Source organism: Arvicola amphibius, chromosome 8 (assembly GCF_903992535.2).
Source record: "Arvicola amphibius chromosome 8, mArvAmp1.2, whole genome shotgun sequence".
In the NCBI taxonomy this organism is placed as follows: Eukaryota; Metazoa; Chordata; class Mammalia; order Rodentia; family Cricetidae; genus Arvicola; species Arvicola amphibius.
The window spans coordinates 84,811,607-84,954,947 of record NC_052054.1 but is presented as its reverse complement, the minus strand read 5'-3'; the positions used below and the strand labels follow the sequence as shown (position 1 = coordinate 84,954,947).

Genomic DNA, 143,341 nt, shown 5'->3' with positions numbered 1-143,341 from the left:
ACCTTCTCACACCATTGTGTGTTGGGGTTTAAAGAGAACAAATTAGACATAGCAAAAAAGCTGCAGTCCCAGGATCTGGGACTCTCAGGCCAGTCTGGAGTACATAGTGAGTTCCAAGCCAAAAAAAAAAGGGGAGGAGGAAGAACATCAACCCAGCTCCAGCTAAAATACCATGAGAAAAATCCCAAACATTTAAGCGTGGTCTCACCCCTTAGAAACCTGCCTACCTGTTTTGCATCTGGTTGGAGGATAAGAATCAGAAAGCAGAAATCTGTGCGGCCCAGAGGGGACCCACAGAAGTTACTAAAACACCCAGATGCAGTGAACAACAGCAAGCTTGTAACCACGCACCTCCCACTGACCACCGCTCCTTCCTCAATTAGAACCCAGGAAGGAAATGCCCTCCTTGCCCCCTGCAACCCTCACTGCCAAAGCCAAGTGAGTCAAGTGTGGGAATCGAGCTGCGGCTTTTGCACAGGATTGGAGGCTCAGTCTTTTACTTTACAGCGTCCTTTATGGCATGAACCAGGAACGCAACGTGTTTACACAAACACAAAACAATTGTACATCAGCATCTTTACAATATTAAAGGAGTCATATACAAGTCTACAGGCATTATACACAAGAGGGTGCCTGCCAGGGCATCCCCTCCATCAGTTCTCTGCAGTCCCTCCACATGGGAGGAGCTAGGGAAGATGTGACAAGGCCAGGGTGTCCACCTTTTGGGCCTATCGTCTGGGAGACAGTGGGTCTGTGAGGACCTCTCAGGACCAGGCCTTGTTGGGACTCAGGGTTAAGAGCACTGGCTACGCTTGGGTCTGTGCCTTACTGACAGGCTAGTTCAGTACATTTAGTTAAAACTCAGTGTGCATGAGTGTGGGAAAACTGGAGCTGGGGCCAACAGTGGCTTCCTGAGCAGGGGACCCAGAGATGGATGGTGACAGATGGGTCCCTTGGTAGATGGGCCCATTCCTGAGATAAGCCGTGGCCCCACGCTGACTGGATGCGTGGAGACTTCTCCAGGAACCCAGATGTAAGCAGTCAGTTGGGATTGGAAGCTCCTGGGCATTAGCGGGTCAGGTGTGCACCAAGTATGACCTGGGACACAGGTGGCAGCAGAGTGTCTCACATAAAAGTCACGGAGTCACTTAGCCCCCCACAGCCCTTCTCCCGGCAGCCCTGCCTCTAGGGGGTCCTGTGCCATCTCCGGCAGCACCATCACCTGCCATATCTGTCCCCACTGCCCCAGCTCAGCAGGCACCTGGGCCCGAATGCCGCAGCCCATCCTTGGCAAGGCTCGCTGAACAATGGACTGAGAACTAAGCACCTGGTAAAGCAGCGACGGTCTTGCTAGCCTTGCCGACCTGTGTGGCGACAGTTAGTTGTTTTTTAAATATTGTAGAAAAATAAGCCATCTCCAACGCGAGGAGGCCTGCCAACGTCCACCGAGCGAGGAGGAGGATACACAGCTGCTCTGGAGTGTCTGGCCCAGCAGAGGACGCTGAACCAGGCTGAGGAGCAGAAGGGCTGGCAGCTGGCAGCTTTGCTGCTGCCACAACATCTCTGGGTCACATAGACAGTCCTTCCACGGGCATGCCTCCGGCACCCCTCATTCTGTTGCCATGACACTTAGCACTCCCATGGATGAGCTCAGTCTTGTGCCCACTGTGAAGCACAAACAGGCAGGACTCCTCAGCGCTATTTCCATGTCCCTGGGGTTGTCTCAGGACTGAGGGGGTCTCAGGTGGGCCCCGAGGCAGGGCCTAGTCCAGGGGTTCTTGCTTTATCCGGACGGCAGTCGGGGTAGGCTGCGGCCGCCGTTCCTCGCGGCAAAGCACATACTCACTGAACTGGGAGGAGTCCACACCACCCCCACAGGATGCAGCCACGCTGAACCCCCTCTGAAACAGCCTTTCTAGGACCTGCAGGGGAAGAAAAAGGGGTCAGGAGTGACTAGCTTCCGGAGTTTGCCTGGCCTGGTGGACAGCTGGGTACCAGGCAAAGCAAGCTACTTTCTGATGGGCCTGAGGAGGGAGGGGTGCAGTTAGGCCTGGGGGGCCCTTCAACTAAGCCAACCAGGGTGGGCCTCTGCTATTCCACCCAGGCTATTCCTTCTAACTCTCAGGGGTGCCCAGCTAGGAACTAGGGAAGCAAAAGGGGCTTTTGGGTCCCTTTCACTGCTATCCAGGTTGCGGCCTAAACCATCCCTACACACACATGGCCCTAGGCACCCCCTCTCTCAATCTCCCGCTCCAATAATGGAAAGCCCCTGCCCCCTAGCCTCAGGGCAGCCACCTGCTTCCTGGAGCTGAGTCCCAGATGGTTTGAGGCCTGAGGGCTCATCAGCTCAAAGAGTTCTAGGTGGAGGGAAAGAGGGGGAGTCCTTTCCGTGGGTGAGTCTTTGTAGGCCTACATGGCCTCCTGGGTTTATGTCTCTGGGAAGGTGGGGGCTGGTCTTACATCTGTGTCCAGCAAGTAGTAGCCTCTTACTCAAGAGCCTACAGGAAGTGGGGGGCTTCCCCTCAAAGGGTCCTTTCTGTCCTAACCTCAAAATATAAGTGTCTCTAAGTCAGGAAAAAGCTTCCAGAAACAGGGAGCTGAGGCAGGAGGAGCTGAAGTTTGCATCTGGCCTGGGTTACACATAAGATCCCGTCTCAAAAAGAAAGAAGAGCTCCAGGCAGCTGTTGCCTGCCAGTGGCCTCAGGGCCGGCCTCATGGGAAGGCTCCCTGCCTTTCCTGGTGCCTGGGTTTAATTTGAATCCAAAGTCAGCCTCTGCATGTTAAATGAAGCATGTTCGGTCAAAAATACTCTGGGCCAATTTTTTTTTTTTTTAAAGAACATCCTTTTAGGGGAAAAAGAAAAGTACAGATCAATTTTTTTAAGTCCATCCCCCAGGCACCATCATTTAATTATGAGCAAGGCATAAATTATGCATTGGCACATTGTTGCCTTTTCTGTATGGGTTTCGTCCATTCCATTCCGGGACTGTGCCCCCCTCCCTCCCTCTCTGCATCCTGGGGCTTCTGGGAAGGCACCCAAGGCCCTCACCTGTACAGAGTTGAGTCGACAATAGCCATTGAGGGGGAAACGGATGACGTGCGTAGGGTCCTGGTTCCAGCCAGCATTGACAGAGTTGCACATGACATCCCCAGTCTCAGGGAAGACCTCCTCAATGAGGGCTTTCTCGCCACTGAGTGCAATGCGTTCACCCAGGTCAGGGGTGACTCGTACCACCAGGCAGTCACAGGCCCGGCTACGACGTCGCTGCTCTTGTTCTTGCTGCCAGCGTTCCAGCTCCCGAACCATGGGCTGCAGCTGGTAGTATCGCGCCTCCTCATACAGCAGGTTAAAGTCCTGTGGACAAACACATCTGTCAGGGAAGCAGTAGGCAGTTCCATCTGGGCCGCTCAGCCTATCCGCAGTGCGTCCCCTTTCCCTTTGCACAGATGTCTTAACTCCCAGGACACAATGTGGACTAGGATGGTCATTTCCATTGTAGAGATGAGCAAAGAGTCCAATGAGTGTGCCCTGGATGCAAAGAAACTAAGAGCAGGCTGGTATGCTTCTGTTGAGGCTCTCTTCCTGGTCCTTCAACTAGATGGCAAACAGAAGTGTCACAGAAAGAGCTGGAAGCTACTGGTGGCGCACACCTTTAATCCCAGCACCTGGGATGCAGAGGCGGGTGGATCTACAAGTTTGAGGCCAACCTGGTCTACAGAGTGAGTTTTAGGACAGCCAGGACCACACAGAGAAACCGTCAAGGAAGGAGGGAAGGAAGGAGGGAAGGAAGGAGGGAGGAGGGAGGGAGAAGGGAAGGAAGGAAGGAGGGAAGGACAGACGGGAGGGAGGGAGAGAGGGAGGGAGGGAGGGAGGACGGACGGATGGATGGACGGACAGACAAATGAATGAGCTAGGAGCTAAACCAGAAGGGAGGGAGCTGGGTGTATACTGCCTTCCTGGAAATCTACCCAGAAGACAATCACACAGGATCTAGGGCATTGCGCCCTTGCTCAGCTCCCATGCAGACCTTCACAGAAAGCATCTTAGCCTGGTCACCCATCAGCCACAAGGCTATACAGATCTGATGCTGACCTTCCCTGAGCCAGCTTCCCCTCTTTACAATGAATATCAACACTGGGCCCTGAGAGACATGAAGATCAAAGGACAGATCTGGCGAGTGCCTGTCTCCGCCCAAGCAGATAGAGAGTATGACAAGGTCCTCATCAAACAGCCCATTCACAAAAACTGTCCCCACAGACCCTGACACTAGCTGTGTGTCCACCGATTCTTGAGTGGCCTATGCCCATTGACTCATGCCACTCAGCGGGGCTCGGGACACAGCACGGGAGATCATCTCTCACAACACAGCTCATCCTGAATGCCTAGCGTGTTTCTGTTGGCCCCAAAGGCCCATCATGGGGACCCACCTCAAGCTGTGACCCTGCCTGCTTTCCATACAGACTCCTTGGAGCACCATCCCAGGTCTGTTCTCCCAGCTCTCACCAGTCCCTGGAGTTTTATGATGCCTCTGTGCCAACTTTCTCCCCAAGCCCACAACGTTCCATGCCTAGACTTTCGCTCACTGACTCAGGGCTGAAGCTATGAACTGGGCACGCCCTCCAGTACCTCCTGACCCAATAAGCTACACTTACAGCCTTCTCACCCTTCCCCTCAAGGCCACCCTCTCCCTACTCCCAGCACACTCAGAAATGCAGTGACATAAGTAACTAGCCCGTCCCCACTCCTGTTCCCTGCATCTCTCACAGCAGAGCCCGCGTGAGATTTGCAGACTGGACCACTCTTCCCCACTCTCAGCTGTTACAACTGCTGAGCCACCCACCAAGATCCAGCTATCACCAGCAGCCTCCCCCTGGCTCACATCGCCCCAGACTGTCTCTCCAGTGCTCTCCACACCCCCAGTACGGCCCTCCCACCGGTCTGTTCTGCTCTTCTTCACCACCTAGCTCAACACTTTCAAACCCACCCAGGCCAGGTCTCCTCATCATCTGGCTAGTACTCTTATTTTGTTTACTTGGTTTTGTTTCTTTGTTTTGAGACATGGTCTCACTATATAGCCCTGGCTGGCCTGGAATTCCCTCTATAGACCACACTGGCCTCCAATTCACAAAGACTAGACAGACTTTACCTCCTAAGTGCTGGGACTAAAGGCGTGCGCCATGATTCATGCTGACTTTTTTCTTTTTCTTTCTTTCTTTTTTTCTTTAAAGATAGTGTCTTATTTTGTAGGCCAGGCTAGCCTAGAACACTCAGCAATCCTCCTGCCTCAATCCTGGAAGGCCTGGGATGAAGTGCCTGTCTTGCGGGATCCACCATACCACTGACGAAGCACTGGCTCCATGCAATTGAGACCTAACCTCTACTTTCTAGACTGGAAAGGGCAAAGCCTCCAGCTTCTTCCCATAGCTCTATTTTCAGACCAAATCGGGTTGCTGCCATTTTGTAACTAGGTTGGATGAAAAAGGGCCCCAGGGCTGCTGGCGCAGTGGTCGCTGCAGGAAGCCTCAAAGCAAGGAAACACAAAGACAGAAAGACATTTGCCAGCAAGAGCCAGGCCCGAGTTTCCCTCCTCCCATGTTTCCCCAGGACTTCAGAGGGGCTTGGCGCTGAGGCAGGACCTCGGGGAACCAGATCAGCCACCTAAGACAAGCTCATCCAAGTGCTGGGAATAATGTTGGTTTAAAGGGGGCCACCTAGCTCTTAGGGGTTTTCCCCACTGCAAACTGACACCAAGGGACAGACACACAGACCTCTGACTCCTCTATTCCAGCGCATGGTGGTCCTTAAACACAACTGGCACCAACCTGGGGTGAGCACCAAAGCTTCACTGTTGCCACACCCCGATAAATACGCGGAGGATGTGAGAAAGCAGAACGAGTTTAGAAAAACTGATCTAGCCCTCGGCTTCATCGGCTAACTTTTTGTGGTTGCCATGACAACCGTGGGTCCAGTTATTAAGTCGCAGCGTCCCCTGTGCGATGCCATGACACTGGCAGCGCAGGGGGTGCCGCTGGCTGCGGACTTACCTTGAAGTCATCCGGAAGTAGCAGTTTTGACGTCCGCAGGAAACTCAGGATGTAGCGGAAAATCTCCCCATCCCGGTCGATGAAATAGTGTTGCTTGAGACTGTCCAGGACAATGGGCTCTGTGCCGTTGAAGAGGCGGCTTATTCTGGGAGAGACGGGAAAGATGGGATATGGGCACAGTGGGGCTGAATTCACCTGCCCCATCCCCCACTTCCACACGGTCACTCAGCTGGAGGCAAGAGGTCACCCTTAGAGACTTTGAAGGATGACCTAGAGACCTCGACGACCTTGACAATCGTCAGCCTGCGCACACGTGAGGCAGACAGACAGACAGCCTCCACACACACAGGACACTAGGACAACCAGGTCACGCTCTCCAACCATAGTCACCAGCTAGAGCCAGCCAAGGGACATACCCAGCTAGGGCTGACAGCCCGCTGACGCACATTCCAGGCCTGGAAAACCACGGCAAGGCACAGGCAGTCACATAAACTGTCCGGTCCGAGTTAAATACACACCCACGCCAGAAAGGCGTGCCCAGAAAACGTGAGTTGAGCACCCAGCACGCTGGTTCCCAGTCACACACCTGATAAATGTGTGTCAACCAGCCCAGTCTATGGGGACACACACTCACCCAAGTCACTTCAACCAACATCAGGTAAACAGCACATTCACTCAGCCAATAGGCATAGGATTGCAGCCTCGGGCAGTGCTGCTCACCAGCTAACACGAGCGCAACTCCAACACAGGAAGTCACAAGTTCCCCACAGCTGCTCACTGAAGGAGCCACAGGGGAGAGACAGGCAAGAGGGAGCGTGTGTTTGCATGTGGGCTCCAGCAAGCACACCCCCCCCAAGCATGTGACAGTGAGGTCCCACCCTGGACAGGTACTCATACACACCACAGCGTGTGCCGATCTGGTGCGAGGCTGGGGTTGGAAAGGACTCTAGTGCCTAAAAAGACAATGCGAAGGCACAGAGCCCGGGGGAGGCAAGCCTTGGGGGAGCCCTGATACCTCTCCCTGTCCAATTCATGGCAGAGACACCCGGCATTAGGGCCTCCCTAATGCACACAGTGGCAGGGTCTGGTTTGGCTAACTGCTCTGCGGATCTCAAAGGCTAACTGAGATAATCAGGAACCCCAAAGAGGGTTGAAGGCCGCTAAGAACTTCGCATGGAAGCAGAAGGGAGGTGGGCAGTGTCCTTCAGTGGTCAGTCTGGGAGAGCTGTTCCTAGGAAAGCCTTGGAGGCTGAGCAGTGGTGGCACACGCCTTTAATCCCAGCACTCAGGGCGCGGGGTCGGGGTGCAGGGTGGGTCTATGTGAGTTCAAAGCCAGCCTGGTCTAGGACAGCCAGGGCTGTTAAACAGAGAAACCCTGTCTCAAAACCACCCCCTACAGAAAGCCTCGTAGAACCAGGGAATTAGGGGATAAGGACTTATTGGTCTAGCCTGTACAAGCTAGGGCCCAAGGCCCTCCACTGCCTGAACCAACCACCCTGCCCCTTCCAAGAATCCTCTCTCTGTCCTGTTCCCACATCCACCCACTCTCTGCATAGTCCAAGTCAGCCACGCCCAGTCCCAGGGATGTGTACCCAGAGCATGCCAGCTGCCAGAGCTGAGAGCTCAGAGCCCCCAATGCCCTTCTCAGGTACTCCCAATCTACGCAGTCCATGTCATTGTGGGGACGGGACACGGCCCGGCCTGTCCCATGGGGGCAGTAGAAAGGGCAAGGTTGCCTGGCAGGTGGGAGTGAGCAGGTCAGAACCTGTGGGTTAGGGGTGTGGAGGCCCGAGCCTGAAGAACCAGAGCTACCACTGACAAATATAAATCCTTAGGTCTCCAGAGGCTGTCGGTGACAATGTCCTCCCCAGGACATAGGGAAGGGCAGACACCCGGTACCACTGTGTGTTCGCGCTCTCTGTCTCTCTGGAGGGGGCTCCTGACAGGGGTTCTAGTGTATACGGGCCATCCTGACCGGTCAGTAAGAACTCAGGATTTCACTGCCTGGTGACCCCACTGGAAACCCTTGTGAATTCCATAGCTCATTTGAGACCTGGCCCTCCAAAACTTGAACATTTTGCTGTGGGGGAGTGGAGGACACCCAGAAACCCTGGACAGAGATGTAGCTAAGCCACGGTATCACATGCCAGGGCAGACAGCTAAGGGTCTACACCAGGCTCTGGCAAGGAAGAGGGCAGAGCCACGTGCACAGGTGAGTCAGCACATTCGACACCTCAGCCTTCCTGGGAACTCTTTCTACCCTCCCCCGGTGGAGCTCAAACATTCTGTTCTGTGTAGCAAGCAAAATGCTGGGTCTGGCTGGGTTCCAAGCTGCTCTGACGTCGGAGTTGGCGGAGGCTCCCGAGCGGCCTGTAGGTCTAGAGGATTCCCAGTCCACCCACAGTCCGGGGCTGGCAGGGTTCTAGGCTGTCTACTGAGCCAGGACAAGCAGGATCTAGATCTTTCCATGGTTCGGTGTCTGTTCTGGGACTAATGACAGCAGGGTACCTCCTCTTAGGACAGAGGCCCTTTATGGCCCCAGCAAACAAGCCTTATACAGGATGCAGGGCAGGCCAGAGGGATATTTTGACAGTTACCACAAGGAAACCTTAGCATTTCACAGGGGTCTCATGAGCAAACTCCCATGTGACCTCCTGAGTTCTGTTGGTGGCTTCTTACGTCTAGGGAAGGAACCATCCCTAGACTAGCCCTCTGAGGATGCAACTTTGGAGGTCCTCTGTGGAATAAGCTGGTGAATCTGCTCTGGCGGCTGGGACCTGCGCTATCCAGCCGCTTGCCCTGATTATACAGGGTGCTGACGTATCACCTTCATCTTCCTTCCTTTTAGCTGTCCGCCTTTTAAAGGGCCGACCCTGACTTCCTGGAAGGTTTAGTGCACCTGGCCACCTTCATGTGCCACTCCTGTGCCAGCATGGGACTGTGTCAGCTGCAGCTAAGCGACACTCAGCAGTACGACACAGGGAGAGGCAGACCATGAGTCCACTCTCAGCCTCAGGTCATTTGCTCAAGGTGAACCAGAGGAGGCATCCACCACCACCACCAGGTCCACAGGGTCTCGGTCACCCTGATCGACCAACAGCCAGAGATTGGGGTACAATACTATGAGCTCAGAAGCGGGGGACAAGGGTCCTCTGACTCTTGCAGCGCTTCCCAGGGTGGGACACTGTTGGCATCCAGAGCGGTCTCCAAAGGCAACTTCTACACTCTTAATTCTCCGTCTCCCACCTGCCCATCAGTGATACACATCTTTTCCGGGATTACAATAATCCACTTTTGAAAAGTGAGGGAACATGAAGGGCTTTTTCCATACATAATAGCTCTGTGGCTTCCCATGACCCCTTGCCTCTACTGTCTCATAGGTCATACAAGCCCTTGCTCTAGGCCTCAGCTTCAGGCCCAGCAAATAGCTCTGTTGAACCAGAACCATCTAGGCAGAACAGCAGATTCACCCTGAGCCCAGCTCTGGTAAAGACCACAGACTGTGAGCCCCTCTGGGCATGCTCGGGCAGTGGAGGGTCCCACATTGCCACAGCACAGGTCCAAGTCCTCAGCTCCCCAGAGAAAGAGCACAGCCCACTGCACAGCAAGTCGATAAGCAAGAGTAAGCTACACTGTGGAACAGGAAGGGAAAATGTTCTCAATCCCCAAAAGCCACCAGGGATAAACATGTGAAGGGAGAGCCCTCTCCCCGCCCACCCAGCCTGGGTGCTGGGGACTGCAGGAAGGCTAGTGTCGGATCTCAGGAAACACTCTTCCAAGACAGTTGTGGGCGAAGATTTTTATGAATCTCACTCACAAACACCGTCAGCCGATTAAGGGTTGATCTATCTCACACAACTCCGGCACGCCGCAGAAGGCAAAACTGAAATTAAATGAATAGAATCCATCTCCTAGCCTAGACAGGGCTCTGCAAGCAAGCGTGCCGCCAATGCGGTACACAGCCTCATGATTCCTGCCCTGCCAATGCTCCGAGTTCAAGAGGACCCCGTGCCTCATCTCTGTGTTGCCACTGTCTGCAACAGACGCACAACCTACTTCCAGCAACCCCTTCTCCGGGGGCAGTCCTGTAACAACAAGGGCTCTGCCAGATACTTCCGCACACCAAAGTCCTCTAGGCTCTGAGCCTCCACCCTGGTGATGAGCCCTCAGTGTCTAGGGGATTAATTAAATTCTCTTCTTATTTTAAATGTATAAAAGAGAGGTGATGTCTGACAGGCCTGCCCTCCTGCTGGCTAACGCTGCTTGCAGCTCTACCATGCCAGGAGCAATCTGCATGCAGTGTCACCTGTAGGAGGTGTTCAGAGACATAGCCCACCCCCATTAGTCTGGCCGCCAGCTGCCAGGCCAAGGTGTGTCCTTAGGAAGTAGATCCAGAAGCAAAAGCAAGCAAGTTGGCAGCACTCAGCACCATGCTGCTAAGGGTCCCTCCTGGGACAAGTCTGAAAGTCCCCAGTCACGGTCCTGGTCATAAATAGTCCCATACATTACAAGGCATCAAACTCATGCTCAGCCACTATCAAAAACGTCCCCAACTGTCCTCTAATTGCGGACTCCCTCTACACCCTCCACCTCCAAAGGAAAGATTGTTCTTAGCACTTAGGGTCAAACGGTGGCCACCTAAACAAAGGAGGGGACAACGGCAGCTGGCAGCCCATGCGTGCCTTTTCCCAAGGGTAACGATAGGAAACAGCATTGACCATGTCCACCCACACCTGACTCTTGAGTGTCACTCTGTGAGAGTCCCCAGCCAGCTGCTGGCCAGGCTCACATAGGACTGGATCTCTAAGGTCAGGAACTCCGTGTCATACCACAAAGGCTACTAGTGCCGGGTCAAAAGCCCCAGTCTGAAGTAGTCTTCAACAAGCAAGCCATCTCTCAAACCCTCAGGAGCACCAGGGAGCGACTGGCCTTGGGGTTTGCAGCCCTGGCCTGACTCTGGGAGCAGAGCGCTTACCTGGAGTCGGGGTACTTGGTGAGCGTGGCCAGGCTGCTGGTGTACATGTGACCACCCACATCTATGTGCACAGGTGCGTTGGCTTTGGTGAGCTGAGCTGGCAGGGGGATCCCCTGGGCAGCCAGGGGAGACACAGGCGACCGGGTGAGTGACAGCCGGGACATATTTCCTCCCTCCTAGAGACAGAAATAAATTGAAAAACAAGGACTCCTAAATCTCCCTTTATTTCGAATGTGATCACAGATTTAATCAGATCATTTCTGCTTTGTGCCTGATCACATATTCAGCTGACAAATTACAGCCACCACTGTAATTAAGTGTATTTGCATCATTTTCTTCAAAGTACTGGGGGTTGGGGGGAGAAGGATGCTTATTAGCAATAAGAAATCAAGAAAAAAAATTTTTTTTTCAAGGTGTCAGCCTCCAGGGGCATAAAACAAACTGCAAAATTCTAATTAAAGGTCGCGGGCTTATGTGTTAGATGTGAAACATCCCCTGACAAACGAATCACCAATTTGTGAATTGGGATTCAGGGGTTTTTTGCAAGTTTGTCTCAGTAACGAGACACCTCTAAATTAGTGACTTCCTCAGCACCTAAGGCACCGAGCTTTATCCATGTAGTAAATTTCACATCAAATTAAGAGCATTTTTGTTTAAAAAAATGTACATAATCGTACAGTCAGTCGATATCTATCTCCTAAGTGCTGGGTCCCGGAAGACCTGCAGCTAGTGAGCAGGTTCCTCAGAAAAGAGCAGAGGGGCCGAGGGGCCGACCTAGCCCACCCTGCAAGCTCACCGCGGTGGTGCTGCCGCTGCTGCCGTGTGCGTTAAGCGAGGACCCGCTCGGCCGCTCCTTGCGGTGAGGCATCTAGGCTTCCATCCCTGCCCAGAGTATCTGTGGGAAGCAGTGACAGGGGGCTTATTCCTCGGTAGCCATGGACACTCATCTTCCCTGGGGTCAATGATTTTTACAAAGATGCTTTCTGGGACACCATACACACCAGGAAGCCCTCCCAGATTCCACCCAACACCCCAAAGCACACCTCCAGGCCACAGCATCCCCCCCCCACATGTACGTTTTCTAAGCAGCTCCATGTCTGCTAATTCAGCTAATGACAGCCTAAAACATATGCTCGCCATTATTGCCCTGCAATGTTTTAGAACAAATCTGATTTCTTTGGTATTTTGAGTTAGAGCCGTGTTACCAAGCGTGTCTCCTCTTGCATCAGTGGAGAGAACCTTGGGGGAGTGCAGCTCCCCTCAACTGACTGGGGAGCCAGGACCCCTCACAGCCCAGTTAAGAGACAGTTTGTACAGGACACCTCTTTCCTAAGAAGCCTGGGCACAGAGATGAAGAGGTGTCACTGGGGAAGGCACCAATCACCTAGACTCCCAAAGCAGACAAAACCTGTCTTTGTTTGCCTACTCTGCACCTCCCTGCTTCTCCACAGACCCCTAGAATGGTGCTGCCGGAGCCTAATGTATTCCAGACCCCCTCAGGATCATAGGCCCTTGAGGCACCAAGAGCTGGCCAGACAGCAATCAGCAAATGGGCTTTCTCCCCTCCTCCCCAGAGCAACTCAGGGACTTTCCTATGTGCCACAGACACCTGAAATAAAATTGTGCCTCAGTGCCCTAGAAAGCTCCCCTGGGGGATTTTTACTGAACCCAAGCAATAGGGTAGAAAAGGGTAGGTTTCTGGCTACCACTTCTACTGGCTTGGGACTGTCTCAAAGGGAGATAGAAGGGACAGGGATGGGGATACACACACACACACACACACACACACACACACACACAACGTGGTGGTAGGGATTCCACAAACACAGCCTGGACTTCTCTGACATACGTGTAATCCTTATGGGTCAACTACATGATACCCTGGTGCCCACATGAAGCTTTTTCCTACTAAACTCTCTCCCCTAGATCTATGCTTTAAAATTCAGCATTCAATCATAAAATGTGGTCAGAGGCACATGGACTCAAACCCTCAAATACAAGAAAGGTTCCTCCCCTATGATCTGTTATGTACCCCCAGTGCTCTGGAAAGTTCTCTGAGCTGAACTGTTTGGGGTGAAGGGATGGTGTTCTACCCCCTGTTTTGAACATTCCAGGTCATTCAAGGAAGTTTTGAGAAACCAAAACAGCGCTGATGGATTATCCAGCCCTGGGAGGGGGTGGGGATGAGGGAGTAGGAAGATAAGATCTACTAAGGGTCAACAGAGCTAGAAAGAATTCCTTCCCAAATTCTACCAAAGCACCATGCCCCCCCTCCAGGGCCCAACTCAGAAGTGACAAGTAGCATCGCATCAAGCACCCATCTCCCAAGCTGGCCGAGCGTGTTTCCCACAGCACAAACCAGAAACTCACCATTGGAAGCCCCAGGCCTTACGCCTTGACCGGAATCTCCACAGCTCCCTCCGACAAACGCATCTGTGGTGGACCACGACCCTTCTCCTGAGACCACTGCTAAGATCACAAGCATAAAAGTGCATTTGATAAGAGACACAAGTTCACTGCACCAAACACCACAGCTCAGAAGCGGCTGAGGCTTGGTTGGCCAAGCCGCCTGTTGCAGGGACCTCAGCGGGTTTGCAAACTGGCCCAGCACTGACCCGCTTCTCCAAGCTGTGGTGGGAGACCCAGGTCCCGCGCCCACCCGCAGCCGAGCCCCGCCCGCCTGAGCAGAGGGAAGTGAGCAGAATGCCACGCTCATTTACACACAAAATGATTTTGTGTCCCATTGTGCTCGCAGTTGTTCAGCTCTCTGGGGGTGATTAAACTGGCTGAGCTGCGGCAGCTTGAGACGATTTCACTAAATCGCTTCTTCGTGAAGTCGCTTCTTTGCTAAGCTGTTATTTTAACCATAAAAGGTAAACAGAAGGCGCCTCAGAGTTCCCTTCAGCTCTACGCCCTGGGCGCCTGCCCGGAGCGACAGTGCCAGGGGCCTGCAGGACTGTCCAGGGGGTGGACTGGGAGGGACGCGGCGGGCCACCTGGTGCGCGACAGCCCAGCCGCAGAGCCCGCCGGCCCGAGTGAACTTCGGGGCTCCAGGAGCCGGCTGGGCCGAACCTCCGGCCCCGCGGGGCGGGGTGGCCAAGGTACCCTAAGGGCCCAGCGAGGAAGGGGTGGGAGTGCGGTGGGGGCGGAGACAAAGTTAAATCAAGAGGCAGACACTTCAAGACCACAGATGGGAAGCTCGCCTAATTAAGGACGTAAAAGCGCTTTTGTTCTCAAAGTTTATTGTTGCCGGGATTTAAAAAAATTAATTGAAACTAATGCTGTTATTCACTCGTGCAGTTAAATTCCTTCATGCACATTTGAGACACGGAGTGAAAACTTCAAGGTTTTATCTTTCTACCGTCGGAGGTTTCTTGAGGGAGGGCAGAGAGGCGCTACGGTGGCGCGGAGTGGGATAACGAGGGTGTCCGCATCCAGGTCAAGGGGTGCGTGTGGGTAGCGGAGATATGGAGACGGAGGTCCGGTCTTGGGACCACCACCAGTGCGTCTAGCATGGGACTCGTGGGATGGGCGTCAGAGGACGCACATCTGTCCCGTTAGAGACTTTTCCCCCCTTTTCTCCGATTTGGGCGCCAACCCGGTTCTGTGCGCCCCGAAACCCCAGCTGCAAGGAACCGGTTTCATAAAGTCACCGGCTCTGCAGGGCACTCGAGCCGGTACTGGAACCAGAGTGCCGAGGACCTGGACGCATACACCGCGCGGCAGGAAGATCGGAGCCGGGCCGAGCGGGGAGGGTCCACCCGCGGCCAGGACCAGCCCACGTGGGCACCCCCCCGCCCCGTGCGCGCCAGGCCTTTGTGCTGGGCGCCCCCACGCCGCCAGCCCCAGCGCTCAGCAAAGGGACAAAGCAGCTTCCCCCCCAACCCCCAGCCCAGGTCCCGGCCCCGGGCCGAGTGACTTTCTCGGCATTGCCGCCACTTTGGGAACCAGGGGTGTGCGGCGCTGAGCGGTGGCCGCCCGCGCTGAGCTTACCTCGGAGCCGGAGCGGCGGATCGGGCTCCGGCGCAGCCCCCGCCCCCTGCAGTCGCCGGTGTCGGGCGCCCGGCGCAGCCTCGTCGCCTAGTGCTCGAAGCGCGCGGGTCGCTCCGGTCTCGTCCTGGAGTTACTTTCTCTCTCGCCCCCAACCCTCCCCCCACCCACCCCTCCCGCCCCGGCCCCCGCTCCGCGCGGCCCCTCGCGGCGAGCCGCGCCGGGGCCTCCCCTCCCCGCCCTCCCTTCGCCTCCTCCCTCCTCGCCGCGGCCGCCGCCGCCGCCTCCTCTTCGCGCCGCTCTTCGGCTGCCCTCCCGCCGCTCCCACCTCCTCTCCTCCCTCTCTCCAACGGCCTCCTCCCCCGATGGCTGGGGGAAAAGAAAAAAAGAAAAAACAGCCCCCCAAACCCAGCCGGCAGCCTGTGCGCCTCGCCGCGGCCCAGCCCGAATTGCAAAGGGCAGCGATCCGGTTCCAAATTACCCCAGCGCGGCGAGCGCGAGCGGGCGCGCGCGGGCGACTCCTGGCTCGGGGCTCAGCTGCGCCTCGGGGCAGAGGATTAGAGTCGCAATTAGCTCCGCGCGCCCGCGCCTGCCGCGCTCGGCGACAAAAATGCACCGTTCCCCCCACCACCACCACTTCCTTTCAACCTCACGATCCCCACCCGTGGTTCCTGGAGCCCGGTGCCTGTGTGCCGGGGGGCTCGGCCAGGACCCTTCCGGGAGCACTGCGCCCGGGCCCGGCGCCCTCTGCGCCCCAGCCCCCCGCCGTCCGGCCACGCGGCGCCCGGGCCTCCTCCGGGCTCGGGGAGGGGGCGGGGGAGAGGCTGATTTTAATCATTGTCATTTCATCTGATGTAATATTTCCCCGGGCGCTTTCAGCTGGGCATAAATTTTCGACTCCCAAATAAGTAACACAGGGCACGTTTCTCACATTTCTCGACTCCTCGGTTACAAAGAGGAGAGAAGCAGCCGCCGCCGCGGCGCCCCAGGGCTGAGGGCGGGACTTGGTGTGGGGAGGGGAGAGAAGCTGCCAGGCGGCTTACCTCCCTCTCTCCCTCCCTCTTTCCTGGGGTCTCGGCCCCGGTTGCCCCTCTTCTGGGGAGCAGCGTCGCCCGTGACGTCTGGGGACGCGCTGTGACCACTACGGGGGAGGGGCGTGGGGGCACCCAGCCGATCGCCCGGGGCCACTCGCGCCATTTCCTGAACGAACGCGGCGCGATGGAGACGGCGGCGGCCAAAGGTCCCTGCGGCGCGGGGCCTGCGCCCAGGACGCCCCTAGCTGCTCCCCGCTGCCCCTTCCTCCTTCCCTTGCGCCCCGCCCGTCCCTCCTTTCTCGACCCTTTCCCGGCTCCTAGGAAACGGGTCGTGGCCCGTGCGCTTTGCCCATACTGCGCCCCCGCCTGGTTCCCGGGACACTAGGGCCAAAGCCAGGCTTTCGGCTAGGAAGGCGGGTGCGCTCCGGCTGGGAGCGGCGCCCCGGTCCCCTTCACTGGCTCCGACCGTGCCTGGGCGCCCTCTACCGGCCAAATTCCTGGGGGTGCTCTCGGGGCCAGATCCGAGCACTTGTAGAAAGATGATGGGGGGCGTGGGGGGAGTCTCCCCTGATTCAGGGGACCTCTAGTGTCAAGAAAGCATCCCAGCCGCGCGTCTGTAACTTCACGCGGGAATAAGAAACTTTCCTCCTGAGGGATTTATTTATTTATTTATTTATTATCTCAAACTCCTGGAGAAGGGGGAAATTTTCTCATTAAAGTTACATCCCTGCAGTTAGTTCAATTACTTGATATATGCAGAAGATGTTGTAAATTTATAGATTTAAATAGCTTACAAAGATGCCGCAGGCCCCATCAGTTAATTTCCTTAATTTATGGATTTTAAGCGGCTCCAAGAACAGAAAGGGGCCCGGGAAGTAGGTCAAGGGATTTGAGCTGTGGGGGACATGGCTGCCCACGTTTGCTTCCCACGCTCCGGAACCCCCTGGGCTTCTAGCTCCCAGCGTGGCTTGAACAGTGCTCCTCTTCTGGCTAGCTTCAGGTCAGGTCCACTTCCCCAGCTGGATAGTCAACTCAGTTCTGTGGCTGGCTTCCCAGTTTTGACAGTCTACCTTAGTGGAACCTAGAAACAGTCGAGTCCCTTAATGTTGAAGAAGCTGACCCTTAGAACAAAGGGAAAACGGCTTTGCACGGACTGTGAATTCTTCCCTGACTGACGAGTGATGCCCTCAGCTTTAGAAGTACAACTTTCCCAACTTGAAAAGGGGAGGGCGAGGGAAGTATGCTAGATTCACTTGAGGGCCGGGGACCCTCTGAAAACTACTTGTCATGGCCCTTAGTGGCCCCCAGCACCCCTCACGTCTCATCACCTGAGTGACTGTTGGTGAGTCTTTGTTTTGTGTTCAATGCGGGTGAATACATACATACAAATTCAAACTTAAAAGATTGGCCTGAACTCAGCGGTTTTAGGAAGCCACATGGCAGTGTGATCGGGACTGGTATTCATGATTTAATGTTTCTTTTCCCTCTAGATGAAGTTCCTGAGATTCACAATGCACATGTCAAGGACGGGTGTATAAATGGATTTTTATTTATTCACAACTCCACGACTAATTGCTTCCCTTTGCCTCAAGGCCACGAGATTGGTTTTAATATGGCACTTCAAAAGTGTTCACAGAACTCCAGAGATAGCGAGTGTCATTGTTTCGGAGACAAATCTCACCGCAGTACTGCTGACCCTGAAAAATACCGGGTTTCTCTTTACTTTAAATCCCCACAGGTCTTTTTTTTTTTTTTTTAAGTTTCACTTGATAGCAACTATATTAAAAATGCACAGTTTAATCAGAGCAAGGGCTGACCATTTTGAAGGACCCTTATTTCCTCTATGCAACCGATCTTGGTGTCCGTGTGCTCCAGTCTTTTTATTGAAATGCTGAACTCTGGATGTGTGTCGTTCAGAAGCAGTAACTTAGGTCTTAGTTTTGTCCTGGGTGTTTTGAAGTTCCTGGCTGACGTGGTGCTCCAGTCTTTTTATTGAAATGCTGAACTCTGGATGTGTGTCGTTCAGAAGCAGTAACTTAGGTCTTAGTTTTGTCCTGGGTGTTTTGAAGTTCCTGGCTGACGTGGCTGGGGGAGAGACTGCTCTGCAGCGTGTCCATACACTGCCCTCAGAGGACAGGAGTTCAGCTCCCAGCACCCACATAGCAGTTTACAACTGCTTGTGACTCCAGCTCCAGGGGATCCCGTGCCCTTCTTCTGGCACCTGCCCTACCTGTACTTTACCCCCTCTCCCAATACATAATCTAAAATTAAATAAACAATTTTTTAAAAGTTGCTAGCTAAATGTTAATCACCTCTTACACCGAGAGAAGTTGGCATAGCCGTGACAGCTATTTCATGATCTGTGGTGTTTAGTCCAATAGGGAGACATTTGCAAACTGAGGGTGTATAATTAGGACTGGAAACACACTGGACCATCGTATGGTCTCGATATTTCATTACTACAGTCTAAGAGATGAAGCTGGATGAATCTGGGCAGAACTTGTGTCGTTTAGATTTGACTAGCGCTGAAGTCTTTATAGTCTGCAAAGCAAGCCAGATCTGTGTTCCGGTGTGCTCCGCAGGAAGCACAGGCCAGGGCAGCCCCATTAGCAGCACTGCTAGTGAAGGGTGCTGGTGCAGGCCTGGAATCCTAGCCCTGGGGGGGTGGAGGGGACTGAGAGGGGTGGAGCCTGAGCTCCAGGCCAGACCAAGACCCCTACGAGAACAACAACCCTCCAACAGACCCTTAATTAGAGAGAGGAAATGAACCTTAAATTAGGTGCCTTAGCCTACTTCAACATTCTTAGGACCGGACCAACAGGCAGAGTGAGGGTCCTTCATCTTGGGGGAAGGAGGGATACGTGTGCAGGGGACCTGGGTAGAGATGTCGAGATGTCTTTTCTCCCAACTGGAGGCTTCCTGGGGTCAAAGCCAGACCTACCTACATCTGTGTCCACCTCAAGACTAAGAGAAGACCCCTCTTCATGCTAGGATGAAGCCAGGCTGGCACAGAGTTTACAGATTGAAATTCACTTGGCCCCGCCTCCACCACCTTGTAGAACCCCCCCACCCCGAATTTCGTAAACTTTTTTTTTTCCTGACAGGGTTTTTCTCTGTAGCCCTGGTTGTCCTGGAACTCACTATATAGACCAGGGCTGCCCTTAAACTCAGATCCACCTGTCTCTGCCTCCTGAGTGCTGGGATTAAAAGTGTGTGCCACTACCACCTGGCTTGAATTTTCCTTAGAAGATTCTAGACAACTTGGAGACCAACGTGAGCAATGAAAATGGAGACTGAGATAATGATCTGATAGCCCATGTCTATAATCCCAGCACTGGGGAAGTAGAGGCAGAAGGAACAAAAAGTTAAGGCTAACTTGGGCTACAGAGTGTCACCCTTTCTCCAATATGCTAGGTGTAATGACCCAATGTTTGCCGCGCACCACACCCCCGTGTCTGCACTCGGTGCGCTTGACACCCAGTTCGCGAGATTCGGGCAAGGGGCAGGAGGTTAAAATACACAAACACACACCGACAGAGAGACAGTGACACGGGTCATCCTTGAATTCCCCAAGAATGCCCCCTTTCTTGTGTTCAGGAGCAGATTATATAGAGATAGCCACGCCCCAGCCAAACCCACCAGAAACCACTCTGCCATCAGGAACTCCTGAAGGTCTCATGCTCAGAGCAGCTGTAGGCACTCAGATCAGGGGATTACAAGAAATTCAGGATCTGGGGTCTCACTGTTCCCAACAAATGTTCATTATTTCAGCACTTCAGAAGGAGAGGTGGGATGATCAAGGCCAGCCTTGGCTACATCATGGATTTAAGGCTAGCCTGGGCTACATGAGACCTGATCTCAAAAACAACAAAGCAAAATATCAATACAGAAAAAGCTTACACCTACTTAGACACCCTTAGACAAAAGGGAAATTATCCCAATAAATCCCACAGCTCTCCCCGCAACACCCAACTGCCCCAAACTGGGTTTCATGCCAACAAAATTTTGAACAATCAGACTTACCTCCTGCCTTGGAGTCCCTTCCTGGGAAGTGAAATGAATATTGGGCAAAACTGGGCTCTCCCTCAGGAAATGGGAGAGCCCAGTTTGCTTTCAGGCTTAGAACGCATAAGAGTTTGCGAGGTGTTTCCTAGAACTCTTGCCAACACCGAGCACAGCGGCACATGCCTGAACTACCAGGACTCTGGGAGGCCAAAGCCAGCCTAGGCTGCATAAGGAGGCCCTGTCTTAAGAAGTATTTAAAACTCTAGGGCTGGAGGGAAGGGAGTTTGACTCCTAGTACCCGAGGAAATCGATACCTTCTTCTGGACTCTTTGAGCCGCTAGCACTCAAATGTATGTACTGGCCCCACATACACATATACACATAATTTAAAAATACTAAAAGTAAGTCAGGGGCTGGAGAGATGACTCAGCAGTTAAGAACATTGGCTACTCTTCCAGAGGACCCAGGTTCAAGTCCCAGCACCCCCACGGCAGTTCACAACTGTAACTCCAGTTCCAGGGGATCTGACTCTCTCACACAGATATGCATGCAGGCAAAACATAACTGCACATGAAATAAAAACTTAAAAAGTAAGCCAGATGTGTGTCTATACCTATAATTTGAAAATCTTTTTTTTGGGGGGGGGCAGGGTCTCTTAATGTAGCTCTGACTGGCCTGGAACTCCCTTTGTAGACCAAGTCACAGAGATTCACCTGCCTCTGCCTCCTGTGTGCTGGGGTTAAGGGCCACCACCACACCCAGCATAATATTTAATCTTAAAGAAGTTCCTCGAGTCCAAGACAGAGATGGTCTGATCTGCCTTTCACCTACACCCTCAGGAGACAACGCGCCTAGGTGGGGGTGGAAGGGCAGAATGTGGCTACTTCCAGGCAACCAAACCAGGCCACTGGCCCCAGGCTCTCCACCTGGGTTCCTCTCAAGGCTCATTCCACTCTAGGGAGCTGCTTTAGCGGACCCTTGAGTAGTCCCCAGCAATCCCTTCAGGCATGGGGGATGGGGCTGCTCTCTGTTAACTGGGAAAACAGGCTAGTGGATTTCCACTTACACTCAGGACTGGTAATGGTAGGAAACCCAGGGGCCAGCTCCCGAGTCAAGCATGTTCTGTCCAGCAAAGTGTGTGTGTGCGTGCGTGCGTGCGTGCGTGCGTGCGTGTGTGTGTGTGTGTAGTGGGGGTCTTTCTGGGGTCCTCCTGATAGGAGAACACAGGCCCAACACTTGGGTCCTGCTGCTAAGTGACTTTGTATGGCTTCAGATGACCATCTGGTCTCATGAGACAAAGGGCTCCGTAGACGTGTTTGCAAGAGTCCCAGGGAATTTTTTTCCCAGGAATAATTACAGGCCACGAGGAAAGTGACCTTTGGTCTCTCAGTCCAGTCCTGGGGCTCTTTTTCCAGGACAAAAGCCTCCCAGGATGGCCCTCTGTCCCTTCTCAGGCAGTCCCTTCTCCTTGGGGTTGTTTTGGAGCCTGCGTGGGGACCGCGTGTCTACCTGAATAGCCTTGGGCATGCCATCTCCTGTATCTCCTGTCTGCCTTCATTTGTGATGTGGGAGCGGAGAAAGACCTTAGCTGATGGGAATGCTGAGAAAATGAAAGGTAAGGACAGAAAGGACAGATGGCAAAGAACTTGGCCAGGCCCAGGCTAAATGCTTAGAGTGTGTGGCTCTTAAAGTTGGTAGCGTGCTGGGAAGTGTGGCTCATGGTGGAGCGCTTACCCAGCATGGGCAAAGCCTTGGCTTTCAGTCCTAGCATTAAAAGAGATGATGATAACGATGACGACGACGTGGTTGTGATGGTGGCAGCAGCCCTTTCCAAACGACCTTTGTACCCTCACCCCCCCTGCCCACCTGTAGGAAACACAGTGGATCATGGGAAGGTTGGGCGGCTATCACTGGAGCAGCCCCAGGATTCTAGAGTTGGGGCTTAAAGTCCCGTGACTGTGTAATTAAGAGAAATGTGTACACCTTGGGGGTGGGGGGTGAGGCTGTAAAATTTGCCTGAGGATTAAAGATAAAATACAGGACTTCAGAAAAAAAATGTCCTATTTGCTTTGAGGCAAGATTAGGAAGTGTCCTGGGGTTTTCTATCCTCGGGGCCCAGGAGACAAAGGGCAGCCTAGCTCCAGGCTCCAGGGAGCAGTCCCTAAGGCGTGAGGGTCTTCTGGGAAGTCTTCCTTTTCTTCTTTTCCAAACCCGGAAATACTTCGCTGTCTTTAAAACTATTGGAAGGGGTGAGGGCGGGTAGCAGGAGGATTTGACCGCTACCTGGTGGGCACAGGTGCTAAAGTTTCACTGGGAATTCCATTGTACAGGTCTTAGATTTAACAAAATTGTTTTGGGTTTTTTTGGGTTTTTTTTTTTTTTTGGTGTTTTTTTGTTTTATGTTGTTTTGTTTTTCCAGAAAGGTTTCTCCGCGTAGCCCTGGCTATCCTGGAACTCTCTCTGAAGATTAGGCTGGCCTCAAACTCACTGAAATCTACCTACCTCTGCCTCCTAAGTGCTGGAATTAAAGGTGTGCACCACTACCACCAACTTAGCAAAAGCCTTTTTTATAGACTATTATTATAAGCAAATGCAATAAACCTCAACAAAATGCACAAAAAGGAAACACGACCTGGTTCCTCCTCCTACAGGGATGGTGCCAACACGTCAGTTTGTCTAGCCAACCGCTTCCTATTCACGTACGCACCATGTGCTCCTGAGAACACCATTACTAAGACTCACATAGATACATACATGAATACACGCGCTCAAAGGCACAGAGAATTAAGACTCTAGGCACAGTGCCACGGACAGACACGGATATAAACGGTAGTGAACACAGAATGGCATACGCGACTCCAGCTGTCCATGTATGTATAGATGCCCATGTGTTCCCACATGGCACAAACATTTGTGAGCGTGTCCCATGCACACACAGAGAGACGCACACTTGTGATTTTCAAATATGGAATTGAAGGCAGGAGGCATGACTCAGTAGCAGAACGAACTAACACTTGCAAGGCACTGGGTAGGAGGCACAGCCTGCAAAAAAAAAAAAAAAATCAGATAAGGGATTAGCCTATTTGTCTACCCCCAAACTACTTTTCCACCCCACTGTGTATTGTTTTCTTGTTGTTCCTTGCAGTGTTGAGCATGGAACTCAGCGCCTTTGGTGCTGCTACTGAGCTAGACCCCAGTGTCCCCCATCTTGTGTGTTTCAAACTATAGAAAACGATGTCACAGATAGGCAGACAGCCACCACCGAAATGTAACTGATAGTCGACAAAACAAAGGAAATAATACAAATCAGTTAAAGCCCATCCCTTCTGCGCAACTTAAGTTGGATGGATTCCTCTGCGGGTAGCAAGATTCACTAGCAAGGGCTAGCAGCTTGTTTTAGATTTTATCGAAATGGTGTGGAAATGTGCCTCCTCTGGCATCGTGTGTGTGTGTGTGTGTGTGTGTGAGAGAGAGAGAGAGAGAGAGAGAGAGAGAAGCTTTGCTCGTGTAGTTGGGCATGGCAGGCCCCTCCCTTGTCCTTTCCTTGATCCAGAGGGATTCTGTAGCTCCTGCCTTGAGCCCCCTCCCTCAAATGGCGCCTTCTCCTCCCTGCAGGTTCTCTCTCTCTCTCTCTCTCTCTCTCTCTCTCTCTCTCTCTCTCTCTCTCTCTCTCTCTCTCTCTCTTTCTCTCTCTCTTCTTTACCTGTAGGGCATTCAAGCCTTAGGCAGAAAACCTGGAAGGTCACCCAAGGAAGTACAAACAGAAAAGGCGTCTCACCGCGTTATCGCTGGCTACATTTTCCTAAGCCATTGCTTTTACATTTAAGGCTCTCTCATCCTTTTTAGAATTAACTTTTGCCTATGGTTTGAGGCCTTGAGCTAAAAAAAAAAAAGTAATTCTCAAAACAGCTAGCCAGTCTTGTAGATTGATAAAAGATGTTACACACACACACACACACACACACACACACACACACACACACACACACACACACGATGTGTTTTCCTGAACTGGGGGAATGGAAACTTCTTGGGTTTTGCTTTATCACGGAAGGAGCTGGAGAGTTCAGATACGTTGTAAAAAATTAAAACATTGATTCCTTTAGTAATTAGAACTAATTACAAATGAATCCCCCACACCCTGGCAATCTCATTTTCTTCTTCCTAGGGAAGCTGGGTTCAGATGCGTAAGAGGTTAAATATTGATTCCCATGTCCCCTGGCCTATAGTACCTAGGGCTGTCTGAGGCCGCCAGCACGCCATCGGCTTTGTGGTGGGCAGAAAGGACTTCAGACCCAGTAACCAGTGTCACCCAAGGGCAGTCTACAAGGACAGGGCGCCAACAGAGCCTGGAAATGGGGGATGTGTTATCCTGCTGCAGGGCTTGTTCCTGGTGCTTTGCAGCTAACAGACAAGAATGCTGCAGGCGGCAGCTGCAGGCCAAGCCCAGGAATGGACTGTCTAGGGTGGGGCTGGGCACGTCACAGGCCCTCGCAGGAGAAATGAAGGCAATTTTGTTTATGTGCCACCAGTGGAGGACTCTAAACTTTGTCGTGTGTGTGTGTGTGTGTGTGTGTGTGCACTCACAAACGTATACAAATTCCATGAGAATAGTATACATGCTAGTCTATAATTGATAATTATATAATGTGCTGAATATAATTATACACACCATAATATTATGTAAAATTATGAGTACTGATTCATGTCTTGGCTCTACCCAAACTTTTTAAATTTGTTGAGTTAATTAATTTGTTTTTTTTATTTTTTGTTTTAGAGACAGGTTCTCAATATGTATCTCTGGCTGTCCTAGAACTTGCTCTGTAGACCAGGCTGGCCTCAAACTCACAGAGATCCGCCTGCCTCTGTCTCCCGAGTTCTGGGATTAAAGGTGTGCATCACTACATTTGACTTTTTTTTTAAATGTGTGCCGGGGTGCATGTGTAAAGAAAAGTCAGAGGACAACTTCTGAGAGCCAGTTCTCTCCTTCCACCACCATGTGGGGCCCGGGGACTGCACTTAGATGTTCAGGCCGGGTGGCAAGTGGCCTTACAGCAGAACCATCTGGTCCAGGCCAGACTGAGAGGGTAAATCAAGGTCCAGGGTGGCATTTTCTTTTCCTTTTTCTCTTCTTCCTTCCTTCCTTCCTTCCTTCCTTCCTTCCTTCCTTCCTTCCTTCCTTCCTCCCTCCCTCCCTCCCTCCCTCCCTCCCTTCATTCTTTCCCTTCCCTTCCCTTCTCCTCTTCCTCCTCCTCCTCTTCTCCGCTCCTCTTCTTCTTCTTCCTTCCTTCTTCTTCTTCTTCTTCATTCTTCTCTTCTTCTTCTTCTGTTCTTACGTTCTTCTTCTTCTTCTTCTTCTTCTCCTTCTCCTCCTCCTCCTCCTCCTCCTCCTCCCCCCCCCCCTCCGCCTCCTCCTTCCCCTTCCCCTTCCCCTTCCTCTTCCTCTTCTTCCTCCTCTTCTCCTCCTCCTGGGACAGAATTTCTCTGTGTAGCTCTGGCTATCATGGAACTCATTCACTAGACCAGGCTGGCCTGGAACTCATAGAAATCCGCCTGCCTCTGCCTCCCGAGTGCTGAGACCAAAGGCATGCACCACCACCTCCCAGCTTTAAGCTTTTATCGTAATTGTTTAGTTCTGCTATTGAGATGCCTGTCTCTGTAGCCTAGGCAGGCCTTGAACTTGTGACCCTCCTACTTCGTCTTCCCCAGTGCTAGGTTATATGAATGCACCACCAGATTCAAATGTCTAATTATTTAAAAGTTGTGAACAGAGCTAAGCACAAACATCCTCCCACCTGGACATAATGACCAGAAAAATCCAGTTCACTCCGGAATTCTCCATTCCAGGTCCTGTATGCCTGACTGTGATGACCTAGGATCGGCTAGCTGTTCCTGGCCAGCCCCTCTCAGTCACTACACCTGGCTCCATCAGTCCTCACGGAGATGTATGTGGGGAGAGTTGGTCTCGTGTACACACGTGCCTAGCCTGTTTGCCCACTCTGGGTCTGTCTGCCTCCGCACAGGTTCATGCATGGTCTCTTTGCCCACTCTGGGTCTGTCTGTACCCCACACAGGTTCATGCTTCTTTCCACCAGCAGATCCCACCACCTACTTGATGTGACTTTGTCTGGGATATCCAAAATTCCTTAGACTCAAGACCCCGATACAGACTCAGAACCCAGTCTTGCTCTACTCCTAACCAGGTCTCCACCACAGGGTCCCCATCTCACCTGTTACTCAGCTCTGGAAGCTGGAGGCCATTTGAAAGCCTGCTTTTTGACCCTCATCTCATCCCTAGCATGTCACTAAGGTCAGGTAAGGCACTCCTCAGAACCATGCATGACTCTATCACTACCTCACGGTGGCACCCCTCATCCGGGTACCCGCAACGGTGAGGTAATCTTCCTGTGTTTGTTGCCTCAGTTTCCCTCTTTAGATGCCCTCCATGAAACCAGCAGGCAAGAGGTCGGGGAAGTGCTTGCTTAAAGCCCTGCAAAGGCATTTCTTGTTCTGGGTGGAAGGTTGGTTACATTCTCCTAAACAGGTTGTGTGGTTCAGAAGTTCCCCGTTATTCACTGGGATCTGCCTGGCTTTTAAAGGCGCAAACCAGTAAGTTCATTGAAGGTATAAATCAAGCTGCCTGCCCTGGGTTCTTTTGGTCTTAAAGGCTAGTGCCAACATTTGCCATCTCCCGCTATTTCTGATCCTTTGAGAGTTTAGCTCACATAAAGCTTCAAGGGGCATTTTCCTACTCAGCTTGGTCCTCTGCTGGCAACCTCTGTAGGACAGATTTCTAGATCTGGACCATCTGGGTTCATGAGTCTCTCTAAGGCTGGGACAAAGAATGACAATAAGACCACTTCTTCCCTGAGCAAAAGGCCCAGAGCCCAGCTCCGGCTGCTACTCTGTGGAAATAGTAGAGGAAGTATCTCCACAATGGGAGAGAGACACAAAACAGACCTCAGACGGACAGAGGGGCCTCCTGGAGACAGAGCCCCTGGTATGCAAGGTCCCAGGCCCTGGGTTCCAGTCCCCATCTGAGCCCTTGGGCAGGTCCTTTCCATGTGAAGTTGGTGGCCTTAAGCGCCTATTGTTCGCTACTGAATGGTGCCGGCTGGAACGCTAATTCTTACCACTGTTATCTAAAGACGGGACTATCATTTCCATCGAGGTGTGTGCACATATTGTAAGTCTGTGGTCTGTGACAAAATCGCATGTATTCTTGAGGACTCTGAATAGTGACTTTGTCTCCGTAGGAGGTCAAGTTCTGTGTGTGTGTGTGAGCGTGAACGTGCTCGCTCACGTGGGCACACATGCTTGCTCAGTGCACTCGCAGCGGTTTGAATGTTGGTCTTGGCCATGAGACAGACAGGTCTCTCTCTGATTCTATCCAGCTCCCTGCAGGGGTTGCCTTCAGGGGGTGAATATGCCTGATGGCTGCCTCCTGGGGCCAAATAAGGTGTGCAGAGCCCCGAGAGGCTGGTGGGCACAGCAGGCTAGCCCCACTAGGGTAGGGTAGGGTGTAAATAGAAGAAAAAGGGTGGGAATCATGGCTTCCGGGTCTGCACAGTCGCCTGGATGTGTGGCTGAGGCAGCAGTGTTCTAGCTACGTTCCAATTGCTGTGAAGAAGTACCATGACCAAGGCTACTTTTAGAAGTTTTTAGGGGGCTTGCTTACAGTTTCAGAAGCTAAAGTCCACCATTGTGGTAGCGAACATGGCAACAGGCAGGCATGGCACTGGAGCAGTAGCTGAGAGCTTTCATCTGACCCACAGGCAGTAGGCAGAAAGGGAGCGAGCTGACTGGGAATGGTCTGGACTTTTGAAACCTCAAAGTCACACACCTCCTCCAACAAGGTCACACCTCCTAATCCTTCCTAACCAGTTCCACCAATGGGCACCTAACCAGTCCAGCAAATTCAACAAATGAACCTGTGGTGGCTGTTTCCTTTCAAACCGCCACAGGCAGGCGGCAGATCCACGTTCTAAAGGGAAGTCTCCAGTGGCCATGTGGGTGACCAAGGGCCATGTGAGTAATCTCTATGCCTCAATGTGATCTAGATGCCCTGGGTCTCAACCCGGATGCTGTTACCTCGTGGGTGACAGTGTCTGACACAGGTGACCATTGTGTAAGTAGATATTATGGGCTGAATACTCCCCCCACAGCTATGTTAAAAGCCATGGTGAGGCCTCTGAGGGGGCCGAGGTCATGAGGGCAGAGCTCTCACAAATGGCAAGGCTATCCTTATGACTGTCTCCCAAGGCTGCTCTCCTGCTGCTAGCATTCTGTGAGGATGCAGCCGGGAGACGACTCTGTGTAAATCAGGATGCGCACTCCTGGCAGACTCGAGCGATTGCCATCTTGATCTTGGATTCTAGAACCTTGAGATTCTGCAGATGGAGTCCAGAGTGTGTTAACATTCGAGGCAAGTCGTCTGCCCCTGAGTGACATCTCCACCTTCCTCTCTTTAACCTGAAGACAGGGTCTCTCATCTTGCTCAGGCAGGCATTACGCTCACCATCCTCCTGTTTCGAGTTCCCCCGAGGTAACTAAATGCTAAGCCTGCATTACCAGGCCAGGCTCAGGTTCCCTTATCATCCTCCGGGATACAGAAGTTGGGCCGTGGCACTTCGCAAAACTCTTTACCGCCTCCCAGTGGCAGCACAGGCTCTAATCTCCTTATGAGGACCTAACAGTCACTGTGGAGCTGGTATCAGCCCTCACAGGCAGCCTCCCTCCTTCCCTATATACACTGTGCCATTGCCAGCAAGGGAGTCCACAGCGACTGTGCTTGTTCCCATGGGCCCAAAGCCATCCACACAGGTTTGTCCTGAGCCACGTGTGTGTGTGTGTGTGTGTGTGTGTGTGTGTGTGTGTGTGTGTGTAAGTGTTGCAGGTACAAGTGCACATGTATGTATGGAGGTTAGAGTTGACATCTAGCGTCTTCCTCTTCAGTTTAGTTTTTGAGACAAGGTCTCTCACGGAGAGACCGCACCTAGACTCAGTTAGGCTGGCTGCTGGCTGGCCAGCTCTAGGCGTCTGCTTATCTCCACTTCCCCAGTGCTGGGATGACAGACACCCTTCCCTGTGCCTGGCTTGGCACGTGGGAGCTGGGGATCTGAACTCAGGTCCTTGGACTTACTCAGCAAGCGTTTTGACTGACTGACTTTATCCCCAGCCCCTTGGTGCTTGGTTTTCAACAGGGCACTATGATGTCACATAACTTGTCCATCTCTGGGGTGCAGCAATCCTAATCACTGCCTTCCCCAGTGCACCCCAAGCCCTGTTCCTCAGTCACTTCCCAATGATCCTGTTCATTCTATGCCCACTCCCTAAGGCTAGCCAACGTGGCTGCCAATCCATGGAGAGCTAACCTCTGAAAAATGATGGTGAGCCCTTGTCCCCGTGTCATTAATTCTCCTGCGACTGAGGCTTTTCCCCCCCGGGGTGGGTGCGGGGCCAGGTGACTGATCGCACCTGCTTGGCCCCTTGAGGACTTTGACCAGTGGGAGGCATCAGTAGAATTTTCCTGGGTGAAATGCTGCGTGGAGATTAATGGCCCTGAGCTGTGTGAAGCTTGGGGTGTGCTAGGCTTGAGTGCCGTGGCCCCAGGTGCCTGAGGCCCTTGGATCTGCCCACCGCCCTGCTCTGCCTGACCCCTTCCTGGATCAGAGCTGCATGCCCCATCTTTGCCTTTGCTTGGATCTCAGAGTCCCCCAGAAATGGTAGTCTCGGCATCTTGCCTGAAACCTCCAACACAAATAATTTTCAATTTGCCTGGGAGTTTCAATCGTACAATCCGATGTTAAATAATAGATTAGATGCCTCAGGGAGAGAAACAGGATTTAAGAAGAAATAAATAAAAGGCAAAGTAAAAATCTGAGCATGGGCTTGGAGAGTAACTCTGATCTCCCAGTTTCTGTTCCTTCTGCTCTTGGCCTGGATTTGAGCACCCCGTTCCTTCCCATGGTGGTGGGACAAGCGGGTCTCTGGGACAGTGGGTGCCACCCACACACATCCCTGGAAGCAGCTGGGGCTCTCTTCCAGATACCAGATGAACTCACTCCATCCCCTGTGCCCCTTTTGGGGGGGGGCTCCGCACCCCAAGGAGAAGCCTTAACTTGTACCTTTTAGCTACTGTCTGGCCAGGATGCAAGGCTGGTCAGATGCTTGGAGAGACACACAGACATTCCTGGGCAGCCTTAAGCCATGGATGACAGGAAGTTGCAGGCTGACGGGTGATGGATGGGCAGTAGTCAGGGTCTCATGGAATTGTGTGAGATGCCCCAGAGGGGAGATTTATGGGATGGAACCTGCCCACTGCCCCTGAATTGTGGTCATTTCTGCTCACCCTGTGTCGCCCTTCCCTGTCAATCCAATAGAAGGTTCCAGATTCTCAGCTTCCACCCATCTCTCTCTACTCCTCAGGCCTCCCTCCCAGACCAGGCTGGTTAGGGTTGATCTCTTCTCCTTCTCTTCTTCCTCCTCCTTCTGCTTTTCCTCTTTCTCCCTCTCCCCTTCCTCCCCCTCCCCTTCCTCCTCCTGTTCTTGCGGCTCCTGCTCCCACTCCCTTACTTTTCGAGGCAGGGTCTCTCAGAGAGCCCACGCTGGCTCAGAACTTGCTGCGTAGCCAAGGATGGTTATGGACTCGTGATCGATCATCCTGCCTCAGCTTCCAGATTACTCAGATTCCAGGCACGCACTAGCCCACTCAGGATCTGTCCCCTTCTTTCCTGTCACACTTGCTGGGTGGGTGAGTTCTTGTCACCTCATGCTACCTTCCAGCAACAGCGGGGCGGGGGACGGGAGGTGGGGTGGGGTGGAGGCAGGGCATTCATTAGAGACCCCAGCAGCTACTCCACAGTGTCTGGAATCTCTGTCCCCAGCAGAGCTTGACACCGCTGGATTCCTAATTTGCTCTCACAAACCATCCCCCACGTGAGCAGCAAAGTATTCAAATAGCTGAGGACTGGACAACAGACCAAACTGCCTGGCGCTGAGAAGGGAGACAGTCCTGGCGTATCTGTGCGGCCTCAGGCAAATTGTTTAACCTCTCTGTGTCTCAAGGTCCTTATCTCTAAAAATCTGGGGAGGATGTAATTGCACTGTATCTATCTTATGGGGTGTTAATGGCAAGTAAATAAGATAATATACTCATGAAATATGCAGAGCAGTATGGGGTAAGCCTGTAAGTACCATGATTTTGTGTGTGTCTTCTGTGGCTTGAACCTACGGCCTCAGCACGTTGACAAATGCTTTAACAGACACCCACATCCCCAGCCTCTCACTGGGGAGTCTAAGAAGGCACTAGACCAAAGCACGACCAATATCCCAGTTCTTTTCCTTTTTAATCTATTACATTTATTTGTTTGTTTTATGCGTGTGTGTGGAGATCAGAAGACAACTTCTAAGAGTCAGCTCTCTCCTTCCACCTGTGGGTCCTGGGTATTGAACTTAGACTGTCAGACTTAGCGGCAAATGCCTCTACCTCTTGAGCCATTTTGCCAGCCCCGTCGATATTTTCTGAGACAGCGCCTCACTCTGTTGCCCTGGCTGATCTTTAACTCACGGCATAGGCCAGGCTGGCCTTGAACTCAAAGCGTTTCTCTTGCCCCAGTCCCCTCGCATGTGAACTAGCACACCTGGCCATCCTTACTTTTTATTGCTTCACGAGCCCAGGCCGGAGAGGATAATGACGTGGTGTAGATTACAGCTCCAAACAGGGAAAGAACTTGGTTAGCCCAAGAGGGTGCATGATTCTGATTCCAGCACTGCAGAGGTGGAGACAGAAGGGTGGTGAGCCTGGCCAGCCTGGGCTACTAAGTTCACCCCGAGCCAGCCTAGCCTCTGGTAGCAAGGTGCTACCATAACAGGAAGAAGAAAGCAAAGAAAAAAGACAGAAGGGAGAAAGGGAATGCAGTCCAGACACCCTTAGGAGGCAGGGTCCTGAGAGTGGAGGCACTGGGATGGAGGAGATGAGGCTTGGGTGGGGCAGGGGATCCGAGACAGCCTCTCTGTGTGCTGCTGCAGACTTGGAGCAGGCAGTTAGCCAAGGCGGGTGGAGAGCCGCTGGAGGTCGGGGGTGATGTAACCGGGAATACAGTATAGGAGCAGTGCGGAGCTCTCTTCTGGGGGTGGGGGCGGGACATGCAGGCAGGTGAGTGACTGCTGGACTCAGAATACTGGAGGTAGCTGAAGAAACCGAATCAACCATCGAGAAGGAGGTGGGAGTGTGGGGTGATAGTGGGGGTGGAGGCGAGAGGGTGTTTCCAGAGAAAGAGGAGGTAGAGGTGGGGAGTCAGAGTTTTCTTGGGAAGATAGAGCAGGGTTGAACCAAGCCCTGGAGGAAGATTTTTTTAAAATTTATTTTGATTTTTTGAAACAAGGTTTCTCTGTGTAGCCCTGGGTGTCCTGGAACTTGCTCTATAGACCAGGCTGCCTTTGAACTCACAGAGATCCTCCTGCCTTTGACTCTTGGGGATTAAAGGTGTGAGCCACCACTGCCTGGCTTATTTCTTTATTTTTGAGATGGGGTCGTGCTGTGCATCCCTGGTTGGTCTCACACGACCAAGCTTGTCCCAGCCTTGGCCTCTTGGGCGCTGGGATTACCTGGTGTGCACCACCATGCCTTGAGGTTTCTGTTTTTGATGGAGTGACTGGTTTTGTGCTCCGTTGGTGGGAAAACGTAAGGACTGTGCTTGGGTCCTTATGTCTTGGAGGAGGAGGAGGCAGAGAGATGGGGTGAATGGGAGAGAACACTGGGAGCTGGGAGGAAAACAGGCCCAGCAGAAAGGGTGCCTATGCTTGGCGAGAAGGAGGGGCTATCCGGGTTTTCCCATTTATTTAAATATGGGGAGAGGTGAAGTTCATGAGCGTGTGTGCGCGTGTCTGTGTATCTGTTCTGGCTGTGTTTGAGAGGACAGGTGCATGTCAATGTGAGAGGAGGTAGCACTCGAGTGTCTGAATGCGCGCGTGTGCATGCGTGCGTGCGTGTGCGTGTGATTTATACACGCTGCCAGCGAGGTCAGAGAATAATACCTCATACCTCCTGGATGGATGGAAACGATCGCCTGTCTGGTGTTGGTGACTCTGATCTTGGGTCCGTATGAGGGGTGAGAGAAATGGAGGTGCTGGGGAGCGTGGTATTGGGAGAGATAGGGTCTTTTGGAACTGGTGGGTTTGAAAGTTGCCTCCGGGGTCTTTCCAGGGGCTCTGCGGAGGCTGAAATTTCACTGTAGAGAGGTTGGGGTTGCAATTCCTTCCGTCTGGGCCCCTGTCGCCCACCTGATTCTGGAATGTTGCTGCCACCTGGTGGCCTAGCTTGGGATGCACAGGCGTCTGTTTAGGAGTAAGGACTTAGCCCCTCCTGCTGGTCAAGAGTGGTACTGCAATGAAGTCCCTGTGTTGGTAGAAGAAGTCAAGCCACTTGGGAGAGACACGTGGCTTGTCCTACCTGCTTGGCTCACCAGGTCGACCTGTCTGGATTTTGAATGTCATGACACCAGGGGATTTAAAGGCCTTGGGTGGATTCTACTTTCAGAACCCAGGAGCAACCCTGGGCTCTGTAATGCCGGTTGTTCATTCTATCCAGACAATGATAGATTGTGTGTTTCCTAGTGAGGTTGTTGACTCTATCCAGACAATGACTTCTATATCCAGGGAAGCTCCGCCACTCAAAGACCTGGTGGGTATCGTGTGTATGCATGTGCATGTACTTGTACGTGTGTGTGTTCCTAGTGTGATAGATCACACTAGAGAGGACACCTGAGACCGGGCAGTTCGTCTCCAAACTTGATGAGCTTTCTTGACACCCATGACCCTTCCTAGTCTCTGATCATGTGGTCCCCTTTCAGGGGGCATGGTGGGCACACGGAACAGGACTGGGTAGTGAACACAAGATGCTGCCAGAGAGAAGAGGGGGCAGGATTGTCCATGATCCCACCCACACAGGTACCCAGGCATAGGGAGCCATACAGAAGGACATATAGACAGACAGACAACACGCATGCATGCACGCACATTCTTTCCTACGTTACACAGTCTGCCCCAAGCCCATGAGGCTGGAGGCTGGAGACACCACAGTGAATTCTGGGTAGGGCCTCAGGGCTGGACCTGTGGCCTTCAGTTGGTGGCCATGCTGGGGGCCATCAAGGTGATGATTATGATTATCAGAGACCTGTGTCCTGCTCCCCCTCCCTTATAATATAACTCGTAATAGATACATTGCATGTAGGCCTGCCCAGCTCAAGCCTGGGTGCCTCTGGAAAATGTGACATGTCTTATCTTTAGCCTGTCCCTGATTCTCTCCCTCTCTCCCTCCCTCCCTCTCTCCCTTCCTCCATCCCTCCCTTCCTCCCTCCTCTCTCCTACTCCCCCCTGCTACTGTGCAGCAGCAGACCAAGTCACAGTGCAGGCTGCTCAGCTGGGCCTCAGGTGTCCTTTTGCTGAGTAGTAGATGCTTGACGCCCTGCCCCAGACTCTGCCAAATGCCCCTGCGACCAGGGACACTTTCTGCATTGCGAATTCAGTTCCCCTCTGTGAGTGCTGGAGCTGCTGTTTTTGGGCACAGTGAGCCAAGCCCCTCTTGCCATCTCTTACTTGGGTCTGGAGCTGGTTCTGGCTCAGGTAGAGGAACAGCCTTCTCGGCTTTCTGGGCCTTTGGACATCTGCCTTAACTGAATCTCAAGTCCCTCAGGCTGTGATTTTAGCTGCTTCCGTGTCCCTCTGGGTCCCTCGTCATCAGATGGTCACCTCCAGCTGGAACCAGAGGGCAGCCTCACCCTTGCTCAGGGCTCCTGGATAGAATGTGGCCTCAGCTACTTGTTCCAATCAATGGAAAATTCCAGAGTCCACAGTGGAGGCAAAATGGAGATGGACTAGCTCCAGCCAGTATGAAAGGCCAACTGGATTCCAGCAGCATCTATTGCCCCGGGGACTCAGTGTTGTCTCTTCCTAGGGACCCAACAGCAGCTCCCTCATCAGTGGGAACCACTTTGGGAGTGGTCTCCCAGGAGGACCGGTGGATCCAGAAAGGCAGGCTGAGGTTCCCAGCAAAGTCCTAGGGAGACAGGCAAAAACATCTGCCCCCAATACAAAGTGTGTCCACCTCTCTACAGATGGTCCACACAGCCCCCATCACAACCACACGCTAAGCAACAACATTACCCACACTGGGACCTTTCTGGTGTCACTCTGGCTGGTGACAGTTACAGAATCAGTTCTGGCATAGAACTATACACTTTAGGAGTGGTTTCACCTGCAGCTTTGCCTTCCCCTCCCCCAAAGGATGGGTAACCGCCAGCTTTGAAGTGTTCAGTCAGGTGAATAGATAGTGCTGGAGTAATGGTCAGGGTCAAGGCTGTGCAGATTATAGCTTTAGTCAGCGGAGGTCAGATGTCCAGAGAACGGAGGACAACATCACTCCCTAATGAGAAAACCACAGGAACTGACCGCTGTTCTCAGTGCTGAATGGGCCCCGGTAGTGGCCCTAGTGGGCAGCTGGCAGAGTGTGCTCCTGTTCCTGCAGTCCTCAGAGGGCCTCCTGGAAGGTGTGACACACCTCCCTCAGTGGGAACAGGTCTGTCTCTTCCTCAGAGACTTCCCTCTAGGAGGGCCCGCAGGTGGTTTGGCTGATTGGGAGAAAGGAATGAAACCCCGCCCCCAGGCCAGGCGGTTTGGCTGATTGGGAGAAAGGAATGAAGCCCCGCCCCCGGCCCCCAAACCCGAGCTACATAGAAAGATCCTGTTTTCACAGAACAAAGCCAAGAGCTCAAGCCGCGCTCTCTCTCGTAGTTCAGACTAGAGTTTGGTTGCCTGCACCTCCAGGGGCTCACAACTGCCTGTAACTCCAGCTTTGAGGGAATCTGATACCTCCGGCCTCCATAGACACCTGCACTCGCGTGTATATATTCACATAGACTCAAAAGTAAAACAAATCTGAAAAATAAAATTCTAAAACTCCCCAGAGTGTAGGACAAGGTCCCTGTGACCTCACGGCATGACATGGAGTAGACACCACTGCTCTGAAAACCATGTGCTTTATTCCGGCCTCTCCCTGGGTCATAGAAAAGCAGCAAACCACGTGGTTTGGGACAAGGCAAAGGCTAAGGGAAGGCAGGACATTCCTTACCGCTGGGGCCCTCAGGCTTCCCTGGTCAGCATCTTGGCTGAGCTCTTGGAACATCCATGTTATCAAGCTCAGCCAACCCAATGAGGAAATGGGTGTGGGACAAGAGTCAAGGTCCAACGTCTGGGCCTCTGTCCCCTCACCTAGGGCCAGTCACTACACCTCACATCCTCTGAGACCCACGGTCTATCCTAGAGACTAGGGCGTGCCTACGGCCGGGTGAGTGGGCAGGCAAAGCCCTCCCCTGACCAGCGGGCCTCACCCCTCAGTACAGGTCCGAGAAAGGCTTGGAGTAGTTGAACATCAGGTAATCCATGTAGTAGAAGTCGTAGGTGCGCTGTCGCTGCAGGGAGGAGAGCTGAGCAAAGTACCGATGGGTGATTCTCGACGTGGTCCGAGCCTCCTGAGAGTGCCTGTCCTTGAACCTCGGGAAGGTCAGGTTCCCAGGCGCCTGGATGAGATGTAGGAAGAAGTTGGCATCGTCCTCCATGCTCTCGAACTTGCCCACGAAGTCATAGTCGATGAGGCAGGGGCTGCACAGCCGGCTAACGTGGTCCCAGTGGATGTCCATGCCCACGGGCCGGTGGACATCCAGCAGGTACTGGATGAACTCTGGGAACTGCACGCCGGAGCCAGTCCGCAGTGCCTCCCGCGAGGCGTTGGCCCGATATCGGGCCAGGATAGCCTTGCCAAAGACAGGGTGATAGTAGCTGTTGGGGTGCTCAAACTTGTCTCGAAAGGCAGAGACCAGCCTCTCAAAGGGTTCCCGGACAAAGAGCATCTTGGTGTAGGTACTGAGACGGTGTATGATGCCCTGACGGTCGAAAGTATCCAGGCGCTTGAGGGCGCTGCCATAGTGAACAGTGTTGTGTTGTATATCGGCGGTGGATGAGGCCAACCCTGCAAGCACCATAAGCACTCGCTTCCAGTTGGAGCATCCTGCCTTGGGCACCTCGCAGTACAGCACGCGGTGGCGGTCCTCCACGAAGATGCGGGACACGTGGCGCGGAGTGACCGCTCTGCGGCTGCTGCTGGCCCTGTACTTGGCACAGGCTTCTTGCATCACACGTTTGCGCTCCTGCTGGCTCTGGTGCAGGCTGATCCAGCGACTGTCCATGGTGTGGGATCTCGGCTGGATAAAGGTCTCAGACGAGTTGTTGCCTCGGATGGTCCCTGCAACTGGCATCTTTTTGATGAGCAGTCTCCGCCTGCGCTGCCGGAGTCGCGAAGGAGACCCCGCCGCCTTCGCCTTCCGGTGAGGTCGAGGCTGGTCAGGCACCTGCAGTTGGAGGCCTCTTGGGGATCCGCTAGGTAAACTGCGTGTGACCCTTTCTGTGGGTATCCTCAAGTGGCCATCCTGGGACAAGGAGAGAAGTGGTTAGGGATGTTTAGGACACCTGGGCATGGAGGGTCACATGACCCTGGCCCTCCACGTGGCAGGGGCTTTTTTTTTTTTTTTTTTTTTTTTTTTTTTTTTTTTTTTTTTTTTTTTTTTTTCGAGACAGGGTTTCTCTGTAGCTTTGGAGCCTGTCCTGGAACTAGCTCTTGTAGACCAGGCTGGTCTCGAACTCAGAGATCCGCCTGCCTCTGCCTCCCGAGTGCACACTCTGGCTTAAATTTCTCTCCAGGAAAGGGAAGTGAGGACAGGCTGGTGTTGCTGGTGTGAGCCTCTGGTCTCAGACCTGCCAGCCACACAAAATTGCAAAAATGTGGGACCTGAACGGCAAATATAATTTCTACCACAAGGTGGTGCAGTTCCTCCAGGAACGTTGGCTTGGCTAGGGTGGGCGGAGAGAGATGGTGGCCTGCAGGAGGCTTGCTCGGATTTACTGTGTCTGTTAGCTCAGTCCAAAGAAGCCAGAGAAGGGAAATTCATGGATCCAAAGCCCCGGGTTTTGTTCCCGAGGCTCCTGGAAAGGACCCGGCACGTTCTTCTTCCTATAAAGGGATTTGCTGTAAGCTCTGAACTGTCTTTCCCGTCCTCTCCTACGTCCCCCCCCCCCCCCCCCCAGGCACCTGTGATTTATAGGGTTCTCAGAACTTACATGCGGGGGCCTGATGCTGAACTTCATGCCTAGAAAGCAAGGGAGGAGAGATGTGTTACGCCATGGAAGTTAAGTGTGGAAGTACCACATACCTGTCCAGCCCAACATGCAGGACCCCTTAAAGCCATGCTCCATCCCACCCTGTCATCAAGTCTCAGAGTACTTAATACAAGGCTCCATCGGGTCTCTCTCCATGCCTGTCACCACAGCCTACTCCATACTTGAAGATGACAATGCTTGTAATCCCTGGGAGGTTCCCTTGCCTTGACATCCCCGTCATAGCTCTGGCCTTCTGGGTACAGTCAGGGGTGTGATGTCCATGTCTGGCTCATCCTGGTGTCCCCTAAAGGTGTGAGCAGAGCCGAGGCATGGGCAAGTGCTGATTGGTGATGTGGGGAAGATGGAGAGAGATCTGTATGTCGCTGTGTCGATTACTTTTCTGGCTGCTATAACAAAATGCCTGATATGCACCAACTAAAAGGGGAAATATGCTCTCCCAAAGGACCTGGGTTCAATTCCCAGCACTACAGCTCCAGAGACTCTAGTGCCCTCTTCTGGCCTCTGTGGGTACTGCACATATGTAGTGCATATACATACAGCATATACCCATACAGAGAAAATTTAAATAAATAAATCTTTTTTTTTTTAAGAGGTAAGATTTAATCACGACCACTGTTTTAGAGGGACCAGACCATGGTTGCTTGGCTTCATGGGCTTGGACAGAGTGTCGTGCAGGTAGAGGAGGGTGGAAGCATGTGTCAGCTGACCATGAAACAGAGAGAGCTACACAGGAAAGGACCTGGGACAAGATCCCTTCAAAGACCTACTTCCAGTGACCCACTCTGTCAAGCTAGGTCTCACCATCCATAGTTCTCAGAATTTCCTAAATAGGAACAAGAGCTGAGGGCCAAGCTTCTAACACACGAACCTTGTACTAACGCTTTTGTTGTTTCTGTCACAAACCATAGGAGGATTTAGTTTTGACTCAAAAGCGCATGGTGGGCGAGGCATTGCTACTTGTCTTCTCTGTGTGCTTGAGATGAAATCTGTTCTCTCTCAGCTGACCGGAAACCAGAGATCGCAGGCCCAAATTGAGGCTGGGTCTAGTCCTCTAGCCAGCCCCTATAGTCTTACATCTGCCTTCTCGGTCATGTGTCCCGAAGGTTTCACAGCCTCAAACAGCGCCACCAGGTGGCCAAGTGTTCAACAACCCAAGCCTGTTGAAGGACCTTTCACATTCAAACCAAAACAAGCCTTTTGGAGGACACTTCATATCCAAACCATGACATTGGTCAAGCTCTGGAATGCTCCCTCTGCCCACCAGAGAGGTCCCATTGGGTTGGGCAGGGGTCACCCAGGACAACGTGTTGTAGGAAAGTGAGCCTTTGGCCAGGACGGGGAATTCTGCTTCTAATCATTCAGTGTGCCGAGGGGCAATCCACGGTTGGGAAGGCAGATCTTCTGGTGAGGGATCTCCTACTTTAGATCTTATCTGTCCACTGAGATGGCAGGGACTCTGGTCCTGGGTCCTGAAGTGGACATTTGTGTCCTGAAACTCTGCTGCAATCTGGTCACAACAGAGAAACAGCTGCCTCTCTCACAAGCAAAGAGCCAGAGTGAGGGCTAGCATTTTGGAGGACTGTGCTCAGCCATACCTGACTGATTCCCAGCAGGGAAGGAGTGGGTTTGAGGCCAGCACTCTCCCTGATGTCTCTGTGTATTGGGCAGAGGGCAGTGGCTATAGTAGGTAGACAGGGGGACACCCAAGTCATCGCTGACCCCGACTCTCTGAATTTCTCTGTGGGATCCAGTTTCTGGCTTCAGTACTGTGGCCTTGATCTTGTGGTGTCCAGTCTGAGGCTATGCCCCACATCTCCTTCATTCACTAGCAAGCAAGGAAGCCAACCAAGGCTCCTTCTGGGATGGAAAGCCTAAATGCCCTGAAGTTTTGGAACCATCACTGTGTGTGGCCACGTATGTATAGTCAACACACTTGGTGTTTCCCTAAACTATTCTTTACCTTACTTTGTTATGTGTACATGAGTGCACTTATGTGTATCTGTGTGTGTATCTGTGTGTGTATCTGTGTGTGTGTGTGCATGCATACGTGCATGTAAGAGCATAGTCTTCATTACTGACCACCTTATTCATGGGCATCTCTCACTGACCCTGGTGCTCATTACTTCAGCTAGATTTACTGGCCATTGGGCCCTTGGGATCCTACATCCCAGCACTGTCAAGCCTGACTTTCTTACTTTGATGCTTGTGAGCCGAACCCCAGTTCTGATGCTTGCACCACAAACATTGAGCTAACTAAGCCAGTTCCCCAGATGCCAGAACCTTCTTTTCCAAGACAGGTCTCACTTTTATACCAAGTTGGCCTCCCATTCACAAACTGCCTGCTCCTATCTCCTTGTTAGGCCCATAGGTGTGGGCTACCATACATATCTTCTAGAACCTTCTCCAGCTCCCAAGTGAGGTAAGGTATTGGGAACCTTCTCGCTGCTGTGACTGAATACTTGACAGAAGTCAGAGGGAGGCTTTATCTTGGTGCCCAGCCTCAGGGATTTCAGACCACCATGGCCGGAGAGGCAATGTAGTAGTCATGGTAATTGTAGCATCAGGCAGACTCCTCCCACAGTGGTGAACTGAGCAGAACGAGATGTGGGTATAAACTCCAAGTCCTACCTTTAGTGACCCACTTCTCCTTGCCAGACCCCACTCCCTAAAGCACCATGGCCTTCAAAACCGTACTACAAGCTGGGAACCAAGTGTTCAAAACACGAGCCCGTGGGGGCCGTTTCATACCCAAACCTTAACCGAGGGAAGCAGAGGCAAACCTTGGATTTATTCTCACTTTCTTCTGCTGGGTTGGGTACAAGTGATGCCCTTTTGGAATAAAGGAGGGCATGCCCGCTTTTCTGGGTATTCCCAAACCTATGTGTGATGAGCACATGCATATACACATGGGAAAGCTTCTGAACAATCCTCCCTGGTGGGGGAGCTCCGTGCAGAAGTGGGGTGAGCAGTGGGGGCCAGCTTAGAGGTGAAGCCCTCGCCCAGTGTCCCTTCACAATAGATGAGTCTATTCCATCTTCACCGGCCTCCCCACTCCGCATCCCATCCCCTGGCTTCAGCACAAGCTTCCAGAGCTCATTTCTCCTTGGTGTGCAGGGTCCTCTCCTGCTGCCAACGATGACAGATCCCTTCACCAGAAGAGACCCGCTGCAGCCGCTCCCTTTCCCTCTCCACCACGGCGTTCCTTAATTATTTTCTTCTGGTGACGGCAGCGGGTTCTGCTAAATCACCTCTCCCCCTCAGAGTCTTGGATACGGGGATTTACTCCGGTTGTCACTCCTGTCAACCTGTCAAGGTGTGACGGTGCTTATTTATATTCCTTTTCTGGAGCCAATGAGTCATGCTAAATCTGGCCAGGAGTGGGGCTGACGAGCCGCTTGCCGGGGCTTTCTCATCACTCAGCAAAGCCAGGCTGTGGCCGCTAGGGCTGTGGGCCCTGTCTCTTTTTTCACCCGTGCAGAGGGGACAGGAGGACCCTGTCTTGTACATGCTGCCTCCCAATCACCAGGACACAACCCCAAACACATTTGCCCACCAAGTCAAGTTGGCTGCAAGAGCCCCCTAGGAAAAGAAAATTTACCTTGGGGTTAATAACAGATAAAAGGACTGAGCTCACATGGAGCGGTGAGTGGGCCTGAAGCTGCCTAATCCCAACCCTGAAACCTAGGGCAGCTCGTTAGGTGACTGATTTGATTCCCATACAGCTACTTCTGAATAAACAGAACTGTAACGAAGGGACTCTCCCCAATGCCAGCGGTCCAGCTCTCACACGGCGGGAGCGGCTTTTCCATGTGTTGCTTAAATAAAGGCCGAGGCTCTGGGCAAGCCAAAGCCAGAAACCAGAGTATCCTAAGGCATGAAGTGCCTGCCCCAAGCACTGTACTTCAGAACCATTGACAACTCTATGGAACACCCAAGAAAGGTCAGCTAACCATCGCTTCTGACTGTCCTCAGGACTGGTATCAGTAGCATGGGACTGTGAAGAAGAGGGAGGCTATGGTTTCAATATAGCCACCTCCAGTCCCTGCTTCCTAGGCTCTAAATAAACAGCAGCTACACAAAAACAGAACTTAGCAGGGCATGATGAAACATGATAATCCTAGCCCTCAAGAGGCTGAGGCAGTAGGAGCACTAGTCCGAGGTTGGCCTGAGCAATGAATGAGCCCAAGCTCAGCCTGAATCAGCTTAGAAAAAAGCAGTGGCTGGGAATGTGGCTCAATGGGTAGATTGCTTTCTTACAACTAACCAAGGGGTTGGGGTGTGGCTCAGCGGTAGAGCCTCTGCCTAGAATCCCCCAGTGAGGGGCTGGGGTGTGGCTCAGTGGTAGAGCCTCTGCCTAGAATCCCCCAGTGAGGGGCTGGGTGTGGCTCAGCGGTAGAGCCTCTGCCTAGAATCCCCCAGTGAGGGGCTGGGGTGTGGCTCAGTGGTAGAGCCCCTGCCTAGAATCCCCCAGTGAGGGGCTGGGGTGTGGCTCAGTAGTAGGGTGCCTGTCCTAGATTTCACTCTCAGAGAAACAATGAAGTGAGCCTGCTGGGAACATAAACTGTGATCCCCAGCACCCCTTTTCTCCAATGACATGGATGTCTCCCACCCTCACCCAGGAGACCTTCCCTCAAGGTCTGCCACACCCTCTCTCTGCTCTTGGTGTCTGGGTCGCCTACTTGCTACTCTTGGCACAATGTTAAAATCTGCAAGGGCACTACAACCCTCTGCACAGCAGGAAATAAACTGTTCCTTCCTCCTTCTGGACAGATGACATTCAAAGAAACACACACAACGTGAGAAGAGTGAGCATCAGTGAGAAAAAACAAGGCGTGAGTTATGGGGACTGCCAAATGCGCTCCGTGCTCCCAACTCTTCATTGCCTGAAATTTTTTCTTCTCAGTATTTTGGCTGAAAACCTTTCTAGTTACTTGCTAAGGGGAAGCAAAGGTTCATTCATCCTTTATTTTTTTCTTTCGTTCTCTCTCTCTCTCTCACTGAGGATGGAACTCAGGACTTCATGCATGAGTGATCTACTGATGAACCCCTCATTGGGGGATTCTAGGCAGGGGCTCCACCACTGAGTCACAACCCCAGCCCCACAAAGTCAGGTTTCTTTTCTCTTCTTTCTTCCACCTTTTCCTCTTTTCCATCCTCTATTTTATTTTTGAGACAGTCTCACTAAACAACCCAGGCTGACCTCAAACCTGCAATCTCTGTCTTGGCCTCCCAAGTTCTGGGATTAAAGGTGTGTGCCGGCATATTTGGCATGCACAGCTTAACAATCAGGAGGGACAGTCTGAGTCTGTGACCAGGTTGGAAAGTGGCTTCACTAGCATGTGGGGTTTCTGGGTAAAAGGATCTTATGTGTACCCCTCTGCAGAGATATAAGGAGGTCGACTGGGGTCCATACCGAAACCCCAATCCCTAATGGTCAGCAAAAACTGGGGGAGGCAACTGGGCCTAGCCCTGTGTTTAGACTGCGTAGACATTGCCACTAACAGGGTGGGAAAGGAACAGGGTACCTAGAAAGGGCTGAAAATGCCTCGTGTTCTCAGGAATGGCACACTTGAGGTGAGAGCCGCATGGACTACCCAGGTCACCGTCCTGGTGGGCAGTGACAAGAGAGTCCTGCCACTCTGGACTCTGGGGTCCACAGAGGGAGAGCCACTGTGAAGGAGTCAGAAACAGAAGGGCGGGAGAAGTCTAGGGCCAGGAGAGGCAGAGGGGGTGTTCTACATTCAAGTCCATCACTGATTCTTTGGTCTTCTGGAAATTCCCTTTTCCACCTCCCATAACCTCTGGGCTGAAGATGCCTCATAGCTGTCCGCATGCTCGTTCATTCTGGGGCTTCCCAGGCGACTCCCCTTGGTTCCGTCTGGGTCCTGGGAGACTTGCTACACACACTGAGCCCACACTCACCACCCCTCACATCCCCCCCAGGACTAGCAAAGCCACCCGTGTCCTGGGCAACTCAGGTTTCAGAGTCTGCACCAAGGCTTCCACTTCTTGATGAGAAGGCCACGCCCGACACATGCTCTGGACAGAACCCAGCGCCACAGGGCAGCCCTGTATGGGACCAGTGCTGAGTGAGCAGCCGGACTTCGTATTACAGGAAAAATGGCCGGTTCCTGAGTGAGGGGTTGCTCTCTGGGAGTCTGAGAAAACATACACCCAACAGGATGTACATACATGGAAAAGAAGGAACAAGAAAGGGAAGGAGGAAGGAAAGAGAGGGCAGAGAGAGCGAGAGAGAGCATGGGGAGAAGAAGAGAAACAGGTGAGGGGAAAGGAGAGGTTTTAAGGAGTTCGTCATGGATGACAGCTTACACAGACAATCTGACAGGCAGAGAAGAAGGTCAAGTCAAAAGGCTATTTGAAGGCAGAATTCCTTCTCTGAGAACAAGAATCTTTCTTTCTTTTCAAGGCCTTCAACTGACTGGGTAAGGCCCACCCACACTACTAGGCAGGTCCTTGGTATTCTTATTATCTACCGTTCTAAACGCTAACTGCACCTAGTATATGTATTCACAGCAACAGGAAGATGCAGGCTGCTGTCCCTTGAGCTGGACAAGTCGACTCCTTTCCTCTGTGGCTGCTGCCGCTAAGTATCTACACACTGGGCTGAGGAGGATAACCAAAGCAATTCCGTCCCTTTGGAAGGATGGAAGTCGGGGAAAGAAGGGGTTGGGGCTGGAGAGCTGGCTCAGTGGTGAAGAGCACTCGCTGTTCTTGCAGAAGTCTCAGGTTTGGGGCCCAGCATACACATGGTGGTTCCGTAACTTCAGTTCTACGGGATCTGACGCCCTCCTCTGATCTCTGAGGGCACTGGGCACTCATGCAGCACATATACATACGCGCAGACAAACCATTCAATATCCATAAAATAAATTAAAGAAATAAGGCCGTTGCCAGGGCCTCCCCACCCCACAAAGTCTGTGGAGAGGAGCCTTCCTGTCTCTGCCAGCCTCTGACACTTCTGGGGTGTTCCTTGGCTTTGGGCAATGTAAGTTCAGTTTCTGACTACTTTTTTTCCATGGCTGTCTTCCTCCCCCACCCCCCAAATTGCCTTCACTTGGTATGTATGCAGAGAGCCTGTGTGGTCACAGTTATGGGTACTGGGGGTGAAGACGTTAGCATTGTGGGAGGGCATGCAATTCAATCTGAATCAGGAGAAATGTTTTTATGGGTCTGTAGAGTGTCCTAAGGGCAGGGCAGGGCAGGAGCAGACTAGATCTTGGCAGCAGAGGTGGAGCAGGGTGGGGTGGGGATCTTTGGGTTTTTGAAGGACTGTGTTGGAGTTTGATGTCCATAGGGGAGAGGCTTTGACTCGTTTGCCTTTGTTAGACTGAAGCAATGCCTCGTATATGTAGGGACTCAATAAATGCCTGGGTAAGGCTGATGCTAACAGATTGTGTTGGTACCAGATGTGGGACAGGAGCTGGGCCTCTCCTTGCAGAGACTGCAGCTAGGGTTCTGGCCAGAGTCACCAACTCTTTCCAAGTATTTCTCTAGTGCAGTTCCGTGGCCTGGAAGGACCTGAATGTCAGACTGGCAGGTGCCAGTTGGGGGATCAGGTGGATGGGGCAGTCCAAGCAGAAGGATCTGCTGCCACTCACGGCTGGATGGCTACGAAGCCCTGCCTCCCCTTGACACAGATACCCCTGACTGGCTGCAGCTGTCTGTGGCACATCAGGCTGGGGTCCTGTTGCTGTGGACACTCTTCCCAAGGGCCCAGGTCACTCCGACCTTGAGGTCTCTGCTGGCCCAGGGCTGAGGGTTGAGCTGCTCCCAGGGACCTCTGCCTGCCTCCGGGTGAAAAAGCACCTCTGCATGGGTAGACCATTAATGTATGCAGATTAGATGCAAAATGAAAGACCCAAGTGCTCGGCAATTAGAGAGCAGCCTGGGCTTTAGGCACCAAATTTGGATGAAAGAAACCTCACGAAAAGGCTTTAAATCCTCACGTGTGTTCACAGGAAAATTCAATTTACTAAATTGCTAGATTACAGGGCATTGCCTGAACTGGGCGCAGGGCATGCCCACATGGCTGCACAAGGTGTGTGTGTGTGGTGTGTTTGTGGGGGGTGTTCTGGCTAGTGGAGCTGTGCCCAACACAGATGTCAGCTGTCCCTGGATTCTGAAGTTGGCTCTGTGGTTGGCATGGGCACTTGGTGGGAGGTGGGATTCAGACCAGTCCGTCATTCCCAGGTGGCACAGCAGCAACGTCTATGCGGTGGTGTCTGTCCTCCAACCCGGAGCCTTGGCTTCTCTGGGTCGATGTCCTCCAGGTGTCCTGACTCTAAGTGAATTCAGTCAGATGAGGGTTTGCATTGGTTCATTTTCTGAACTGCCCAAAGACTCGGTAACAGATAAAACACAATTCAGTTGGCTCACGGTCCTAATGGCCGTAAGCCCGAGAGCATGGCTGGCACCCGGGGCTGAGCATGGCAGAGGGCAGTTCATGCAGGTGGGCACAAGCTTGCAAACTCAGGTTGCTTTCCCCTCTTCTTAACTCCTTCTCCTCTTCTTTTTGCAGTTCTAGGGACTGGACCCTGGGGCTCATCCCACACCACGGGCACTCTACTACTGAGCCACGCCCAGTCTCTTGCTGGTGGATTCCATGCAAGTGTTCTACCCATGAGCTGTCCCCCAATTCAGTCCTTCTGTTTTCACTATGGCCCTAATCCTATCCAGGGATGGAGCTAGCCTTGAGACCTCACCTAACTCTAATTCCCCCCAAGTATCATCATCGTATGAATCTGTTGAGTTGATTAAGTTGGCAAACACATGAATTTGGGGAACACGTGAATCCGTGGCAGAGGGTACAGTGATCTCTAAGTTTGGAATCATCCCAGGACATGGCTTAGAAAAGTTCTCTGGAGAGTTTGTTCTTAGTTGTCGGAGTCAGGATCTCACCGTGTAGCCCAGGCTGGCCCTAAACTCATGATCTTCCTGCTTCAGCCTCCTGAGTGGTGGGATAACACATATGTGGCATCAGGCCTGGGTCTCTGAGTATTAGTCACATCATTTGATGAGGGATCAATATATCAAAAAGGGAGAATGGGGGGGCTGGAGAAATGGCTCAGCGGTTAAGAGCACTGACTGCTCTTCCAGAGGTCCTGAGTTCAATTCCCAGCAACCACATGGTGGCTCACAACCACCTATAATAAGATCTGGTGCCCTCTTCTGGCCTACAGTCAGGATACTAGATAGATAGATAGATAGATAGATAGATAGATAGATAGATAGATAGATAGATAGATAGAATCTTTTAAAAAAAGAGGAAGAATGAGGGCGAGGGACTATAAGGTTTGTGGGAGACACAGACAGACAGACAGATGTGAGTGCTCAAGTCTCACCATTTCTGTGTTCTCATCTATACAATGAGCTAAAAGCACTCATCCTGCAAGTCCACAAAGGCGCAGGTGGCATGGGACATTTGAAGCTGCCAGCTCCCGGTGCTGGGATATCCTGGTCCCTTTCCCAGCAGCTGTGTTCCCGGGCACAACTGCTGCAGTGGTTCAGGGGCTCTGGAAGGACCAAGAGAGGAAGGAAGTAGGAATCTCCCCATCTCTGAATGGTGGGCACTGGCCCGGTGGGTCTGGCTGCTTCTCGTTTTGTTTAGTAATTCCGCTCTCTGCCTCTGTTATTAGGATTCTCGATTCAACTCGGTAGTTCCCTGTCAGCTCAGCCTGGGCTGTGAATTCCCTGGGAACTGTCAAAGACCGGCCTGTAAAAGCTGTCTGTCAGTCAACCAGCCAGCCGCTTGGCTAGTCTGCGAACCCAGCAGCTGCCCCGCTGGACCCACCATCAGCCACCTGCCCATCACTTGGTGGGGGAAGGAAGCCCTAAACATGTCAGTCCTCCAGATGCCCTGCCCACCTACAGAGAGAGCTGTAGAGGAACTCCAGCTGAAGTGCCTCTTTGTGTATAGTCTGGGTGATACCCACTGTGTCTGGGGTAGGTCACACACATGATCACTGTACTTCAGCGTGTGTACTGCTGGGATTTGATTGACATGTCTTATGATCCAATACAGCACTCATGACAAAGAGAGGTGTCACGGTGTACACATGTTCTCCACCCAGTGAGCTTTCTGCCATGTGATGTGGCATGCACAGGGTAGGGGGCACTTGAGTTGGCATCCCTGCTAGTCTCGGGGACTCCATACAGGACTTAGCAAAAGATGTGCCTTGTCGTTCCTTCAGGGGCTCTTAAACGCAAACCTGGAAGGATAGGTGGCAGCAGTGTAGAAAGCAGGCAGGAACAAACTTCATGGCACCCACAGGCGACACCCTGTGGCCCCCGGAGCTTCTATTTCTACTTCTTGCACTGGCAGCTCCTCAGGCAGCTGGCCTGCTGTGCACGACATCAGAACACTGTGCTATTCTCCACCATGTATGTGCTCGCCCCCTAACCTACTCAACAGGGAGCGAGCACCTAGCCGGGCCAGGCGGTGTGCTGCCATTGGTGACAGTGTCTTAGCCAGGAAGGGGGACAGTTTAGTCCCTGACTCATGGAGTTTTCAGTCCAGTTAGGAGGGAAGGCAGGAATAAGTGACTCTTATGTGCTTGTAGGACTGGGGGCTGCAGCAGGCAGGGCCAGTCAGTCAAGAAATAAGGTGATAGCCATTGGCACCCGAAGGAAATCAATTCCAGGCAGAGCTCAGCTGCTTTGCCTCATGAGAGCCAGGCTCACGAGGTGAAGGGAGCCAGGCCCAGGGCATGAAGGGAGCCAGGCCCAGAGCATGAAGGGAACCAGGCCCAGGGCATGAAGGGAGACAAGCTGAGGGGTGAAGGGAGCCAGGCTGAGCGGTGAAGGGATCCAGAGTCACAGGGTGAGAGGAGCCAAACTCATGGAGTGAAGGCAGAGATGCAGAGACTGAACGGTATTGTAAAAGGCAGGACTGGAAAGACTGGAAGGGTCCAGCCAGCAAGGGGCTTTATGGTCTTAAAGGCACCAGACTTTATCCTGCAGGGTGCAAGACCTCAGCTCTGGGCTTGTGAACTCAAGCAGCACTGTGTGGTGAGGAGGGGAAGATAGACCTGCAAAATCCATCAGGCAAAGATGCTCTGACCAGTGAGAGGCACCCGAGGCCTGGCCCAGATGCTAGTAAACAGAACTGGGAAAGGACAAGCCCTAATACTTCAGTTTAGTGCAGAGGGGGTGAGCGCTCCACAGCTCCCTCCCTGAGCAGCTGGGTAGGGAGGAGTCTGACCTTCTGAGATGACTACCAAGGTGTAAATATTCCCACTGCAGCGGATTTCACACACAGCAACTGTGAACTTTGAGCAAGACCCTCCTGGACTGATAGAAAGTCAGCTCCAAATCACATGGGTACCAGCAGGACAGGGGGCTGGCTGGGAGTGGAGAGAGGCAGTTTCCCGTTTCTGGCTTGGGTGTTAAATGGGACTCTGGTGTGTTTTTGCTGAAATTCAGAAACAAGTCCCAGTAGAGTTTGGGGTACTTAGGGGCTCCCCAAGTGTAAGGGCAGGAGGAGAAGGAGGGGATGAACTGAGGCTGGATAGACATACATGTCCAGGAGCCCATTTCTCACTGTGTGAGTGTGTGTGTGTGTGTGTGTGTGTGTGTGTAGCTAGCTCTTGCCAGAGTGACAGGAGGGCCAGGAAACAGGATGGAGGCACTGGGCCTGGGAGTCACAGCTGCGCGGGGCTGTGCCCAGTGAATCAAATGGAATGGATGGAGCTGGGTTCACATGCCTATCATCCTAGCACTTGAGAAACGGGGACAGGGGCAATGCTGTGGAACAGTCCCTTTCTACACTATGAATATATATTACTCTCATTGGTTAATAAAAGGCTGTCAGGCCAGTGGCTGAGCAGGAAGTCAGGTGGGAAAGCCAAACTGAGAATGAAGGGGTGAAGGAGGGCTGAGTCAGTCAGGAGTCACCAGGCAGAGGTGAGGGAGCAGGAGATGAACGTGCCATGCTCACAAAGGTACTGCCACATGGCAAAGCATAAATAAGGAATATGGGTTAACTTAAAATGTAACAGCTAGTTAGTGATATGCTTGAGCTATTGGCTGGGCATTTGTAATTAATATTAAGCCTCTGAGAGCAGCTGCCAGGACAGGAAAACTCTACCTACAGGGCAACAGGACAATCTCAACTACATAGTGAGTCCCAGGCCAGCTTAGGCTACATGAGACTTTGTGTAAAAGAACCCAAACTTAAAATAAACAGAAGAGGGTGAATGTGGCTGCTTATAGGACAGGGTACCTGGTGGGTGGCACCTTCCTATCATCTCAGCAGGAAGGGGGTAAATTCGGTTTAAATAATAGTGAACCCTAGAGTCCCAGGGAATAAAAACAAGGGAATCGCCTGGGAACTGGAGCCGGAGGGGGCTCCACTGAGAGGCAGCCCTGTGCTGGTCACTCCGAGGACGGATGTGTTCACTGTCTCCCTTACTGGCCTGCAGAGGCCGTCAGTGGGGAAGCCTCATTACTGTGGTGGCCTGACCTAAAGATAATGATCTCTCCAGCTCCGGCTGGCCTCAGACTCGTCGTCCGTCTGGGCAGCAGCGTCAATTACTGAGCTGTCCTGTGGCTGTCAGACTTGTCACCGCTGCTGGCTGTGATACCCTGTAGAGCCACAAGAGCAAATCCATCTTAGTGGATGCTTCTCTAAGCTTACAGGCCACCTTTGTCCTGAGGGAGGCGCCCCACCCCACGCCACTCACAGAATTGCCTAAGGCCTTTCCAGGGGCTTAGGAGTGGGTGCTCTGATCCTTGGTGGCTGTGCACTGGTGGCCAATGCTGACCACTGATTGTACCCAGAGGCATCCCCTAGTCTCCCAGTCCTGACTACACTACCAGGGTCCTCTCATCCATCCAGCGTTTGAACACTGGAGCCTCTGTCTCCCAGGGGTCATTCTGTGTGCCCAGTGACAGACTGGGTTTCAGAGGCGATGCTGAGAACTCTCTGGCCTACTCACACCAGGAGGAGGCAGGGAGAGGCCAGCATAGCTGTTCTCTGCTAATAGCTACAGTTCACTTTTGTAAAGGAAAGGCCTTCTTGGAGTCAGGTGCAGCCAAGGATGGGGCATGAGTCACCCAGGAGGCCTCTGGGCTGAATGTGTAGGAAAGCCATAAGATCCCAGAATACAGAGATGAACAATGGACTTAGCAGTGGCTGACTATGGAGATGCCCCCTTCCCTGTGTGTCTGGTTTTGTGATAGCCAGCCTTTTGCTCTGCCCAGCCCAGCTCACGGTACAAAGTTCCCTGGAGTCCTCTCCCTAAGAGACCTCGTCTGGCCTGTGAGAAGAAGTGGACCACGCACACTAGCCCCAGACCATCCCAGGCAGCTAACAGCCACCTTCCCCATGGGGCTGAGTGTTCTATACACAATACACTCACGTTTAATCAATCCCACAGGCCCCGTGCGCTGTCGGACCTGGGCCAAGACAGCTGACGGTTCCTAGGACCCAGACTACAAGGCTGAGAAAGCAATGGATGGGTTTCTAAGGGTTACTTGCTCAAAGGTCATTCCTGGGGCACCTCAGAAACAGCCAGAAGTGAGTGAGGGAAGGAGATGGGGAAATGGATTAGGATCGACGTCATAGTGTAGATGGGAAATGATAGACCAGGAGAGGAGTGGGGAGGGGTAATTTTGTTGACTAATGGAGTCGGGGCAAGCATGAGTAGGCGGAGGGAAGCCTCCGACAAACAGTCCAATTCCCCACAGAGCGAATTCTGTCAGGGACGAAGGAACCTGTAGGTCTGAAGACTGATGTTGGGTTATCCCAAACCTGAAGGCAGAACACTATAAACAGTAGATGCTGGGTCCAAATAGTGCTCATTAGCCAGTATATGGCTGTACACCCTGGCTTGACTTCATTCTTCCTTCCATCCATCCACCTACCCACCACCCGTCCGTCCGTCCGTCCGTCCGTCCGTCCGTCCGTCCGTCCATCCATCCATCCAATCTGTCCATCCATCCGTCCGTCCGTCTGTCTGTCTATCTATCTACTTTGGGTGGGGGCGGGCAGACTTTCACTCTGTAGTCCAGGCTAGCTTCAAACTTACAGATCATTCTCCTGAGTGCTGGGATGATAGACGTGAGCCACCATGCCCACCTCCCACCTCAGCTTTGGAGGCGGCAGAGAAACCACACAGTCCAGTCCCGCGACACCACCATTGTCACATGTGACACCGCCCTCGTTAGCACTGACCCGGCACACGCATATCAGGCGGTCACCCAGAAAGTTCACACTTAGAATCTGGCAGTCTTCTCAGGAACTCCCTCAAGGAAGATGCTCCCAGTTGCATCTGGGGGAGACAAGGTGGGCAGGGACCTCGATTCCAGTATTTAGCTGGGTTGGGGTGGAGGGGCAATGGAATACTCCTCCCAAGGCTCAGCCTTTCTATGCCTCTAGTGCCCTGAGGCTGGACGTCTAGACCTGGTTTGCCTCTGCAGACAGAACTTGGCCCTCATGTAATGAGCACCCAGAGGGTGGCTGGGGTCACTGTGAAAAGACAAAGATATTCTGAGCTGCTCTCTGCCTCCTTTGAAATCCAACCATCACAGCTGTCCTGAGGCTGAAGAGACAGGCACAGAGGTGGTCCCTCCTGGCTGTGCGTGTTTCTGAAGAAAGGAAGACACCACCTGAGGAGGGTTCACCAAACAGATATTAGGGTCCTTCTTTGGGTCATGACACATGCCACTCAAAGAAACAAAAGCGGTCTGTGTCTTTGGCCTCCCATGCCTGTGTGCCGTGAGGGTTGAGGAGTGGGTGGGTGGGCGGGCCATCCTCTCAAGAATTAATGAGTTTTGAGCTGCTCTGCCCATCGAGGCACCTTCTGCAGGATTAAACGTCATTCCTTCTAATGACTTGATTTATATCCATAGGTTTACTGCTCCAAACAAAATATTGGAACGATGGCAATAAATCATGCCAAGGATGCTTTCCAGCTGTGACTAGCACGTTTACTGTTTGTTTGGGAGCAGATTGGGGTACCAAGGGTGGGAGTGGGAGCTGCTGGGTAGCAATATACACGGGGCGCAGGGTGAGCGCAGGACACAGCTGGTATCAGGTAGCTGCGAGTTTGCTGGGGCACCAGAGGGCTTCTGATGCCTGAGTCTTCAGGGAGAAAGGATTTTAGAGAAGGTTCCAGAGAAGCCAGAAATCCCCTGAGTGAGAGAAGTAGCTTATGGTGATGGATGGCCCTAATGATGGCATCCTGAGCTCTCAGCCATATGCCCTCCTGTATCCCTGAGTGAGAGATGCGGAGATGGGTCAGCCTAGATGGCTCTGCAGGGCTGAGCTCCCTGGAAGAAAGACAGGCTGCAGACAGAGTGGCCCTAGGCTGGCTTCTGTCTCAAATGATGGGCAGAGAGTGCTCTTTGAAAAGCAGGCCCTTGCCCTGCTGAGAGAGAGAGAGAGAAAGCTCCGAGGAACCGAGGTCAACTTCAAGGCTCACTTCGTGACAGATCTGGATAGAACCCAGCCGCCTCTGGCCAGAAGTCTGGGAGAGTGTGTACCTCCTCGTGGGCAGAACTAATCCTCATCCTGGCACCAAAATAGAAGGAAAGTAGGTGGAAGGGAGGGAAAATTGGGGTCCAGTTACAGGCCAAAACTGACTCATCCATGCACAGCAAATTGCTGGGATTCATCCTCGGGAGACTCCCATGACCTAGAATAGCAAAGCAAGGGCAGGTTGCCCATAAGAGGCTACAGTCCAGGATGACCAGGGGTGTTGGCACTGGGGAGAAAGTGTGCTGCGATGTGAATCTGAAATGTCCCTTCCAGGCTAGTGTTTGTGGTACTTGTTCCTTAGTAGGTAATGCTATATTTTGCAGGCTTTAGGGAGGAGGTCATGGCTGGTAGATGCAGGTTTTGGATGCTACACCCGCCCCGGTTCTGACCTGCTTTCTCTGTTTCCTGGTTTCTCATGATGTGAACAGTCACTGCCTCACACTCCTGCTGCCATAGACAGGGTTGCTGTGATGTGCTTTACCTTGTCCACTCTCCTGCAACTGTGAACTCAAGGCAATCTTTCTGCTTTTGTTTCTGCCGCAAAATAGAAGGTGCTGGCCCTGGATCAGAGCTCACTTAACTGGGAGGTGCTGAGGTGCTCAGAACGCCCATGTTAGCATGCTGATGGCAGGTGGGGGGTAGTGCATGGAGGTCCATGGAGCATGTGTGTGTGTGTGTGTGTAATAGTATGTGGATGGTATGTTGATGGTGGTGGCGAGGGATGGAGATGGATGGTGGTGAGTGGTGTTCAAACTTTTAAGAAAAAGATTTCAGACGGAGTTCCGGCAAGGGTGGGTAGCAGAAGGCCAGACAGCAAGGGCAGCATCTATAGTTGTTATAGAGCCACAGGCGGGCTTTGGCTTCCTTCTACTGGCTGAAGGTACTGCCTCTGACTGTGGTGTCACCATAGAATTAAATACAAGAAGCAGCCCCCTCCTCCACCTCCTTTTCACCCTCCAGGATGCTCAGGGCCAACACATGGGACTTTGAAAACAGTGGTACCTAGTGAGAGGAGAGTGGGAGTCTCCCACTGACCTGTGTGAGCTCTCAGGATCGAACCCTGGCTCCTGGGAAGGACATTGATGTCCTTTCCCGTCTGCCAACAACCACCAATGTCAGAACAATGCTTCCGTCCACCTCTGATTAAAACAGGTGGAAAAAGGAGAAAGACTGTTTGCTTTACAAAGTCTGGCAAATTTTGATAATGAAACCTTCCGAACATCAAGTTCGGAAAACCTTCCTAATTCCAGGCAGATAAGGGATAATGGTAACGTATTTCAACTTCAAAAGCAAAAAAATAACCTTTTATCACCGAATTTAACAATGTTGCCGGCGAAATATGTTAGGAGAATGTAAAATGCTATTTAAATGATAAAATGCGCTGTCTTGGACGGTGAGGATTTTAATTGCCACAATCAGAGTCCAAACACAATTCCTTGCCGGCCCTGACAGACACGGCTAATGACAGGGTGTCCGTAAGGAATGACAGTGGAGGGAAGGGGTCATTCGTGGCTTCTGTGCTCTCCCTTGGGAACCGTCAGCTCGACAGCTGTCTGGGCTGGGTCGCGCTCATCAACATCGGTGCTTGTGAAGTATGGATCGCCTCCGATATTAATATTAATCAGCCACCACATTAATATTAATCAGTTAATATGTATTTCCCATGACAACAAGAGATGAAGGAATCTTATTATGTGGTGGATCAGGGAACACAGAATCCCTAAGTGGATTTCCTTGGGACGCACAGCATAAAGAACGCTAAAACCTCTTAGGCCTGTGATCTCTGTGGAGCTGGAAGCTGGGGCTCACGCTGGGGCTCACGCGTGGGCAACGCAACACACATACAGAGTCCCAGTGGAAATGGATTCCTTTCTACACAGCCAGCAGTGGGCAGCTTGGAGGGGCTGGGGTTAGTGTGGGTGAGCCACACATCCCTTCCTCCTGGGACTCAGGTTGCCTGTAGAGTATCCCACCCAAATAGGAGACAGGGTGAAGAGGCACAGACTAGCTAGGCAGGAACCCTTCACTGCCCACAGTAAAGAATGATGCTCCTGCCTCCACTCATGGTGGAGGGCAACACCAATTCTGCTGTAATTACTCTTTTAGGACCGCATGTGTGCCGAGCTCTGAGACAGAGAGACACGGGGTAGGGAAAAACATGGTGTTCGCTAGCTTTGTTGATGATTTGCTTTTACAGTCCCTATTTGGAGGGTGCTGGATGTCTTACTAATCCACATTGCTGGCCTGGTGGGTTGCAGAGCTGAGGACCACAGCTGACTTGGTGTTTTGGGTTTAATTAGCCACCAGCATCTCTCAGTGTCCTGGGAAGAGTGGCCACCAAGAGGGTTGAATGGGAGTTTAGGGACAAGACAGGGCCACTCAAGACAGGGTCTCTCAGCATTACCCCAAAGTCACACTGTCAGAATGAGTTCAGGGTCCTGCCCTGGGCAGCCCACTCGGGGATCCCTGGGGGAGGCCGGTTTGCTTGGGTGGGGGCAGGGTGTAGGGGGGACACCTACCTGCCTGCTGGCTTGCAGATCGCTTCCGCAGGCATATGCACATCTGAGCACAATTAACATTTTAAGCACTAATTATTTTACTTGGGCGTCGAAGTCTGAGGATCCTTCAATTTCAGTTTAATTGGAGAAAAATGGTCATCAGTTATTACACAGCAGGAGGGAGGCTCCATGCTTCCTCAGCACAGAGGGGCAGAGCTGCATCGGAGTGGGAGCAGATGGGGCCGGCTACAGCAGCTGGCTCTGCGGAGGGTGTGGTGGGTGGGGAGGGAGGGCCTTGGGCACCCTGCCCCATCGCTGTCCCTAACATCTGCTGGGGGAGGCTTGCTGGCCTACGTAATGACTTGCTGTTTTGTCCTTTCTTCCATTTTCAGAAACACGTCTGTTATACAAAGACCAACCGTGAGGGGAAATGGGATTCCTTATTAACGGAGAGCTCATAACTTCATCGCATCCCCTTGAACTTGATAGTAATCTGAGCTCCTAATGAAATCCTCAGACACTCCCCGCCTGGCTGGCGGAGTATGCAGGTGTCAGTCTGGAGGAGGGAGCTCTGTCGAAGGGGCATCTGACACCCTGGTGCTCTAGCCAGCTCCTCCTAGTGTCTCTCCTACGTCTTGATTCATGGGGTCTCCTGGGAGAACCCTGAGGTCTCGGTGAACACAATTATGGGACACTTTGACTTCTGCCAAATTTGGGCCCGTCTAGAGAGAGACTCAAGCTGGCCACTGGCGAGGATGATAAGGTGGCCCCCAGGGGCTTGGCTGCTGCTGGGTGTGGGATGTAGGTGTCTGTTTTGGTAGCCCTCGGGAGGAGCCTGGCCTGCAGCCTGAGGGTGGGCAGTGCCTGGGACACTGAGAAGGGCTCACTTGTGTGGACCCTCCTTGGGTCTGGGCCTTGTGGTCCTGGGAAAGGGTTTGACCCGATGAGGGACGAGCAGAAAAACTCACAGTCCATCTCAGTGCACAGTGTTGCCGCGAAAGAGAAGTCTGAGCCCCAGAGAAACTGAACTCAGCTATAAACCTCTTAGGGCAAGAGGTAGGCCGTGCCCAAGAACACAGCCTCCCATTCCTAGTGGCTCTCCCTTAGCTATACCCTCAGTGATCCCTGGGGCCCCCATCCTCCTACCCTCCCCAGCTCTTTCAAGTTCCAGATTGTCCTGGTTGGAGAGAGTCCCTGCTTTCTCAGGGCCCTCTCAGACCTAAGGCCTCTGACCCACCTTTGAGCATCTCAGTCCCCAACCATACCACTTCCTGAACTGGCTCTCTCATTGTCCCCGTCTTTACAGAGGGCTTTGTCCCTTGCAGAACTCAGGTCCTGCAATTCACGGACAGGTTAAAGGGCTTTTCCATTTCCTTTCTGTTTTCTGCAGCAGAGTCTGTTGCGAGGCAACGGCATGCAAGAGGAAAAGGGATGCTTCCACAGCCTGCAGCAAAATCCTACCCGAGTGTGCTGTGAAAGCAACTTCAAAGCTCCCAAGGCTCCCTCAGAAGGTTTCTCAACAAGAAATATTTCATTTATGCAAGAAAAACCATGTAACATATAATACCGACACCATGAAGAATAGCAGCCGGGTGAGGCTGCAGCCAGGGATCGAGTCCCTGTGTAGCATGCATGAAGCCCTGCAGGCCCAGCTCTGCAAATAATGAAATAACCACAATAACACCAACACCCAGGGATTCACCACCCAGTAGAAGATGCCAAAATCTACTAATGTCTCTGAAGTCCCTCCTGTGTCCTCTTGGAGGGACACCTACCTCTCCTGTACCTGCCAGTACCACTTCCCTTTCATTTTCCTTGAGACGTAGCCCGGCTGCCTTCAGACTTGCTGTGTAGCTGAGGATGACCTTGAACTTCTGATCCTCCCGTCTCCGCCTCCTGAGGGCTGGGATTACAGGGTATGCCAACATGCCAGGTTTGTGGGGTGAACCCAGGGTTTTATACATGCCAGACAAGCACACCACCAGGCCCCATTTCTTGCTTTCTTTCTGAGCTTATTTTTTTTCCATGTTATACTTCTAAGCAGGTAAAAAGGAATTTTTTTTTTTTACATGGAAACTTAGAATTGGATTCAGGGGAAATATTCACACCACAGAAATTGGCAAACACTACAAAAGCAGCCTTCATTTCTCCACCCCCACCCCACAGAAGGGGTATGACTAGCGTGTGAATAGTGTCAGGCCATTTCCAGGGGGAAGTGTCACCTTTCAAAAGAGGAGGCTGCTGTCCAAGGAGGAGGTCAAGTCTGGGATTAAGGGTACAGCTGGGCACCCCTCCTCTAGCCACACTTCTAGTGGTGGGGGAGGGGCGCACACCCCTGCTAAAGTCAATCTGGATGACGCTTCTGAAGCACCTGCTAGAATAAGTTATAGCCAGGTCCAGATTGGAAGGGACCCCCCACAAATCTGCCCGCCCCCTCATTTTTATTCGATGGCTTGCAGTATTTACAGACCATTCCTTGGAGTCAAACACATGCTTACCAGAACTCTTCCTACCCTGAAATTATTTATGACTTGGCATTCAGGGTGGAAAAGCAATTTTCTCAAAATGTCTGATGTCATGATATATAGTCCGTTTGACATGCATGTGCCCAAACAGATTGCCGTGTAGGCCTGTCTCTCAGCGACCAGGACCCCAAATTAAAAAAAGGGGGAATGAATGTAGCTCGGTGGATGCAGCCAAAGAAACCACTTGAAGCACTTAATGGAAGAAGAAAACGCGCAATGGACCAGTCATCCAGTGGGATTGTTTTCTTGGAGTTTCTTGGGAGCTATGTGATGCTGGGGTAGAGTGAAGCTCGCCGTCCTGGTTCATGGCACCCTCTTACACTTCCTGCCTGAGTCTCACTGGTGCAGCACTGTCTGGGCCCCTGTACGTCGTGCGGATAAGCTGACAGAGGAACATCCACAGGTGTGTGGACACAGGGCCGAGGGCACATCCGTTCAACAAACTCCTTACCTGTGAGATTAAAAGGCCAAGATGCAGGCCACATGGAAGCTCTCACTGACCAAGCAGCAAAGGAGCCCAACACAAAAGAGAACACAGTCAAAGATCTTACTGACATGAAATTCCAGAAGAGGCTAAAGTAATTTCAGGTGGCGGGATCAGATCAGCAGCTGCCCTGGGGGTAGATGTGGGTGGGGTTCTGAGTGACCAGAGACATGGGGGAATATTCTGGAATGAGGGCCATGCCGTGTGTCTCCACTAAGATGATGGTCCCTATTTTTCAGAGCTCGCTTACAAGTGCATGTGTTTTCTTGTTTACATATTATATCTTAATTAAATCGACAGAAAATGGTATGAACATATTTTAGAGTGTTAAAGTGCCAGGTTGTTTTATTTTTTTTTCCCTAATGCTATTTTGGTTTTGCAGAAATCTTGCTTGTATCTCAGAACCAAATGGCAGCCCTTGGAAGGCTTTCATGAATCGGAAAGGGGAAGTGTTTCCAATAATGTCAGCTACCATTCACTTTCAGCCATCTTTGACTAAGCCAGGCAAGATGGAAACACTTCAAGTTTGCTTTCCTGAAAAGTAATCGCCAGGCAGTTTTTGTCCTCTGCCTGCAAAGTCTGGATTGGGGCCAGCACTGGAGCCAGGAGCTGGGGATGGGGCAAGGGGAGGTGGGGAGCTTGGGGGGGTGGGAGGGAGAGGCTGAGCCCAGACAAGACTGGCAGCCCAGCCAGGCCACTCAAAGCTGAGTCTCCCCACAGAGACTGCTCTCAGCTACAGAAAGTAACTTAGCCCAAGGTCGCACCTCCCTCCCTGGGGCTGCTGCATCCTGAGTTGATTCAAGTGGAGCTTGCGGGTCCTGCTTCTTTCCCCGCAGCTGGGACGCAGCATTGTGGGCTCCGGAGCTCCTTGTGGGCTTGGCTGACTAAATCACAGCCCGAATTGTGCCTCCTTCAATTCTTACTGCCTTCTCTACCACAGAGGCGTGTACTCCAAGGTCACTTCCACCTCCATCTTCCTACTCTGCCTGCCTGGCATACTTTCTGATGTCCTCGAGGTCTTCCCTCAGCAGTCTGAGAGTGCACATGCCAAGATGAAAGGTAAGAGGGACAACAGCAACCAGCCAGAATGGGCGGGTAAGCACAGGCAGCCCGCTGCCCGTGTAAGAAGACACAGTAACGCGGCTGTTAAAATGTACACTCCTGGTGAATGAAGCTCACACACCAGTGGAGGAAATACTCTGGTGTGTACAAAAGTGCATCTGGAAGTTAAAGAGTGTGGGGCCAATGGTAACTTGGGGACATTGAGTTGGCTACCAACTGCCTCTTTGGTAGCCTATAAAGAAATTCTCCACTGGATTCAGTGGGAGAGCCCCTGCCTAGAATCCTCCAGTGAGGGACTGGGGTGTGGCTCAGTGGTAGAGCCCCTGCCTAGAATCCTCCAGTGAGGGGCTGGTAATAAAACTCAGCAGCAGAACACTCGTGGCCTAATACTTATGAGAGGAAGAGGGAGAGAAAGAGAAACAGAAAGAAGTAGACACAGAGGGGAGGGAGGGAAGGAGGGAGAGAGGATAGAGAGAGAGGGAAAGAGGGAGAATGGAGACAGGGGGAGAAAGAGAGAGAGAGAAGAGAGAAAATTAGAATGTTTCCCCAAACTTACTCTAGGTCTGGCACCTGAATCAGACCTGAAAAAAACGAACTGGGACATCAGGACTGAGACTTGGACAAGTTCCCAGACTTCCCAGAGTCCTCTGGGCTTCCCAGCCTCCTGCAGTATAAGCTGGTAGTCGGTGCTGGTCAAGAACACATGTCCTCCTTAAGATCTGCCCGCACACCCCACAGAACCAGTGGCTGCACCCTCGCCAGAGAATTGCTGGGTTTGCTAAAGGAAGTTAGGGGTGACATCCCAGGAGAGAGAGGAGAGAGATCCAGAAAACCAACAGCGTCAGGACCCAGGAGAGTAGGACTTACTGCTGAGGGTGCTCAGTGAGAGGACAGACCCTGAAGCTGACTACGGGAGAAGGAGAGAACCATTCAGAGAGGAGCGCTCCCCTGGGAGACAGGCGGCAAGCATGTGGAATGGATCCCGGGAAAGATGCTACTAGGGTGGCTGTAAAAAGCCTGGAGGGAGCAAGCCAGCAGCGATGATGCAGCTGTTGGTACAGATGCCAGATGACAAGCACAGGTTGCCAGAGATGACCTTTCCAAATCGGGGCCCACTGGTGAAAGACTCTGCTGGGTGTGTTCGTGGGAGACCTGGCAGCACCCCCCTTTTAGTGAAGTGCTAACATCTAAGAGAGGTTTAAGGCTGAATATGAAAGATGCCATCAGTGACTCACTCTGACTCCCAGATGGATGCAGCACAGGATCCTGGAACAATCAAAGCCAAATGGTGATGCTTAGCCATGATAACCAACGTGCACGCTTATCCCAGTGTCAGCCCCGGAGGCTCACCTACAGATGGTCATAGAACACGGCATCTCCAAGGATGAGAGAGACGGGGCACTAGCAGGGAGGGTACTGCCAATATACACACCAAAAAGAAATCAAGGAGGCATGCCAGGAGGCAGAGGGCAGGCCTCCCAGTAAAAAGACACAAGGCACATCGCAGATCCAGGACTCAACAATCAAGAGTGCCGGCAGTTCCCCCCGCAGGGAGCGCTCCATGATGTCATGGGAAACAGGCAGAGCCATACTTCCCCAGTCCCTTCCCAGGAACCCACTGTCACAGCTGGGATACCTGGATTCTGGGGAAAAGGGAGCACACAACCATCCCTAGACTTCTGGTCCAAATTGGGATTTATACCTGGTTATTTGGCCCCTGGGAGCCCTTGGCTGAGCGGGTGATATATGGTCCCTGTGTGGCTCATGCTGGGCTCACGGTGGTCACTTCTCCTCTGTCCCTGGAAGTGGATAATGGATGTCTGTGATAACTGGCAGGGCCTCCATGCCCTTGGCCTGTGAACGCAAACAATCATAGTAGGGCATGTCTAATTAAAGCTTAGAAATGTCCCTTTGTGTTTCGTCTTTTTTTTTTACATTTATTTATTTATTTTGTGGGACTAGACAGAAGAACCTTTCTATTTTGCCCTAGAGTTACTTTACTGGTTTTGTGTTTTGAGGCAGGGTCTGTCCAGGTAGGTCAGACTTGCCTTGAACCCTCAATTCTCCCTTCTTAGCTTCACAGCTGGTAGACTACAGGCATGGGCCACTGCATCTGCTCAGTTGCTAAGGTTACTGTTTTATTAAGCCTCCCCCTTTGATACGGGGTCTCCTAGAGCCCATACTGGTCTCAGACTTACTATGCAGCTGAGGATGCCCCTGAACTCTTAACCCTCCTTCCTCCACCTACTGAGTGTTGGATTTCAGGTATACACCATCCAGTTTATGTGGTACTGGGGATCGAACCCGGGGCATAGTGCATAAGAGGCAAGCCTTCTGCACACTGGCCCACATCTCCAGTCTCTAACCATCTCCTTAATGAACACTCTCAGCTGCAGTCTACTATTGCAAAAAGCCTGACATGCCACACACAGGTGGAATGATCTCCACGCCTAGTGCAGGAGCTGGGGTTAGAAGCAGAAAGACTGAGGATCATGATTGACAGCACAAGGGAACAATCTGGCAGAGGTCAGAAGCAGAGTAACTGACAATGAGGCAGTCCAACCCACGCTTCGGCAGGCACCACAGATCCCAGCATCACAGCTCAGCAACTAGGAGGAGGAGGCTGTTTTCAGGACCACAGACAGCTACTCACATAGGGACCTTTGGGGTCTAACTGACCCCAGGTCCTTAGCTCTGGCATAGCAAACCTATGGAAGTGGAAGATGCGAAGTCTGTCCTACCTTTCACCTTTAGTAACTGACTGGTCTACGACGACCTCGACAGTGTGGGCAGTTCCTTGTGGTCCTATCTGTTCAGAAGCCAAGATACATCATACATCATGCTGTGCAGTGCCAGTTCTGGGGGCTGATGTAAAAATAATTTGTCTCTAGGGATCTTCAGTCTCTAGTAAGGAAGACAGATGGATGGGCAAGGGACAGACTCCAGGGGCCCTAGACTTATGGGGAGAGAGAGAGAGAGAGAGAGAGAGAGAGAGAGAGAGAGAGAGAGAGAGAGAGAGAGAGAACAACAGAGACTGACACACACAGAGACTTCATGTTACAGTTGGCTGACCTCTGATTTGAAACTCTTTGCTGGGCTCTAGTCCCAGGTCTATCAGTCATTTAGGTACAGCTGTGATGAAATACCCGCAAAACAATATAAACAGGGGATTTATTTCAGCTCATGGTTTCGGACTACTCAGCCCACGGTGACTTGGCTCTCCACCTCTGAGCCAGTGCTGAGGCAGAGCTGGCAATGGAGGGAGTGTGGGCAGTTGGCAGTGGGCAGTGGTGGGTGCAAGTGGAGATTGAGGAAGAGACTAGACAAAGACCTGACCTCAGAAACTGACTTCTTCCATTAATGCCCCACTTTCTAAGATGTCTAGAATCTTTCAGTATAATGACACTAGTTAGGAACCGTGTGTTAAATGCATGAGTTTGGAATGGATGCTTCATATTTAAGAAATAATACCAGGAGCCTGCCAGTTAGGGTCTGAAGAAGTCTTCTCGCCTGTAGGGATTGGGAATTTCTGCTAGGGAATCTCATGGCCCACAGTGAGGGCAGAGATCTGTGAGGTTTGCCTGACATGAGGTTTTCTACTTCAATCTCTTAAGGGTTTCTGGAAGGTCCCAGCCCAGGCTCAAGTTCCCATCTAATCCCAGGGTAAATTACAGCCACCACAGCAAACTGACTTTGAAATGATTTAATGTGTGTCCTTGTGTGTGCAAATTCACGTGGAGGTCAGAGGTCAACCTTGCGTGTAGTTTGTCAGGAAGTCTGTCCTTGATGCCTTCATCCCTTTCTCTCTCTCTCCCTCTCTCCCTCCCTCCCTCTCTTCCTCCGTCCCTCCCTCCCCCTCTCTCTCTGACAGGGTATCGAGCCATGGAGACCTGTCTGTCTCCACATTCCCCAGGTTGAGGTTACAAGTCTGTGCCATTATGACCAATGCTTTTCAACGCGAGATCTGGGGGCCAAACTCACGTTCTCATGCTTGTGTGGCAGGCACTTTGCCAGCTAAGCTAACTCTCCACTCTAAAATAACTTATTTTATGTATTTATTTTATTACTATGTGTGTGGAGGCACATACGTGTGCAAGCACGTGCATGTGCCACAGCACCCAGTGGCAGCCAAAGGGATAACCTACAGACTCGGGTCTCTTCTGCAGTGTGATTCCTGGGGACATAGTGGGATTTGTCTGATTCTTCACAATGCCCTTATTTGTTAGCTGAGACCCCACCAGAGCCTTTGGTTATCTCTTTTGAGAGACACCCCGAGACTAGACATCACCAAGGAGACTTTATTTCCGTGTCAGGGGATGTCAGAAGAACCAAGGTGATTTTTTTTCCCCACGCCACAAGAAGGCATGGGAAGGCAGACACTCGGGACATAGACAGCCCACGCAGCCCTGTGACAGGACTGAACAACTTAGGAGAGATGGTCTGATGGAGGAGCGTCTATGTGTTACTTTCATTGGTTAATAAAGAAACTGCCTTGGCCCTTTGATAGGACAGAAAATTAGGTAGGCGAAGTAAACGAACAGAATGCCGGGAGAAAGAAGCCGAGTCAGGCAGACACCTCAAGCAGTCGCCATGCCTCTCCTCTCTGAGTCAGACGCAGGTTAAGATCTCTCCTGGTAAGCCACCCCTCATGGTGCTACACAGATTACTAAATATGGGTTAAAGCAAGATGTGAGAATTAGCCAATAAGAGGCTGAAACTAATGGGCCAGGCAGTGTTTAAAAGAATAAAGTTTCCGTGTAATTATTTTGGGTAAAGCTAGCCAGGTGGCAGGAAGCAGCCTGCTGTCCTTCTACAACGGTTGGACCCGGGGATTGAACCCGGGGCCCTTGGGATTTGCAAGCGCCGCACTTAACAAGCTGAGCGGTGGCTCAGCTCGCTCCAAGGTGATGTTTAAATGTCAGTGAGCACATGTGAACTGGAGGGAATGTCCTGGACGCATGAATAAATCTGAATCCCATGCAACACAAAAACAGACCCATAGTTACACACCCAAGCACTCCCAGCCTGAGCACTACTCAGGCCTCCCACTGTGACTGGACCTGCAAAGTAAGCAAATGAATTGTTGTCTAGTTATTCGCTAACTCCAAGCCACAGGACAAAACCAGTGGTTAGGGGTGAAGGAACTGCAAACACTGGGTATTGGGGCTGATCGGTTTCTCTGAAAAGCAAGATAAACTCAGCCATGATGGGAGGAAAAGAGGGAGGGAGAGAGGGATGAATGGAGGGAGGGATGAATGGAGGGAGAGATGGAGGGAGGGAGGGAGGGAAGGAGGGAGGGAGGGAGGAGGACAGGAGGGAGAGAAGGATGGAAAGGAGGGCGGGAAGGAGGGAGGGAAGGACAGGAGGAAGAGAAGGACAGGAGGGAGGGAGGGAGAGGATTCTTGCTTCTATGACTTCCAGGGGATGAGTGGAGTCCAGGTGGGACTATGGAGTCATGGTAAAGTGTCTTACTGGTAAATACTCCATTCCCTAGGAGCAGGGAGAGTCATTCTGGGCCAGAAGCGGTCATGACTGAGTGCGGGGAGAGGCAGAGGTGGAGTGGTTTGAACTAAAAGCTAAAATGAGTCTCTAAATCTCCACGAACGTACATTTTTCTTGCTCCCTCTACCTTCCTCTGCAGATGAGAAGGAAGTGATGTGTGAAGGCAAGCCCACAGCTCCTCACGGTCAATGAGTTTCTGAAGGAGGGAGAGGCTGGCCCTGGATACTGCCTGATTTCCGTAGACACGGTCGCCGCTAGGAAGCCCTTCCAGAAGGCCAAGGAAATGGGACCCCAGAGCCTTAAGGAGTCGGGGTGATTTCTTCACCTCCCCTTCCTCTCTCTCCTCCTCTAGGAAACAATCTGCTCACTTGTTAAAGAACTCAGGCACCGACTCCGCAGATGTTGGAGGAGAACTAATATCTACAGCAGAATAATAGTGCGGGGGCTCCTCGCTGGGTCTGCTTCATTTAGAGTCGATTCCTTGTTGCCTCTAAGCAGACCATAGCTTTGAAGCGATATGATAAAGTACTTAATCCTGCCCAACCTGGGGCCATCTGTTTCGTGGCATCTTGCCAAAATCCCTGGGAAGGGGGCCCTAAATGACAGATGATTCCTGAATCCTTATCTCTCTGCATCTCTTCCATCTTCCTAATTAATGCAGAGATCAAACGCTGTGAAAAATTTTCCAGGCAAACACTGGCAGGGGCGTCTAACCTGATCAGTGTAAGATCCTACACCCCCACGGTGAGTGGGCCGTCATGGAATCCCCAAATCAGCCCTAGGAAGTTCGAAGCAGCCAGAGTCGTGGTGTATTTATCTAGCGTGGAGTCCTAGCTTCATGTCACTTCCTCATCAAGAATAGGGAAAAGGGTAATTGGATTTAAATGTCAAGATGTTCCAAGTGTGGGGTGGAAGACACATATCTATTTTCTTGGCTACATTTTTTTTTTTGGTTTTATGATAATGAAAACTGCAGTCACTTGTTGCGGGAAGAGGGGAGCACATTCGTTCGGACTTGAAGAAAAATGCCAAAGTCACAGTCAGAGGGCAGGCGAATGACTATCAGATGTGAGGGGGGCAAGTAACAAGGGACAAAAGGAAGAATGAGAAGACTTGGCAAGACTCAGTTGGGCAGAGGACATTCTGGAGAGGGCCCAGGGAGAGCCCAAAGGAAGAGTTGGCTAGGACATCAACCCTGGGAAGATGGCCACACTCCAAAAAGGAGTGTGGCAAGCTGTATCGTCCACAAGAACAATTCTTTTCTGGAAACTCTGTTTTGTGGCTTTTGTTTTTATTTTTAAAGATTGTCTTGTATTTTAAAATCACGGGTATATGTGTCTGGGTAGAGAGTTGCACATATGCATGCAGGTGCCCACAGAGGCCAGAAGGGAGCGTCAGATCCCCTGGAGCTGGAGTTACAGGCTGTTCTGAGCCACTTGACATGGACGCTGGCAACTGAACTCTGGTTCTCTGAAAGAGCCACCCACCCTCTAAACCTCTGAGCCACCATCTCTCCAGCCATTTTTTGCAAACAAGATTTTGAAAATGCTATTAGGGGAGTGAAATGCTCCTGTATCTAAACACTCGTTCTCTCGCAGATAAGGCTGTTTTGGATGGTTGTGGAATCTTTGGGATTTGGGGAATATAGCTGCTGGAAGTGTGTGGGGAGTATCACCAATGACTAGCTCCACTTTCGATCTCATTTTCTCCTCTTCCTGTTCTACTAAGACGTGCAAGGTGCCACTGTCATGGACACAGACATTCTCATGCCTTCTTTACCATGATGATTTATGTCCTCTGAACCCTGAGCCAAAACAAACTTGTCCTCCTTCAAGTTGCTTCTGCCTCCTTTTTTGGTCCCCAGCAGGATGAAGTTAACAGCATTGGGAGGTGACCTGTGCCACCTTTGTTTTGGCTGTAACCATGTATCCTTCCAGTCCAGGGCACTCTACTTCTGAGGCCAGTTGTAAATGTAAAACTCAGTGTCCCCATACCTGGCTGTGACCCACATATTATTTTGTGGGCTACATTCTACATGACCACAGACCCCCCAATTTCCAAAGTCTGGGGTAGGGATGTGAGAGAAGTAGCCAGGTTGCTACTTTCTGCAAGGATGGGACAAAAGTCTGGACCGACCCTTCCCAGCTGTCCCGGGGCAGATGACCACAAGTAGGCAATCACCCCACGTGACCTGGCAGTTGTGCACAGCACCTAAGTGCCTTAGGAGGATCCTTTCTCAGTGAAAGTGAGGCCATCATCCCACAGGAGGGCAGAACAGTGAGGAACAAGTCATAGACTATTAGAAGAACTAACCAGGAGCCTTTCTGAATAGCTACTGATGTATCATCACTCGTCCACCATTCTGATTGGATGGGAGTGGAGACGCTGTATGACCCTGATACACAGCCGTGGTGACCCTGGTGTGGTGGTCTGAAAGAGAATGATCCCCATAGGCTCAGACATTTGAATGCTTGGTCTGCAGTGGGTGGAACTGTTTAGGAAGGATTAGGAGGTGGGTCACAGGGAATGGGCTTTGAGGTGTCAAAAGCCCACACCAGTGTCCGTTAGCTCTCTCTGTCTCCTGCTTGTGGGTCAGATGTGAGTTCTCGGTTACTGCCCCAGTGCCATGCCTGCCTGTCTGCTGTCATGCTCCCCTCTGTGATGGTCATGGACTCTAACCCTCTGGAATGGTGAACCCCAAATAATTTTTTTTGTAAGTTGCCTTGCTCATGGTGGTTTTTTTTTTCCACAGCAAAAGAAAAGTAATTAACACACCTGGTTAGACTCAGGCTTGCCCATTAACCATCAATATTCATAGTTGACTAAGTGAGGTGAAGGTGCTCAGGAGTTGGGGTGCAATGGGAACTATGCAGACCCAGCAGTAGTAGGTCTGGCATGACCGACCCCTGGTTGGTTCTCCACTACTGACTTCCCAAACCTCACCTAACCATGAAGTCCTCTCCAGTCCCCTTGCCCTCCAATGATCTACATCTCAGCTCAGAAAACACGGCCAACACAGACAAAGAAAACAAGTTGCTCAGCCTGGTAGTGGACTTTGGGGTGCAGTCCAACCCCAGTGGATTCCAGATACTGTCTCCATTTGGGTGTTCTCTAAGGACAGGGGGCATCCATCTGGACGGTCTCTAGGCTTAGCGTCCACAGCGGGGGGGGGGGGGCAATGCAAAATGCACTTGCAATAGAGAACTGGCCTATATATGGGACTCCCAGCCCGCCTCCGGGTGTCTGTCTTAGTCACCACAAATTGTTGGCTTTGTTGGATGGTGGTCACCTATGGCCTCTCACAGCAGGGAGCAGTCAAGGACACTGCCCTGTGGATGAATGGGTATTGCAGAAAATAAGCATCCTTAATTAGAGACACGTGTAAGAGACACTCCACTCCATTACAGGCAGTGGTTAGGGGACTGTGATTTTCTGGATGGGTCTGAGAATGAAGTGTGTGGTGTGTGTGTGTGTGTGTGTGTGTGTGTGTGTGTGTGTGTATGTGCTTTGTGTGCAGCGTGGTGGGATGTCTTGGCTGGTGGCCTGCACTCTGCCTCCTCCCTTGCCCATCCACACCGGGGGCCATTTGACACTTTGCTCCTTTGCTCTGCCTCCCTTCCAGCTCAGTTGCTCTGCCCGTGAGGTGTTTGAAGCCCTGTCTTCTGGATATGTCTGTAATTCTCTACTGTGAGCTAGGTCAGGCCTCCACAGGAAGAAGGCTATAGGCAGCCGGGGATGGTGGGGGACAGAGGGACCTGTAGCTGCCCTGTCCCTTTCTCTTCCACCCCCTCACAGCCAAGCTGTTGGCAGGAATAGTTTGGCAGCTAGGATTTTCTGATCCAAAGCCAGGCCTGGCACTGCGGCTTGCCAGAAAGCACATGCCTTTAAGAGAATGTCTTTTCTCCTCTGGGCTGGGGACTTCCCTGCCTGGGGAGCTGTAATGGGCAAGAGGGGTTAGGGATAGCCCTAAGAATGGTAAAGTGTGACAGCCGACAGCTGTTGATACCCTCTGGCTCAGCACCGAACACCTTCCCATCAACCACACGGAGGAACATTCTCCTGGGAGTTACAAGCCTGGCCTGTAGCCACTCTCACACCCTCATCTCCATTCCACCTGAGGTGCAGCGCTGTGTCGTGCTCTGTGGGTCCAAGCCACCATCTTCTCACGCTGCTAGGAGCCTGGGCTTGGAGAGTCCATTTGATTAGCGACCGAGGCTCACAAATGTCTGCCTCTTAGGAGGCTATAGTGTGACATGAGGGTCCTGGACGGGGCTCCCACACATAAACTGTGACAGTCAGAGGGTGTTTGGGCTCTTTGTAACATGTTCTTTCTGCTCCGAAGCTATGGCCACCTTGTGCCTAAGTCTGGTACAGCTGTGCTCGTCTGTGGTCCCGGCACCCAGGAACATGGAGGACGGGAGGGACGCTGTGAGACCGTCTTCTCTACACGACACAGCCGTCCCACTCATGAATGCACAGCGACTGTTGGGCCCTTCAATATTTCATCAGGGGCGTGAGAGGGCCCCACAGGGTCCACCTCTCCCCGAGACGCCCCTGGCAGTTAGTGGTTGCTAGGAAGGGAAGAGTCGCTTCTACAGCGGCGTATCTGCCCACTGTGTGTGCCTGTGTGCACGCTAGTAAATAGCTCTCTTCGCAAATAAATTCTAATTCAACTCAGTGGGACACACATACACACACATGCTTGCACACACCCACACACTCACTCACACATGCCTCCACATACTTTCACCCCCACCTACCCCGCCACACACACCCCACACTCACACATATTCACACACCCTTATAATACCCTCACACATATTCACGCACACATACTCACACACCTGCTCACTCACACATAACCCCCCACTCACATACTCCCCCATACTTACACACTCACACATACTCACAGTCCCCACATTCACGCACGCACAACCCTGTACACTTATACACTCACTCACAACACTCACACACACAACCCTCACATTCACACTGAGACACACACACACACAAATTCAGGGAAGGGACTTGACAGGAAGAAGAGGTTCATTGTGGGCGGCGGGGGTGGGGGATGAATAAGATCAAAACACATTCTATACATGTACGGAACTGTCAGACAATAAATAAAAATTGATTGTAGAAAGAGGAGGGCGAGGAAGGAAGCCTGAAGCATAAATTATGGGTGGGATTCACAGAAGGAAGAAACACAAGGAACCATGGAGGTGAATCTGGGGTCAGTGGAAGCTGCAGTTCCCAACAGCAGATTTGCTTGGAGCAGCCATTTAGACGGCTCCCTGAAGGCCGGGTGTTAGGGGCTCAGCCTCCAGCACAGGGAGCTACTGGGAGGCTATGGGGCCTTTAAGAGGTGGTCCCTAGTAAGAGAAAGCTAGGTTCTCTGGGGACTCACCTCCATGAGGCTCTGCCGGATCCAGGCTTCCTGGTGAGCAATGTGTCCAAGCACACACTGATACTCAGCCTCACCATAGGCACAGAAGCCATGGTTCCACAAGCAACCCTGGTCTGAAACCTTTTCCCATTATTAGCTGATTGTCTCTGATATTTTGCTACAATCATGGAGAGCTGACTAACATACTTGATAATGGGCTGTGGTATAATTACGAACTTCTCTGGACTTTGCCCCCCGGGTTCCTGAGCTATAGCTGTAAAAACTCCCATAATTTCCTGCCTGATGAGATAGCTCATTATGTAAACGAGGTCACCAACTATAGGGAACTCTTAGAGAGCCCCAAGATGGAGGGCAGTCATCGGAAATGTTGATATTCAACCACTTGAAATGGAGGGTGCCTTATGTCTGAGGAGAAGATGGTGGTGACTGGGGACTAAGGTCAATCATGCGGCCAATAAATCCGGACTATTCATAATCAAACAAAATCCACTTAAAACTCTGGAAAATGGAGAGATGGGTCAGTGGTTAAGAGCACTGACTGCTCTTCCAGAGGACCCAATGGTGACTCATATCTGCCTGTGACTCCAGGACCAAGGGATCCAATGCCCCCTTCTGGCTCCTGTGAGCACTGCACACAAGTGATGCACATAGACACGTGCAGACAAAATACCCATATGCATAAAATAATAATTAAAAAGTAAAATTCTGGACAAGGTTCAGAGGACCTTCCAGTGAACAGGCTGAGGTGCTGGGAGGGTCATGAGTCAGGACTCCATGGGAAAAAAGGGCAGCTTCTGTTCAGGACTCTGCTAGCCTCTGCCCCTGGAGGGTCCTTTCTACAGACTGTCACTGTCAGCCCAGAATTCTTTGGCTCTTTCTAACAAACCCTTGAACATGAAGTAGTCATGCTAACTCCCCAGCCTGGGCCAGCAGCTGGTAGCCTGGAGACCTTTCATGAGGCTGGGGTGTAAAGAAAAGCCAGTCTCATGGAAGACTCTGTCCTTAACTTGTGGGGTTTGATGTTAGCTCCGGGTGGCCAATGTCATGGTTTTATTGCAGCCCAGACCAGCCAGGGGTGCCCAGAACAGGAGCTCAGCAGGAGCAGCGAGCTTCCAATGGAGAACAATGATTCCTGACACAGGGCTAGACAACAGGGCTTCCAAAGTGATGAACAAACGCCCTGGACCTCATCCTGACAGCAAGGACAGCTGTGAGCAGCTGCGGGGAGGGTGTGTGTGTGGGGGGGGTGCTGGTTTCCAGGGAGGGTGTGTGTGTGTGGGGACTGATTTCCAGGGAGGGTGTGGGGGGCTGGTTTCCAGAGAGGGTGTGTGTGTGTTGGGGGCTGATTTCCAGGGAGGGTGTGTGTGTGGGGACTGATTTCCAGGGAGGGTGTGGGGGGCTGGTTTCCAGAGAGGGTGTGTGTGTTGGGAGCTGATTTCCAGGGAGGGTGGTGGGGGACTGATTTCCAGGGAGGGTGTGTGGGGGACTGATTTCCAGGGAGGGTGTGGGGGAGGCTGGTTTCCAGGGAGGGTTGGGAGGGCTGGTTTCCAGGGAGGGTTGGAGGGGCTGGTTTCCAGGCTTTGCAAAGAAAGATTCCATTAGAGTGGATCCCAGTCCAGAGACTAACTCACATGCAAACTGCATGTAGTGGCAGAAACCTGGCTGGATAAAGGAGACACCCAGCTGTGGAGAGCCCCTCAGTCCCACATTTCAGTCTCAACAGCCCTGAGGCTGTGGCAGCCTCCCACGCTGGGTCTGTGAGAGCTGCAGGTATGTATCAATACTTCTCACTTAGCTATGACGGAACACCTGACATTGGGAAGGTTTTGTCTGGGCTCACAGTTTTGACTCAGTACAGCGAGGAAGGTGTGGGGGAGGGTCACGGCAGCAGAAGCCTGTGTCAGACAGAGGCTGTTCCCCGCATTCTGAACTAGAAAATGGGAAGCCAGACCAGAATTCTAGGTGGGCTACAGCCATCCAAGGCCCGCCCCCATGACAGACCTCTGTCACTCATTTCTTAAAACCATGCTGACGTTGGTGACCAAGTGTTCAAATACAAAACCTAGTGAAGATGTTTTTCATTCAAACCATAACACAGCGAACTAGAAACTCCAGCCCTAGCCCCACCCTGAGAACCTTGAGGAGAACTTGAACCTTGTCTGGAAGCACCACACTCCAGAGACTAACCTGGGGCACGGACGGGATGGAGGAAAAGACCAAACATTTGCCTGACCATGCACTGACTGAGGTTTTTACATTCTCTCCTCAAATACCCGCTTTTAACTCAAAACATTTATTCTTTATTCTTAACTATATGTGCCTGTGTGCATGCACACAGGAGTGCAGGACCCATAGAGGCCAGAAGACGACATCACACCTCTGGAACTAGAATTCCAGGAGGCTGTGAGCTGCCTGATGTGGGTGTTAGGAGCCAAAACTCAAGTTATCTGCAAGAGCAACGCATGCTCTTAACTGCTGAGCCATCTCTGCAGCCCCCTTTTCAACTTTATGAAGGAGAGAAAGCAATATGTATTCTATAAAGTTTGAACTACTTGTGCTGGGCAATGGTAGCAATCTACAGATTTGGCCACATGGTCATTTAGGCGACATAAGTGGCCATCAATGGCGGGGTGTGCTCCTAACATAGCGTGATTGGTAGGCTGCGTACACTGAACACAATTTTATCTTAAGATCACTTCATATACACATGGGATTTTATTTAACCACACCAAAAAAAATCATGTAGTTTTTTTTTTAAAAAAAAAAACTGGATAAAACTGGAGGCAGTTTTGTTAATACAAGTTAGCCTCAGACAAAAATCATGTTTTCTCTCATATGCAGAACCAAGGCACAAATATCTTAAAATTTCAAAAAGCTGGAGATGAAAGAGATATACTAGATGTATCCAATAAGTCTACACACAAAAAAAAATGAAGAAGAGCCAGAAATAGTTTGGTGGTTAAAAGCACTGGTTGCTCTTCCAGAGGACCAGGTTTTGATTCCCAGTGTCTATCCAGAGGCATCAACTCCAGTCCCAGTGGATCTGACTCCCTCTTCTGGTCTCTGCAGGTACTGCATGCAAATGGCACACAGCCATGCAGTTAAAACACCAACACACAAAATACAAGTAAATAATCTCTTAAAAGATAAAAGGATTCTGATAGCATCGGATCTCTCAACAGCAACTCTGAGTTCCCTCTCCAGTGATTGTTTCTGGGGGCGATCATCTTCTCGGATCCCAGCCCTTGAAACCTGATTTTTTCCCCCATAATCTGTCCCTGCTAACTTTCGGGTGGACACCAGACAGACTCGGTCTAAGAGCATCGCGTGGCAGCAAGTCCTAATCTGGACGGGGGAAATGAAACCCACGCGCTCTGTCCTGGACCTGCAAAGACAGGTGACTTCATTGGTGATTTCCACTGGTGGTGGATTCAGTGTGACACTCTTCATTGTAAGGTGAGGAGGATCGGGGTTACCCCTACACCCCTTCCCTAGGCACTGTTTTCAGAAAATCTCTCCCAAGTGCTCTCTCAACATTGTCCTTGCTAAAACTCCCTATTTCTTTGCTCAGCTCAGCAGCCAGGTCACCTCATCTGTTTGAGAGGCCACCAAGAGGAAGGTTTTATTTCTCCCGTGATGCCCCAACACAAAAAGGAAAAAGAGGCCCAGCCTTTTAGAGGACCATCCGTCATCCACTCAAAGGACCAGTCCTCTAGACTGTGAGCCTGGGGACGTACAGGAGCCAAGGACCAAGCCTCGAGATTGCGAGCTGGGGACACACGGGAGCCAAGGACCAAGTCTCTAGATCGCAAGCCGGAGACACACGGGAGCCACATCCAAACCACAGCAGATGTGGTCATAGAAAAAAAAAAAACAGCCATTCCCTAGGAGGCTAAAAGCCGCCGCCTCTCAGCTATTGGTGCCATTCTAAAACAGCATCCGTACCAACTAAGGACACGGGAAGCTGAACTAGACAAGACTGTGTGCATCATCCAGAATTTGCCAAGACATCCTGAGTTGGTTGTGCTTACCTGAAAGAGCAGATCAATAGTCTGAAATGAGGCAGGTTGGGGTCTAGAGCTAAAAATGTAAAATCTGTATTAGAAATAAAGAGTGTTCCATCTGCCATACCAGAACCCAAGTGAGTTGTCACGAGTGTGGTTGTGAGCATACCATGAGCCCAAGGCACTTGCTGGGGTCTCCGGGCTCCATTTATAACAACCCCATGTTGGTGTTCTGATTGTCTACAGCCTGCCCATGGCTCAGCAATCACATCTGGCTGGGTTGGAGGAGAGTACCAAGCAAGCAGAGGCATGGCCTCTCTCTCCATCCCCAAATTGCAGTCTGATTGAGTCTGGGGCTCAGCAAAGTAGTAGAGTCTAGGAAAATGGTCACCAGGAGGAAGGCACACAGGTTACACAAACAATACAGCTGGAAGGCAGCCACCAGCCTGCTCCTGCAGGAGGCTCCCCCGGGAGCAGATCCACTTGGCACCTGGTCACGGTAATTACTGCTGAACTTTAAAACCGAACGCAGCAAAACCACAAATATTTAACGTGTGCTTCTCCTCCCCAGGGGCCTCCCCGAGGAAACAGGAGCAAATGGCCAGATTCACAACATGAACTCCCAAGTCTGTTCCAGTGGGAGCCACTGTGCTTCAGAAGCTTTGAGGCCCAGCCTTCAGTGTCCTCTGGCTGCCGTGGAAGCCCACTCTGGAAATCCATGGTGCAAGCATTTGCCGACACTCACGTTACTCACAGTCTGGTAAAGGCCAGAAGCATGTACATTTTGAACATAAACACGGGCTGTCGTCCTTGTTCCCTGATGAGCGTGGCTTGGCAGAGGGCACCATGGGAACCTGGGCTAGCCCATCATGTTAGCACTAGCTGGTTTGGGACCCAGCAGATAGATGACTTCTCGAAGGGGATGTTTGGGGTACCTAGCTTTTCCCACATCAGGAACATAAAGTCAGCCTACGGGTGGTGGTTTGAAGAACATGAAGTATTGGGAGAAGATCCCAACAGCAGGATGCATCCGGGGACCAGCAGTGGCTCCCTGTGACTGCAGAGGAAGTAAAGGAAGGGACCAGGATGGGTTAGATCCAAAGGCTTGTTCTACCTTGAGGCTAATGCTTCACACTGAAAAGGCTCAGTGCCAGAGCCCTGTGCTCATGGCCTCAGGGCAGAACAAGGTCAACTTAGATCTCCTCTTCCTACCAATAAAGCAAGAAAGGCCCAGCTAAGCAAGTGGCCTTCATGTTCCATCGGGGCTGCTTCCCACTAGGCCAGAAGAGAAAGAACCACCTGTCCAGGGCAGAGCCCCGAGTGGCTGCATCCTTAGGGTTCCCTGTGCTCAAACTGATTCCGCCTGGGCATCATTAGTCCCCATGTACAGATCCTGGGCCAGCTGCTCTGACCCGAGCCTTCCCAAAGCATCAATCACCATCAGACAAGAGGGGTCAGGGGATAGCGGGACAGAGATGAAGCTGAACACTGCAGCCCCATTCTCCCGGTCCACCTCTTATCACCTTGGAGTTGAACTCCCTAGAGTTCTGGCTTGGGAGACTCCTAGAGGGGGTGTTGGGGAGTCAAGGGAAAACTAAAATCATCACCTGAAATAGATGACAGGAAAACAGGGACTCCCTAGGCTAATGGCATAGCACTGGACAGAAGCTCCAGGGGTGCTGTTCCTGAGCCCCACAATGACACAGCAGGGACCCTGGGCCACACCAGTGACCAACATACACACACACACACACACACACACATACACACACACACACACGCACACACATGACAGAGAGACAGAGACAGAGAAAGACAATGATACAGAGATGGAGGGAGGGAGGGAGGGGATTTGAAGACAAGGCCTCACTGTGTGGCCCAGGCTAGCCCCCACCTTCCAAGTGCTGGGATTACAGGCATGTGTCACCACATTGCATACATAACCACTGTATTTTAGTTTTTGCTTCTGCAAATTTAATTACTGAAAATTTTATATTTGAAGGATTAGAACTTTTGACTCAGTCCATATCGAAAGAGCCCTCAACAGTTGTGTGTGGGCCGACTCAGGTACAGGGTACCCCAGTGTGTGTGTGAGTGTGTGTGTGTGTGTGTGTGTGTGTGTGTGTGTGTCAGTGGGGGTGGGGGATGTCAGTCAGGAACCAAAGGGAAACAGAGGCCCGTCCCTGATCAGCTTCAAGATTTGGGTTCAACCATCACACACAGCCACACAGCTTTTAGGCCTCCCCTCTCCGACATACTAACACCACATGCACGCGCCTTCATGACAATACCCTAGGTGTAACCAGAGCCTAGCGGGTCACCTGATGGGAGCTGTGCCCTGCAGATGCTCTCCTGCAGTACTGAAAACCACCGCCTGTAGTTTCCATCATGCCCTGAGGCACGAAGAACCCCTGCTTTTCCGCACCTGGCCTCTAACTGGGTAGAAATGCCCGCTCCCCAGCCACGCCTCTGCCCCATCCCCTCAAAGCAGGCTTCTTGGGATCCTTTCATCTGCTACCTGTAGCGGGTCTTCCCGGCTGAGCCTACCCTTCCGCGGATGCTCTTGGGACAGGGAGGGAAAAGTGAGGCGGGGAAGAAGAAAGAGCAGGAGTCACGGCTCAGCTGATCCATCTGAATCTGACCTCTGCCTGGCTTTGGAACTGCCCCTGGCAGGATGGAGCCCACCCACTGGCAGCAGCCAGACTTGCAGCGGCACACCGTGGGGGAAGGGCATCCTGGAAGCTGCTGCTGCACATTTTAAGGTGTCTTCAATTATTCATGGAGATTTGGAAGAGCTGTCTGCCTGCCTGGAGCAACCCTGCAGCCACACTTTGCAGGATGGAAGCTCGCTGCTCCTCTGTCTGTTCCCCATGGGGGACACTGGTGTCCTCTAGGAATAAAGGAGCCAATGGGAAAGCAAGGTACCCCTCCCATGCTCTATCTGACCCCAGTGGGGAGTGAGGGTAGGGAACCGGATGTCTCTTGTCTCTTAGTATCTTCCTTTTCTTCTGAGAACTGCGCAGAGGATTAAGGAACACGCCTTTAATCCCAGCACTCGGGAGGCAGAGACAGGCAGATATTTGTGAGTTCGAGACAAGCCTGGTCTACAAGAGCTAGTTCCAGGACAGGCTCAAAGAGAAAACCTGTCTTAAAAAAACAAAAACTAAAAACAAACAAACAAAAGGAACAGGGCACAGCTACACCCTGGGGTAGTGTCTGTCAGGAAGAGGCATGACCAACACGGAGTAGGTGGACTGGATTTGGCCAGAGAGTCGAGGAAGGGTCTGGATTCCTAGAGCTAGCCGGCAAAGCCCAGCCAAGAAGGAGGCAGCCTGAGGCAAGAGCTGTTTGCCTCACCCACACAAGGCTGCTGCCAGCATCCATACGGAGTTGGGGGTACCCAGCTCCAGGCACAGTGCCCAGTAAACCAAGCACAACACCAGGGAGGGAGGTACCCACCTCCTGCTTCTGTTCCTGGCTTGCCCACCTCCATGTACACCAGCATTTACTTCCCCAAGACCTCTACCATCTGAAGCAGGTGGCACCACACACTAAGAGGGTCACGGGATGCAGGAGCCAGCTGGGCAACTTGCTGGGTCTATGTCCAAGGATTTGGACCAAACATGCTCCTATGGGTGAGAACTGGAGAAGTCTTGGAAATTCCAGGGCCACCGTTAGGGAAAGGACATTTGCGTTTAAAGCAGTCCAGTTCTGGTGGCACTGAGATGGCACCTGAATGTGGCTCTCCTTGATGCCGTCCTATGTAAAGAAATGCTCCCACCCAGCCCAGGTCCCCGCCCCTCAGGCCACCTACTTTCTCCAGCAGGAAGGACAGCAGGTGAAGGACCACTCAGCCCAAGTGTGTGCCCAGGTGAGAGCAACAGGGGAATGTTCCAGATTGGGGCAGTCTGTAAGGTATGCCATCTCCTAAAGAGATGACTCAGCCCCCCCCCCCCGCCCCCCAGGGCTGCGGCAGTGTCTGGAATACAGTCACACCAGACGACAAACCCAGGTCCCCTATGTGCACACGCACACATGCAAAGTGAACAGACACATGCTTTTCCAAGCTTGCACGTATGCCATTCTCAAGTAGCACACATGAACACAGAAGGGATCATGGACCATGACATACTGCAAAGGCCAGGCATTCAGCCTCCAGAAGTGTGCGTGCACACACACAGACACAGAGAGAGTCAGAGAGACACACAGAGAGATCTGCTCACACCTGCAGACTCCGAGTCCCCAGTAGTCACTTGAGGGTCATATGTAGAAGATGTGAGCCAGCTCAGCACCCTGGGCTTGGCAGGGGAGGGTGGCTGAGGAAACTTTGCTGGTGCCTTCTGGGAGAAGAGCCATGCCGGTATTAGGCAGGGTGAACGCCAGGTGAAAAATGATTAGCTGTCACTCAGGGCTTGATGGATGCAGCCCACCCTCTTCCTCTTGCTCTCAGCAAAAGGCTGACGCATTATTGATCTACTTAGTGTATTCAGATCGGCAGTCACATAAAGGCTGAGCCATGATTAGCTAAAGAACATGGAAGCAGGGGTGGGCTATGGTGGGGTGAAGGCTGCAGGGGTGCTTCCTCAGGTCACCCCAGACCACTGTAGGCCTGGTTGAGTTACTTATGCTAGGATGCCCAGTAACTTATTTCTTCTAGAAACTTGGTGTTCCATCAAGTCCCTTCTGGGATCATGGTACCGAACATGAATCCTTAGGCCCAGCTGAAGAGGGAGGGGTAACATGAGGGAATAGATGAGCAGGACAGAAGCAGAGGCAACCTGAAGACAGGACCCAGGAGCACTGGGGTAAGAGCCACAGGAAACCATCAGATCTGGAAATGCTAAGCTCCCCACACTGCTTCCCAGCTTAATAAATCTTTGCAGAACTTCCCTTCATTTATTCCTTATACTACTTACACTCATCCATCCACCCATCCACCCCGCCAGCCAGCCAGCCACCCACACATCCATCCATCCATCCATCCACCCACCCACCCATCCATCCATCCATCCATCCATCCATCCATCCATCCACCCATCCACCCACCCACCCACCCATCTATCCACTCAGCATCTACACCCCACCCATTCGCTTACCTGCTCACCCATCTACCCACTCACCTATTCATCCACTCTACATCCATCTATCCACCCACTCACCCATCTACTCACACATTCATCCACCTATCTGCTCGCTCACTCATTCATCTGCTCATCCATGCGTACTACACCCATCCAGCTATGTATCCATCCATCCATCTACCCAGCCACCCACCCAGCCACCCACCTATCCATCTGCTCACTTACCTATTCTCCCACTCATTCATCCACACTACATCCATCCATCCATCCATCCATCCACCCACTAACTTACCCATCATGCATCTCTCCATCCATCCCCCCCATCCATCCTTCTGTGCACTCAACAAGCACTTATCAATCACCTGTCATATGCTAGGCCCTGCACTGGGTGTGGTGATAGGGACAGGAAGGAAGCTTGGAGTGAAATGACAGAAGAGACCCTTTGATCCTGTTCCAGGAAGTGTCCAAAGTCAGAGGACGGGGCAACAAAAATGTTATGAGCTGGCTCATGGCGCCCTCTGCTGGCATTAAGGCAAACACCACACACACACACACACACACACACACACACACACACACACACACACTGGACACATTACCAACTTTAACCCCAACCTCAGAAAGGATGTCCAGAGACTGGCAGCCTTTCCATTGAGCCCTGTCATTTCCCTCAAAGGTTCAAGGATCAACTTGCCTTGAACCTGGAGATGGTTACAAGAGCGGTGTCTCTGATCAGGCCACGCCCATTCAGGGTGAGAGAGTCAGGGCTCCAGTCCTCAATGGGTCCCAAATGGGCTGGTGTCAGCAGTCACTCTCATCTGAGCCATGATGGAAATGATCCCCTTGAGAAAGGCCTCTCAGACATCACCCCAGCTCCCCGATTCGGCTGAGGGGTAAGACAGAGAAGCCTGGTACCTCAACACTGCTTGCCTTGGTCTGTTTTGCTTCTGCCTTTGTACCATTCTGACTTTGCCATGGGGATTTTTGGCTGGGCAGTTCTCTTCTAGACAATAGAAGCCAACAGTGTATGTGACATGCCTACATGTGTATTCATATATATGGTACATTATACGTGTGCTAGATATACATACGTGCACTGTGTTGTGGGCACGCATGGTGTATATGTATCATGAGGTATATATATCTGTGTGCAGTGTATGGTACACATATGGTGTGATGTATATAACATGAGTATATTGCATAATGTATATGTGTGATATGTACTGTGTATACATATATGTGTGTGTGCTGTATATGAATGGTATATGTGTGTATGCATGCCATGCATAGTTGTGTATTTGTGGAAATGAATGGTGTGTGTGGTATGTATATATATATATATATATATATATATGTGCATATATATATATGTTTGTTCATTGTGTGTAGATGGTGTGTGTGGTATATATGTATTTGTGGAATATGTAATGTACAGTGCATTGTGCAATGTATGTGTATTTGTGGACTTTGTGTTTATAGGCAGTATGTATACATGTGCTGTGTGTGTGTGTGCCGTGTATACATGTGAGTCTGTATGCACATGAATGGGCAGCATGTGCATGGTCAGGCCCAGACAGTCCTTCTAGTTCCTTCCCTGGGCACTAGAAACTTCCTGTGCCTTCCTGCTTCTTCTGATGGACAGGGGGTTCTCTAGGGAGGGTCTGGCTGTGGAGTTTCAGGGGTCCCCAGGGGTGACGTCCATGCTTTCCATGGAGCCAACCACCACAGTGAGAGCAGAACCATCCATGATAAGAAGGACCGTCATGCTCGCATGGGCGTTAAGCCAGGGGTCTCCTTCGTGGCCTGAACACCAACCCCCATTTCCATACAGCGACCGATGGAATGACATGTGGCAATCATGGCAGCACTGTCACAAGACAGGACATCTAGCTTCTTGGACTGGAGCAGCACACAGGGGACAGTGGCCATCAGATGAAGCCCTCCATTGAATGGGGAGCCCAGGCTCATTGTGCCCCTTTCCCTTGGCAGCCACTCCAGACCCGTCCTGCGGTGTGAAGTAATCCACTCTTGCCTATTCTGCTACTGGGTTCATCCACTCTTGAGCCCCCCCCCCCCCAGAGTGCTAGGCAGCTCTGCAGGCTTGACCTGTCTGGGGCTGGGTACTTCCATCCTTCTTGGTCACCACAGGCAGGCAACCCCTATAGTCCTGTCTCTTAGAGTCCTGCCACATTCCTGGACCCATCACACAACACAAGGAATAGCTAGCTCACTGAGCCTTATAAAAATTCCCTGTTCTCTGAGTTGTAGGCATTGTACCCCCATTTCCCCTCCCCCCCTCTCTCTCATACACACACACACACACACACACACGCACGCACGCACGCACGCACGCACGCACGCACACTCTGTCACTTTTCTGGGACAGCCCAGGCTGACTTTGAACTTGTTAATGTAGCTTAGGCTGGCTTCCCCATCCTCCACCCTCAGCCTCGAGTACTGGAATGACAGGCACGTGTCACATGCCTGGCTGTAATGCTCTCTCCAAAGCTCTCCTCTCCCACTCTTTCCCTAGAGAACAACCGCCAGGGAGCTCCAGCCACTGAAGCAGGAGCCTCAAGTGGGGGTGGATCCTCAGACATAATGCACACTTCCCTAGCAAGGGCACTAAGGCCTTGGAAGAGAGACAGAAGGAAGCCTGAATGAGTATCAACACACATTATCTTGCCTTAGCCATGCAGCCCCTTCCTGTCATTTCACCGGTGCCCTGTACCTCATGGACAGGTGACGAGATGGACAAGACTCATCCCCACCTGGGCATCCTCTTTTGGCCTGGGGACAGTCCTGTAATATGGCTTCGCAGAATCAGGAGTTCCCCATCTGACAGAATCAGCCACTCCCAGCTGACAAAAGGAGTTCATCTTATATCAGGAGAAGTGTAAATGGCTTTTAAAAAAAAAAAAAAAACAAAAAACAAAACTGTATCATTGTCAGCCATAGTTGGGAAAACACATTCATTTGGGAGGTATCAGACACTGCCTGCCTGCCTGGTCTCCGGCTGTAGAAAACCACACCTATGACATCATCGGTGGGAATGGGGAGAAGAGACTGGTCTTAGAAACTTGAGGCTGAGGAGTGGGGGGAAGGGGACGAGCTATAGAGTCCTAGGTAAATAGGCACCCAGCTAAGTCCAGAAGAGCTTACACCTGCAAAGCAAGAACTGAGGGCAGGTAGCATCTGGGATTCAGGAGACACAGAGTGGTACCCAGGCCCTGACCAGCTCCTGCCTCTCTTCACTAAGCCTCCCAGGCCTCACTGACTCAAGAGCTGGTGGCTGGGCTGGATGGGGTGGCTTCCTCGCCCTCCTCTGCAGCCTGCAGCTTCACCTCTTCTCGAGAAGGCTTGGAGTAAACACAGAGGACTGAACATATACATTTATCTCAGCTTCCCTCCAAGATCACAGTGTAACGACAGCAAAGAATAAAACAGATAGCAGCCCACGGTGACAAACAGCACTGGTGGGGGACGGCAGCAGATGACAGATTCCAGCACATTTCTGGAAAGCAGAATGAGGATCAAGGGTGGTAACAGCTTCTACGGGTGAAGGGGACACGTTGGCCCAGCCTATGGGCTGCGTGTGAAAGCAGGATTAAACCCACAGTGTACAGGGAGGCAGACGTGGTAGTAGTGGGGTAGGGGGCTAATTGGAAGAAAGGCGGAGTTTGAAGCTCCAGGCAGTTTTGCCCTCTAGCCAGATCTGCCTCAGAAGGACCTACAGAAGACAAAAGCAGACTCCAGGTTGGGACTGGGGGTACACTGAAATCAGAGCATTAATTAGAAGCCTTTAGATGGAACAGTCAGAACCGCAGGTTCCCTCCCCAGCATGTACACATGGAGCGGGGGGCCTTTCCCAAGGTTGGGGATTGTAAGCCTGCTACAGACTCAGTTGTGTGCCCCCCAACTCACCGTGTCCTAACCCCACCCCAGACCTGACGCTACAACTGTGTTTGAAGATAGGGCCTTTAAAGAGATTGGTTAAGATGGAGCCATGAGAGTGGGTCCCACACGACTGAGAAGAGAAAGATAGGGTTTAAACATATAATAAAGACCATGTAAAGACAGTGGGAGGAGCTGGAGAGATGGCTCAGGGATTAAGAGCAGGCATTGCTCCTTCAAAGGACTCCAGTTTGATCCCAGCACCCACATTGGTGGCTCACAACCATACACAACTCCAGTTCTAGGGATCTGACACCTCTGGCTCTGGGGGCACCTGCACTCATACCCACAGACAGACAGACAAAGAGACAGACAGACAGACAGAAAGGAACAAGGAGAAGGTGGTATCTACAAGCTGAAGGGAGAGCTCAGGAGAAAACAGCCCAGCTAACCCCTTGATCTGGGATTTCTAGAACCCAGTACCATTGTTTAAGCCACCTGGTCCATGGTGCTTTTGTTACAGCAGCTGTAGCTAACTAATACACCTTCTTGAGCATCAATACCCTGAGTTAAGGACTTGTGTCTCCCTATGTTACATCAGGCATTTGGTGTCCTACTCATGACTACAAAAGTGCCACTAAGGGTCACGAAACATCTGGAAAGCCTCCATCATAACAGTAATCAAAAGGGGCAAACCGAATAAGATGACTGGAAGGAAATAGAAATAATTCGTGCAGTAGGTCAAAACAAAACAAAACACACCTAGAACAACTTAATGTAAATCATTAAGGTGGAAGCTGGAGAATTACAGGTTGAAAGCCAGACTAGGCTATATACTGGGACCCCATAGGACAAAACAAAACAAAAAGGTACGCAGTTACAATACACCACACAAGTTTGGAAGGCAATAACCATCTACATATGCTGATTAGAAAGAGGTCTGCTGTGCAGTGCACTGACAGAGAACTAAGAATGGTCTGTGGGGTGTGATTTGTTTATGTGAGTGATAGCCACATAAGAAAAGCCTTGGGGCTGGGGAGGTGGCTGGGCAGTTAAGATCACTCGCTGATCCTAGAGAGGATGTGAGTTGGGTTCCCAGCACCCACACAATGCCACTCACAATCGCCTGTAACTCTAACTCCGGGGATCTGATACCTTTGGCTTTTGTAGGCTCCTGTACGCACATGTACATACCTACAACCAGACACAAAAATCAAAAATAAATAATAAATAAATAGAAGAATATAAAATAATAAATCTTAAAAAGAATCTGCAGAGAGAAAGCCTATACAATTGCAATGTTTGCATGTAAAGATTATTTTCTAAATGGATCCACTTATACACCAAATAAAGGCTCTATGGATTTCCTGGGTCCTAAGATTTCCCAGGTGCCTCTGGACCCACATAGAGTTATTCCCAGTGGGTCTTCAGGGCCAGGAACTTACACATTTGCTAAAGAAGTCAGAAGGAGGCAAGGCACACAGCAGGTGTTCAATGACATGGATGGATGGATGGACAGACGGATGGGAAGAAGATGGACAGATATATATTAGGGTGGATAAAAGATGGACGGGTGGATGGGTGGTGGATTGGGGTGGGAGTTGATAGTTGGATGGTGGGGGGATGAGGGGACCCATAGCAGATGGGTGGCGAGAGCCAGCTAAACCACCAGGGAAGTGAAGGTCACCCTGAGTGCTGTTGTCTGCCCGCTGATCTGCACACTTCACGGCTCCTATCACCTTCTGCTTGAGCAGTCACTGATGCCCCAGAAGAAGTTTAACCTGTTGAGTTGCCAAGGCAACGAGAAGCATGCTAGAATGCAGAGCTGACAGTCCCAGGGAAGTCTTTTCTTCTATTTGCTAAATTATAGTCCATCAACACTCTCCTGAGGCCTGATCCTATCATTTCAAAAGCTGGTCACAAGTCAGTGCCTTCTTTCCTGACCTCATCTCTGGGAGCCTTGCCAAGAACTCCGCGCTACCCACACGTAGTTCCCAATGCTGCAGCAGTGACTGAGACCATGCTGGAGACAGCAGGATGCGGCAGGTGACACCATAGCCAGAGAGCGCGTTAGGAGCACAAGGCACTCCACAATGACCTTGACCAAATGGCAGTCTCAGAAGGGAAGTGTGAAAGTGATTTGTTTATGTCCAGAAGAGGGACAGCTCAGAGGGCAACAAGGAAGACCCTGATGGATGGATGCATGCATGTATGCATAATAGATGGATAGGTGGATGGATGGATAGTGGGTGAATGGATGATGGATGGATGGATAGATGGATGGTAGATGGATGGATGAATGGGTGGAGAGATAGATATGGATGGATTGATTCATGCATGCATGGGTGACAGATAGGTAGATGATGAATAGATGGCTGGATGATAGATGGGTAGAAGGATGATGGATGGGTGGATGGACAGTTAAGTGCAGGGCCAGTGTCCTAGAAAAGTCACCTAGAAAGGAAGTGAAGAAAGAAAAGGTAACCATGGCTCAAATCAGATTTCTGGAGGAAGAAAAGGGGCTGAGACAATAGGCTAGCTACATTCAGAAAGATGAAGTCAGGGGCCAGGAAGATGGCTCACAGGGCAAAGGAGCTGCTGTCAAGGCTGATGACCCGAGTTTGATGCCCAGAATCCATATGGAGTAAGAAGTGAACTGACTCCTGCAAATTATCATCTGCCCTCTACACACGTGTTGTAGAGTGTGCATGTGTGCATGCATGCATGTGTGTGTGTGTGCATGTGTGCGTATGTGTGTGTGTGCATACCTGAATATGAGTGTGTGCGTTCATGTGGGTGTGGGTGTGTGCATGCATATGGGTGTGTGCACATGTGTATGTGTGCACACACACTAAAATAGATGTAATTTAAAAAGAAAAAGATGAAGTCAGGCCATTTGTTCATATGAAACACACACATACGCACACAGATAATTCGAAACAGATCACAAAGATACACAAGAAAACTCATAAAAGTTTCGGAAGAAAATATAAGTGAATATTTTTGACCATAGGCTAGGTAAAGATGTCATAGACAAAGCACCACAAACATGATCTGCAAAAGAATCACACTTCTTCAAATAAAAAAAATTGGATTTCAAAAGATGCCACAAAGAAATCACAAAGATGGGGCTGAAGAAATGGCTCAGTGTTAAGGGCACTGGCTGCTCTTCCAGAGGTCCTGAGTTCAATTCCCAGCATCCACGTGGTGGCTCTCAACCATCTGTAATGGGATCTGATTCCGTCTTCTGGTGTGCACGAAGACAGAGCACTCATACACATAAAATATTTTTTTTTAAAAAAAAGAAACCACAAGGATGAGCTGCAGATGGGAGGCCATTTGCAGACCTAATGACACAGGCCTGTAGAAAGAAAGAACTCCAACTCAGTAAAAAAGACAATCCATTTTTTGCACGGGTGTAAGACTGTACAGATAGTTCACTAATGAAGATACTCAGATGGCAATAAACACAAGCGAATCTGTGCAATATCATTAGTCATTACAGAAATGCAAATTAAGACTGAAATGCCTCCTTACTTCAGAATGACTGACATGCTGCGATTAAAAAGGCGGACAATATCAAATGCTGATGGAAATGGAGACACTAGGCCACGCCCATCGTTTGTGGATGCAGCTGGTTGAGTCTGGTTGGTGATTTCTTTGAAAGTCAATAGACTTTTACTATACAGACCAGCAATTCTCCTCCTAAGCACCTCCCCGGAAGAAATAAAAACACATGTTCACACAAGGGCGTGTGTCGAAAGATACCCAACAGCACCACACATAAGAGACAAAAGGGCACGAACCATCTAAGTGGTCATCAACTTGTGGGTGATCGAGCCAAAATGCTACAGAATGCAACAATTAATATTCAGAGAAAACAGCATGCTCGTCCTGGGCAGTTCTATGTCGATTTGACACCAGCTAGAGTCATTTGGGGAGACTACATTTCTGTAGGCAAGCATACAGTGTACTTTCTTGATTAATGATTAATATGAGAGGGTCCAGCCCACTGAGCGGGCACCATGCAGGATAAGTGGTCCTGACTTCTATAAGAAAGCTGGCTGAGCAAGTCATGGGGAGCAAGCCAGTAAGCAGCATCCCTCCGTGGTCTTTGCATCAGCTCCTGCCTCCAGGTTCCTGCTTTGAGTTTCTGCCCTGATTTTCATCAGCGATTGGCTATGAACTGAGCATTGTAAGCTGACATATAAACCCTTTCCTCCCCAAGTTGCTTTTGGTCATGGTGTTTCTTCACAGCAACAGAAACTGTAACTAAGGCAGTGCTGATACAGGCTGTGAAGAGCTAAGCCTCGAAAACATTACGCTCAAGGTATGGGGACCTAGCTTAGCGGCAAAGCAGCTGCACAGCACCCACGAGATCCTGGATTAAATGCCCAGAATTGCAAACAAACAAAAGAACATGATGCTCAGGGGCTAAGAGTTCATACTGCTCTTCCCAAGGACCCAGGTTCAGTTCCCAGCATCCAGATGGGGCAGCTCACAACTGCCGGTAACTCAAGCTTTGGACGTCGATTCCTTCTTCTAGCTCTGTGGGCATTTGTGCATACATGTGTGCATGCATACACACATGCACACACGAACTCACATATATACCCATAAACACACACACACACACACACACACACACACACACACACAGAGGTGGGGCATAGAATAAGAACACATCTAAAAAAAAATCATGCAATAGAGAAAGAAGCCAGATGGGAAAGGCCAGACCCGACATGATCACACTGCTAGGAAGTATCTTGAAGATGGGATCCTGCAAAGAATGACTGTGGACTTGTGGTTACATGCGCTAGGGTGGAAGTGGGGGTGGGATGGGGGGAAGGTGGGTGGTAACTCAGAAGGGACACAAGGGATTTGGGGAGAGCAATGGAAATATCCTAAAATCGGATTGAAGTAATGGTTGCGCAGCTCTGTAAATTTACTAAAAATCACTGAAGTGTGCATGTGAAATAGGTGAGTTTTATGGTATGTAAATTATACAGTTGGCTCTCGATAGCTGCGAGTTCCACAATCTCTGATTCAATGAACCGTGGACTGAAAATATTTGGGGGAAATTATATTCGTGCTGAACACGTACGATTTTTTTCTTGCCATTATCCCCCTAAACAATTCAGTGCAGATGACTATTTACATAGCGTTTACATTGTGTTATACCGTAAATAAGCCAGACTTGACAAAAAAAATATACACGGGATGTACATAGGTTATAGATGCAAATGCTGTATCATTTTATATACTACAGAACTTTGGTATCTAGGGAAGGGTGTTCTGGAACCAACCACAAAAGATATGTACCTGAATAAAGCATGGGTCAGTGGTAGAGCCCCTGCCTAGAATCCCCCAGTGAGGGGCTGGGGTGTGGCTCAGTGGTAGAGCCCCTGCCTAGAAGCCCCCAGTGAGGGGCTGGGGTGTGGCTCACTTGTTTGAAATATACAAAACCCTGGGTTCTATTCCCACTCCCTACCTCCCCTACTTTAAGCATTTAGATTGCATATGTGAACAAAAACAAGTAATCTTTGTCTTTTCTGAGATTGAATTTTTTCCACATAATGTAATATCCTGACTTCCATCCATTTTCTTGCAAATGACATAATTTTTTCTTCTTATTGGCAGAATACTATATATATATATATACATATATATTTGTGAAATGTATGTATATATACATATATAAAACATTTTTCTATCTGTTGATGGACAACCAGGCTGATTCCATAACTGACTCTTGTGAAAAGTGCTGGATTGATACACGCTGAAAGGTCCCTGCTCTGGTGGAGTTCACTATGGATAAGGAGAGAGAGAATTCAACTGACCCCTGCTTCTCTCCAAGCAGACATCTCAGCAGTGTCCCTGTGGTAAGAACCAGCATTGCCTCTTCCTACTTACAACCTAGGGCCTCTACTGTGCTGTGACACCCCCACTGAGCAGGGACAAAGAAAGGAAGAGCCACTAGCATAGTGTGGCTCCTACCTATCAGGTCTGTTTTCTGTTGCTGCAAACTAAGCAAGACCAGGTTATTTACAAAGAGGAGAAATTTAATGGCCACTGTTCTGGAGGCTGGGACATCCAAGAGCGTGGCACAGTGCCTGGCAAGGGTCCTCTTGCAATGTCGAAGAATGACTGTGTGCATGAAGGTATCACACGACAAGACTGCAAGCCCAAGCTGCCTGAATTGCAAGCCCAAGCTGCCTGCATTGCAAGCCCAAGCTGCCTGCATTGCAAGCATAAGCTGCCTGAATTGCAAGCCCACCAGTATTGCTATGGAGTCCCAAACCACTCTCCCCAGAGTGCCACTCTACATAAGGTAGACAGAACTAAGGAATTACACTTCCAACTAGTTTGGGGAACACATTGAGAGTGAAGCAGTGCCCATCTGATCAGCCTACCCCAGCCCCTCACTGGGGGAGTCTAGGCAGAGGCTCTACCACTGAGCCACACCCCAGCCCCTCACTGGGGGATTCTAGGCAGAGGCTCTACCACTGAGCCACACTCCAGCCCCTCACTGGGGGATTCTAGGAAGGGGCTCTACCATGGGATAGGGTAAGAAACTTCCAGGTGGGGGAAACAGAAGGCGGTGTTGTTAACATAAAGTAACTGACATATATGCATGAGAGCATCATAATGTAATCTATCACCTTACACAGTGAATACATAGTATAAAATCATCCCGGAAATAGGCTAGCCTGAGCTATCCAGTGAGTTCAAGGCCAACCTGGTTTTCATGATAGGTTTGAGAAGAGCCTGGACCACGCAACGAAGCCCTGTCTGAAGCAAATGAGTGAAACTAGGATCTCGCTCCTGCCAGCTGCGGTCTTTCTGTTCTTTCAGCCCAGCCTTTGCTGAGGGAAGGGGCTGAAACCCACACCAACACTGCAAGTCCTCTGCCGTGGGCACTGTACATGCCCCAAGCTCAGGCCTGATTTGAGCCCGGCCAACCCTTTAATTGCTGCTGCCACTTCTGGCTAGGCTCTTTGGAAGGACTAATTCGAGCAGTGACCACTCGACCTGAAATTTTATGAATGTAATTTCATTATCTAGCCTGTCTGGGGTGTGAGCAGGGGTTACAGTCCCCGCTTTTGCTGACGTCCTTCTGCGATGAGAATTCTCCATTCGCTTCCGTGGCTGAGGCTGTACAGAGGATTCGTGTTCCGAGCTGCCGGCCTCTGCCTGGCTACGACGGTGTGGCTTTCCACCTGTCTGTGGCAGGAGAAAATTTCAGGATGCACAGAGAGCATCCAGCCCTCTGTGAACTCTTTTCTGCGGGAGTCACAGGCTGAGGCAAGTACACATTCTACAGCGGGTGTTGTGTCGGGGCATAGACACACTCGGACCTAGACCGGATTGAAGATGAGAAGTCGCAAGGATGGGAGAGTCTGCAAAGTCCAGGAACAAAGCAGATTCCAAAGGACAGGACTTCGGAGCTAGCCCTCCAAAGCCACTGTCCACAACCCCTAAGGGCTGCCAAGAGTCACAGGTTTTCATGGCTCTGGAAACTAGGGTTCCTGGCTGTGTGACTTTGGCCCAGGGACTCTGTCTCTCTGAGATGGAGAAGGGGACAGGGGGACCCATTGAAGAATATAAAGCCCAGTGTCCGGTATACAGAAAGCACTCAGTACTTGCTCTGCCACCATCACACTCATGTAGACATCATCACGTCACACTCGCTCACACCACGTTCCCAGGGGCCACCTCCCTAATGGCCGTCAGGACTGTTGGTTCCACTCACAGCCCTGGTGATGCGGCCGACGGAAAAGCATCGTGGGAGGATGCTACTGGACCAGGCTCGGCTCCTTCCAGGAGGTCCTTGTTAGGCAGAACCGTTGCAGGGAAGGGAAGGGGATGAGGCTGTCTCTGCTGCAAGGACCACTGAGGAAAACACGCAAGCAGAAATCCTTCTGTCTAATCCCGCTGCATCCTCCAGCCCCTCACTGGGGGATTCTAGGCAGGGGCTCTACCACTGAGCCACGCCCCAGCCCCTCACTGAGGGTTATTAGGCAGGGGCTCTACCACTGACCTTAGCCCTAGGGAACCCACTCTTTCCAGGTGCCCTATCCTATCTCTCTTGTCCTCTCAGGGGTACAGGGGAAAACAGCTATTAAGTCTAGTAGGATGAGAGGGGTCAGCTCAGCACACAGGCTGTCAAGGCCACAGTCCCCAGCAGTCAACAGGAGATGACTGTCCCCAGCAGTCAACAGGAGATGTCAAATGCACAGATCCATGGGACTTTGCCAAACACCTCCTAGCTATGGTTGAGACCTTGGGAACCCAGGTAAATGTGTTCCAGTCTTAGCTGTAAGTATCCTGTAAAATACAGTCAGGTCCAGGTATAGTGGTACATTACCTGTAATCCCAGCACTTGGGCAGCCGAGTCAAATTTGAGGCCTTTCTAGGTTACAAAGAGAGCTGCAGAACAGCCCCAGCTACATGGTGAAACCTCGTCTCAAAGAAGAAGAGGAGGAGGTGGAGAGAGGAGGGGAAGACGGTCGAGGAAACGAGAAAAAGCAGTAAGGCACACAGGTCATTCATCCAGGCAGAGAACCACTGGCGAGGACCTGGGCTCGCCGGCCTTGTGGACAACCAAGCAGAGCTCAGTGGACAGCCTGGATAAGGCCAGGCCGCTCTACCAATGAGCTTCGGGCTTTTGAGGATGCCTGAGAAATTCCTCAAGCAGGCCTGAGAGCAGGAGGAAAGGCAGCCCAACTTCTCTCTGGACCTGGAGTCCCAGGGGTCTTGGGTCCCCTCTCTCAGAAGCCAGTGGTTGTTTGGAGCGTCCTGGACTGCTGCTGTTGGGGACTACAGAATGGGTGCAAACACGCTCTGCTATTTGCCCATATAAATAAAAAATTTAAATGAGAGAATCTTCCACAGAGCTCTACGGTGATTGGAGTTAAAACAGCCGAGCCCCAAATCCGGGAAGTAAGCTCTCTAATGAGGACATCAGCAGACATGTAACAGTGGGCTTTGAGCCTAAATGCGGTCTTCCCGGAGGCCCCAGGCATTCTACAGACAGTGTCAGGGAGAGAGATCTGCATGGACCCTGGGCACAGGAATGGGGATCCCAGGAATGTGAGGGGCTGGTGCATAACTGTCCCACAGGCAGCTGGCCCCGTGGAACACTGCCTTATCCCACACCCATGTTGGATGTGCCTCACATCTCCCTCAGTTTTCGATAACCAAAGCTGGCCCAGGGGCTGACAAATGGTTGCAACAATCTTGTCTTTGGATCCCTGGCTGGCTCAGAACCAGTTCCCTAGTTTATGATGTAGTGCATTTTACTGGGAGGCTGGAGCTGTCGCAACCCCACTGGGTCACCTTCACAGTCTTGTTCTGTTTGCTGTGTGTTCAAAGGGCTCACCGTCTGGGGCCTGAGAACTGAGGACAGGTAAGCTGAGGGAACAGAGAAGGAAGACAAACATGGGGTGTCCCCTTTGCCTCTCTTGGAACCTCATGTCACTTTGAGATCGGAGTCTCAGCTGCCAGGTGATGTGCATGAAGGTGCCTGGTCAGTAGGTGAGTGAGGACAGACAGAGGTGTGGGGTTCAGGTGGTGAGGCAGGACATTCACCCCCCCGTTCTGTCTTTATGGGGCTCCTCGTCAGACCTTGGTGCAGACATGGCAATCCTACTAGATGTCATTCTGGGGCATCTTACACGCAATCCTAGCCTCTGCCTCCTCCCCCAACTCTTTAATTCATTCTGGCCCAAGCAGAGTGGGAAAGAGGGCACCCCATACCTAAGAACCCCATCTGGACATGTGACTGGTGTCATATGAGAACAGTCTGATTCATCCTTGCATAAGAGGGGACAATGAGGCACTGTGAGAGAAAGAATCTAAAACCAGGCCACCTGGGGACAGGGCGGGCATCGGAACCATCAGCCCTGATGGGGTTGTGCCCAGGGCTGTGGCACACAATGGGGACCAGAGTCCTGGCTGGACTGTAATTTCAGAAGGTGTCTTTGGCCTGGGTCTCATTAACCAGAGCAGTGGGTCCTGCAATCGGGGAGTTGAGATGTTGCCAAAATCTGTAGGGTTCTGTCAAGAAAGGTCCTTGTGGGAAAAAAAAATGGAAGATTAGCATCAAAAAATAGAAGACCCAGACCCTAACATTAAGGCAACAGGCAGGGACAGAATGGGCCATGCCCAGATTTGAGTCAGAATCCAGGCCTGTCAATTTCCACGTTATGTAGCTACTTAAAAAAGTCTACGTGGAGGTTAGCAACTCACAGAGTGAAGGCCCATAGGGCAAGAGTGCCCAAGTCAGAGCCTGGCACCCCCAAAACAAGACTGTCGCACATCCTGAGGCTTAATTACACCGCCTTGTTTTATGAATTATCATCCTGTACCTATGTGTAGCTGCGCGGTTTCTCAAAGCCAATTCTGTCCATTAGTTCATTAGACCCACACAATGACCCGGCTTCTATTTTTAGCGTTTTGCCGTAGCTCCCTGCAAACATAAGTCACATGTCTATCAGCCACGACTGTCCCACTCTTCTCCTCTGTTTTCTCTTCTAATTTCCCCACCCCTAGGAACCTTTAGCATAACAATGCTGGGACCGTTTTCTATTAATATCAATTTTCAGATTACAGTAATATGATGTCTGTTTCCTAATTTAATTAGGTGATTCCTGTTATTAGTTCCTACACGTTCATTATTTTTCATTTAGCATATTCCAAGGCACTGAAGGAAAATGAGGTGCTGGCTGAGTGGGATCGTCTTCTGCAGGATGACTCAAGCATTCCCAGCTGCAGAGGGATGGGGGACCCAGGACATGGGGACCACACGAAGGAAGGAGGTGTTGGGAAGCCAAAGCTGTTACAGGAATGGTCTAGGCTCAAGGGAGAGAGTATGGGACAGAACAACTAGCTGTAGACACAGTGGGTCCCCCAAAGTCAGGGCCACCCAGGAAGTATGAGAATGGAAGACCACCAGGATTTCCATGGATACACAGGAGAATTCAAGGTTGGGATGCAATGGCTAATTATTTTTAAAGATTTATTTCTATTTCCATTTCTGTTAATGTGTGTGGATGCAGGTGCCCCTGGAGGCCAGGCGAGGGTGTCAGATCTCCAGGAACTGGTGTTAAGGTGGTTGTGACCCACCAGATCTAGGAACTGGGAACTGAACTGAGGTCCTCTAACTGAGGTTAAGAAAGCTTAACTCTTATAGTTAATATTATATTAACTATATATAGTTAATATAATAGGTTAAGAGAGCCTTCTCCACAGTCCAGATTTGTTAAAACAGACCTTTTTACCTTGGTATTGAGGATTGAACCTAGAGTTTCATGCCTTCGCGTATGCTAGACAAGTGTTCTACCACTAAGCTACAGCCAACTACCCTTGACTTTGAATGATGTCTTACTAAATTGTCCAAGATGGCCTTGAACTCACTCTGTAGTCCAGGCCTTGCAATTTGCCTGCTTCAGCCTTTCTAGTAGTTAGAATTATAAACCTATGGTGTAGGAGGTCTTTCTGTCTATGTGTTGCTTTCATTGGCTAATAAAGGAACCGCTTTGGACCTATAGCATAGCTATAGGGGAACAGAGCTAGGCGGGGAAAACTAAACGGAATGCTGGGAAGAAGAGGTGGAGGAAGAAGCCATAGATCCTCTGCCTGAGACAGATGCTACTTAGAATCTTTGCCGGTAAGGCACTGCCACATGGCGATACACAGACTAATAGAAATGGGTTAAATTAAGATGTAAGAGTTAGCCAATAAGAAGTTAGAGCTAATGGGCCAAGCAGTGATTTAATTAATACAATTTCTGTGTGGTTATTTCAGTTCTGGGCTGCCGGAACAGATAAATGGTCTCCTTGCAACAAACCTATGCTAGTAGGCCCAGTTACAATGGTATATATAGTTAATATAATCTATAATATAAATATCTTAATAGAGCCGGGCGGTGGTGGCGCACGCCTTTAATCCCAGCACTCGGGAGGCAGAGGCAGGCGGATCTCTGTGAGTTCGAGGCCAGCCTGGTCTACAAGAGCTAGTTCCAGGACAGGCTCTAAAAAAAAAAAAAAAAAAAAAAGCTGCAGAGAAACCCTGTCTCGAAAAACCAAAAAAAAAAAAAAAAAAAAAAAAAAAATATCTTAATACATATGTATATACAAAGTGTGTATTTTGGGTAAGTTTATGTGTTCTGTGTGTGCCCAGGTACCCCCAGAGGCCAGAAGCAGTTGCGAACTGCTCTGCAGGCCCTGGGAACTGAGCCCAGATCCTCTGCAAGAGCCCTAAGCACTGTTAACCACCTCTAGCCCCTGATGGTTGATTTTGATTGACAGGCTGATTGAATGGACCAAGGAAGGAATCTCCATCCTGCGCAGGGAAGCCCACCTCATAGGCAGGAGATTCGGGTACAACAAGAGTGAATACCAGCTAATCCAGGCTCCCTAGTCCCGCAAAGCCTCCATGAGGTAAGCTGCCCTGCCCATACCCTTCCACCTTGATGTGTTAAAATTTCTGAAAACTTGTTCACATAAATCCTTCCTCCTCTGTTTTACTCGGGCATTTTGGTCATGGGGGCGGGGGGACTAATTGTTGGGTGTGGTTGTGCATGCCTTTAATCCCAGCACTCGGGAGGGAGGCAGAGGCAGGTGGATCTCTGTGAGCTCAAGGTCAGCCTGGTCTACAGAGTGAGTTCCAGGACAGCTAGGGCTACACATCGACGCTCTGTCTCCAAAAACAAAAAACAAACAAAACAACCTGACTAACACAGGTTCCAAGACCAGCACCATGGAAAGCCCCCAACTCTGCCAGCCTGGAAGACTTGAAGACTGTCTCTTTCTAGCACTAACTGATGGCCACAGAGGGCTCTGTGTCCACACCTCCTTCATTTCTGGCCTCTGCCCAGCTGTAGGGTTGCCCTTCACACCACAGTCTAAATTAGCATTGAACACAACATGAATGGAGCCTGCCTGTGCAAAGGACTGGTATTTCTAGTCTCGCCCAAGTGCCTGCCTCCAGCTGTGGACAATGAGCCTGCCTGCCTGCCTGGCTGCCTGCCTTCCTTCCTTCCTTCCTTCCTTCCTTCCTTCCTTCCTTCCTTCCTTCCTTCCTTCCTCCCTCCCTCCCTCCCTCCCTCCCTCCCTCCTTCCTTCCTTTTCTTTCCGCTGAACAGTGAGAACTGAGCTGGCCCAGGAAGAATCTACAAGGATTCCTTGAGTCTAAGGGTCAGGAAGGGCAAGGCCTCATGAACCTAGAAGGAACAGCTGGCCTGGTCTCCCCTCCCACAGCCCTGACTGGGAGAGCCTGGCTGTGTTACCGTTATATGTTATACGATGCATGGGGGATGTCCCGGGTGAACTGAAGACCAAGTGTGTGGATTGCCCCAGAGAGGAAATGCATCTCCGAGGTCCCAGAAAGGTAAGGCAAGGGAGGGCGAGGTGTCCCTGCTGAGCTGTGGGCGGCGCTCGGTGAATCTGAAGATGGTACAGGTCTATTGTTTAGAAACACTGGGATCTGAGAGTCCCAGCCCGGCTGATTTTGCAATGATATATTGCCAGCTACTTAACAGGATGGATCACTACAATTACATGTCACTTCTGATATTCACAGTCACAACAAGGATGTGTCAGCCTCGCAAGGTTTAGAGGAAATATATACGATGTTCCGCAATGCCGTTAGAAAACGGCTTCGGGGAAACAGACTCCGGAGGATTCCAGTAAAATCCACCTGTTTGAGGCGAGCAGCCAGCTCCATGGAAACAGGAGGGGGCTGGCTCCTCAGTCCTGGGAGGATTGTGGATTTCAATACCCCAGCTCTGAGAGGGCAGGGTTCACAGGGTTCAGTGCTGGGGCAAAGGTGTTGGGGGTCACTCCACTTTGATGGTCTGGCCCCAAGAGTTTTCCAGGGTGCTACCACTGTGGCTCACTCAGGGCTCTGTGGATTTGGAGCTCCCAGGGTTCACAACTGGACACGGGTAGTCTCCGTAGAAACCAGATGAGCCTGGCATTGCAGAACGACCCTCAACACTGTACAAACAGGGCCCCTGGTACTGTGGGACCCAGAACGAGGGTCACTCATGTTTTAGCCAGTACGGTTTTGTCACTGGAGGATAAACGGGAGCCTCGGAGTCGGACAGACCCACGGATACTGCGACTTTGGCTCCGCAGGTTTGGAGCTAAGAAAACATGGGTAAGGTGGTGAGCAGCATGTACTCTGGAGAAAGACTTCCAGCTCCATGGAGCCCCCTCAAGCCTACCAGGATGCCCGCACTGAGGGCAGTACCATGGGTTACTGGAGAAGTTAGATGGACATCCCACAGCAGGTTGACTCCAGGAAGCCTTCTGACTCCTCCTCCCTCGGGAGGCCCGAGACTCACAGCCACCTTTGTCCTCTGAGTGACACCCAGGTAAGTTTATTTCTCCGCTAGCCCTCTGGGACAGGGTCATGCTTCTCCCACATGCCCTAGGGGCCCTGTAGGGAAATGCTCAAGACTCTGTCTTCCCCAGATTGTATGCTCCTGGAAGCAGAGCCTACTCAGTCTTCCTTCCGTCACTTGTATCTCTCACCCACCTCAGAATGCTGGACCTTGTGGGGTCCCTGTACAGACAGCCACACACGGGTCTCTTTCTCTAGCTGATAAGCCCAGCAACCCAGATGGGATGATTCTGTCCCAGGACAGGTTAGAAGCCTGATCTTAACCTTGACAACTAGCCCAACAAGGAATACGGGCAGCGTCCAGTACAGACCTGAGTCTACAGAGGCAGCAGCTCCTCTTCCAGGGCAGGTTTCTCCAACAGCTCTCTACACCCTCACTGGCTCCAGGACCCCAACCTCGAGTGAAAAGAGGGTAGGGAGGCAGAAGGAACCTCCCAAAAGCCTGTGGGTGTGCAGCCCCTTGTCAGAGAAGTCACAGGATACCTCCTCAAACGCTGTCCAGATGTTATGGACTATTCTTTTACCTTGTGTAAAAGTCACTGTGATTAGCTTAATACAAAACTAACCGGCCAATAGCTAATGCTGGGAAGAAGAGCGTAGTTGGGAGGAGACACTAGGTGTTTCAGAGGAAGCGGCAGTGAACAATACAGAATAAAGGTAACTGAGTCACGTAAAGGAATGTAAATTGAAAGAAATGGGTTAATTTAAGTTATAAGAGCTAGTTAGTAACAAGCCTAAGTTATGGCCGAGGTTTTAAGATTAATAAGTCTCTGTGTTATTACTAGAGAGCCTGGGTCCCAACAAAAACATTCAACTATACCCACAATCTCAGATTCCCTAAACCCGAAACAGAAGCCATGCCCCCTGCCCTTCCCTGTCGGAGTTACCCTGGAAAACGGTACCCTCCATATGCACCCACCACAGCCAGAAACCCCAGACACTGCTCTCCCCTTTCTCCTCATCCTCCCACACATCAGGCCACTAGCTCTGCACAGGCACAACAATGGGAACTGTACCCGGTCTCTGTTACAGTTTAACCTGAAAAGGCCTCCACTGGCTCATGTTTTGAACACATTATCCCCAGTTAGTGGCACTGTTTTGAAGGCTGTGGAGCTTTTAGGAGGTAGGTCTGGGTTTGGATGCAGGTCCCGAGGGGCAGAGCTTTGGAGGAAACACATGCTTCTCTCTTACTCCTGGTCTGCTATGAGGTGAGCAGTTACTGCTTGGACCTCCCACTGCTACCGACAGAGGCAATCTAGTGCTCCGCCCTTAGTCACTATTTGAAACTCACAGAGACCATGAGCCAAAACAAGCCTTCCCTCCTTAAGTTGTGTCTGCCAGGCCTTTGGTGCAGTAACACAGGCATAACTAATACAGGGATTGGAGAGGTAGCTCAGTTTGAGAGTGCTGGCTGCCAGTACAGAGGACCAGAGTTCCATTCTCAGCACCCATGCTGGGCAGCTCACAACCAGCTGCAACTCCAGTCCTAAAGGATCTGGCACTCTCCTCTGGCAGCTGTGAACACCTGCACACACATGGTGTGTGTACAGATGACCAGGTGTGTGCGCATGCACACACATACACACACACACACACACACACACACACAAATATTTTAAAAACTAGCCTTTCTCAAGGCAGACATGGTGACACATGTCTTTAATGCTAGCACTCAGTAGCAGGCTGATCTCTGTGAGTTCAAAGTCAGCCTGGTCTACAGAATGAGTTCCAGGACAGCCAGAGTTACATAGTAAGTTCCTATGTTTCAAATAAACATAAAAACACAAAACAAAACAAAAATCAGCCTTTGTTTCCTGTTTGACCCAACACTGGTAAAAACCACCATCCTGGACTAAGGCTCTAAAAATGACACAAGTAACTACTTTGTGTCCCTGAATCCATTCTTCTCCCATTGCCTGCCCTAGGCCTGTGGTCCCCCATCTGCTGAATCTGCCATCTACAGCTGTCCTACTTAAGTATGTCATGTTACTTTCATACTCCCAATCTTATGAAGCCACTAGAATGAGCTTCCTTTTAAGTAAAAGACCTATTTGTATTTGTGTGAATGTGAGTGTGTGTGTGCGCATGCATGAAGGCATCCCCAGAGGCTGGAGAGTGCTGGATCCCCTGGAGCAGGCATTACAGGTAGGTGTAAGTGGCCTGACATGGATATTGGGAACTGAACTCGGGTCCTCTGCAGGAGCAGCAGAGTAATATTCTACACTTTGTCCCAGAGTCTCCAGTTTCCCATGCCCTGAGGCAAAGGCTGGCTCCTCCCCATCGTGTCCCAAGGGGGCTGCTGGGCCTGGGGCTGGGATGATTCTTCAGCCACAGGTGACATCCTCCCTTGCCCCCCAGCCACTCAGAGTTCTTCACGTGCCACACTCTCTCTGGCCTCCAAATCTTTATCAACACTGGGCAGTGCTATGGGCCTGGGTCCCGGTGATGCCAGTGGCCTGTGTGTGAGGGAGAGAGGGTAAGGAAATGGGAGAGGGGATGGGGAGGCAGATGCTTATACGCACAGACCAGCTCTGAGGCCTTGGGCATGGTTCTTCACCTCTCTGACCTCATTGGTCTCACCTGATGGAGGAAAGTTATCTGTCTATGTTTTTTTTATTGGTTAATTAATAAAGAAAACTGTCTTGGCCCTTTAAGAGACAGAAAATTAGGTAGGTGGAGTAGACAGAACAGAATTGTGGGAACAAGGAAGTAGAGTGGGGGAGACGCTTCAGGCAGTCTCCATGGGGAGTCTCCATGTTGCTCCTCTCCGAGATGGACGCAGGTTAAGATCTCTCTTGGTAAGCCACACCTCGTGGTGCTACCCAGATTACTAAATATGGGTTAAAGAAAGATGTAAAAATTAGCCAATAAGAGGCTACAGATAATGGGCCAGACAGTGTTTAAAAGAATACAGTTTCCGTGTAATTATTTCGGGTGTAAAGCTAGCCGGCGGCCGGGTGGCTGGACGCAGCCCCGCCGTTCCACACTACAGATTGGCGCTCCAACGTGATGACTAAATCCACTTAAAAACCTTGCCCGCTTGGGATCTGAAAGAAAGTACTCTGAGACCATGCCAATGGCTCACTGCTTCCTTCCTGCACCTGGGCAGATGGCGTAATCAGGCTTAGGCGAGCGGGACAGCATTTGCGGATTCCTGCCGCCATAGAGAGAGAGGTGTTTTCAGACTGCGCGGTGCTCTGCACGTCAGATTCGGCTGTGACTTGGATTAAAAGAGTTTCTGTGCTGCACGCTCAGTATCAAAATTAAACTGCTGAGTGCAGCTCCAATGTGGACTGCTGTGTACCTGTAACTGTGTGCAGCTCAGGGACACCAAATGACTGAGGCAATAGCAGCTCTGACTCTGCTCCGCCATGCTGAATTGTGCTGAGCTCAGACAGGTCTATCGCAATTACCATAATAACTGCGCAGTTAAGGTTTAGACTTGGCTGTAAACAGGCGGTACCGTATTACCTCTACCTGGCGCAACTTAAGATTTTAAGAAGTGGTTAACCTTTTAAGAAGTGCTCCTGGATAGTAAAAAATTACAGATTCACAATAGAAAAGATTCAGACATAGAAGGCCTTTAAATGGCTCACGTAGGCTTAAAAGAGAGAAAAAAAAATATAGAGAATAAAGTTAATGCCTTAAAAAAAAAAGGTTAAAGTCTTTAAAGAGACAGAGTACAGATAGTTATAGATTAAAAGAAGTAAAGTGATAGAGTAAAAATAAGCCACGTAAAAATGGAAAATTCACAGAGAGTCTGGATTATGTATTTTGTTGTGTTTTCTTTGATTTTTTTGACTATAAAGGAGCTAAGTACAGAGAGACATTTCATTATATGGGCTGCCAGGCTAGACCAGAATGGACATCTTAACGGTATGACTTCAGGATTTGGATCTAAGAACATGATGCTTTGGAAAAGAGTTTCTTCTTTTGTTTTCACAGAGGACGAGACTCTGTGGATTGCTTCTATCCCAATATGGTATGATAGACCACGCCCTCCTAAAAGGTTGCTGTAAACATCTTCAAAAAATTACTTCACTCAACTGCCAACTGAGAGGAACCTAGCACACAGGTTACACCATGAAAGACCTAAATAACAGCGCCCCCATTCAGCAGGAAGCAGTTTGGAGACAAAAAAACTGCGCCCATTTTCCCAAATATTGCTTATAAATGTTCTTTTACATTTAAAGGGGGAGATGATATAGATATGAATAATTTGCATTGGTATGGATTTTAAGGTCAATTTGTTATATGTATATGTATTTCTGATCTTGATTAAGCTATTGTGATTGTGTAGTTCATTTTAAAATGTAATGTATAATTAGAAAATATAGGTTGTTAATGGATAATCATTGATAATAGTTAAGCTTGTAGTCATGTTATTAGATTTTCTAGATATGTAGAGATATATTTCAGTTAGATAGACATTCTTCATATCTTTCAAAGACTGCAGAATATGGCATTTAATGTTTTAATAACTTAGGGTTTTTCATGACAATGAGACACGTCTGCTCCTGGCAGCACCAATCTACTTCGAGAGGAAGATGGGCATCGAAGAGGCTACTTATGGAGTTTGTTAGCCATTTGGGCAAGAAACTGCTCTTGCCTGGACTGTTGCATAAACTGGACACAAGGAACCCACAGAAAGAGGACTGCTGAACTTGCCTAAAGGTGAGATGGCCTTTTGGGGTTCCTGATTCATTAAAGAGTCTGCGAGACGTTCTGCAGGACACAGCAGAAAGTGACTGAACTGTCTTTGGAATTTCCTGCTTCATGGAAATGTCTGCTGGGTACTTATGGGCCTGTAGGCTGAAGATGGATGCCCCAACGGTACAGAGGAACTTTGGGTGACTATCTAGGCAGCGAGTTGTCTCTGTCATTTCTAGAGTTTGAAAGTTACAAATGACTTGTTTACTTAGGTAATATTATATCCTTCTGGAGTCTTTGATGGAGTTGAAGAATAAATAGATAGTTATAGATTTCCTTAGCTATGATAAAAGATAAAATAGATTTAAATATTGTAACTGTAATACTTGCTTGATAACTGTTTTGTTATATGTAATTTTGCTATGTTAAAGTTGAAGCCTTTCTTTTTTGTTTAAACAGAAAAAGGGGAAATGATGGAGGAAAGTTATCTGTCTATGTTTCTTTCATTGGTTAATTAATAAAGAAAACTGTCTTGGCCCTTTAAGAGACAGAAAATTAGGTAGGTGGAGTAGACAGAACAGAATTGTGGGAACAAGGAAGTAGAGTGGGGGAGACGCTTCAGGCAGTCTCCATGGGGAGTCTCCATGCTGCTCCTCTCCGAGATGGACGCAGGTTAAGATCTCTCCTGGTAAGCCACACCTCGTGGTGCTACCCAGATTACTAAATATGGGTTAAAGAAAGATGTAAAAATTAGCCAATAAGAGGCTACAGATAATGGGCCAGACAGTGTTTAAAAGAATACAGTTTCCGTGTAATTATTTCGGGTGTAAAGCTAGCCGGCGACCGGGTGGCTGGACGCAGCCCCCCCGTTCCACACTACACTCACCCTGGGCTTCTATAGAGTCAAAGGCATCTAAGATGCCTATGATAGTATCTGCCACATGGCCAGAGCCTGGCAGTGTTTGGTCATCGTTCCTGTGTCTGAGCTACTTAGCGAGCATTCAGTGCAAGGCAACAGAAACCATGGTTATAAGAACCATACTGTGGTGTTGCGGTGGACACCTAAAATCCCAGCACTTGGGAGACTGAGGCAGCAGGATCTAGTTCAAGGCCAGCCTGGGCTATTAGCAAGCTCTAGACCAACTAGCCTTGGCTACACAGAGAGACCCATTCTCAAAACAAAATTAAGTATTTGCTTAGCATGATTACTTTGCACATGGTGGAATGCCCTGTTGACACTGGTGATTTTTTGCTCAAAAAGGCTTTTTCTCAGTAACGCAGTCCAAGGCTACCACACAGACCGAGAAGCCATCAGTGGCTGTGCCTTTGTCTAAACCAGGGATCCTGGAAAAAAGAACAGGGCTATCCCTATGCTACCTCAATCATGGCTACTCCACTCTGGGAAAGAACAGAGAGCTCTGAAATGTAGGGAGAGCCTACTTTAGGGAAAGCCACTGTGCAAAAGTCAAACAGTAAAGAACATGGGCTGGCAAGATGGCTCAGTGGGTAAAGGTGACTGCTACTAAGTCTAATGACCTGAGTTCAATCCCCGGAATCCACAAGGTGGAAGGAGAGAAGTGACTCACTCTTCTAGAGGGACCCCATGTCATAATGTCCCCACAAGTAGATAGGTAGGTGGATAGATGTAATTTAAAAGATTTTTAAAGATATTATAAAGTAAATAAACAGACTGAGAAGATCAGTTTCCTTTCTCTCTCTCTCCCTTCTTTTTTGAGACAAGGTCTTGTTCTGTACCTTAGGCTGGTCTTGAACTCAGAACTCTCGATCCTCTTGCCTCAGTCTCCCTAGTGCTGGAATGACAGCCATGCACTGCCAAGTCTAACACTATTTGTTTTTTTACATCAATCAAGCCATCGATCCAACATTCAGTTCAGCTTCATGGGCGGCTGGTAACAACTCTCCTGGCCCCATGAAGATGGGCTCCACCCCGTATAAGCGAGGAAGAAGGAATGACAGGATGAGGGTGAGAGGCCCCAGTGTGACCCCCGGGTAAGGGGCATATGGAGGTGTGACCACTGGCATAGACATCACAAGCGAGCCGGAGGACGTGAGCTGCCTGATAGATCACCGAGCCACGTGTGAATTCCTGTCGTTTTTTGATACAAAGCAAAGCGGGGCCAGACTGAATCTACTCACTGTGCAAGATTTTCCTAACTGTATGCAGAGTACGAGGAATAAAGGAGAAATAGGTGCAATCAATTGAAATGGGCACATTCTATACGACCCATGCAAGACCCAGCATCCTGAAAAAAATAGGAAAAGAGAGAAACTTAGATGTGGAGAGAGATTTAAAGTGTTCATAAGGCAATTGCGACAGGTGACTGCAGCTGGATATTGGATGAGACATTAGAGATACACATGTCTATATTTATGAGACAATTAAGTCTCAGCACTGACTAGACATACAAGTCTTTGTTTCTTTTGATGCAGGGACTTGCTACATAGCCCAGGCTCACCCCAAATTTTGGATTTTCCAGTCTCAGCTTCTCATGGATTGCCTACTTAGCTGTGGGACAATTTTAAGGAAATCTAAGATGTTTGGAAGTAATGTTAAAAACATCAATTCTTATCATTTGAACTGAGAAACACTGAAATATTTATGTGTGAATTGGTTCAATATCTGGTGTGGATTTTAAAAATCAGACCTGGGGAGAGAAGCCTGGAAGACGGGATGAGGCCAACCTGGTCAGGTTGAAGTACTGGGAGCGGGGGCTCCCGGGGCTCATTCTGGAGGGAGGGATGGGGCCGACCTGGTCAGGTTGGAGGAGGCTCCCGGGGCCATTCTACCGTTCTAATCTCCATTCCCTATAACACTCAGTTCACAGAGAAAGGCAGCTACTGAAATTGTCTGCCCAAGTGAATGCAGATGCTGCCTTCTGAAGACCCCAGAGCCCTTGTGATCAGTCTATTATCCCCAGTTCTGGCCTTTTATGAGGAGAAAGGGTGGATCCTGCATCAAGAAGTGAGTTTCTGGGCGGGTCGTGTGTCTCAGTGGTAGAGCACTTGCCTAGCATGCTTTAGGTCCTGGGTTCGAACCCTAGCACTGCAGTAGTAGTAGTAGTAGTAGTAGTAGTAGTAGTAGTAGTAGTAGTTATAACTCTCCCTAGCTGGGTAATTCCAGCAAGCATAGGAGAAGCTACAGAAGGAGGCTGTGAATGTAAGGCTGGCCTGAACTACATGGCAAACATGGTCACAAAAATAAAGGAAGCCAAACAGCAGCAATAAACCCCACAAAAGTGAGCACACTGGGGGCAGAAGCTCTGGCCTCAGGACTGGTAATTTTGCAGACTGGATAATAATCATAATTAGATAGGTAGAATTCTCCAGTAAACAAGAAAATCTAATCTTAGAATTCAGATTGGCTAGTGGGTACCTATCTATTATAGTCTGGATCTACGATGTTAGCCACAGGCACATCTTGAATGCTGGGTCCCCAGCTTATGGTTCATTTTGAAGGTCTTGGGGGCTGTAGACGATGTGGCTGGCCAGAGGAAGTGTGTCACCGGGGATGGAATTTTAGCAGGAATACCCCTGTCCAGTTTCAGTCCCTGCTCTCAGCTTCCGGTCTGCGGCGAATGAAGGGTCTCTGCCTTGAGCTCGGGCTGCAACATTTCTCCCACCCCACCCATGATGGACTGAAAACAGGAGCTGAAACAGTTGTTTCTGTCATGTATTTAGTTCTGTTTCAAAGGGGCTAACGTAAAACAGAACACTCTTTAAAAAAGAAAACACGGCCACCTTAACCAAAACTGGTAATTCTGTAAGATTCGTTTAAATGCCCTCGTTAGGTTGAGGCAGGGAGCTGGCCTCAGAAGATGTGTCCTAGCTAACTGTATCTGTCAACTTGATACAAACCTAGTCACCTGCCAAGATAGAACCCTACCTGAAGACTTGTTCCACCAGATTAGCCTGTGACTATGGTCTGTAAGACATTTTCTTAAATGTTAATTGATGTAGGCGGGTCCAGCCCACTATGGGCAGTGCCATCTCTAGGCTGGGGGGCCATAGAGAAAGTCATCTAAAGTAAGAGAGGAAGAGAATGCCAGCAAGCAGCATTCCTCCATGGTTTCTGCCTTGAAATTCTTGCTTAACTTTCCTTAGAGATGGATCGTGACCTGGGAGCTATAAGATGAAATCAACCCTTAGCACCCCAACATTGCTCCCTTCGCACCCCAACATTGTGTTCATCACAGCAACAGAAAACAACCTACAACAACATGCTTAAAACATCTAGTAACTGCGCCTGTGATATCTGATCTGTGTCGGACCCCAAGAACCACAAACACATAAGAACTCCATTTCCCTTTCTCAAGCTGGGTTCCTGATGCTTGAATCCACAGAACTCACACCTTACGTCTCAGCAAAGTTTCTGCCACGGTGCGGAACTGTGTCCTAGTCCCTCTGGTGTTCCTGCCCACAGGATAACCTGCTAGCCTACCGCGCCTTCGGACGGAAACTCCCAGGCTGAGTTAGGGGCCCCTGGGGGCCACCCGCCACGCGACTGGGTGCATACACGTGGTAAGCACTGGTTTCCAACAGATAAATGTAATCAAGGTTTATATGCTCAGAGACGCCAACAGGATGGGGTTGTTTCACTTGAAGGATCAGAAGAAAATTGTAACTAATGTTGTGGAAAATTACTTTGATATTGCTTTCTTGGTACCGAATCACAATTAGGCTGCTGTGAGAAGTACAGGGAAGGAATAAATGAATAGTAACAAATCAACACAAACAGCTCATGTCAGGACCACTTCACTCAGGGAAAGTAACGTAAGCATTACTTAAAGTTTTATGACTGAGCTTGGTGTGATTTCCGCAGACCGTCAGGGCTGCCCAGCACATAACGCTTCGTGAGGGCGGCCAGCCTGCATCTGCCAATAGGAAAGATGTCATAGTTAAGACCCACCCATGCTCCTCACCTGGCTCCACGCACCACAGCCACCAAAGCGGATGTGCATCTGGAGTGTCACGTGACCCTTCACACCCTGCCAGTGTGAGGCTCAAGCGCCCCTCCACCGTGCCATGCCCCCCTCCACTGTGTCATGCCGTTCTGTCCCAGAGCTCCCAGCTGTACTGTGGTTCCCACCCACCTGTAATCCACACATCTGTGCACTTGAGCAGCTGTTTCAGAGCAAAGCAAGCTGCAAGGAGGGGCGGGAATCCAGTGCCTGTGAAATTAAGGGTTCCGCTCTGCCACCTGACTATTGGCATGGCAGGGCATACTCTAGGACCATCAAAGCAGAAGTTCACCTGGCAAGAGATCACCTGTCCCAGGAATGAACCGCAGAGGGACCCATACCCTGGCCCAGATGGAGACCATACACACACTTATCCTTTTTCTCCCTGGTCCCTTCCACACAGTGCAGACATCAGATACCTGAACATCCTGCTTGTGTGTGCACTGTAAGCACACACAAAGGCGTTCCCCAGAAGCCTATAGCACCATTCATCCAAGAGGCTTCAAGCTCCCTGGCTTCCTTTTACACAGCACTACAAACAGTTACAGGGACCCATTTCCTGCTCTGTGATGGCACTGTCCTGCGGGACCCAGCTGTGCTGACTCAGTGTCACTCGCTATTCTAAGGCTCTTGAGAGGCTACAAAGTCCCCAGAGGAGCCAGCTCAGTCACGCACACTTGCTTCCTCAGAGGCTGGGGAGCAGCCAGACCCATTTTTTGACAGCCGCCAGCTGGAGGGGTTGACCCAGGAATGCGTCAGCACAGTGGCTTGCCCGCTGTTTCCAGGGCCTGCAACTGAACCTGTTTCTCGCTCCCCGCCTGTGATGAAAGGCATAATTGATCAGCCTCCCCCACGCATGGCTTCTGGCAGCTGTTGCCACGTCCAGATAGTCTCTGGCCTCTAAGTGTGTTTCTTCCTTCTATCTTGATGCCCTGCCCCGTAGCCTTCAATCTGGGCTCAAGGCCACTGTATAGTGGTTCAAGGCTCCGGTTTACAGAAGCAAAACAATGAGGTGGTACAAAGAAAGGGGAGCAGAGCTGGGGAGAGCTGAGGGGAGAGCTCTTGGCTGGGGAGCAGGCATGCATCTGTCCTGTGTGAGGCTGCAGGCAGGAGTGTCATAGGAAGCCATCTGCCGAAACCTCTGACCTCTGCATCTCTTTATCCTGTCCCTGCAAGTAGTGTGTCCCGGGGGAGAAAGCGCATCTCTGGGAGTCTTCACAAGGGACCTCTGCGAGTGCTGTGGTCTGGTAGCCCAGGCTTCCTTTTCCTTCAAAGCAGATTAACCTCTGGCCTCAGCCTCACGCCTGTGACTGCCAGCTCCATCATATCTAGCATCAGGAGCCCCGGAGACCTCCTCTTCCCATGTTCCGTCTGCCCTAAGTGTTCTGCTCCACACCTTGCTCTCGCTGTACCCCACCCCCCCCAGCAGACAGACAGTGACTGTTCTAATGGGTCCCAGGGCACAGAGAGAATGGGGGTGTGGTAGGAGCGGGTCTCAGACTCACAAAGCCGGTATGTCCTTGAGTTTCTGTCCCAAGCCAGAGGGGTCAGATTCAAAGGGGATCCCAGGGCTAGATAGGGAAACTGAGTCACACTCTGGATATGTGAGTTCAAGAAGATGAGGATGGCTGGGAAGATGGATGGCTCAGCAGGACAGGTGTTTGCCCCCAAGCCTGAGTTCAATCCCCAGAAACTACATGATGGAAGGGAAGAATCAGCTCCTAAAGGTTGTTCTCAGACCTCCACATGCATGCCCGTCACCCAATAAACAAATTAATTCATTGATGTAACAATTCTTATTTTTTTGCCACGGAAATTTTACTACTCAGCCCTAGCTGACCTGGAACTTGCTATGTAGACCAGGCTGGCCTCAAACTCACAGAGTTCCTCCTGCCTCTGCCTCTCAAGTGCTGGGATCAAAGGCGTGCTCCAACACACCCTGCTACAATAAAAAATTTCAAAAGACGACTGGTAGTGCAGGCCCATAAGCCTAGCTACTCAGGAGGATGACGTAGGTTCACAAGTTCAAGGCCAGACTTTGTCTCAAAATAAAAACAATACAAAATGATCAGGGCACAAGGCCCTGGGTTCAATTCCCAGGAACATCTTTGGAAAAATAGATATTTATCCCCTGGTGTCCCGAACAATGCGGAAGATGCCCCAAAAGTTGGCCGAATTTTCTGTGCATCTGAGATTCACTGAAGACCACAAACCAGATGGGCAGCCTCTCCACTCCCCCACCACAGCTCAACAGCTAAGGAAGCCACAACCTTGAAACTGGTGGTCTGCCATCAGAGACACTCCTACACGGACACCAGCATCTGTTAGGGGAAATACAGGGCCCCTTCTCTGTTTACCAGGACGGTTGTCCCCCAGGGCCAACACACCAGGGCCACCATGAAGGTCTGTACGAGGCCTGGCAATGGTAGCCAGCAACCTCAGGGCTTACCTGGAACCTGCTGGGGGGTGAGCTCTACAGGGTCCTGTAGGCTGATGAAGAGGAGGAGGCCCGCAGCTCCAAACAGCAGGATGGATGAGAACATGCAGGTTAGCCGCATTGTTCCAGGTCGTGGGGTCATCCGGGGCACGCTCCGGGGTCACCTCTTGGGTGTAAAAGGCACGTTCTTCCCTCATTATCTGCACCAGACATCCATCAGGCTGGGGTCTACGAGACGGAAGGGAAGAAGTCTGTTTCAGTGGAGGATACCTGGGCAGGTTACTGCTCCTATCGCTGCTGTGACAACAGAGCAGCCGCTGGATTCCCCTAACCCACCCTGGAGCTCTCTGTCTCCTTCCCTCTCTCCCTCCCTTTGGACAGGGACTCATTACACAGCCCAGAGTGGTCCCAAACTCATAATCCCCCCCATCTCAATCTCTTGGGTATTGGGATTACAGACATGCACCACCATGCCTGCCCACAGAGGCTGAATGGGGTCCTGTGCTGCCTGCACCCTCCAAGGGTCTCCTGTCTGAACCTGCCATAGAGCCACAGAGAGACACACAATCTCTGGTTGCTGCCTGGGGACATCTAAGGGTGGTGAGAACTTTGACAGTCACAGGTAGTAACCAGTGACAACCACCTGCCCTGCCCAGCTCTGTGAGCCCCTCAGGAAATACCCTGTTCCCTTCAGAGATGGCTCACAGCCCTCCATCCCTGCTTGCTCCTCTGGCATCTGCAGACTCAGGGTAAGCACAAGTGAGTTGTGCACCTTGGTCTACCAGAAGAGCAGAAGGAAGGCCCTGAATTGCATCAGATTGTGGATCAAGACAGGTATACCCCAGGGCTGGAGAGATGGCTTGGTGTTTAAGAACGCTGGCTGCTTTCCCAGAGGACCTGGGTTCAGTTCCCAGTATCCGCATGGCAGCTCCCAACCATCCATTCCAGGAGTTATAATGCCCTCTTCTGGCATATACAGGCATTGCATGTACATGATACACAGACATACACAAAAGCTAAACATTCATACCCATAAAATAATACAACAATTTTTGAGTTTATTTTTTCTTTTCTTATCCTTTCTTTCTTTTCTTTTTCTTTTTTTGTTTTTCTTTTTTTATTTTTTGAGACAGGACTTCTCTATGTAGCCTTGCTGTCCTGGGACTCATTTTGTAGACCAGGCGGGCCTCAAACTCAGAGATCCACATGCCTCTGCCTCCCAAGTGCTGGTATTAAAGGTGCACACCACCACCACCCAACACAACATTTTCTTTAACAGACAGGTTAACTCACCATGGTTTGAGATGTCCCCAACAGATTCATGCTTTGAACACCCACTCTCCAAATATTGGTGCTATTTCAGAAGGTTGTGGAGCCTAAGCCAAGACTGTGTAGGCCAGGTGGAAGTAAGAAGACAGAGAAGTTCCCAAGACACCTGCTGCAGGCCTAGGCAGGTAGATCTCTGACACACACAATAGTCTACCCACACCACCGCAGGGACTCATATCCCTCCAGGTATTTGGACAAATGGCCTCAGAGTGCTAATCACTTTTCCCATTGCTGTGATAAAATACTTCAGAGAAGCAAACTCAAGAGAATAGAGCTTGAGCTGGAGAGATGGCTCAGTGGTTAAGAGCACTGGCTGCTCTTTCAGAGGACCTGGGTTTGATCCCAGAACCCACGTGGCAGTTCACAACCATCTTTAACTCCAGTTCCAAGGGATCCGGTGACCTCTTCTGGCCTCCATAGGTACTGCATGCACATGGTGCACAGACACATGCAGGCAAAACACCCACACACGTAAAAGGTAATTAAAAGGACAGAGGGGCACAGGGAGGAAGGTTTTATGTTGGCTCTTCATTTCAGAGGGTTTGACAGAGCACTGTAGGGAAGGTGTGGTGGCCATTCCCTACAGGCCTATAATGTATGGCAGGATGCTGGCCTCATACGTTGGCCAGGCCAGGAAGCCTGAAACTGAGCTAGGTTATATTAACGGCCTGTCCATAAACCAAAGCATACCCTTTATTTCCACCTAAGGAGTCTGCAAAGATCTTGCCCACCCCAGAACAAGGCAGTGCCAAAGGAAGCTGATGCCACCCTAGGCCAAAGGACCCAGCACACACTGCTGTCTCTCTGTGTACAGCCTACAGACCCTTTAAGCAGAAAAGCGAAACTTATAAAGTCCATTTTTTGCCGTTTTCTGTGCCCAGAAAAGAATTCCCAAGGACTAGATTGATTCTCAGAAAAGCTTAGGAACCGAGAGTATAAATTCCAGGCTTGGGTTTCTCCTCTGCAGTCTCTGTAATTATTTTTTCACTCAGTTAACTTTAATTAACCTGCCGCAGGCCTCTACGCGCCTGGTGCCGGGCTCCCTGGACTGTGCGGAGCAGGTGGTTCCCACGACCTCCCAGCTTTTATGTTTAGGAAGCAGAAATGAGCAGGGCTTAGTTTATCGGTAAAGCCTGCTCTGGAGTTTTTGAGCAGGCCACGACCTCTCTGCAACAACCTTGCCCTAAAAAAAAAAAAAAAAAAAAAAAAAAAAAAAGACTTCTGCTGCCTATCATCAATGAGATGTGGCATAAGGAATCCTGCCCTGCTCACAGTATGCCCAGATGGAGAATCATAGATCCCCAAGCCTCAGACCTGGGTACAGCTGGGCCTCCCTGTAGTAGAACTGTCCTGAGTGTCTAATCAGTGTCTTACAGAGCCAGAGATGCCTCTTTTAAATTTCACGACTTCCTAAAAGATGAAGTCACCTTCCACATAGATGCCTAGAGCGTGCCCTGGTGTTCCTTCTCCAAGAAAGGCCTGCAGAGCCAGGCTCATCACTGTCAGCCTCCGCTGTCGGTCTCTGGATGCTGGGAGAGTGTGAGCGACCAAGAAGGGATGGGTGTGGCTATTCCCTCTCACACTTAGAAGATGTGATATCCTGTCTTCATCTTTGTGTCCTCAGGCACTATCCCCCCCACCCCCCACAAGCAGTTGCCACAGCCCCTGAGGAAACCAAATAGTCCTAGAAAGCAATTGGATGGGTGGAAATGACTTTCTGTAGCAGCACAGCAGAGGTCAGACTCTCGCAGGGGAGGTAGGGGAGGCAGTTGACACCTCTCTAGGCAAGCTGACACCCTCACCCCACCTGTAGACTGGAGCAGGTGTCCTAAGGAGGCACGCATGCCCTCACTCCTTCTGGTAAGTATCTACATCAATGGCTCGCCATCTATGATGTTGGCATGCTTCTTATGACCACGGCAGCCTCCCGAGGAGGACACCCGAGGCCAATCAGACCGAAAGTTGGTGGTCTCTGACAGGAAAATAATTCTTACAGAGGATGAGGCCCCCAAAGGCTCCCTGGTGGTGGGGCATTGTAGACACTTAGAAGAGGGGACCTAGCTGAAGGAAGTGGGGAAACTGGGCCTTTAGGAATACCTGGTCCTTGGCTGCCACATCCTCTTCCCTTCCTCCTTTCTTTCTCTCCCCTTCCTGTTTGTCAACAGGTCAAGACCCTCCTTCACCACACGTGCTCACTGCCACGATGTTTATCCCAGCTCACAGGACAAAGCCACTAGAGACTGAACTCTCTGAAACCAACAGCCAAGACAAACTTGCCCACCTTTACACTGTCTGTTGGGCATTGTCAGGTGACAACAACAACCTAACCAATACAGAGGAAGCAAAGAAGAGAGAAAGGACAAATTACGCTCAGCGCACCGAGACACCTGCGAAGATGGCTAATAAGGTCCCACGGGGTCACCGCCAAGGCTATCTGATGGACAAAGAAAGGGATTCGGAATCCCCTGTGATCACTGCCTTGCTTGTTTCCAGTCTGGCACTGTTAGATGTGACTCCAGAAAGCTGCCTTATCCCCTCTCTTCCCCCATCTGTCACATGGCCACCATTAGAGCCACTGCAAGAAGTCTATAGCCACTGTAAGCTTCTGTCAACAACTAAAGGGGCTTTGCCGTTGTACCCCGAATCTGTTCACACCAAATCCATTCATGGGAGACAGGCAGGGGCTGCTTATGGCCTTGGGACCCAGGAGAGGAGGCAGGAGACTCAGCTGTACATTGCCATTTCAAAGACCCTGGAGAGCACATAAGCACCTGCCGGCATCACGTGGCTTCCTACCCAGCTCCTGAGCCCCATCCCCAGCCTTTCCTCCTGGGATCCCGTTCTCCATGTTTGCACCCACTAGGGACTACAGGGTCAGCCAACTCCTGGCTCTATGCAAATGAGAACCAGAAGGCCAGCTGCCTAGCTTCCCCAGGAAGCGGCTTGCAGTCTGGCTAGATCCGTCATGTCCTAGGAGAGGACCAACATCCTGGAATCTACAAGGCCCCTCTTCCCACAGAGCCCCAGGAATGCATGTTCCATAGGACACATCTCTGAGCCCTCCCCCACATCCCCCTCCCTGGGTTCTTTAGTCACACATATTTTCAAGACAACGGGAGATGCTGGCCCAGAGGTCATTTGTCTCCCCCTTCCTTGAGTCCAGCTGTTGCCTTGGGCCTCCATATAACAATGTGTCACGGGCCATGGCCTAGCTGCCCCAGGCCATGAAAATACATTTGTAAGACCTCGGCTGCCACCTGGGACTGCCCTGTCCTCACCACATACATCACACTCTGCCTTGGTGACAAGTGCAAGTGTCCCTCGTCTCCCTGCATCCCTTTCCAAAACCAAGAGACAAGAAGAAAATTCAAATTATTGGCAATGCAGAGGAGGTTGCAGGGGGCTTGGTTAAGGCCTGAAAAATACACAGCCTGGTTGAGTATTTGGCCCTGCTCAAAATTACAAAGCCTTCTAGTGGTTTCTTTCCCAAGGCCTGAATGGCGTCACCGACTTTTACTTTAAGAAAGAAAAGATCCAATTAATGTTACACCTCCCGGGACCCAGGGCAAGGCTGAAGATTTCTCCCATCTCCTTATTTATTTGATTTTTAAAAAAAGTCTCTTTGGGGAAACTGACTTCAGGGTATAAGCAAGGACTTGAGAATTCAGCCAAAACACACGCACCTCCAGTGGTGACAGCTGGACACATGGAAGACTCCAAGGACACGTCTGGCTGTGGCTGCTCCGCGGCCGGATGTTGCTCTCAGCCACTCAGAGGACCCCCCCTCTGGCTGTGGAGACCCACACCGCACATCTCACACCCCACAGCTTGGGTACACCCACGTGGTCAGCGGGCCCCAGGCCAGGAAAGTTCTCTGTCCCGGTGTGTCCTTCTCACACAGGCAGGAGCGAACAATGCGGTCCCTCCCAGCTGAGGGCTACGGGAGATGCTGTTCATAGGGAGACAGGCTGCTATGGCAACTTGAGGAGAATGGAGCCAGGCACTGCCGTCACCTTGAATCCGGCACCGTGCCTTTTGCGGCAGTGGCAGAGCAGACCTGGCACCTGGCTCTTCCCACTCCTGCAGCTGGGCACAGGTAGCTGCCCCTCGATTTCCCTCCTTGGCCTCCTGGCCTTGGATGTTCAGCTGCTCCTCCTCGATCGGAGGGAGCCCACGGCCCAGTCCCCTGAGAGCACCACCTCCATTTGTTATTTGTCAGACTAGTTCTTCCTTGTGTGCGTGGCTCCAGCTTACTTCTGAGATGGGGCTCTTCCTTGATTTCAGCTCATTAAAATCCTGCAGCTAATTAAAACCTGCTCTAACGGCGGCGGCAGTGGCGGCAGCGGCGACTGCAAACTCTGGGACTCGTCCCTCCAGTTTTATGCGTAGGCATAAAGTTGCAGTGCTCAGTGAAGAAGACGGATGGCTGGAAGGGCTTAGACTCTGAGGCAGGGCTGCAGGCTCCAAATTGCTCCAGGCCTCCTCCACCAACTGGGCACAGGGGTGTTGGATGCAGTCCTGAAATTCCCAAGGCCAAGCTTCATGGAACCCAGCACAGGTCATCGGCACCACGGTTGGATAGGTGGGGGGGTTTAGATTTGCCCACCGTCCTAAGGCCTGTTATAAGGTCAGGTTCTCTCCGATCTACCCCATGCAGAAGCTTCTACAGGTCAGAGAAATGTCTCCCTATTGTGGAGGTTACAGCATAAATCGGGTTCATAGATCCCCGAACTTTGTCCCGGAAGCCCCTGTGAGCACCGCAGTCCAGCCTCACCACCCCCTCCCAGGATAAACACCGAAAGTCTCCCTGAAGGCTGAAGGATTTCAGAGAACTCATGACTGCCATGGACCTGGTCAAAGAAGCAGCAGCCACAAGGTACACCACAGGTAAAGGTCCTGCCTAGTACTTCTCACCTGCTCAGGGAAAGTCATACCCATCGGGCAGAGAGCAGGAATTCTAAAGACAGAGCAACCGAGTCCCTCCTTACCCCAACCCTGGCAGATCCCAGCACCCCCAAACCCTGAAGCTCTGAGCTTCTGTGTAGCCCGCTGGGCTCACATGGAGCCGTGGGTGCTGGGTGGGATGCTCCTCCCCACTCTCCATCTTTGCATTCCCAGGGCTGAGCACCGAGCCTGGCACCGGAGAAGTGATCAATAGCAGCAGTGCAAGCGGAATGTGCATGAGTTAATAAATGGAAGTGTTGGGGGCTGTCGGGAGAGAGGCACACCACGAACCTGGAATTTTAAAAAGGTCATTTCAGGGAGCTATGGGTTTGTTTTGATTGGGTCTGGGCTGGAATCAAGTCCGGCAAAGGCAGCAGAAAAGTCCGGAAGTGAGGATGCCACCAGCGAACCCCGTGGAGTTGGTTACCTCAAAAAAATGCCCAAGGCTCACTGCCCATCAGGATATCACCTGGAATTCTTTCATCCATTCAAGATGGCACAACGTGGGGCTTGAAGACATTGGTTTTCAAAGGTAAATGTAGGACCTCTCTCTCTTGTAGTTATGCAAATGTACACGAAAACATTTACATAAAGAGATGCCATAAAATGGATGGCCTCCAACCCCTTTGTATTAGTTACTGTTCTCATTGTTATGACAAAGGACCTGACAGGAGTATCATGGAGAAGGAAGGGTTTTGTCTCACTGTGGAAGGTGAACACGGGAGAGCCATGAAGGAGAAGCGTGAAGCAGCTGGCTGTGGTACCTCGGCAGTCGGGTAGCCGAGAGCCACGGTGTCGATGCTTCCCTCCTTTTTGTTCAGTCTGGAACCTTAGCCGAGGGATGGATGTTGCCCTGCTCAGTTCAGCCTCTAAATTCCTTCTTTAGTACTCCTAGGTGTGTTTTCATGCTGATGAAGCCAAACCACCGTACATCCCAACTGTAATATAATGTTAGCAAACCCCTGAACAGACAGACGTAGAGCTCATGTGTGTCAATCAAATGTCTATGAAGGGGCTGGTGAGATGGCTTTAGTGGGTGGAGACCCTTGCCTCCAAATATGACTCCATGAGTTTGAGCCCTAGGACCCATGCAATCGAAGAAAAGGACGAACTCCTCAAAGTTGTCCTCTGACCTCCTTTACATGCTTGTGTGAGCGTGTGAGCACACACAAAACACACATACAATTGAAATCAACACAAGGGGATCTCTGAAGATGTACGCAAAGTGAGCTAGAACAGTCACAAAATGCTGACTCGTCAATTCAGGGAGAGCAGGTGAGACAGAGATTGCCTGGGTCCAGGAGGGGACAGCGGGTATGGAGCACCAGTCTGGGAAGGCAAAAGGGTTGGGAGGGAGACGGTGGTGATGGCTGCAAACCAGTGTGAATTTAGTTAACGCCACTGAGCTGCACACTTGAAAATGGCAACAATGGGACCGGAAGGATGGTTCAAGCCAGAGTGCATGCGGCTCCTGCAGAAGACCCGGGTCCCAGCACTCATGTAGGAAGACTCACAACAACCTGTGACTCCAGTTCCAGGGGATCTGACACCCTTCTCTGGACTCCCTGGGCACCAGGCACACATGTGATGCACACACATACATGCAGACTATGGTAGTTTGAATAAAAACAGCCCCCCTCCACAGGCTCTTATGTCTGAATGCTTGGTGCCCAGTTGGTGGAGCTATTTGGGAAGGATTAGGAGGTGTGACCTTGGAGGAGGTGTGTCACAGGGCAGTCTTTGAGACTTCAAAAGCCCCAGGACACCTCAGCCCACTGTTTCCTGCTTGCAGTTTGAGATGTGAGCTCCCAACTGCTCCTGCTGCCATTGTGGACTCTGACCCTCTGGACCTGTAAGCCCAAATAAACCCTTTCTTTCAGAGTTGCCTTGGTCAGGTACTTCATGACAGCAGGAGGAAAGTCATGAAGACAAGGGAAAATATATACACAGAAAATAAAGCTTTCAAAAGACGGTTAAAGACGTCCATTTTATAGGATGCACGTTTTATATATTTATGTTTTTATTGAGCTCAGATAGGGAGTTCATGTTCTGGGCCTGGCTTCCCCTCTAGCCAGCTATGAGACCCTCAAGATTCGAATTTCCTCATCTCACAATCTGTCGTCAGACAAACCATCAACTGTGGATGAGTTCCCAACTCCCTAGCAGCTCTGGGGGTGAGACAAATGCCTGGGAACACAGAAAGACATCTTGTGACTTCCACGCCCACACTGCCACTTTCAGGCGGATGAGCCACCACCTGGAGAGAGTGTCCATCACCCATGTCTGAGGCCTGTCCTTCACCATGAATCTCAGCCACTTCCATACAAAATCTTCTGGAAGTATTCTAGGGCTGCACCCTAAAGTTCAACATTACTAAAATGCACGGTTGCAGAGGCAGCTGGGTCCCCGTGGACCGAGTAAGTTTGCCTTCATGACAGCTCTGTCTTTGACACAGGTGTCCGTGACAACCTGCTGTAGTATCAAGCCGTAGTGTTAAGCCGTGCACCATATTCTTGGATTCTGCAAAACCAGATTTTTCTACCAGAGGGCTCTCTGGCTGAAATGAGGCCACCTGGATCTGCTGTGTACCAGGGGACCATTGTTTTATACGTGCACTACATGGAGCCCAGCCAGGACTGCCCTGTTAAATAGAAATCTCTGGGACCTGGACAATGACCCCGGGTCTCACACTGGAGCTCAGTCTGGTCTAGAACATGCAATGGAATCCAGGTTGGCTTGGGAGTTGAAATCTTCCTCTGTCCCCCTCCCAAGTGCTGTGATTAGAGGCGTGCACGACCACATGGACCCTGATGGAAATTGCATTAAAGCCGACATTTAAACTGGGCTAATGGTTTGGATCATAATGTAGCTACGGCCAGCTTTTTCATTTAAAAATCTTTAATTTTTAAAGAACTTTAAAGGGCAACCTGGGACTGCATTTGGTGATGAAGCGAACTCTATTTTACAGTCTCGTCATGGATATCCTGGCCGTGATGCCGTACCGTCATACAACACAACTGTGCACAGTGCTAACTGGTAGGAGAAACAGAGGAGGAACACACGGGGCTTCTGGGGGTTGTTCTGGGCAACTGCACGAATGTATAATATCCCAAAATGTTTTTTTTAATTAAGAAATCATGAACTTAAAATTAAAAGTCCTCGGGGTCAGAGAGATAGCTCTATGGTTAACAACACAGGCCGCTCTCGCAGAGAACCTGGGTTTGATTCTTGGCGCCTACATGGTGGCTCACAACTGTCTGTAACTCCAGTTCTAGAGGATCCAATGCCCTCTTCTGGCCTCTGTGGGCACTGTAAGTGCCTCCACACATGCAGGCAAACACTCATGCACATAAAATAAATCCTAACAATTTCTGGCCTTTTAGTTCATACCTAGTGGAAATGAACTGTAACACCGTGCCCATAAATAACAGAAAGCTCTTGTCATGGGCCAGTGTAAGCCCTCATTGTGTATATGAAACATCTTAAAGTTAGGAGACTATTCCTTTAATAGGAAAATTTGATGTGTTAGCAACTACCGGCCGATCTCTGTGCGTTTTTCAATTGCAAATTGCACTTTAAAAATGCAAACAATTATTAATATTGATTTGGACTAAAACAATATTGAATTTCAATATATCTCCAACTCCTTTATGAATTACCCCATGGACACATGGCGATTATGACAGAAGAGCATTGGCACACTCAATCTCTTTTCAGTGAGGATCCTTGAGAAGGGCTGACGGGATGCACGGATAATGAACTTCACAGGTATGAGACTAGCACCAGCGTCCTTGGCCATAATCACACATCCCCCACCCCCCAGCACAGGCCTCTGAGCCCAGAGCTACTTGTCTCACTGGACATTTCCCCAGCCCACCTTACAAAGCACAGGTAGGAACACATGCTCGAATCCCAGAATAGACTTGCATGGTTTTTTTAGAGGAAAGAAAGAAAACGGAATAGATATTTATCTTGCTTTGGTAATGTTTCAGAGACTACTCAGGACACTATAGAAATACCCCACTTAGCTTGCTTCACAATCACTTCTTGAAGTGAAAATCATTACCCTTATTTGTCACAGGTCTGGTTCTCTGTGAGAAGGAGCTGAGACACTGTTCAGAGGTGTAAGTGTTTATTAAGGACCAACACCTGTGAAGGGGAGAGGCCGGAAACTGAAGTGGGCAGGACCCCTCTGCAGCGGGCACAGCCTGCGGGAGCACCCTGCAGTGGGTACAGCCTGAGGGAGTACCCTGCAGCGGGTACAGCCTGATGGAGCACCCTGCAGCGGGTACAGCCTGCGGGAGCACCCTGCAGCGGGCACAGCCTGCGGAAGCACCCTTGCAGTGGGCATAGCCTGCGAGAGCACCCTCGCAGTGGGCATAGCCTGCGGGAGCACCCTAGCAGTGGGCATAGCCTGCGGGAGCACCCTAGCAGTGGGCATAGCCTGCGGGAGTACCCTCGCAGTGGGTACAGCCTGCTGGAGCACCCTCGCAGTGAGCATAGCCTGCTGGAGCACCCTGCAGCAGGCACAGTTTGTGGGAACACCCTGCAGCAGGCACAGCCTGAGGGAGCACACCGCAGCAGACACAGTTTGTACATGCATCCTGCAATAACAGACAGCAATGGCTGACTTTTCTACATCTAGCATTCTCTGACTGGGTGTGGGTCACCCAGGGAAGGGTGTGCCCTCAGGTGAGGCAGCCTGCTGCAGCTGAGGCAGATCCCGAAGGAACTGGCAGCTGAGTCCGGGTGTTGACTGCTTGTCCAGAGTGAGGTCAGTGAGCCCTCCTTGGAAAGATAGGTGTACATCTCTCAGTCCGCCTCTCTATTTCCCAGTGGACAAAACAAAGGCCCAGGGAGACCAAACATGTCAAGGTTACACCATAAATTACAGCCATCCCAGATCTGTTTCTAAACCTGTCTCACTCCCTGCCAGCCCCAGTTTTTCTTCAACAAAGCTTACATCACAGACGTCCTGACCTTCAGCCATGGAGACAGGAAGGTTTGGAAGCCTCCAGAGGAAAACGCAGAAAGTTTGGCTGTGTAAGCAAATACACTCCCCTCACTAACATCTGTGCTACATGTACGCATGCGTCCTCTCTCTCTCTCTCCCTCTCTCTCTCTCTCTCTCTCTCTCTCTCTCATTGCACTGCTAATAGAAGGGGGAGAGATGGGTTATTCTGGTAAAGCGCTCCCCTGACTTATAGCTGGGAGACCATCTTTTCCTAGTAGATCCACTGGGTCTTGCCAAGAGCAGCCAAGAATGCACAGCGTTGTATGGCCAACCTCCTTTTACTTTTAGCAAGCACTAAGCCACTCACATTTCCCCAGCTGCTCTGACATCCGCAGCAGGGAAAATTACAGGGAAGGAAAAAAATTGCATATTTACTTCTCCAAATTGAAAGTTGGGGTATGATATGGGCAGGAAGGAGCGCATGTGTACAACTGGAGCGCTCTGGCCCCTGGCAGGGCGCAGCTGCCTCCAAGCTGCCAAAGGCAATCCAGAGGCTCTGGAGGAGGAGAGACGGGCTGGGAGGCTTGGCTTCCTCCCAGGGAATCCCCCTCCCTGTGGCTGGCACAGGGCGGCCTCCGTGGACTTGCTTTTAGGCACTCGGCTGCCAGCGATGACTGGGAGGGAGCTGGTGGGTGCTTGGGCACTGTGTGGTGAGCAGAGCATCCTTCTGCGAGGAGGAGAGGATGAAGGAACTCACATGCTAGAGCAACGGGTTCTTTCTGCTAAAGCCATGTGGCTGAAACAAGTAGATGCAGCAGGCAGATGCAGAGTGATTGCCCCTTTCTTATTTCTTTTTTTAAAGATTTGTTTTTCAGTAAGTTTTAGTGCGTGCGTGCGTGTGTGTGTGTGTGTGTGTGTGTGTACATATGCATATGAGGTACAGGTGCCTAAGAAAACTAGAAAGGTCAAACCCCCTGGAACTGGAGTTAAAAGTAGTTTAGAGCCACCTAATATGGGTGTTGAGGATCAAACTGAGGACCTCTGTGAGTTAAGGGCTCTTAACCCCAAGCCATCTCTCCAGCTCAGCCATTCCTTTCCTGACTAGTGCACAAGTTACTTTTCTCAGCACCGTCACTAAGTGCTGGCAGGAACAACTGCAAGGATATGGCTTTTATTTGGCTCACGAGTGGATGGATTTCAGACCATCGTGGTGGGGAAGGTATACAAGGGCAAAGCAGCTCCCATCGTGGCAGGAGGCAGAGAGAGGGAATGGTGATCCACTTGATCAAGGTTGTCTCTTGACCCCTTTCTTCTAGGACTCGCAACCCAGGTGACGGTGCTGCCTACATTCAGGAAAGACTTTCCTGGGAGTTATCCTCTCTGGGATCAGCCACAGGTGAGCCTCCCCTATCTCCTAGATCATTCTAAATCCAGTCAGGCTGAAGAGGACTGAGCAGCACACTCCCCATCATGGAGCTAACCACTGAGCAGGCTGGTCTCTAGGACTGGCAGCAGGGCGAAACAACCAAGTGTCCTGGCCCCCTCCTTCTGTCCCATGAGTAGGCCAGCATGAAGGAGTCCGGGTTTCAATGACCTGGAAGTTCTAATGCATGAGTCAGGGGCCCAACTCCTCATGAGGTTCTGCCCCATATCTTCGTCTTACTAACATGTCTGTTCTGAGCCTCCTCTGTTTCATTGATCTCTTGATGGCCTCTTCTTTCTCCATACAGATCTCTTGATGACCTCTTCTTTCCCCCTACAGGATTTTGGAAAGCCAGAATTTACATCCCGTCTCCCCAAACCCCTTCCTCCCTTCTACCACACTAAGCTGCAGACCAAGCCCTCTGAGCATCTTTTCCTGTCTGTTGGCGATAAGCCGGTTCAGCACCTGGGGTCCTGGACAGCTCCCGATCTCCAAACAACTGTACTGTTTTCAGTCACTAAGTCCCTGTACAAAAAGCACCCAAGGCTCAGAACTGCCCAGTTCTGTTGCAGAACACTAGTTGAAGATGTGTTACATTTGTTTATGCTGTGGAACATTTGTTTAATGATGCAAAGATGTGTTGCATTCTTTTCTGTTGCATTTGTTTAACTCTGTGAAGCTGTGTTACCCTGCCTGTTTAAAACACCTGAGCTGAATGGCCAATAACTAGGCAGGAGAGAGAAACAGACAGGGTTGTCAGGCAGAGAAAATAAATAGAAGGAGAAATATGAGGAAGAACTAGAAGAGGGAGGAGCAAGAAAAGGAGGAGAGGAGGACAGCAGGGGCCAGCCACGCAGCCATACAACCAATCACAGAGTAAGAAAGGAAGAAAGACATAGAGAAGAAATAAAGGTAAAAAGTCCAGAGACAAAACATAGAAGAAGAGAAATGGGATAATTTAATTTAAGTTAGAAAAACTGGCTAGAAACAAGCCAAGCTAAACCGGGCATTCATAAGTAAGAATAAGTTTGCACGTATTTATTTGGGAGCTGGGTGGTGGGCCCCCAAAGAGTGGGGAGAAACACCTACACAACTCCTCACATCCATACATCTCAATGTGACCCACGAACTTGGAAAAGCCCGTCTCTGGTAACATCCAAGCCCCACCTTCCTCCTTCATCATTCCCAGATGATGCCTATGGAGTGCCTGTTCTAAGTCCCCAGGGCATTCCTCCAACACAGGAACCAGGAGCGAGCAACATGTTCCAAGTGTCAGACTGGACAGCACAGTGTTTCTCATTGGGTAGCAGCACCATGTCGTATTTCCTGTGCAGTAAGGAGGTCCCTCATGGACCCCATCCCACAGGGTTTACTTATGGAAATTCCTGGTGTGATGGGCTGATGTCTGGGGTGAAGGACCCAGTCCTCTCTCCACAGTGCATGCTACCTCACAGATCATCACCCCCTCTTTTTTTTTTTTAAAGAAAAAGTACATGTATTGAGTGTTTTGCCTACATAGACATATGTGAACCATAGGTATACCTGCTGCCTGTGGAAGTCAGAGACAGAGGTTAGATTCCCTGGAACTGGAGTTATAGATGGTTGTGAGCCACCATGTGGATGACAGAATCTAACCTGAGTCCTCTGCAAGAGCAACAAGTGCCCTTAACTGCTGAGCCGCCTCTCCAGTCCCATGGTCCCATTCTTTGCAATGGCTCAGCTCTCAGCTGACTGTGTTTATGTTAAACAAACATGCAGAGATGTCTGGTTTCTCTCCTGCGGAGCCCTCAGCCTCTTTCTTACTGTCTCAAATCCTACATAGTCTCACTACTCAGCCTCAATGGTGCAAGAAGAAAAGAAAACCTTGATGTTCCCAAGACATGGTGGTGCTCCAAGGCATTTGGGTCAGATGGAGTGTGTCACAGCTATAGAAAACCATTAGCCAACTGGTACCATCTCAAAGTGGAATGGCATCCGCTCTGCAAGGCCCATCCTTGTGCCTGTAAATGTCTCTGTCTGCTGAACGTGGTGGAATTTATTAAGCCCCAACTTCTTAGAGGGTGCTGAAGAGAAAAAGGAAGACAGGGAGAAACAAGCATCTTATGAAGGGACCCAAAGTGGCCAATCATTGGTCTTTAGTGAGTCCCTATCAGAAGCAGGCTTGTTTACAGTAATAATCAAGCATTCCGTTGTATAACGAAAGTTGTTCTTCAACTGACATGGCCAATGGCCCCTAGGAGCAGATCCCAGCCCTCAGATCCGGCAATCTGGAGACCTGGACTTCTAGCATCAAATCTTCCGATTCTCGAATCGGCGAACAATGCAGTTTTACAAAGCTACTCAACAGGCTAGGGGTTGCACCTTGACGGTAAGCGCACTGTGATAGTGGGATCCCAGGTTCAAGCACCAGGGAGTGAGGTGGGGACCAAAGGGTCAGGTGTGGCAGCACTTAAACCCAGCACTCGGCAGAGGCAGAGGCAGAGGCAGGTGGACCTCTGTGAGTTCAAGGCCAACCTGGTCTACGTAGTGAGGCCTTGTCTCAAGAAACAAAAAAGAAAAAAACCATAAAGTCCCCATATCTAAAGCCACTCAGCCCTAGAGTCCACGCAGCCATGAAAAGCACAGCCTTGGGTATTAGGAGGCATGAGATTCCTGGATAGAAGTGATGCCTAATGTTGCAGAGACTCACATAAAATCAGCTGAGCAGAGAAAAGGTTCGAGGCATTGGTGTGCCAAACTGCCGCGGCCTCCCTGGTTAGGAGCTGGCTCTGCTGCTCTGGAACCTAATGGTTCCCATGCAGAAATGTGGGCTTCCAGCATGAGGCTTCTGCTTCTGTCTGGAGGATGGTCAGTGTGGTGAGGCAGGGCAGGATGTATGGTATGCCATTCCCAGCCCCATTCTCTCTTTCTCTGCCCCACTGATGTTACACATACACACACACACCACCACCACCACCACCAGCACCACCACCAGCACCACCACCAGCACCACCACCACCATCAGCACCACCACCACCATTACCACCACCACCATTACCATCACCACCACCATCACCACCACCACCATCACCACCACCACCAGCACCACCACCACCACCATCAGCACCGCCACCAGCACCACCACCACCACCACCACCACCACCACCACCACCCACCATTACCACCACCACCACCACCACCACCACCACCACCATCAGCACCACCACCACAACCACCACCACCACCATCAGCACCACCACCACCACCACCACCACCACCATTACCACCACCACCATTACCATCACCACCACCATTACCACCACCACCATTACCATCACCACCACCACCACCACCATCAGCACCACCACCACCACCACCACCACCACCATTACCACCACCACCATTACCATCACCACCACCATTACCACCACCACCATTACCATCACCACCACCACCACCAGCACCACCACCACCACCACCATCATCACCACCACCACCACCACCACCACCACCACCACCACCACCACCACCACCACCACTTTACAGTCTGGATGATGTTCTTCTCCAATTTATTGTCTCACATCCTAACCCCCAGCACTCAGAATGTGACTTTATCTGGGATTAGGATTATTGCACACTAATCAATTAGGATGAGACTATGATAAAACAGCAGGTGCCCTGGCCCTAAAAGATGATCCACACAGTGAGTTCATGGCCAACCAAAACTACATAGAGCGAGCTTTCTCTAAAGAAAAAAAAGGATTAGTGTGTCCTTAGAGAAGGGGACCTACAGACACAGACTCATGCCCTACACTCTAGGAAACCCTTTATCCAGGTGAGGTTGAGGATGTGAACATGTCTGTGACATGCACATGTGAAAATACAGCTCCATGGCTCTGTGTACTATGTGCTAATGAGCATGCGCCAAATGCACACATGTATGTTTCCAAACTCCTCACTCTGTTGTCAGCTGCCACTAGCTAGGACATTCCAGCTGTGACCAGGCCACCTCCTGCTCTGGACCCCCAGGGGGAATGATTCCCAAGTAATGCTTGCCCCTGATCCTTCCATTTTTCACAGGGGTGGGAGAATCAGCCTCTCACCTGGCAGAGGCCAGCAAAGCTCTGTCTCTTCTCTGGGCCTGGAGGAAGGACAGCAGGAGGGTGGCCTGGGCTGGCAGGGTGGGGGGAGCTTAGGAGCGGCAGCCCAGCAGGGCCATCTGCCATCTGCGATACTGCTCTGCTGTCCTCTCTGTCCCCTCTCTGCCTCAGGGTGCATCACTCCGGTGACCCCTGGGAACTGGAAGCTAATTTTCCACCATCATTAGTGATGGGAAGACCTCAGGTTCTGCCTTTAATTAAAGTCAAATGTGGGGCTTAGGAGAAGCGCCGCACGCAGACGTCCCTGTCTCGCTTGTAAAAGCCATATGCAAATAATTAAGCAAGGCATGGAAGCCATAATTAAAAATTTCACAAACCCCTCATTAGCTGAGCAGGCTGCACAGAGGAGCTGGACTGAGAGCCTCCCCCACACCCATGGCTGTTCCTGCAGATGGTTAATTGGGGTGGGGAGGGAGTGGTGGGCCACACCTAGGGGACAATGCACCTGCAATGTGCCTGCAGGGCTCCTAGGACATTTCCTAGGACAAAGAAGACAGCTTGGTCCCTCTGACTCTCAGGATACAGAGGCTCCATAACAGGGGCCCTGGTCCCAAATTTCACTGCCTCTCCTGGGTGCAGTCTTGACATGTATATAGCTGGGACCCACTGGCAGATTGGGAAAGAAGGGTCCCATTGGAGACTAAAGACCCCCTCCATCTGGACAAGGCTGAAGCCCTCATCCTTCCCGATTTCCTGGAATCTTTCAATCCCTTCCACGCAAGTACTCTCTCTGGGCCTTGTAGCCAGTGTTGTGATCCACATCAACACAAAGGCGGGGCGGGGTACCCACAACCCAGAGAACACTCACCCAGTCCCAGCTTTGATCAGCATCTCTGGTAATGGGGAGGGTGGGGTGCCAGGAGGGTGTGTCTGACATTACTATTCCAGGCTCCCTTTGGTTCCTCTCCCCCCATCACACAGGGGGTCCCTGGCACCAGCTCTCAGCATCCACAGACACCTGGGTCACCTCATGATGGGGATTGATCTTGCCAGGCGAGTCACCACAGGCCTAATCTTTACTTGCTCATTGACATTTCCAAATGAATATTCACTTGTCCCAATTGTGGCCACTTGTTTTCTGTCTCCTCTGATCAATGGTATTCCTCGGAAGGCACCGTGCTCACTGGAGACATTGATTGATGGTCAGGAAGCTGCCCGGAATACAACAGGACCAGATGCGGTCTCCCAGCTAAGAGACGAGGATGTTGGCTTGCTTGTCTTGCCAAAGCTTCTACACAGCCCACTGTCGAGATTCACTCCTCTTGCTGGAAGTGAGAGCAATGAGCCCAGAAAGCAGACCTGATGGTTTTTGCATGTAGCTCAATGTAGCCCAGTCTGAACTCAAACTTACTATATAGCCCAGGCTGACCTAGAACTCATGTGTAGCCCAGGTTGAACTTGAAATCAGGACCCATCTGCCCCAGCTTTCCAGATGCTGAGATTCCAGGTCCACACCATCACACTAAGCTCCAGAAGTAGATCTTAGGTGCTTTAGGACCTCAGAACTGAGAGCGTCTTGCTTGGCCACCTCTTGACCTAGAAGATCTCTCTATCTTTATCCACATTTCTGGACTAAGCCTTTTATAATTCAGACATTGCTTTCCTTGTGGCTCAAAAAAAAGTCATTTCTCTTTCTCTTCTTTCACATAGAGAGGATGCAGGCCACTCAGCCAAAGGTAACCAGACACCATGCCAAGGAATCTCAGAAACATCCAGAGCTAGGTGGTGAGCCAAACTGTAAATCCCAGCACTTGGGAGGCTGAGGCAGAAAGATTATGAGTTCAAGGTGAGCCTAGACTATATAGCAAGACCCTGTCTCAGAAGAGAAAAATAAAACAATAATTGTCTTAGTCACTATTCTAGTGCCATGACGAGACACTGGGACTTAGGTAACTTCTGAAAGGAAACATTTAATTGGGGGCTTATAGTTTCCGAGAGTTAGTCCATGACCATCACAGCAGGGAGCATGGCAGTGGGCAGGCTGGTCTGGTGCTGGAGCAGTAGCTGAGGACCCGCATCTGATCCACAGGCAGCAGGAAGAGAGCAAGACTGGGCCTGGTGTGTGCTTTGAAAGCCCTAGTGACACACCTGCTCCAACAAGCCCACACCTCCTAATCCTTCCTAAACAATTCACCGACTGGAAAGCGAACATTCCAATATAAGAGTTGATGGGGGCTGTTCTCATTCAAACCACAGCAGTAGTCCAGCCTAGGGCAGTGGTGGCCGGCCATCTGTGTTGTGTGTGTCCTTCTCCAGCACCAATGCAAGAAAAGCTCTTAGAGCCAGTTTGCAGCCCTCTTCATTTCCCTTGTCCTTCGTTTACGAAGCTTCCCTGCAGGTCAGATGCTAGCCTCCTCTTCCTGCCCCCCAATGCATCTTCTGGCTCACAAAAACACCTGACTGTAGGCCGAGCACCCCTAACGTCCAAATTCAAAACACTTCAGAAATCTAAAACTTCCCCGCTGCTGCTGCTGTGATCCACAGGTGGGAAACTCCACCCTCAGAAACATGATTTTTCCGTACAAATTATCAATACTGTATAATATCATCTTCAGGCTTCAGGCATCACATGCGTAGGGGGCACCCAAGAATTGTGCTTAGGCTTGGGTCTCATCCCTTAAGATACTGCATCATCATACACACAAACGTTCCCAAACATGAACAGTTCAGGAACACAGGAGGGCTCTGGACTTAAGCGGTTTGTATGAGGAAGGATCCACTTGGGGTGCACATTTGGGTGGAGAAATGGACCATCCTATTTATACAAACCACACACACATTACAAATTCTCTTTCTCCCTGTTTCTGTGTGTGTTTGTGTGTGTTTGTGTGTGTGTGTGTGTGTGTGTGTGTGTGTGAGAGAGAGAGAGAGAGAGAGAGAGAGAGAGAGAGAGAGAGAGAGAACATGCAGGCTACCCCTTTATGCCATTTAGCCACACCCTCAGCCCCCCCCCCCCATTGCTGTATTCTGGGCAAGTGCTCTACCCCTGAGCCACACTGCCAGCCTCTCTGACTCAGTTTAATTTTAAAAATTCTTTATGTGCACACACAAAGAGTAGTGATTTGGGTTCCCCTTGAATCTCACCTATTGCTCCCCCATAGAGGTAACTCATCCATGTGGTAAATATTTAATAAGCATATATTGCAGGCCTGGAACTATTCTAGACAACTGACACCCATTAGTCAACAGAACAGAGAACAGAATTATATAATGAACATAGTAAATTATATGGAACATTGGAAGGTGCTCAATACAATGAAGGCAGAAGAAAAACAAAACGCGTAAGGGGAAGGAACCATGGAGCGCTTGAGCCTGGAAATTGGTCTCAGCCCCTCAGTATCAGTACATGGAAGATGTCTTCACAGGGAAGGTGCCTTGGAGCCACGTAGACATATGGGGTGGCTTGTGCAAACGCCCCAGAGTGAGGATATTTCTGAAGTGTGTCAGGAGAAAGATGTACACCCAGAAGGAAGAAAGGGGGTGAGATCAGAGAGGTGGCTTGATTTGACTGGGACTCCTAGGCTGCTGAGAGCAACTGCAGAGACCAGGGAAGAAGCAACTGTTAGGAGCCAGGTAAGAGGTCATAACCCTGGTGTGGAGATCTACGACTGCTCTTGTTATGGAGAACTGGTGCTTTAGAAGCCAGCTGTGTTTTGCTGGTGATGGTCGCATGATGCATTGTTAATGTGAGGGCCAGCCATGATAATCGGTCACCCAAAGGAAGTTCTTTACTTCCAACCATTATCACCTGGGACTCTGGCCATCGATAAATTTAATAAGAGGCCTGAGTCTCAGTAGTTTACCCTTAAGCAATACCTGGTAGCAGAAAAGAGCCACAAGCTGAGATAACCGGCCCCCCACCCATGGGCAGACCATTCAAAGGAAATGCCTGACATTCCAAGCGCTGTAGATAGGATCACCTGCCAGCACACCTCACCAGGACACCCCTAGACAAATGTCAGCCAATCAGGGGTCCTGAACCTCAGAGACCCCTCACCCCCACCTTTACTACTATAAAAACCCAATTCTAATTGAGCTCGGGGCTCTCCAGTTAGTCCAATACGTTGGACATGCAGGGAGACTGAGTTTGCAACCTTGTTTAAAATAAAGGTTCTTTGCTTTTACATATGGGACGCGGTCTCCTTGTTGGCTTTTGTGGGGACCCCACGGATTTGGGCATAACAGTTAACTCTGGTCTGTGATACAGATGAAGGTCTTGGGTATCGTGGATCCTAGAAACAAACTGTTAATGTCTCTTATCGCGGCCCTGGTCCTTCCTACCTGTGTCCATATGGGGCTGCTTAGGAGCCAAGGAGGCGCCTGTGTCCAGAGCCAGACCAGAGCAATGGGTCATCCAGTGGTGACTCGGAGGAGGGCCCTGAACAGCCAGCTGCCTGGATCGTACTCTGGCTCCCCTTCTGCGACAGTCTCGATGGAGAAGCTTCTAGAAGACTGGTCATGCACACTTTGGGAGTGTCCATGAAGGCACTTCCAGAGAGGAACAGCTAAGGATGTGGGAGGCACCAGCTCACGGACTGGGTCCCTGGAGAGGGGAAGGAGAAGGCTAAAGAGAATTCAGGCATGCTCTCAGCCATGCCCGCTACACCATGGCCTTCTGAAACCTTTGACTCTACAAGCTGGCATAAATCCATCCTCAGGTAATTGCCAGAGTAATGAAAAGCTTAGGCAACTGCTTGCTGGCTGTGCCACCGGGGGCAAGTTACTTAACCTCTCTGTGCGTCGGTTTTGTTTTTCAACTTAAAATGAGGCTACCATACTAGGTTAATATAAGCACTAGATGGGCAATCAGGGTGATTTTACTGAAACGGTGCCTGGCACTTAAGGAACCCTCATTCAAGTTAGCTGCTAGTTTGGAAAGATGGACGAAGCCCCTCCTGCCCACCCGTGCTCCTCTCTGAGGCAAGTCCATCATCCTACAGCTGGCAAGATCTGAATGCCTGCAAGAAATGAGAGCTGTAGAAGCTTCCAACAAGGTCCCCGGGAAACGTCTCCCGAGCACAGAGAAATGTATATTCCTGGAAAGGGCTTCCAGGAAACAGCCTGTGAGCACTTTATCAAGAAGAGAGAGAGAGGGAAGCCGCATTTTTGGCCAGATATCTGCAGCCAGTGCTGGCCTTGGGCTACCTCCACTGGCTGGTGGCCCGAAGAGCAGCAGGGATGGTATTTATCTGTACAGTTTGTGTTCGAAGTGCTCTCTGAACCGCGGCTGCTGGAGACGCCAAGCTCCGCGCAGAACATCTATCTGCAGGGTGCGAGGTGGTTGGGTCTCTTCCCTGATAGCTAAGCGTAAGGTATCACACCTCTGATGCCTTCAAATCAGCTCAGAAGGATCCAGTGCTCAAATAAGATTTCAACAGACAGACTGGCATGGCTCTTAAACCCCGATTCTCCTGGCTCAAGGGTCCATCTTCACAGGTGTGTGCCACCACGCCCAGTGGACCATTAGAAATGACCCACGTTAAATTCCATGGGATCGTGGAAACAGGGTGGCATTTAATGTCCTGTTGAGTTGGGTTTTGTTGCCTTGTGGAGTGTTTCTCCCTCTCTTTTTACATAATTAATTACTTTGCTTGTAAGGTTGAAGTCTCCTAAAAATTCTGGCAACATGCTAAAAGTTGATGCTTGGCAGAGAATGATAGAGTGTATTTTCAAAATATTTGTAGGTTTTCTTCTGCACACACACACACACACACACACACACACACACACACACACACACACCAGCCTTGTCTGGAACTTGGCATTGTTGCAATACCCATAATGGAAACCTGATATTGTTTTCCGATCCAACTTGAAGAACTTGACTCCAGCTCACAAACATAAAGGGAATCTCTAAGACCTAAGAAAACAAACTTTCCTTCTGTTAAAAGATTTAACTTTTGTTGGGCAGAGGTGTGGGAGCATTCCTGCTGGGCTACACCCAGCCTGCTCCAGAGTGCTAGCACCTAGCCCTAATCCATCCATTGCTTTGCAGATCTTGCCTGAGTTTCCCAAGGACACAAAGCCTAGGCAAAACTTGGTTGGAGGGAAACCTGAAAACCAGGACACTCCCTTTATGGAGAATTTGCCCTTGGCATTGTAGCTTTGGAAGCTTAGACAGGTTGTTTTGAGGATATGGAAATCAACTGACTAAGGAGTAAACTGGAGAACAACAAAGCCCTGGGCAAAGGGGAATTGGTTTAGTCTTTATGATGGATCCACTGAGAAAGGCTAAATTCATTTTTCCCCCTAGAGAGGGTTTCTCTGTGTAGCCCTGGCTGTCCTGAAACTCACTCTGTAGACCAGGCTGGCCTCAAACTCACAGAGATCCGCCTGCCTCTGCCTCCTGAATGCTGTGATTAAAGGCATGCATCACCACTGCCCAGTGCTGACTTCATTCTTACGATGCCTCTGAGTCTTATGTCCACGGACTCATGTGAACCCAGCACCCTCACTGCAACACAGAGGTAGAAAGATCCCTGAGTTCAAGGCCAGCTTGGTCTACAAAGTGAATTTCAGGACAACCAGAGCTACACAGAGAAACCCTGTTTTGAAAAAAAAAGGTTTTTTTTAATGAGTGTGTGCATGTATGCATGCACACATGTGCTCTCATGCAAATGGGTATGCATGTGTATATGCCTATGCACACTTGTGGAGGCTAAAGGATAAACTCAGGTGTCACCCTCAAGTACAGTGTCCAACTTCTGAAACAGGTTCTATCATTGGTTTGGAGCTCTTAACTGAGGCTAGCCCAGCCAGCTAGTGAGCCCCAGAGATCCGCCTGCCCAGCAATGTGTTTTCAAGCACACGCCACCCACCCACGAGTTCTGGGAATCAAACTCAGGTCGTCGCGATTGCAGGGCCAGCGCTTCACTAACTGAGCCTTCCCTCCAGTGCCTGTTCTTTTGTGATTCTGAATTGACTCGTAGTCCTTGTACACGTTTACGGGGGTCCAATGTGACATTTAAATGCATGTACACACTGTGCAATGATCAAACCAGGGCAATTACCATATCCATCACCTCATGTATTTGTTGCTAGTGCTGGGAATATTCAAACTCCTGTCTACTAGAGGCTTTGAGGCACACAGCTTAATTGCTGCCCTGAACATTCCAACGGTCATTCCTCCCCCTGCAAGTTCACCCCTCAGCCTTCCTAGTAGGTGCCATCTTTAACAATGTGCCACACCGCCAGGAGCTTGCGTGTGCTTTCTCGTCTCATCCAGCCATCACAATTAATAGCCAAGAAATAGATCTGACCTTTTACAAAACTCAAAACCTGCCACTTCCATTAAAGTGTAGCTAGGCACAAAAAAGCCCTCTGAGTGAGGTACCATTTTTCTTTTTTCTTTTTTCCATCTATCTATCTATCATCTATCTATCTATCTATCTATCTATCTATCTATCTATCTATCTATCTATCTATTTTTGATTATGTAGCTCTGGCTTGTCTGTAATTCACTGTGTGTAGACCAGGCTGGCCTTGAACTCAGAGATCTGCCTGCTTCTGCCTCCTTCTGCTGGTAGTAAAGGCGTGCACCATACCCAGCTCATCAGGTAACATGTTTGCCTGATGTTATGAGTTCAGCGTGGCAGGACCCACATGGCAGAAGGATAAAACCAGCAAGTTGTCCTCTGACCTCCACATACACAATGGCACACAATCCCTTCCAAAACACTAAATGTAATTACAACGTGAATTCTAATTGGTCTTAATAATAAAAACCCAGAGTCAGATATTAGGGGGTGGGAGCTGAAAGATCAGAGAAGCAGAGCAGCCAGCCACTAGTTCTTACCTCTATGAAATCCTCAGACAGAATGGGGTACCATACCTGTCTCTACAAATCCTCAGACTGAATGCTGAGCCCCTGTATCCTCCTGCCTTATATTCCGCTCTCTGCCCAGCCATATCACTTCCTGTCTCCACCTCCCTAGTGTTGGGATTAAAGGTGTGAGCCACCACAGTTTGGCTCTGTTTCTCTTTTAGACTGATTCAATCTTGTGTAGCCCAGGGTGGCCTTGAACTCACAGAGATCCATCTGCCTCTGTCTTCTGAGTGCTGGGATTAAAGGTGTGTGCCACCACTGCCTGGCCTGGCCTCTCTAGCTATCTGATGTGGCTAGCTTCGCACTCTGATCTTCAGGCAAGCTTTATTTGTTAAAACACAAACAAAATATGATCACATGTAATAATAATAATCTTGAAGTCCGCTGGGCTATCTTTTCTATTTTTTTGTAAAGTCAAGGATTTGGAAGTTCTTGGTGTGGGTTTCATGGGATTCCCCCCTACCCGAAGGTGAGGATCTGTGTCTCTAAGGGTTGCAAGGACTTTGTCCTGCCCCTCTGAAGAGGAGCCTCCCGCACTGTCTTCAGGTACTCCCAAAAGGGACAAAGAATCAAAAGACAAGAGAACTGATGCTCACGTGTGATTTGAAGATACCACTGGAGACCTCGGTGGCGAGCCAGAGGGGCCTGCGGCAGGCCATGTGTTTATCTATATTGGGTTCCAAACAGCCGAATGCAATGAGTTGGTGGGTTTGCCTGGCATGCCGTCATCAGGATGTGCACAGCTGCCCATGCAACCCCAGAGGCCTTTGGCATTCCCAATTGTAACCTCAGACCACCTTAAGGTCATGGAAGGGATCCACCGGAGATGTCACACAAACAAGTTTCCTAAACCCAATGTCCTCTCGTGTCAAACCAAAGCACCAAACTTTTCCTCAAAGCACGTCTTCATGTAGAAAAAGAAGACACTTTTGTGACACGGGGCACAGATAATGACATATATGGCAACGTGAATGCACGCTGACAGCTATAACATGAGTGGCTCAGGCAAAGCCTCCAGATCTCCAAATCAGAGTCTTACACACATGGGAGGTGATGAGAAGCTCCTTCCTACCATCATTTCCTTACAAAAACTATAATTTTATATGTTGGATCCCTGCAACAAAATCTCCCCCGATTACTGAATTTCTTCCTCAGCTATTTTCCATTCCCCAGGAATCCTGATACACTGTCCCATGGGGTCCTCTGATCTGGCCCTCATCTCTTCCATTTACCCGCAAAACTGTGCAACACCCCACATGAATTATGGTGCGATAATTCAGCTTGGTTTTCCAAAGTCTACTTGCACCAAAGCTTTCCTTCCAGCCTCACGAAGCCCCTTACCTTGCCTCCTCCTGTTTCAGACAACAGTGGACCAGGCCCCAACATCCAGCATAGTGGAGCCTGTGGCTTCTCTCTGACTTGGTGAAGAAGGTCAAGGTAGGCCCCCGCAAAAGGAAGGCAAGGTTTGAAGCAGCATGCGCAGTATGGAAAACCCAGGATTCCCAAGCAGAAGCCTCTGTCCCCTGGCAACAATCCCCACAATGCAGTCTAGTTAATTCTCTTCCACACCATCGAGGCATGTGCGGCGGTTTTGCAAAGGCAGTGTCAGAAGAGGCAAAGTCACGGGGATGAGGGGACCTTAGAGTCACCCTTTCTTGAAGACACACACGCACACACCACACACACACACACACACACACACACACACACACACACACGACTTACTCTTTGACGTATATAAAGTAAGGTTGCGGTATTCTCATCCATCTCCCAGCAGACCCTGTTGTTTTAGGATATGAAGTGATGCTAAAAACGGCCAACATCTCGCGCCTGACACAGGGGCATAAATCAGCTCATCTTCGGTGCTTTCGTTGTGGTATCGATTTCTTTCTGAGAATGGAGGCAGATGGCTCCGGCATGGCATCATCCAATATCCCACCCCCACCCCACTTGATTTATAGATCTCTTTCTACATTACCTGAACATAAATGAGCCTAGCATCATTCCTTGCACACTTGTCAAATTAAGGTAAGATATTCTCGTTGACCTTTAAACCTTAAAAAAAAAATAAATTAAAAAATAAACCAACGTTGTCGGAGACATTTTGCAGTGAGAACTATAAATGAGCCGGGCTCTTGGATGCCAATTAAGAGGATGTAATTATGAAGGGGATTGTCGTGTGTGCTGCGGGTAATGATTTAATTTTAGCTTTAATGCGTTCACTCAATGGAGGAAAAGAAAATAAGCTGGTTACGAATCATCTCGCGAAAGAGCCGAGAACAACTTGGCACCATTTGTTCCCTAATTTACCAAAACGGGAAGGAGCTGGGGGTGCTTGGCACCGGAGCCTTCCAGAAGGAAAGAACACTTTGGAAAAGGTGCAGAAAGTAGACGTACTGGCAGGATCCAAAATAGAGACAAGGTGGCCGTTTGTTGCGATGTTACCAAACACAGCCGGAGCCAGCCCGTTCTTGCGGGGCTGGGCGAGGGTGTGAATTGGATCCGATTTCCTGCCGGGGAGGAATTCTGCTCAGGAGAGGCATTAAGCCTTTCTCCTCTGCTGCTCTTCCCAGCATCCTTCCTATAACAGTCAGCCTTGGATCCAGGAAAGGAGTCCCTGGGTATTAGGGTTCGAGTGGAGAACGCCCCCCAGACCCTCGAGTGTTGGAACAGTTTCCAGCTGATGGCAACTGGGCTAGAGGTAGGCGCTTTGGACACAGGGTCACAGAGCTTCTAAGTAATTAGCCAAGCCAGAGCTCTCTTCTCCCCGTCAGACACAATGTAAACAACAGTCTCCCAGGGCTGCTAGTCCAGCCGGTGAGCATGCTCCCCAACACCATGCACCACATCCTCTCCAACCATGAACCAGAAACAAATCCTTCCTCCTTCAAGTTGCTTCTCCCGGGTGTTTTTGTTTGTTTGTTGATCATGAACAAGAAAAGTAATTAATGCACTGGGCGGTGACAGGTGACATCTTCTTGGGGCTGACCATTGGTCTGCTAGGGAACAAAGGCATATCCTATCTTCCCACCTCCATCCACAAACACCATTATTCAAGACCAGATGATGCTTGCTGTACCGATCTATGCCGCTCTTGGTGTGCCCAAACACAGGTGCACACTGCCCACCCCCACAGCCAAGAACACCTAAGATCTGGCCTACCAGGCTGGCTCTCAGCAGCTTCCATGAGAATTTGCATAAGAATATCACCTAAAGACCGACTTCTAATTAAATCTGTCTTTAAACCTCACCAAGTGTGGAGCCCTCACTTTCTCCCTCCTTCTTGACTGAAAACTTCCTTTCCTCACCTCTGCCCATGACCCCTGCTGTGCACAGCTTGCTGCTCCCCCCCCCACTTCCTAGAGACTCCTCTTTTCTCTCTGCTTAGGTGTCCCTGCTCTTCCCCACCCCCTTCTTCCTCCTAGGCAGACAGGATCGTGTCTGGGACGACGGAGTGAGATGCTGGAGACCTCTATGTTGGCTCACTGTTAATGGTTCAAATATGAAACATCTCCCACAGGCTCATGTTTTGAAAGCCAGTTCCCTTGTGGGAGGCTGCAGAACCTTGCAAGGTGGGTACTACCTGGAGGAAGTAGGTCCTTGGGGACACATTATCCCTGGCCACTCTTGGCACCCCGAGCCACATAATGTCAACTGAGTTGCTCTGCCAGGCTTTCCTGTTGTGACAGACTGAACTCTGAATTGTGAACCTGAATAAAATCTCTCCTCTGCAAATTGTCTCCTCCGACAAGAGTTTCAGTCACTGCAGTGAGAAGCTAACCAATTTGTTCCCACATCCGCAGGTGCACACTCGTGCACGCTCACACGCAGCCAGGTGGGCTTTGGTGGGCATGGAGGAAGGAACTCCCTGAGTTTCCTCGTGAAAGGTCATGGAAAGTTCTCAGTCCCAGACAAGTGCAGACTATCCACAGTCACGTACGTGACTAATTAACATGACCTACACAGCCCCACACTAATAGACTCTTCCTGCCCCCACAGCCCACTTCCTGTCAGTGTTCTGAGCCACCAGCTCATGCGTAAGCCTCAGAAAAGGTGAATGAAGCATAGCAGTTCCTGGTGCCACCAAGGAAGCCAGGGCGGCCTTCCAGCACCCAGCGTGGGATGCCACAGGCTTCGTCCCAAGCCTGAGACATGGTCTGCTCTATCTGGACTTATGGGCTTACCCTTGGGCTCTGCGAGCCACTCAAGGAGAGTCTTGTTCATCTCTCTCATTGTGTCCTGAGTGTCAGCCAGTCACATGCAAGCTCCTCAAACTTGCACAGAATCAAGAGTTGCTAAGCTACCTTCCAGAGACCCCCCCCCCTCCCACGAGAGACACAGAGGAATCGGTCCACTCCTGGCCTCTGGAAGCCCTGGCCCCAGTGGAAGAGACTTCAGAACTGTGCTTCAGTCAAGCATTTCTGGCAGCAGGGGAGATGGCTCAATGGTTAAAAGCACATACTGCTCTTAGAGAAGATCTGAGTTCAATTCCCGGCACCCACATCTGGCGGCTCACAACTGCCCAAAACTCCAGCTCCAGGGATTCTGATACCTCTGGTCTCATGTACACATGCGGTACAGATATACAAGAAGGCATAACACTCATACATATAAAATAAGTAAATCTATGACAATACATAATAAGGATCTAATAAATAATGATATTCTGGCTGGGCGGTGGTGCCTTTAATCCCAGCACTTAGGAGGCAGAGGAAGGTGGATGTCTGTGAGTTTGAGTCCAGCCTGGTCTATAAAGCTACAGCAAAACCCTGTCTCAAAAAACCAAAAACCAGGGCTGGAGAGATGGCTCAGAGGTTAAGAGCACTGACTGCTCTTCCAGAGGTCCTGAGTTCAATTCCCAGCAACCACATGGTGGCTCACAGCCATCTATAATGAGATCTACCCTGCCCCTCTGGCTTCATAGCCTTCTGTGCACACGTCAGTCAAGAACGTACAAATGATGGCCCAGGGACCAAACAGGCCAGCCACCCGTTTTCTTAATAAAGCTTTAAATTTTTTATTTGCTTTCTGCATGGCTTCGGAGTGAACCTAGGACCTTGTATACATGCTAGACAAGCGCTCTACCATGGAGCCACATCCCCAGCCTCACAAATAAACTTTTACTAGAACACAGCCACACCCATTTTTTCCATTTTGTTTGTGGCTGTTGTCCCTTGTGGTATCACAGCAAAGTATATTCAGCCCAAAGCCATCATCCATTCAGCCCAAAGCCCGAGACACACGCCACCTTTCCGAGAAAACTTTCTGACCTACGGCCTAAGCTACACATACAGTTCCTTCATAAATTACCTGCCAATTAACTTTCAGGGTTGTCCATTAAACTTTGGGCTAGCCATTCAACACCATCACTCAGAGAAAGAAATGTGAAGATGCCGGAAGCTGAGGGTAAGCCATATTGATTCCCAATTCTAAATCCATACATGAGCGCACAGGAAAACAGTCTCACAAGGGGAACCTTCAAGCAATGCGATTAGAGAGAAGATTCCTCTGAAGGTTGCACCCACTTCAGGCCACTCCACAGTAGGGCCGCTGGCAGAATCCTTCCTGGACTGGCTCTTGATGGATATTCACAGAGGGAAGCAGAGGCCATACAGCTGTGGCCTTTAGCACATGGAGGCTTTAGCCACAAATTACACATACACGGGGCTGAAGAGGCAGCTCAGAGGTGAAGAGCTGGCTGTTCTTCCAGGGAATCAGATGAGATGCCCTCTGCTGGTCTCTGTAGCCAACTGCACTCATATGTGCACATACCCACCCCCAATACACACACACACACCACACACACACACACACAAAATAAATCTTGTTGCTGGAGAGATGGCTCAGTGGTTAAGAACGCTGTTCTGGCAGGGGTCTTAGGTTCAGTTTCCAGCATCACATCAGGTGACTCACAACCGTCCTTCAGTACAGCTCCCGGGACACATGCGGTGCACAGACATACATGCAAGCAAGACACTCAGACACATAAAAAATATTTTTTAAAAATACATTTCTTTTTAAAGAATGGCTTTGAATATCTTACTTAGCCAGGTAGCACAAACAGACTTACTGTATGCTTCCTAGCTGGCTAGAATTTTCCAGGGTGTGGGTACAGAATCTAATACCTCGCAAAAACACCAGAATCAGTCACTATGCTTAGCATACACAGCCCCCCCTTGCCCCAAATAGCACCCACTTTGCTTTGATCTCCATGAGAAAACACCTAACGGCAGCAGCTTAAGGGAAGAGAGATTCGTTTGTTCAGTTTCTGAGAGTTACCGCTGGGGAAAGCACACTGGAGTTCAGGTGTGAGCAGTTCAGACCCCAGGAGTCTTGGCAGGCTGGGGAGCACACCTCAGCAGGGAACCAGAGCTTCCCCCACCCCCATGACTCCATCCTCCAGCTCAGCCCTGCCTCCTGAAGGTTCCACAGCTTTCTGCAACAACTCCATCAGCTGGGGGACCAAGAATTCAAATATGTGACCCTGTTGGGGACATGTTGCACCCTAAACACAGGAAAGTGGCCCACAGGTCATTTTGGAAATTGACCCCTCAGTAGATGGACTGAAGGTCCCTGCGGCTGAGCCCCTCTCCTGGAGATTGTCCCCTCCACCCACCTATTCCAGGAATCCTGTCAAGGAGATTCTGCGTGCCCCGCGGCCTCTGCTGGTTCAGCCCCTATGATCCACAACTCCAAACACCCCATTCAAAGACGCTATTTGAAAGGAGAATCACTGTGAATATAAATGACTTTCTCAGAAGCTTGACTTTTAAAAAAGGAAGACGGATCTGGCCCTTGCAAATAAAAAACAGATTGAGAAGCTGAGCTTCGTGGAGTGACTTAAGCAGGCATTCAGAGTTGGCACCCGCTGGGAACAGTGCGGCAAACTCGGGAGCTGGAACAGCCGAGCAGAGCCTGGGGCCTGGCTCACCAGCAGCCTTTCCTCCCCACTTCGCACGGCCGCCTCCTCCCCTCTCTCCCTCCCACCCCTGCACCTTCAGATCATCTCTGTTTCAGGAACCCTTAGTGAGCACCTACTGTGCGCTGGTCGGTGTGCCTAGACCTGGCTGGCCCTTCAGAGTTCCCAAGGATGCTACTGAGCAAGGGACCCCAGCGAGCCACATCGCCTGGTGCAAAGGGAGGCCTGAGGAGGAGGCAGGGCCGGGAAAGGGGTCCGCGGTGAGGCGCGTTCCTCACGTAGGTCTGTTGGGCAGCCTGTAACCAGGAGAGGGATGTTGGAAATTTTCCTTTCCAAGACCAGCACTGCCGCAGGTGGAGAACAGAGTCATGAGGGTCGGCTCTCTCACTATTAACCATGTGCTCGGGTGGGGGTGGGCAGATGAAATAGCAGGAGGGGGGAGGGCACAGACAGCTGGAGCAGAGAGCTGTGGCTGCTGACAGAAAGAACCAGGCCAGGCATAGGCATGTCTGGATGGCCCTACTGCGCAACTCTATTTGGGGGAAGAGACGAGGACCCCCGGGGCTGCACTCCTGGAGGTGGGGGGCGGGACTGCACTCCTGGAGGGGACCTTATGAGCACACAGACGTGAACTATAGTCCCACTGTGCTGAGGACCACACACATGGTACTAATCTTGGGATTCGCCTCATTGACTGTTCCCGGGAGAGGGGGTCAGAGGCCGGGAGTCCACAGTGAGAACTTCATGAGGTAAGAGCAATCAATGCACTCCAGTCAGTGGGTTTGCTGTGCCGATGGATGGCAGCACGACAGCGTCCAGTCAGCAGAAGAGCCCTTCCCATTTGCTGAGTGATAAGAGGGAAGCACAATGGCCCCCCATCCCCCGCCCCCTCCCTGTCCTGTGGCTCTACTTACCATGGTTTCTGCTAGTCATGACCAAATAACACTCGGAACAGTCCACAGTTCTGCAAACAATTCTTAGGTTTCAAATGATTTATAGTATAGTATAATGTTACAGTAGTCATTACTAGTTATTAATCTCTTACTGTGGCCAATTTGTAGCTTACGCTTTATTATGGGTATGTATGTGTAGGAATA

General features: G+C 50.7%; 2 protein-coding genes across 3 annotated transcripts; both read right to left on the bottom strand.

The window, feature by feature from the left end:
- Window positions 1-1,199: 1,199 nt before the first annotated feature.
- Window positions 1,200-15,147, bottom strand: Kctd15 (potassium channel tetramerization domain containing 15). 2 transcript variants are annotated; one of them, XM_038340156.1, is made up of 7 exons: window positions 15,014-15,147; window positions 13,391-13,489; window positions 11,817-11,915; window positions 11,021-11,196; window positions 6,046-6,190; window positions 3,050-3,355; window positions 1,200-1,922 (listed from the first exon to the last, which is right to left on the bottom strand). In XM_038340156.1, exons 3-7 carry the CDS (start codon window positions 11,886-11,888, stop codon window positions 1,764-1,766), a joined length of 858 nt encoding a protein of 285 aa, XP_038196084.1. In that variant the 5' UTR covers window positions 11,889-11,915; window positions 13,391-13,489; window positions 15,014-15,147; the 3' UTR covers window positions 1,200-1,763. The 2 variants fall into 2 exon arrangements, with proteins under 2 accessions (XP_038196084.1, XP_038196085.1); XM_038340157.1 differs by having other exon boundaries at window positions 13,391-13,486.
- Window positions 15,148-36,440: 21,293 nt separating this feature from the next.
- Chst8 (carbohydrate sulfotransferase 8) lies at window positions 36,441-110,853 on the bottom strand. The gene is made up of 3 exons (XM_038340769.1): window positions 110,724-110,853; window positions 38,221-38,249; window positions 36,441-37,532 (listed from the first exon to the last, which is right to left on the bottom strand). Exons 1-3 carry the CDS (start codon window positions 110,851-110,853, stop codon window positions 36,441-36,443), a joined length of 1,251 nt encoding a protein of 416 aa, XP_038196697.1.
- Between the last annotated feature and the right edge of the window lie 32,488 nt (window positions 110,854-143,341).

Coding starts and splice junctions, on each gene's coding strand:
- Kctd15 (XM_038340156.1), bottom strand. CDS start 11,888: ATGCCTCACCGCAAGGAGCGGCCGAGCGGGTCCTCGCTTAACGCACAC. Junction 11,197..11,816: donor GCAGCGGCAGCACCACCGCG/GTGAGCTTGCAG, acceptor TTCTGTCTCTAG/GAGGGAGGAAATATGTCCCG. Junction 3,356..6,045: donor TACTTCCGGATGACTTCAAG/GTAAGTCCGCAG, acceptor GTTTGTCCACAG/GACTTTAACCTGCTGTATGA.
- Chst8 (XM_038340769.1), bottom strand. CDS start 110,853: ATGACCCCACGACCTGGAACAATGCGGCTAACCTGCATGTTCTCATCC. Junction 38,250..110,723: donor CACCCCCCAGCAGGTTCCAG/GTAAGCCCTGAG, acceptor CTTGCTTTCTAG/GCATGAAGTTCAGCATCAGG. Junction 37,533..38,220: donor TCAGCATCAGGCCCCCGCAT/GTAAGTTCTGAG, acceptor TCCTTGTCCCAG/GATGGCCACTTGAGGATACC.